Source organism: Mya arenaria, chromosome 6 (genome assembly GCF_026914265.1).
Source record: "Mya arenaria isolate MELC-2E11 chromosome 6, ASM2691426v1".
Lineage (NCBI taxonomy): Eukaryota > Metazoa > Mollusca > Bivalvia > Myida > Myidae > Mya > Mya arenaria.
The window spans coordinates 53,751,908-53,871,949 of NC_069127.1; the positions used below are offsets into that span (position 1 = coordinate 53,751,908).

The following is a 120,042-nucleotide window of genomic DNA, read 5'->3' on the forward strand; positions in this document are numbered from 1 at the left end:
AGCTTTTTAAATGTTGTATGTACAAGCTGTTACCTGGTATACACTATTGACATTAGGGGTAAGAGGAAATATATGTATGTTTAATGTTGAATTCATATGTTAAGTTCAAAATAATAATGCAACAAGTTAAGAAGACTTGTCTTGAAAATAAGGTGTACGACAAGGAGAAAGTTCATCTCCATTTTTTCCATGTACATAAATGATATAGAAGAAAATTACACGTTTCATGGTTTCAAAGGCATATATATTGGTGAGATAAAATTGTACTGATTATATGTTGATGATATCATAATTACGGCTGCTTCTGTAGATGAATTGAATAAATGTTTTATTATTACGTATTGCTAAAATTATAATGACAGTATCGCGAAAGATGGAAACTTAGTGTAAACACTACCAAGACTGAAATATTTGCTCTTTAAAAAGGTAAAAGGTTGAGGAAACTCTCAAGCTTTTCATATTAGGGAAATAAAATAGAAAAAGTTAAACATTTTACATACCTAGGTATTGCTTTTACAACTGGAGGCTGTTTTGTAAAATAATTATTATACTCAAGTTTTTAGGTTTTGCCACTGGAAAATCTTTGGTTCTAGAAAGAGTTCATTAAAGTCTCTGAAAAAAGCGTTTAGGGTTTAAAATTCAAACTAAAATAATGTTCGTATATAATGACCTTGGTGGGACATCTTTGTTATCTAGAAGAGCCCTAAATATTATCAGATATTGGTTAAAGTTAATTTAACAAGAAAATCATAAATATATCAAATGTGTAAACTCTCATATGCGTAGTTATTTAGAAACAAGGCAAAATTGTAACTGATGGGCAATGTCTGCATGAACTATTTAACAGTTAGTTGATCTTCATTATGTTTGGTTGAATCATAGTGTAGGTGATCAAAAAAAATTTTTTATCTTTTTTAAAGTCAAGATAACACTAAACATTATACAAAACTGGATGTCAGTGCTTAATAACTCATCACGAATAAGAACTTATACAAGGTGTTGTTACTTGTTTTACCTGCGACCTTATTTGATCAATATCTGTAAATTCAAAAAAGACCTATGTAAATAAGTTGTATCATCTCCTAGATAATAAGTTGAAGCAGATTGTTTTGAGAATATAAACTGTGTATCATGCAATGTATTAGAAGATAAATTTGATTATATTATTGAATGACATCTTTATAATGACTTAAGAAACACACATAGTGATGAATATTACAAGCATTGTTGAGTTAATGCAGTCAAAAAGTGTTAAATTGGATAGAAATCAAGCTATTTTTATCCGGTATGTTTTCAAATTAAGAAATGTGTGATATTACTATAATGAATAGACTAAAATATGTACAACCACAAAAGAAACTTTTTAACACACTGTCCTCTCGCTGTCGCATACTTTATTATAATGGATAAATATCTGTCTTTATTTATATTTTTGATTTCGTAATTTGTCCAATGATTTTTCTCTTATATATATATATATATAGACTAGGTGTGATTTTTATTTTTATTTCTTGTCCCCTCGTGATTGTATAAATTTTAATATATGTGTACTCATGGACATAATGTCATATGTATTGTTAATAAACAGTATAAACTGTCTTTTTATACTGATTTAGCTAAAACGAAAAACAAGTAGCATTGATTGAAGCAAAATACATTTGATGTCAAACTGTAAGCTGATAATATATATATATATATATAATTAATTTCAGATAACACACACTCTGCTAAAGCTTTTGTTGGAATAATTGGTGCATCTGTGGTTGTAATTGCTATTGTAACTGCTGTCGTTACAGTATTATTGATTTATTTTCGACAGAGAAGGTAGGCAAACATACTTAGATTCTTGCTTTACGGCATAACATAAGTTAAAACCTGACAAAATGGCATTTTTACAATTTTGTCTTTTGAAATGTATATTCCAAATGAAACCGAAATACTCATTTACCGATAAAGCAAATTTGATGCGTGTGTGAAATATTTCAGGTCTTTGTATGTGTGTTTGTGGTGTTTGTGCTCTCGTCCTTTGTTTTTTTGGTGTGCCCTTAAACAGTGTTTATATTTGAATAATTGATTAATGTGCTTGTCCCTGCAGTTTCATTGTATTGTTGGTAGCATTTTTATGGATTGGACAGATGATATAGAAATCTCGAAATACTGCCTAATGAAATACTGTATCTTTATAACTGTACATTAATCATACAGACACTCTGTCTTTTATATTCCCCATTCCTTCCATGATATTGTGTAAATGAGAGAACATATAATATAAAATAAAGATGAATAAGATGCTTAATCGTGTTCCCACAAATCGTAGGAAAGCAGCCGAATTGTCATCAAGTCGTCTTAATGAAACACCGGTTAAAAAGGAGGGAGACCCGTCAGATTGTTATAGCGAGATCAACGTATCACAAATAAGCGACGGTACGCATTTGAGGTTTAGTTGATGATTGCCAATTGAATGATGCAAGGATCGAACAACATGTTTTATTTTCATAAACAAAAAATAAAGACTGTGTTCATTTATATTTTTTAATTGAAATGCATCGTAACAAAAGGATAGAATACAGAATAGAAATTAAAACACTTGGCATTTTTGAACATTGATTAATTGTACTTGGTTAGAAACTGGCCGATTTTAATGCTATTTACTGCTAAAGCACATATGATCATTTATTTGCGGGTATCACTTCCAGGTGAAAGACTTGCGCATTCAAGATCCAACAGATACCTTAACACTGTGGTCATTTATGACAACTACAATGAGTGTGTGTCTCCCTACGAGTGTGTCGAGTAAATGTTCCAAAGAGGTACTGACTTTCGTTTTAGTGCAATAACACAATATTAATCGTACAATAAATGCCAGTTCAGCTAGAGTTAAGGCTGGCAACCCTAACCCAAATCGCGGTTCAGTTACACAATCGTGTATATTTTGGACTTGCCAAACACAATGTACATGTATAATTATCTTACTTTTAAATTATAAACTGTCTTCGACAACAAGCCTGCATTTAAATAGAATAAAGGAAACAGTAAGGGGAAAATGATCAATTGTTTCCTTTTTTTCGTCCCTTTTGTTTTTTATTATACAGTTGCATATTTCTAGTAAAGTCATCTTCTTTGACCTGAGCAAATGCTGAATAAGCTACTATTTAGTTGAACCGTTTGCCGTTGTCTTGTTTTATGCATTATTGAAATTTGGAAATTCTGTTGTTAGTATTCAACCAGTGTTAATTACAGTTGTGTCATTTGTTAGAACTGTCAATACAATTACACTTTACCAAATAGGTACTTTTACTCAAGATGAACACTTAATGGGTTTACGGGGTTTATGTTTAATCTTTTTCCCACTGAGCTTAATTCTGTAGTTTTTTTCATACAAATATTGGACTGTATATTAATCGTTTGCAGTTCTAAATTATTTCTCATTATTGAAATTTGGAAATTCTATTTATAAATCAGTCTCTTTTACAGAGTTGCTGCATTTGTCAGGACGGTAAATGAAATGTCACTATACAAAATTGGTCGGCGCTTATATTTAGGTACAAGCTCTTAATGGATTATATATGTATATAAATGTCAATATTTTTGTATTAATAAAATGTAATTAATGTAATTAATTTGATTTGAACTTGTTTTAATTGTTGTTGTTTTGGAAATTATTTATGTGTTTTATGTGGATATTCATATGAGGTTTTGGTTTGTGATCATATGTGGTTATTACGTTGATAACCGTAATGCAACATAAAAGACATACTTTCGGAATGGGGAGAAAGGTGTTTATTTTACGTCGTCGATATCACTTCCTTTCTACTGCGTCAAATACGATAAGAGCTTTAGGCTAGGTACAGGGCCATAGTGCACAGACAGGATGTAACGTTGGTAAGGGCTATATCTGGGATATAATATTTGCATTTAGGACATTAAGATTCAGCTGTACAATACTAGCCACACATTAGGGAAATCTTTTCACACTTCAATGCACATACCGTGTACAAATACATGCAACGCTCTGTTGCCAGCACTGGAAATATTCCATGCATGTTCCTTGAGCTGTCTCTATGAATTTTACCACTTACAGGAATAGATAAAACCTAAATTCAAATATATCACAAACTGTTTTTTCTACGCTTTACATTACGTTATATTTAAAACTCTCGTTTTTAAACTCTCTAAAATGTGCACCTTGAGGACAGACATATGTTTCTAAATTACGTTTATAATGCTGCAATATGGGTTATAATTTAATCACATTAGACGTTTACCTTGGTCAGTTCACACGCCGATGTCAAGTCATGTTACTTTAATTGTTTTAAGGTATACTTGCTTGCATTTTAAAGTCATAACTACTGATTAGCACAGAACATATATGTCGATGCAGTTCGGATGATTTTATCTTCGTGAATATATTTACATAAATAAAGGGTTCTGTACAGGAGCAATACCAAACACATATCTCTTAAATAAAACAAGTAAAAGAAACTAGTCTCTAATAAGACAAGAAGATAACAATGGTTGAATATAAAAATGAGACTGGAACGCTGGAATTCTGGTTGCTCGTCCATCGCAGTTCGCGTATATTGTTGCTAGTACACTGCCCTTGGTGTGTCTAGTGTCTCGTACATCGCCCTTGTTGTGTCTTTTGTCTCGTACACCGCCCTTGGTGTGTCTGATGTCTCGATCAACGCCCTTGGTGTGTCTGGTGTCTTGTACACCGGCCTTGGTGTATATGGCGTCTAGTACACCGCTCTTGTTGTGTCTAGTATCTCGTACACCGCCCTTTGTTTTACTGGTGTCTCGTACACCACCCTTGGTATGTCTGGTGTCTCGTACACTGCCGTTGGTGTGTCTGGTGTCTCGTGCATCGCCCTTGGTGTGTCTGGTTTCTCGTACACCGCCCTTGGTGTATACGGCGTTTAGTACACCGCTCTTGTTGTGTCTGGTGCCTCGTACAACGCCGTTGGTGTGTCTGGTGTCTCGTATACCGACCTAGGTGTGTCTGGTGTCTCGTACACTGCCCTTGGTGTATCTGGTGTCTCGTACACCGCCCTTGGTGTATATGGCGCTTAGTACACCGCCCTTGTTGTGTCTGGTGTCCCGTACACCGCCTTTGGTTTTACTGGTGTCTCGTACACCGCCCTGGGTATGTCTGGTGTCTCGTACACCGCCGTTGGTGAATATGGTGTCTCGTACACCGACCTTTGTTTTACTTGTGACTGGTACACCGCCCTTAGTTATACTGGTGTCTCGTACACCGCCCTTGGTGTGTCTGGTGTCTCGTTCACCGCCGTTAGTGTATATGGTCTCTCGTATACCGCCCTTTGTTTTACTGGTGTCTCGTACACCGCCCTTGCTATGTCTGGTGTCTCGTACAACGCCGTTGGTGTGTCTGGTGTCTCGTACACCGCCCATGGTATGTCTGGTGTCTCGTACACCGCCTTTGGTGTGTCAGGTATCTCGTACATTGCCCTTGTTGTATGTGGTGTCTCGTACAACGACCTTGGTGTGTCTGGTGTTTCGCACACCGCCGTTGGTGTGTCTGGTATATCGTTCATCGCCGTTGGTGTATATGGTGTCTCGTACACCGCCCTTTGTTTTACTGGTGTCTGGTACACCGCCCTTAGTTATACTGGTGTCTCGTACACCGCTCTTGGTATGTCTGGTGTCTCGTACATCGCCGTTGGTGTATTTGGTCTCTCGTACACCGCCCTTTGTTTTACTGGTGTCTCGTACACCGCCCTTGCTATGTCTGGTGCCTCGTACACCTCCGTTGGGTTGTCTGGTGTCTCGTACACTGCCCATGGTATGTCTCGTGTCTCGTACACCGCCGTTGGTGTGTCAGCTATCTCATGCATTGCCCTTGTTGTATGTGGTGTCTCGTATACCGCCCTTGGTGTGTCTGGTGTTTCGTACACCGCCTTTGGTGTGTCTGGTGTCTCTTACACCGCCCTTGGTGTGTATGGTGTCTCGTACACCGCCCTCTGTGTATATGGCGTCTAGTCCACCGCTCTTGTTGTGTCTGGTGCCTCATACACCGCCCGTGGTGTGTCTGCTGTCTCGTACAACACCCTTGGTGTATATGACGCTTTGTACACCGCCCTTTTTGTATCTGGTGTCTCGTACACCGCCCTTGGTGTATATGGCGCCTTGTACACCTCCCTTGGCATATCTGGTGTCTCGTACACGCCCTTGGTGTGTATGGTGCCTTGTACACCGCCCTTGTTGTGTCTGATGTCTTGTACACCGCCGTTGGTGCATATGGTGTCTCGTTTACCGCCGTTGGTGTATATTGTGTTTCGTACACTGCCCTTGGTGTGTTTGATGTCTCCTTCACCTCTAACGGTCCCTATCACAGGACTAAACATAGGTAGCAATAGTAGTCGCAACACCTTAAACGGCTTCTTCCCTAGACTAAACATAGGTAGCAATAGTAGTCGCAACATCTTAACCGGCTTCTTCACTAGACTAAACTTAGGTAGCAATAGTAGTCGCTACATCTTAAACGGCTTCTTCCCTAGACTAAACTTAGGTAGCAATAGTAGTCGCAACACCTTAAACGGCTTCTTCCCTAGACTAAACATAGACAGTAATAGTAGTCGCAACATCTTAAACGGTTTCTTCTCTAGACTAAAGATCGGCAGTAAAAGTAGTTGCAACACCTTAAACGGCTTCTTCCCTAGACTAAACATAGGAAGCAATAGTAGTCGCAACATCTTAAACGGCTTCTTCCCTAGACTAAAGATCGGCAGTAATAGTAGTTGCAACACCTTAAACGGCTTCTTCCCTAGACTAAACATAGGTAGCAATAGTAGTCGCAACACCTTAAACGGCTTCTTCCCTAGACTAAAGGTCGGCAGTAATAGTAGTTGCAACACCTTAAATGGCTTCTTCCCTAGACTAAACATAGGTAGCAATAGTAGTCGCAACATCTTAAACGGCTTCTTCCCTAGACTAAACATAGGTAGCAATAGTAGTCGCAACACCTTAAACGGCTTCTTCCCTAGACTAAACATAGGTAGCAATAGTAGTCGCAACATCTTAAACGGCTCCTTCCCTAGACTAAACATAGACAGTGATAGTAGTTGCAACACCTTAAACAGCTCCTTCCCTAGACTAGACTAAGGCAGTAATAGCATTTGCAACACCTTAAACGGCCCCTTTCCAGGGACTGAACATAGACAGAAGAACAACGGCCATATCGCAGGACTAAACATAGACCGCAATAGTAACGGCCCCTTTTGATGGACTGAATTTAATCTGGAATTTATTCCTTTCAATGACATTTGCAAAACAAACAATTAAGCCGTATGTTTGTTGTTTTTTTAAAACTCCTTTTGTCGCACATGAGATTGCTGCGTATGAGATTGAGAAACATAAAGTTGGTTTTGAAAATGAATGGGTTTTTTTTTTAATATTCATGGCCATTATAAATTTGAGACTTCGTTATCAATCGAAGTATACACTTTTTAAAACACACATTACTTCAAATTTAATCATGAAATGTGGATAATACCAATTCTATATATAATTCGTCAATTTATTAACAAGTCATAAGGTACATTTTGGATAATAGCAAATATAAAATGCATGCAATCCAATGTTTCACGTTTCGTAACATGAAGCCAACTGGTCATTTGTTGGAATAGGTCAAAGAAGTTTATCATGAGCTATTACTCCCTGACAAAGACAAAAACGTATCCCTTTATTGGACAAGGGAATGGTTCATGACAACTAGCGAAGTGTTAATTGTTAGTACATGACTATATTCTTGCTTTTCATGACCTTTCTATGTCCCCTGTGTGTATATTCTAGAAGGAAATGTGAAGAACATTGAAAACAATCTGTTATAGCAGACTTGGGAGTGGCCTTTAATGAAGTAATTAAAAACGAAATGGAATGTTCACTGTAAATGGTATTCTTCTTGTTAAATCTTTACAATTTCTTTCATCGGAGTACACGTTCATTTTTACGGGGATTGTGTTGGCTATTCATTTTGTTTTCAATTTCAAAAGCACATTTCAAAGAAAAGTTTAAATCAAAATATCAAAATTGATATTCGAAAACAATAAAAAAATTAACATATAAATTTTAGATTTTGATTTATTGCATTCTTGATTTGTGTAATCAGTTTCATTAATTCAATATCATTTCTTACATGGAAAAACTTCATGGTGCAAATTTCATCTCATAACAATGAAAGTAATCACGGTCTATCCTGCTGAAATATTATGTGAAAATGACACAATATAGATAAATAGAGTACAATAAAGGTTGATACATTTTTTTAGTTTAATGCAAGATCGTGTTTAAACTCATTTAACAAATTTTAATGAAATTTAGTAATTTCCGAGGGAGAAAACTTTTTCTAATTGCAGGTTCAGTTGTCCACCATGTTTGATTTTGGCCCCTTTTTCACTTTTCTTTAGTTTTAATCCGGTTTGGACGTTTGTTTTTTAAAATAGTCATTTCCGGCAAGCTTCGGAATAAACTCCGACAATTAGCTTCAAGATATGCGAAAATGCTACAAAGCCGACGGCGATTAACTAAAACATCAATACGTTTAGTAGTCTATGACAAAACACTTTGGAAAAAACTTTCAGAAAACACTAACAGGACCAGTAAAATGTCACTTCTTTCCCTACCTAAACATTTATTATCTTCCTTGATAATTGAAAACACATAGTACACGTTTCAGTCAGGTCAAATTTTCTGTTCATTAATATTATGTTGAACGATTCTGACAAATGCACCAAAATATTTTCTAAAGAGCATATCTAGTCAGTCAATTTTTCTGTTCATTGAATGTATGTAGATTGATTCTGACGAATGCACCAAAAATGGTTTCACTTACTTTACGTGGATTGATTCTTACGAATGCACGACCAAACACAAAAGAGCAATTAAAGCTGCACTCTCACAGATATACCGTTTTTGTAACTTTTTTTTATTTTTTGTCTTGGAAAGAGCAAATTTTTGCGTATATTTCTGCAAACCAATAATAAAGGATTGCTGACAAAAGATCAGATCGCAGATTTTCATATTTCCGTTCGAAAATTAATGTTTTATAGCTTAAACCGTTACTAAGTGTTTAAGAAAAACGCATAAAATATCAGTTTTTAAACTTAAATATAAAACTCTTCGATTTTATTTTTTTAAGCAATCTTATTTCACTTATATCACATGCTTTTTCGCGAAAATTGCCTCGTTCCAAGCCAAAAAATGTCAAAACGTTCAAAATGTGCAGCTTTAAGTAACAGTACGAATTTCCCGATCGGTAGAAAATTTGAACCTCCGCCGATGTACGCTCCCTCTCTTTATGTAGATCGCCTTAGTAGATTTTCAAACAATTACATAGAGAGGTTTTGGCTTTTTATATTAGGCAAAGCAATCAAACGTTATTTTCAACCGTTCAAATGCCAAGCACTCAATTAGAAACCGACCCAACGTCACGTTAGGTAATAGACAGCTTGAGATCACATAAACATTCAAAAATCAAAATCATTGCAAACTTTCAATAAATTATTTTAATGTGAGATTGAATAACAAACAAAATAACAAGGCAATAAAATAGAAATAAATAATACTGAAAGTGAATATTTTCCCTCAATGACTTCTATCAATTGTACCAAAGCAATAAATATATGAGAGAGCTTGATACATCTATCAACTCCAGTGTATGACCATGAATGATCAATTCGGTCACTTAAAAATGCACATTAATAACCAATACAGTGAGCTATACAAACGGTTCCACATTCAATTTTGACAACCTCATTTCTTGTATTGGCAATTACTTTTGCATAGTGGAATCTGTTTCTCCAAATGTTTGCAAATCACCATTCCGCTAATTAGCAACCGTCATGAAATTTAAATTTTCACGAGAATATTACATTATGACACGTTTGTATTAACAAATAAATAATGTTTTTACTTGTAGTCAACACAAATGGATTTCACAGTCAGCAACAACTAAATATCAAATATATCTAGGTAAGTCAAAACTAGGGGATTTGCCAGGTAGGTTCGTATTGCCATACACATAGGTATTTTAAGCTTTGTTATTAAGTTTGATTGTGGAGAAAACTTATTAATGAGATGTTACACACTCGAGTCGGTTTCCTTGATAGAATCATTACTAGTGTCCAGTTTGAGAAGCACATGTCCGTATTCACTAACGTCTTAAGTCTGACTTTCAGACTCAGGCTCAGAAAACTTAATTCTGAAAAGTTTCAAAATAGCTATAATAATACTTAGTTTGACAAAAGATGTATGCCTAGTAGTCGAACACGTAATTTGTTTTAGATAGAGCATTTTTTACCATCTTCCCATCTGTAACAGCATCTTTTCAGCATAATTATCGTTTCTGAGTCTGAGTCCAAAACTTAAACTCCAGTCGTTTAGTAAGTGTTAACCCTGGCTGGCGTCCAGCTCTCGACCTCTTTGGCGAGAGATTGTACATATATAAAACAAGATCAAATGCCCAACTAGACATTGAAGTCCCAGATTCTTATTTTGTTGTCATGCGCTGCACTGGCAATCCGCAACTCGTCGATATAAATAGCATTTAACTCCTTTTCTATGTGTCCAACGAATGTCTAAATATTCTTTTCTCTGGAGATAAAAAAACACGAAACCATTGCTATTAACATTTCTTTCAGTTATACATCGCGAAATGTTTTTTCGTAATGTTACAATGGAATGATAGTCATGGGACTTGACGCTTTCATGAATGTATCTTTAATTGAATTATCTCTTACAACCAACTGCCATTAAGAAATAATGTTGAATGATGTTTCACCTTGGGAGACATAAGATTTACCCTCATTTAAGGACGACATGATTGAAGGTAAATAATATATTTAACCTAAGTGCAAAAAAACCTTTCAAGGGCTTGGCCATGTTTAATACGTCATGTTGTAACGTTGACATTTAAGGAAATGATTAATCCCTTGGAATGTATAAACGCTTTGATTAAATTCCTTCGCTCTGAACGCCATCGTCGGCAATAACTTTTTTTCTCTGGTATATGTCATACTTACCGTAGGGAAATTGACTGACCAAGTATTTGTCAATCCTAAACCTAACTCATACGTCCCAGTATACGACACGCCCGTATTTTTACACTACTTTTAACGCCCCAGTATTTGACACGCCCGTTTTTTACACTTACTTCTTTACGTCCCAGTATTTGACGCGCCCACATGTTACACTTACTTTTTAACGTCCCAGTATTTGACATGCCCGTTATTACCACTTACTTTTTAACGTCCCAGTAAGGCAGTATTTAGCACGCACGTTTATAACAATTACTTCTTAACGTCCCAGTATTTGACACGCCCGTCTTTTACAATTTCTTCTTAACGCCCCAGTATTTGACACGCCAGTATTTTACACTAACTTCTTAACATCCCAGTATTTGACACGCCCGTCTTTTACACTTACTTCTTAACATCCCAGTATTTGACACGCCCGTCTTTTACACTTACTTCTTAACACCCCAGTATTTGACACGCCCGTACTTTACACTTACTTCTTAACGGCCCAGTATTTGACACGCCCGTCTTTTACAATTTCTTCTTAACGCCCCAGTATTTGACACGCCCGTCTTTTACAATTTCTTCTTAACGCCCCAGTATTTGACACGCCAGTTTTTACACTTACTTCTTAACATTCCAGTATTTGACACGCCCGTCTTTTACACTTACTTTTTAACATACCAGTATTTGAAACGCCCGTCTTTTACACTTACTTCTTAACACCCCAGTATTTGACACGCCCGTACTTTACACTTACTTCTTAACATCCCAGTATTTGACACGCCCGTACTTTACACTTACTTCTTAACGGCCCAGTATTTGACACGCCCGTACTTTACACTTACTTCTTAACGGCGAAGTATTTGAAACGCCCGTACTTTAAACTTACTTCTTAACGGCCAAGTATCCATCACGCCCGTCTTCAATAATTACTTCTGAATGTCCCAGTATTTGCCACGTCCTTCTTTTACACTTACTTCTTATGGTCCCAGTATTTGACACGCCCGTCTTTTACACTTACTTTTAAATATCCCAGTATTTGACACGCCCGTCTTTTACACTTATTTTTTAATGTCTCAGTGTTTGAGGCGTCCAATTTTAACACTTGCTTCTGAATGTCCCAGTATTTGAGGGGTCCGTCTTTTACACTTATGTTTAAATGTCCCCGTATTTGACACGCCCGTCTTTTACACTTATTTTTTAATGTCCCAGTATTTGAGGCGTCCGATTTTAACACTTGCTTCTGAATAACCCAGTATTTGAGGCGTCCGTCTTTTACACTTATGTTTCAATGTCCCCATATTTGAGGCGTCCGTCTTTTACACTTACTTCTGAATGTCCCAGTATTTGAGGCGTCCGTCTTTTACACTTACTTCTGAATGTCCCAGTATTTGAGGCGTCCGTCATTTACATTTACTGCTGAATGTCCCAGTATTTGAGACGTCCGTCTTTTACACTTACTTCTAGAAGTCCCAGTATTTGAGGCGTCCGTCTATTACACTAACTTCTGAATGTCACAGTATTTGAGGCGCCCGTCTTTTCCTGTACTCACTATCACGCCCTCACTCTTGCCCTGGTCTGATATCCGAAACTTCAGGCATTCAATTCTACAACAGACATAATTTATGATTGCTAATGCGAATGTTTAACAATATTCTTTGGGTTTATTGCGAACACAAAATTAAAAAAAAAATGCTCAATATGTTCATACTTAAGGTTCGATGAAGTAATATTTATTTTCAGAAATACACATACAACTAGCTTTAGAAACATCTGACACAGAGTAGTGAAAATGGATTTTTTTTTAAAAAGACATCATGATAAATTATGACATTTTATTTGACCAATGCTGTAAGAACTGATAATATTAATCAAATATGTGTATGATTTACAACATCAAAATATCTAGAAGAAAATTAATTAAAAATGATTAAATTTTTGCTTTGATTTACATTACAATAGGTCGACTGCGCCGAACTTTGTTAAAGTTAACTGGGTGATTAACGACATCGTTGTTAACTTTTAAACGAGAACTATTTGATTATGTGCTCAAATGTGTAGATAAAACAAGAATAGCCTCAAATCTTATTCGAAATACTTCGGATTACAAGTGTTTCCATCAAACTTTCCAGAGCAGTACATATTAGAAAATGAACAACAAAGGCGTTAACAACGTTGTTAACTTAAACAAAGTGCTGAACAATCGGCCCAATGTTTCATACATTTTTCAAATTGAACAACTGAATCAACCATCATATTCTTGATTGCTGTTAGTTCTGTTAGTAATGATATGAGGTTTAGGAACGAGAAAGAGGTGTGACACTGTGTCTTCTTTAAGCAAAACCTGAACAGTCGTACACATACTACATGTGAATGTGTTCACAACAATTTACTATTTATGTGGAACTGATAATGTTGAAAACTTGTGTAACTACTGATAGCATTTGCGACGCATAAAGAGCCATATTTTGACGTACACGAAACAACTGTGAACTGCGTTCATTCCTAATGGATAACCAGCAGTATATTAAATCTTTAAGCCGGTAAAGTTTGAAACTGCATATGTGTTGACAGGATTTGTTGAATATATACAATTTTGTTTATGGTACAACAGTACACAAAATGGTCTCAACATGGGCCGACAAATTGAACGGGGAGTCCTTCCGTTCAAACGGAGGATACATGCATTTAAATAAAAACAGTCGAACCCCGTTGGCTCGATCTCGCTTAGCTCGATTTCCTCGTTGGCTCGAACTGGATGTATAGGACCGACTTATTTCTCCTGAATGTAAGCATTCCCGTTTTACTCGATTTTTCTGAAGCTCGAGGTCTTTGCACCGGTCCCTTGGATTTCGAGTCAACGGGATTCAATGGAATTCTAGCCAATGGCGTTCAATGGAATTCGAGCCAATGGGGTTCGACTGTTATGGGATTCAGCATGGGAAAGTTGGTTATAACTGTATTGGGATACCATGGATATATCACCACCATAACTGATATTCAAAGCATGCAGAGAACAAGTGTTCAAACAAAATGTTTTTACTAAAATACCATACCTGCCCCGATTCGTAGAAACACTACAATACATTTGATAAATGAGCAATTAAATTGATGATGATGATGATGATGATGATGATGATGATGATGATGATGATTGTCATGATGCATGATGATGATTGTAATGATGATGATGATGATGATGATGATGATGATGATGATGATGATGATGATGATGATGATGATTGTCATGTGGATGATGATGATGATGATGATGATGATGATGATGATGATGATGTTGATGATGATGATGATGATGATGATGATGATGATGATTTCCTCAATAAGATTGAAACTTGGGCCAATTAGAAGCTTAATTGATATATAACGCGAAGTCTACACCTCATTCGGACAAACACGAAACAAACACTTAACAATTGCTGGTGTTTTAATTTAAACGCAATCAACATACACCCATCAAGATACAATAGCGATTTTACTCATATCATAAAACAAGACAAGAAACAATCCCAACCTCTTCTGATGTTCATTGACAATGTCCAGGTATTTCCTGATAAGCTTGGTAGGCCCTTCAACGCAGTAGACGCAAATTGGTTCGCCGTAGGAACAGGCCATTTGACCTTTGCTATAACTGACGTGGTTTGGCTGACGGAAATCCATCGTAGACAACGTCCAGTCTCGATATTCCAGATCCGGACACTCTGAAAGTAGTGTAAACAATTAACATAAATGTTATTATATAGTTACATAAATGGTATGATGTTTGCAAGACTTTGTATTAAAGTACAAGCATCTCTAATAATGTTTTATTTCAACACTAGACTCGTAAGCGGAAAACACCAACGAATGATGACGCTCTGCAAAGAATGTGTGTATGCATATTGGTACCAAACCACAAATATTCGAAACAAATCTTATATGGTTTCCGAACCCCTTGGGCAGTGATTACGAACAGTCTCATGTCTGAGTTCAGTCTTAAGACTTATTATGGCAAAATTTCATTTCATTGTTATTTTCCTTCTATCAGGGCATTGATGTTAAATTTGCTGAAATATATTAATATTTGAATGCTTTACTATTTATTAACATACATTTTTGTAAAAGAAATGGAATAAATAGGATTTTTTGGTTCTTTATTAAAATGCATTTCTGAGTCTGGGTCCAGAATTGGACTTGAGACTGTTCTTAATCATGGCCCCTGGTTTCCAAACTGTGCAACACATATTGTGTCAACATGTTCAGAAAACCGGCAACAATGAGATGTGAACAGGGCCTATTTTTAAGAATAGCCGCAAGTCTGTGTTCACTTTTTAGCCTCAGACCTTGTCTTACAGATCAATAATTTAACTAATTTTGAGAAAATTTAATAATTATCAAGGGAGGGAACTCTTTCTCAGCGCCGAATGTTTAATTGTCCGCCCCTCTTTATTTTGGCGCCTTTCTCACTTGTTCTCTAGTTTTAATCCGGTTCGGACGTGTGTTTTCGTTCTTACGCAGAACTATTTGCGCACGAGGCGCTTCTGAATGGATATACGGAGATAAATGTGGATGATTCAATGTTTATCTTAGAAAACGATTGGTGAACATATTGTTATACTTTCGTGATATTCATTGATTGGTCGATACACTATTATTAACATATATTTCTACATGGGTTTTGTTTTTGAGTAAATTTTGTTAACCTGTGTGTAACCCATTTGATCATTTGAATGCATGTATTGGTAATTCTACATTTAATGTGCCTAAGTGTTCGCAATAGTGTTTATTTCATGAATTTTGATCATTTCGACATTTATCTTTATTTTTATTTCTTAATACCTCCACGGACTTATAATGGTTTAATTGTCCTTGGTTCCTCTTAGTTTGTTAAAATTTGTATAAATAAGCCGTGCTTTTAAGATGCGTTTCTTCTTTTAACAGATGAAGGATCGAACAATAGTATGGGGCTTAATCTTCTTCGCCAACAGTTAGTTCATACCCAACGGCCTGCTTATTCGCACGGGACCTACAAGAACTTAAAGACTCAAATTCGCTCATTTCTGTTATTTTGTGTATTTTATTCATTGCAAGACTGTCCTGTAAATATTGAAACACTTTGTTTATAGGCCCAATTTTTAAGCCGTAGCATGAAATCTCTCCAAAGTATTAAAAACTATATTAACGGGGCTCGTATTTACCATGTCTTGCGAGAAGTTTTCCCTGATATTTCCAACATTTCTTTGCTACTCACTTACAGAGGGCTAGGAAATTTACTATTTCATTCCCCAAAGCAGGCTCCGCCCATAACGCCAGATATTTTGAAGCAAATTTATGATGTTCTAGATTTTGCTATTCCATTTCATGCTACGATATGGTGCTTATTTTTGTTTGCATTTTACATGATGTGCAGGAAATCAAGCATAGTTCCTGATTCTAGTGTTAAGTTTGATAAGTCTAAATACCTGTGTAGAAACGATGTGTCAGTGACAGATTTTGGCATTGTTGTTTTACTTAAGTATGCTAAAACTAATCAATTCGGGGACAACAATGTAGTTATTCCGTTGTGTAAAAATGACTCTTCTTCTTTATGTCCAGTAAAAGCGTTTCAAAACATGTGTAGGTTAGTTCCCTTGTCACCCTCAGAACCGTTGTTTGGTACAGTTCCCATTGGGGAGGTGATCCCGCTTGACGCGAGCTGCGTTGATCGTATGTTTCGACGTATAATGACGCAACTTCCGATTGCTCACGCTCACGAATACACCATGCACTCCTTCAGACGCGGAGGAGCTTCCTTCTATTTTAAATGCGGTGTGCCGGGGGAACTTATTCAATTGTTAGATTCTGGTATTTAAGTTCAGGTTTTGGCTGTTTTTGGGAGGATTTTTGGCTGCTTTTGACAAAACTTTATATCTATGTTAATTTCATTTACAATCTAGCAGCCCATTATTTCGGCCAAATTTAATTTATATTTTACATTTGTCTTTGTTTTTCCTGAGCGCAATAATTTAACTAATTTTGAGAAAATTTAATAATTATCAAGGGAGGGAACTCTTTCTCAGCGCCGAATGTTTAATTGTCCGCCCCTCTTTATTTTGGCGCCTTTCTCACTTGTTCTCTAGTTTTAATCCGGTTCGGACGTGTGTTTTCTCCCTCCCTCCCGCCCGATTCTTTTATTTCTTTTTGTCGAACAAGTTCTCAATTTTATCTTTGCTTACATAGTTACCCCTTTTCTTCCCTCTTTTATTTAAGGATATTGAATATTATATTAGTTTTTTTTTCACTTTATTATGCTTTCTGATGTAGTGTATTCTTGCATTGAGGATTTTTGGCTGCTTTTGACAAAACTTTATATCTATGTTAATTTCATTTACAATCTAGCAGCCCATTATTTCGGCCAAATTAAATTTATATTTTACATTTGTCTTTGTTTTTCCTGAGCGCAATAATTTAAAGTTAAAATTTGCTACAATGTATTACCAATGAATGTATCACTATCATTTAAGCAGATTATATAAAAGAAGAACCATTTGATTTTGAACAAATGATCTTTGCTGCATCTTTCTGCCAGACTTAATGCAATTGAAGGACAATGAAAAATATACATTGTAGACAGCATCATTGTCAATGTTCCATATGCGGACATTCTGTAATTATCATCATGAATGATTTATATACAACATACGGAATAAGACAAACAAGTGATGTAATGCTGTAATAAACACAAATCCGGCCAATGTGCAATGCAAATCGGTATATACCATCCTGAGATGTCTGCAATACAAATTGGGTATACTGCAGGTCTAAGCACGATATCAATCAGATAATGCTATTCGGACGCCACTAAGAAATAAAATTGACGAAAATGTTCGATTCGGACTTAATGCTGGACGAAATAGTGTTGCTTAAACCAGGCCCCAATATAAAGAAAAACACAGTCAAATCTCAAGCTCAACTCAATTTATCACAAAACAACATATCATTATTCAACATTACTAATGTTTTACTATCATGGTTAAAGTTTACTCTTGTGCATTGTGCTGATAAAAATCATTGCTCAATATTCTGAAGAAATTGTTTTGACAGCACAAAATAAACTTGAGTAAAAAGTCAAAAATAATATATTGAATTCAAGTACAATATTGCTACAAAATTATTTTCGATAAAATACTGACCAAATATTCTTTTCAAAATAATCTTGGATACAATGAGCCTTTGTATATACAGTTTTGTACTATGGAACGCCGGCAGTGTCTTTCGTAGTTCTAAAACTGTATTATTATGTGTTTTTTTTATTACAGTATTTACCAAGTGCTTTACATGTTGTGCAAATCATCATATTTATAATAGTATGCTCTTATGAGACCATATTAGTTAAGAATGAGATTGAGATTTTACTCAAGTGTTTTTGTGATATTGGGTTCAGTTCAGTCCACTTTGTCACAAGAGCACCGTTGACATGGTGAATGTTCTATGAAACAAATTTTGCATGAAATAGGTCAGAATTCTTTACATTTAACTACGCTGCAAAAAGACCCATGAAGCTGAAGCTAAACCTAAGGACTTAACTCTTAGGAATCTTAATTATTACACGTCACAACACTACAATTAATTAAAACTATTATTCTAATTTATTCGAACTACTTCTACTCATGCACCGGCGTACATCCGAGTTTATTTTCGATGGAAAATGGCCGATGTGTTCCGATTTTGTGATGGATGAAATATAACTCATCCTGATATTTTTCTAATTTATTTTCAACATTTTGGTTTGCGTATAACTAAACCAATTGGAAGCAAGCTGGATGGCCGATCGGACAAAGAGCTGTTTATACAAGTTAAGAGACTATGAATATAGCAGATGTCAACGCCTTGCAATCAAGACTTGCATTTTATAAAAGTCAAGGAACTGACATCTGGAGACAACTGTATAAACTCTAGGTAATATTTCGGCTATTTCGCATTTTTAAGATTTGATTGGTTAATTATAAATATTGGCCAATCAATAAGCATTTTGGCGAAACCAAACAAATCCAGCTGAGTGTGTTAATTGTGGTTCTAAGAATGAGATAAGATAATGCAATTATGTGTTAACATTGTAAAACAATCCTTATCTGGACAAAAAGGAATAAAACCTGACGTTTATTACCTATGTTGGTCTACCTATAATAAAGAATGATATAAAACTGGTCTGTCCACTTCGCTATGCTGATAACAATACTCAAAACACAAATCCAGACAGTCAACCAGAAATAAAACTGTATGTACATACTTCGCTTCTGTAATAAAGATTTGCGTTAAAACCATGGAATGCTAAAATGTTGATGATAATAAATATGTTTATTTGTGTAACGCGGAATCCAAATGTTCTTAACACACAATTATATCCTTATATACTTGAGTTCAATCATTGTCCGTTAAATATCTGCCTAAATAGCTTACCCATTAAAACCTAGTTCTTAAAGAGACTTTACACTAGATTAAACAATTGCAAGGAATAAAAAGAAGTTGTCAAAAACTTCGCTTACGACACACATGTCTAATTTCGCAGTTTTGGCGGGTTTTTTTCCAATTCGAAATTTATTGGTTTTGTCTACCAGTAGTCCAGTGACCCTGTGGCTGAAAATGCAAATAAAGGAAAAAAATGCACAGAAATGATTTTTGCATATTTGTGTTGTTTGATATCTGCTGTGTGTGGAAAAAAAAGTATAGAAAAATCTAACGGTGCAAAATGTGATTTTTGGGGTAAAATGTTAAAAATATAAACAAAAGTATGAATTTCTGGAATTTGTCCGTATCAAAACAATAAACGTACCAGAATAACTGTGTTGAATAATTATTATACAGCACCATAACATACCTTATACATTGACACATTATCTATTGTGAAATATGAGTTTTTGGGTAAAAATGTTTTAAAAAAAAAACAAATTTAGGTGGGAATTTCTGGGGTTTGCCAAGAAATGGAAAAAAATAAGCTGAAACTTAAATTAAACTGCTCTACAACAAACTTAAGTTGCTGATTACCATACAATTTGAAAGGGGATTATTTGGTTAAAGTGTTATAACTATAAATGAACGTTAGAATTTCTGGAATTTGCCAAAAGTCATAATGGAATTTAGCATTGACATATCAGAATAACTGTATCGTATAATCTTATACATTGATATCAATTGTATAGTAATATTGCTAACTGTGAAATTGTACATTTAGGGAAACAGGTTAAAAATATAAACACAACCTGAAATTTCTGGAATTTACTAATGTCAAATATGATATAAAAATGACCTAAACACATTTAGTATTATTATTATTATTATTATTATTATTATTATTATTATTATTATTATTATTATTAGTATAGAAAGGAAGTGAATTCAACGTCATACAATGTTTAATAAAACGGTGCATCATTTCGCAGCAAAACCAATGACGTTGATATAAACAGAAATATGATATACAGACAAGAACTCGGACTAATAAACTTTTATATGATATGTAATCATGAGGACTTACTTATTGAGCATATGCCAATGTGGAGTGAGCAGATGTTAATGTGAAGTCTGAAAGTGTTGGAGGTTTGACAAGGGGTCGGGGTATAAATAAGATTTAAAATGCTGTTGGGATTCTGTCGCGACATACATGCTGTGACATGAACGAACACGGAAGCTTGTTTCACTGCACTTGCAAGAAAGATAATGTGAAGCAGATACGAAGATTATAACCAGTGTTATTGCATCATATGAGAGTAATGCTAATGAAGCAAAACAGATTGGTGAAAATGTGGTAGCTAGAGTGATTGGCAAAACTATGAAAGAATTCGCGTTTAGAAACAAAGACACTGTTGTGCTTATGAATGACAATGCTGGGGTTAGTGATGGTAAAGTACTATGTGTTTAGTATTACAGTTTACGGGTATTTCTTCAAGTTCAGGGCTGGAAAGGACACACTGTTTTGAACCCGGTAGAAAGGCGTTGGGAAGTAGTGAGTAACAAACTACTATATCCAGTGACAACTGAAACAGCACCAGCTTATGCTCATATTATGAAAGTTGTACAGTGCGCTTGTCAAACAGTAGCATGCAGCTGCAAGAAGGTTGGATTTGATTGTTTAAGGCCTGCTCCACATGCAAATGCTGTGGGATTTATTTTGTAATCAGCGTTTAAAGTTGTGCATATCTAATGCTACATTAAGGCACTGACATAGCTAATTTAATCAACTAAAACATTATAAAGTTTAATGTATGTAAAAATAACCAATTATACATATGTTACAAAATCTACAAGTTCACTTTAAGTTTAGAACATGAAATAAAAAAAAGTTACATATTTGGGGCTTATATTCATTGTTTGTGGTCAAATTCCAGAAATCAACATTTTCGTTTATGTTTTCAGAACTTTTTATCTCATTATCACATGTCTTGTTTGATCTGATAGCATAAAGTTTTCCAATGTTATTTTCCATGAAATGTAGCTCATGTCAGTTCTGCTAAATAGTCATTTTTTGTGAAATAATTGTTCAGTCGTTGATCCAGGTATAGGCAAATACCAGAAATTCGCAAATATATTTCTTCTTTTTTTTTTCATTTATTTTTTGGTTAATATTTTACATAATATTCAGCCATATAAGCTGTTTCTATACACTAAAGTAAATTATTTTTCAATATATGGCAATTGAACATGTAAGTGATTGATTCCAAATAGTCCATGTTTTGTAATTTTTTACCCTAAAAATCGCACCGTTTACATCACGATGTTTCCATACTTCAGGTATGTTATACATAAATATAATAACTATTGAATACAGTAACTCTGCTAATTTTGTTGCAAATTTGACCAAGTTATTGACAAAATCCAGAAATTCTCATTTTTATCTAATGTCTCAAACCTTTTACTGCAAAATTCACCTTTCACACAATACGATGTTTCTATACTTAAAAATTTGCTTTACTATAATATAATACATATTAAATAAGTAATTCTGGCAGTATCCGTGCAAAATTTGGCTAAATCATTGGCAAATTCCAGAAATTCTCACTTTTATTTATTTTTTCAAACATTTTACCCCGTAAATCTCTTTTCTCACTCTAACATACATAGTTTCAAAGCATAAGGTATGTAATATTGTAATATAATTTCTATTAATTACAATAATTCTGGTAATTTTATTGCAAAATTTGACAAAGTAATCGGGAAATTCCAGAAATTCTCATTTTCATTTAATTTTTCAAATATTCTAATCCAAAAATCACATTTCACAAAAGCATAAGGTATGTAATACTGTAATATAATTTCTATTAATTACAATAATTCTGGTAATTTTATTGCAAAATTTGACAAAGTAATCGGGAAATTCCAGAAATTCTCATTTTCATTTAATTTTTCAAACATTCTAATCCAAAAATCACATTTCACAAATTTACGTAGTTTCTATACTTTAGGTATATTATAATATAATATGATATCTATTATATACAATAATTCTGGTGATTTTATTGCCAAATTTGACAAACATATTAGCAAATTCCAGAAATTCTCAGTTTTATTTAATTTTTCAGACAATTTACCCAAAAAACATATTTCACAAATAAGGTGGGTTTTTTTTAATTTTCGGTATGTTAAACTGTATAATAATATCCATTACATATAGTAATTCAGGTTATTTCATTGCAAAATTAGATACAGTTATTAGCAAATTCCAGAAATTCCCATTTTCATTTAATTTTCCAAACATTTCACCCCAAAAATAACTTTTCACAAAATTACGTAGTTTCTATACTTTAAGTATGTTTTACAGTAGTATAATATCTGTTCAATACAGCAATTCGGGTAATTTTGTAGCAAAAATTGACAAAATTATTGGCAAATTCCAGAAATCCTCATTTTCGTTTATTTTTTCAAACATTTTACACCAAAAATCATCTTTCTCAAAATACGGTATTCCTTAACTTTCGGTATACTAAACTGTAATATAATATCTATTACATACACTAATTTTGGTTATTTTATCGCAAAATTGGACACAGTTATTGGCAAATTCCAGAAATTCACACTTTTATTTAATTTTTCGAACATTTTCCCCAAAAATCACATTTTGCACAATGTGATTGTTCTATACTTTTAGTATGTTAAATGTGATGCCTGATATAACACAAATTCACCAAAAAAGAAATTCTGTGCATTTTTTTCCCCATTTTTTTTGTTTTCCCTGGAATACAGGTAAATACCGGTAATTTAAAAATAGCGTCTGCAATAACGTTTTTTTTCTCTGGTATATGTCATAAACCCATCAAGATACAATAGCGATTTTACTCATATCATAAAACAAGACAAGAAACAATCCCAACCTCTTCTGATGTTCATTGACAATGTCCAGGTATTTCCTGATGAGCTTTGTAGGCTGTTCAACGCGGTAGACGCTACTAGTTTCGCCGTATAAGCAGGCCACGTGACCTTGGCTATAACTGACGGACATGACTGACGTGGTTTGGCTGACGGAGATCCATCGTAGACAACGTCCAGTCTCAATATTCCAGATCCGGACAATCTTAAAGTATTGTAAAGAATAAGCATATGTGTTAAAATACAGATTCGAGTACATAAATGATATGATGTTTGCAAGACTTTGTATAAGTACAAGCATCTCAAACTTGATGGTGATGTATTATTTTAACACTAGACTCGTAAGTGGGACACACCAATACATAATGACGATCTGCAAAAAATATGTACGTTCATATACCAAACCACAGATATTTAAAAACTATTTCATGGTTTTCAATCACCTGGCCCTAATTTCTCTGGAAAAAATAAGCTTAACAGGCCTAAGTAGCTTATTTCAAACAACAAAAATACATAATATGATTTTAATCAAAGAAAACTGGTTTAATGTTGACAACAAAAAGATAGTTCCTATTTATAGCCCAATAACTCCTAATGAAGTAAATGTAAAGCAAATCATGGACAAAACAAAAATAGTGAGATTAGCTTAATCTTGTTAAATCAGACTTAAGACGTTTAGGGAATATGGGTCTGATTTTCAAACTATACAAGGAAAATTGTATCATAATGTTCAGACATTCTGCAACAATGAGATGTGAGCAGAGCCCTTGTTTAAGAATAGCCACAAGTCTGTATTAACTTTTCAGCCTCAAGCCTTGTCTTACAGATAAAAATAATTGAGTTAAAAAATTGCTAAAATGTATTACAAATGAATGTATCACTAACACTTAAGCAGATTATGTTTAAACAGAACCCTGGACAAATAATCTTTGCCGCACCTTTCTGCCAGACGTAATTTAATTGAATGACAATGATATATATACATATATACAGCATCATTGTCGATGTTCCATATGCGGACATTCTGCAATTATCGTCATGAAAGATTTATATACAACATACGAAATCAGACAACCAACAAATGTAATGCTATAATGAATACAAACCCGGCCAATGTGAAATACAATTCGGTATATCCCATTTTGTAATGTCTGCAATACAAATTGAGTATAAAGCAGGTATTAACACGATATTAAACAGATAATTGTATTCAAAGTTCGGACGTCACTAACAAATAAAACTGACGAAAATATGCGATTCCAGGCTTATTGTCTGTAAAACAAATGTTGTTTAAACTAGGTCCCAATATCAAAATAATACTAAGTCAAATCTCAATCTCAAGATCAACTCATTTTAGAATATTACAGCATGTCATTATTCAAAATTATGATTGTTTTACTCTAAAGACTTATAAAAGCATACTCTTGTGAATTGTGTTAAAAACATATTGCTCAATATTCTAAAGAAAAATATTTTTAGAGCACATAATTAACTTGAGCAATAGTAATTGATTGGTCACTAGTAATATTTTGCTCTAAAATGTTTTTTCATAGAGTATTGACCAAATATTCTATTCAACATACCCTTTGATGCAACAAGTTTTTTTTCCAAGTAATAAAGCATATACAATTTGAATCATCCTATGCTCGTAAAAGATATAATAAGTGAAAATTGATATTGAAATTTGAGTATTTGTTGTGATATTGGGGCCAAGTCAGTCCACTTTGTCATAAGAGAACCGTCGGCATTGTAAATGTTCTATGAAACAAAGTCTGCATGAAAGAGCAACGAATGTAGGTCAGTATAATCTGCTTAAAGACACGCTTTCGTGAGATTAGATTCATTCTTTATCTAATGAAACAGTGTTAACACCAATTGGAGCACTTCGGCCAGGTTCCAGCGAAAAACAACTTCGGATGTTGGACGGTTAACAATATCAGAATAATTACATTGAACTACGCTGCAAGCATTCTCATTCACCAGAGGTTAGATAATGATACATCTAATCAATGGTATAGACAGCATCATCACTCTGGTGAACGTAGGTATTTCATTTTCGCAACTTAACCTTACTCTAAGGAATTTAAATTATTTATGTAATTATTCACTTAACTAGAAAACAATTAAAAATTAATAATACAAATTACACGTTTAGACTCTACACTACGCTACAATTAATATTATTATTATCAATTTTACTAAATTCTACTATTGGACCGGCATACATTCAATGTTGTTTTCGATGAAAAATGGCCGATATGATCCGATTGTGTTTACATAGTTTTCACTGTTAGATACTCAAGTTCCTTGTTAATATGTTCGTTACATGTCTGAGGCCCCGATACAATGACTTTGTGATAAACATTTTTGAAAGTCATAAGCAATAATCTATGACCATTGATATCTTGATAAATGAACTATTAGTTATATATATGAATATAATTGAATCAGTGATGGATTGATATTAATGTAATTTTGAGACCATGTAACAACATGGCGGTTTGCATTATACTTAACACATTAAAAGCAAGATAAATGACTCTGTGGTTGTTTATACAAGTAAAAAGTATATGAAAATAGCAAATGTCAACACCTTGCAATCAGAACTTGCATTGTATACAAGTCAGAAAAGGACATATGGAAACAATTGTATAAACTAAAAGTTATATTTCGGCAATTTTGCATATCTAAAAGATTTGATTGTTTAATATTAGATAAATATTGACCAATTAATAAGCATGTTGGCGAAAACAAAAATAATCAGTGTGTAAATTGTGGTTCTAAGAATGAACTAAGTTAATGCAATTTTGTGTAAACATTGTAAAATAATTCTTTTCTAGACAAAAAGGAATAAAACCTGGCGTATATTACCTATGTTGTTCTGTCTGTAATAAAGATTGATATAAAACTGATCCGTCCACTAAGCTATGCTGATAACAATACTAAAAACACAAATCCAGACAGTCAACCAGAAATAAAACTTTATGTACATACTTCGCTTCTGTAATAAAGGTTTACGTTAAAACCATGGAATGCTAAAATGCCGATGATAGGAAATATGTTTATTAGTGTAAAGCGGAACCAACAATTTCTTAACACACAGCTATATCATATACTCTTGAGTCAAATCATTGTCCGTTAAACTTCTGCTTGTATACCCATTAAGAACTCCAATCCTTAAAGGGACTAGACACCTGATCGAACAATTGCAATAAAACATTATCAAAAAACTTCGCTTACGGCACACGTATCTAATTTCGCAGTTTTTGCGTATTTTCCAATTCGAAATTTACAGGGTTTGTCTACCACGTAAATACCAGTGTTTTTTGTTTTTTTTTAAAAGCGTCGTTATAGGTATCGGTTAATATCACGTGACTCTCACATGCTTAATATATATACAGTGGGAAACCAAAATGCGCTATTTTTAAACGGGTAAGCTGAGTTGAGACAACGACAAAACATTCTTTTAATCATTAAACCGTTTTATTATATCGGCCTCATCGTTCGTTTGGACAATTCTAGGCTCGTTTTAAGGAAATACTTTATTTGCCGATTTTGGGACCATCTGATGTTCAATCCCTTTAGAATAACCAGTTTACAGGGATAACACCTATCCGTGTCCAGTTTAAAGGGCAAAATATGTTATAATAAACGTATAAATACATAAAAACTTTAATGTTTTGCAGTTGAAACCTAATATCACTTCAATCGAATACTGTTTTTAAACACTTTCTGTCAAATTCATCATGTTTAAGGCCTTTACAGCCCGTTACAATGTGGCCTTTTTCACCCCTTACCATACAGTCCCTTTTCTGCAGCACCCTGTCCTTTTTAAAAACATGCTTAAACTGTCCAAAATCAATCCACAATAATGAAACGCCATTAGGCGTACCTTTTCAGCGGATCCAGTGAAGACAAGGTAATTAAACCATCTTCGTTCATATCAACAGCAAACACAGCCGCCGTATGGCCCACCAACGTTGGATTCAGAAAACAGCTGTTGATGTCCCATACCTTTGCCTGAAAATAGCATTCACATTATATACAGTCAAAATTCGCTATGTCGAAGTCGTTCGGACCTCGAGGTAAACTTTGAGGTTATAAACATTCGATTTAACCGAAATACAAAAAAAATGTTTTACTAACGCAAAACACATACGAAGAAAGTTCGACATAACCAGAACATCAAGGTAACATACTTCGGCATGGCGAGTTTCGACTGTATGTGCTTTTCAAGATAATATAGTGAAGAAGTGTTTTAGTGTAATATCGTTATATGTTTCACCGTGTAAGCACCAAATGCTATATTGCTCGAGTGGCCTAACCTCGAGTGGGATATTTAAACTTGTCGATAACGAGGTAAAATATATTGCGATCTTACAATGAAACCATTTCATTTTCCTTTTTATTGCATGCATAAAAATAATGTAAAATTATATTCAATTGTAATTTTCAAAACAAAAGGCGCCAAATTATGTGCAAACATAACTTCATTTCGGAAATGACGCCGTTAAGAGCTTGTCCCTGTTTTCAAACCGGAGAAAATACTCAAAATGTTATTATACAAATTGATATCATTTTATTTCACTGGTAAATCTTTATAAATCACCGGAAACCAAATGAAATATCGAGTGAATAAATGGTTGCCTTGACATATTTAGGTATTATTTCTAAAAAAGCAGGTGTGCAAGAAGATATTTAGGTCATCAAATGATTCAGTGACTTCAATAACAGAAGCCTTATAAAACATCATACAAATGTTTACAGACGGTACCTCGAATATGACAGCCATGTGGCCCATTAATGTTTGTTTTAAAAAGAGCTAGCGGTCCGTCACTTGGGCCTTTGTGATACCGTCTCTTATCAGCCAATAAATATCCATAAGACATTAAATGAGATTTATGTCTATAGTAAGTATGGTTTCAAGGTTCGGAGAAAACATTTCTCGACGTCATTCCTTGTAATAAGATTCGCGAAAATATTTTGTTTTGACATTTTTGTAATGCTGTGTCTCTTTAAGTGTATTGAACAATCCCAATCAAAACTTCTCTGCTATTTCCCATCGAAAACAACATCGAATGTATGCCGGTACATCAGTAGAAATAGTTCGTAAAGATTATAATAATAGTATTATTTTGTTGTAGTTTTTATAATTTGTATCACTAAGTCCAAATTCATTCCTCATGAAGTGTTTTATTGCTCAAATATTAAGACTCCTTACAGCGAAGTCCTTAGGTGTAACTGCTAAATTTAATTTACTACGCGAACTATTTTTTCTTTAATATACAGACCCCTGACATTGTAAACCGTCCATAGTGCATCCGAGGTTGGTTTCGATCGAAAATGACCGAGGTGTTCCGATTGGGACAATCCTCGTAGATGATTTATTGATGACGTCATACATATCAGCTTGTCCTGTGAGGTAGTGACTAGACTGTCGTGTAGTTAAGAATACTTTATCTAGAATAAAAACCATATATGAACTAAATAAAAAATATGTAATTGAGGACCTTAGCTAAGCAAGTGTACTAATAATTTAATTATACGAAGCCCTTGGTGACATCTATAACAGAGGCTCTTATATAACGCCTTCGTGTATAGGCTGTACATTGAAGTACATCCATAAAAAACTTTCTTTCGTTCGCTTTATCTGTAATATACAATTGATTTGTATAAGGTTCATATACAATATATAAAATGCTTATGTCTCAAATGGACTTTTAACTCTGTTTCATTATACCCATGTTGACACGTATGATATTCGGAATGATGGGTCTATGACCTTTTGGTACATAAAATGTTTTGTTCTGTTCAGTTCGCCTCTAGTGTATTGACAGTAAATATATACTTTAGTACATGCATTAAAAGTTGTCCACGTAAATAGGCAATAAAGAAGAAATAAATAATACTAAAGATAAAATTTTCATTCAATGGATGGTATTAATTATTACAAAGCAAACTTTATAATTCCGTTAGCTGGCGAGACATTCTCATTCATCAGGGGTTTGATGGTGATAAATTTAACGCAGGGTACGCATAGCATCATCACTCTGGTGAGATAGACGTGAGAAAGAAATGCAAAAAAAATAAAATGAAATGTGACTTGATTTTAGAGGTTAATACAATAGTAAAATCAATCCTAAACAAGTAGAACATATATTTAAATCAACGTAATATGTAAACACAAAGGTCAATACGGTCAAAAGCAGTTACACGATCTTACCAATAAAGACATATATCATAATTTATATATTCCAACGCTGTATTTCAAAACCCTGTATACATAAATACTGGCAAGAAACTTTCAAAAAACTTCATTCCAGTAACTTTTTTACAACCTTACTTTTGTGAGGTGACGCCTTGTCATGCAAAATGCAGTATTTTCAGTATAGTTCTAGGAAACATCTTGTCTCACTCTTTTTACCTACTGTTTCACCCGCCGGTACCCTTTGTTATGTCACGCAGCGAAAACCATATGCAAGTATCATCATCATCTTGGTACAGTTCTGATTTCGGCGGAATTTTACCAGTCTTGGGGAGTTTAAGGTGTGCTATTCACTATTTGTCGCTTCAGCTCAGGTTCCATTTGGATCGCATTCAATATTTACCAATATGAACGATTTATGCAGTATATCAACGCCTTTTTCATCGTACCTTTGTAGGATTGAGCGAGCGATATTCACACATTGGTTTCTGAGAGCATGTGGGCGTCCCAGCAAGCGGCGATTTTTCTCGTTTGAAAACGTTTAGTTAGAAGGTGTTGGCCGACCCGTGACTTTATGTCCAACTCATAAGCTATCTCATATCATCTGTATCGTCAATCCATGTTGAACTGTTTTACTACATTTTCAACATTTTCATTATTTGTCGCAAACGTTCTTCCGCACAAGTGCTTTTTGCTAACGGTATTTTGCCCATTATTAAATTCTCGCATTCATCGCTTGATTGTACTATATCCGATGGGAAACTCTGAAGCAATTTCCTCAAACACTTTTTTGAATTCTGATGCGCTTTTTCCACGTCTAGCTTCACCCTTTTAGGACGCAATTTGCTCACCGCGTGTTAATGTGAACGGTACCCCCGCCATGACGTTACGAAAAATGATGTCACATGTTAATGATACCACGATATGTTAGTTTTTTTCATGCAAAAGGTCAACAATCGCACGATTAGCACAATGGTATCAGAAACGAATTAGATAAGTGTATTGGAAGGAGAAGGAATCAAGTACAAATTTAGACTAGTCATGCCCGAAATAAGGGGAAATCCTGAGTAGGCCTTGCATCTAAGAAGATCTTTTCGTGTCGGAGATAAATTTATGAACATGTTTGGATATGGTTCTATTGGAATTTTCGTTTAATTGAGGGTTTCCAAATAGAAGTGACTGGATAGTGATATGTTAAGTGGGTTGACAATGGTTTGTCTCTGTTAGTGGTAGTTGACAATGAAAGAAATAACGCTCTGGTTATTCGATTTGGCCACATTGACAAAATAGATCTTGAATAATATTCTTTAAAAACAAATGCTTTCGAAGAGTGCTACGGTGATTCCTAATGCGTGAATGATTTAGTGTGTCCTTGCGAGTGCATTCACAATAAAATGACGGAACATCTGGTATTTTAAAAAGAGAAGAAAGTTTACGTTTGAAAATGGGAAGTGTTTCGGATCCTCTGACATGTACAGGAAACTCGTTCCAACGACGCAAATAGGTGTGTGTTGCAAAAGTAGTTCCTTGTAGAAGAAGAGTTCTAGGGGTTATAGGAAGTAACATTACTTACTTGGTCTGGGACAAGAGATGGAAGATGTGAAGGTATCAGTGACGTTACCATATTGTAAAACAATATAAGTCTATGTTGTTCTCGTTGTAGCTTAATTGATTCAAACCCAGATTCTCCACAAAGTTTTTTAAGAGAGACAAGTTTTGTAGTTACCGTAATAATTCTGAGTGATTCGAGTTGAACTTGTTCCAGTACATGTTCATCTCGTTGGGTAAGATATCCCAAGACAACTTCACAATATTCCATGGTGGGTCTGATGTATGACACATGCATTATTTCAAGTTACTTTCTGTCGAGTGTGAACTTCAGTGTTCTTAAGGCATGAACTCTTTTCCGTGCATGTTCTGCTGTGATACGAATATGTTCGTTCAAGGTGTCGTCGATTTAAAAAGTGAGACCAAAGTGTTTGTGTGGGGTGACTTCTTGTATTTGTGTATCATACATGAACACTAGATGATGAATTTGTTTGTTTTGTTTTCGTGACATAACTCTTTTTTGTGGATTGAAAGAAGCTAACCATTTTTCTGCCCATTGGGAGACTTTGTGAATGTTCGTATTTAGAGATGCCGAGGCGGTAACAGGATCGTCGACATGGACATATAAACTAGTATCTTGCGCGAAGAGACGTATTACTGACTGTATCTGTTTAACAATGTATTTAATGAAAACAATAAATAGCAGTGGCCCGAGGATGGATCCTCGAGGAACACCTGCTTCGAGTTTCAAAAGAGTTGATTCTGAGCCATTTAATAACAACTCGTTGGGGGCGATCATATACGTAATTTGAAAAACAAGGAAGAAGAGAATCAGAAATGCCCTTTGATACGAGTTAATGTTAAAGTCCCCTGTGTCATACTCTGTTAAAATCCTTTGAAATGTCACATAATATTACTCTATTTTCCTTCGTCGAGAGCTAATTAAATCGTTAGGTACAAAACCGGATGGGAGAGAGTTCTTTATTATTAATTGTTCGTATATTTCTCATTTTTGGTCGAAGGTAAATGACACCTTTAACCAGTGCATTGTATATATAAAAAAATGAATAGCCTCGACACACTTATAATTGGACATAAAATTGAATACAAGGAGTATAATATTATCAACACTATTCTATCTCAAATTGGTAACTGTATTTAAAAATCTTACATCCTTTCTGGAAGATGGCAGAACGTAATGACTTAGGTGATCATTGTTTGCTGACCTTTTTATTATCCAAACACAGGAACAAGTAGAGTTTCGCAACCTCAACAGAATCTTATGATATTTCATTGAACCTACATCTTGAAGATTAAACTATGTGGGGGGGGGTTAAAAATGTCTTACATTGGTTTTAATTCAACACCAAGTGACGACTCTTGTCCAGTCAATGTGTACCAAAAGGGTAGGAGCGATACACCAAGACGCGGATCGCGATGTATATTGACATACGCTAGATCCGTGTAAGGATATATTGCGATACATTTTTGAAATCCTTTAATCGGTTTCAATTACAAACACCACGTGACTACTCAATGTGAATATTGCGACACGTTTATTTTATTTTACGTAATATGTTGCCCACCTGGGCGCTGACTAATGATGCATGCAATCCAATATTACACCTTTCGTACCATGAAGCAACCAAATCATTTGTTGGAGGAGGTCAATAAATTTATCATATGCTATTACGCTATTGACGACATAGTATCCCTTTATGTTTCAATCGAGCGATTGAATGACAACTAGGTCGTGTTAATTATCAGTACATAACTATATTCTTGCTTTTCATGTCCTTTCTGAGTCTCCTGTGGGTATATTCCAGAAAGAACTGTGAAGATGACGAGAAAGAATCTGTAATGGTAGCCTTGGGAGATGCCCTTTAAGGTAGTTGAAATTTAATGTTCGCTGTTAAATGTATTCGTGTTGTTAATCTTCATAATTGATTTCATTTGATGTTTATTTTTTTTTCAATTTTTACGAGAATTGTGTTGACTATCCATTTTGTTTCAATTGTTTAAAAAATCATTTTAAAGAAAATATTAAAATTTACATGTGACAAAAAGTTTTGAGAATGTTTCTGTACATATACATTTTGTCTTGATTCGTGACATCAGTTGCATTTATTCAATATCATTGCGTATACGCAGTAAATCCTTTATATATCTTTATTTCGTATTGTATTAATGCTCAAAACAAAAAAATATGATATGTGTACAGAAAAAGAGATAGGCTATATATATGCGTTAAAAGGCGCCAAATATTGCTGCTTTATATCTGTTCTTAAATCATAATCTTTCATTTCATTAAAGTCAAATGAGTTAAACATAATAACATTTAAAAATAAATTTTGCATCAATAACTTACCTGCCAACCTAAATAATCCAGCATATCTGGTCAATTCAGATAAAATGTCGAGACAACATGACGTCTTCAATTCCGTCTAGACGACAGAAACCCAGTCGAAAAGAGTAAATGATCTCATCAAACGTACATGGTGATTGAATGTTTTGCCGTCCAATAAAAAATGCGTTTTTTCATATATTTTCAAATTCCAATATTTGAAAAATCATAGCCTGTGGAAGTCTGCAAATTGGTGGTTTGTAGCCAAATAACTTATTGGCGTTCGCCTCATGTATTTTTACTCGAGATTGGCAGTCGGGTAAATTGTCAACGTGATGTATTCTTGTGGTTGAACTTTATGTCTTGGATCGTTCTAGAGTTGCGGCTGCCTTGTTTTTTTTCAATTGGGTCTTTTTAATTGAAATGCCACGTTTAATGTCAATATGAAACATATGGTAAAACACTGTGGTCTATCGCCAGTACCATCCGTTCAAAGGCCCAGCACGAAACCTTGGGCAACAAACAGATTGCTATCAAATGAGCATTGATAAATCAAAACCAGTGCGAACTTTCAATAAATTATTTTATTGTGATATTGGATAACAAACAAAATAACAAGGCAATAAAATATAAATAAATAATACTGAAAGTGAATATTTTTTCTCAATGACTATTATCAATTGTAACAAAGCAAAATATATACATATATGATAGAGCTTGACGCATCTATGCACGCCTGTGTATGTCCATAAATAATCTAATCGGTCACTTAAAAATGCATACTAATAACCATGCAATTAGCTATACAAACGGTTCCACATTCCAGTTTGACAACCTCGTTTGTTGTTTTCGCCATTTCTTGTGCATACTGGAATCTGTAGCTTCCAACTGTTTGCAAATCACAATTCCGCTGATTAGCAACCGTCGTAAAATGTAAATGATCACGAGAATATTTTATTAGAACATAACACGTTTTTATTAACAATATAAAGTGTCTGAATGAGGCCACAAATGTATCGACAATTAATACATCCTATGGACTGTGAAACTAGACAATGCTTATTCAGTAAGGCCTAAAACATATCTTAGTTTAGGGTCTTCAAATTCTAGGTATGGTAGGGACAAAGTTGGGTTGTCTTCTTTTTGGTTTGCTTTATGTATTATTAAAACAAGGAAGCAAGTTGCGAATACAAATCACCATGACATTCCAGTATATTGTGTTTTAAATAACTAATACATAGTTTTTTTAATTTGTAGTCAACACGAATGGATTTCACAGTCAGGAACAACTTAAAACCGAAACATATATAATTAGGTTAGACAAAAACTAGGGGTTTCGATAAGTAGGTGGGTATTGCCTTACACATAGGTATTTTAGGCTTAATTATAAAGTTCGTCTGTGAAGAAAACTTATTACTGAGATGGTTCACATTCGGGTCGGTTTTCTCGATTAAATTACTAGTGTCCGGTTTGAGAAGCATGTGTCCGTATTCACTAGCGTCTTAAGTATGACTTTCAGACTCAGGCTCAAAAAACTAAATTTTGAATTGTTTCAAAATAGATATAATATAACTCATTTTGACAAAATATGTATGCCTGATGTAGAACACGTTATTTGTTTTTGATAGAACAATGTTTACCATCTTCCCATCTGTAACAGCATCTTTATAACAAAATGAAAGTCTTTTATTTCTGATTGTGAGGCAAAAACTCAAACTCAAGACGTTTAGTGAATGTTGACCCTGGCTGGGGTCCAGCTCTCGACCTCTTTGGCGAGAGATTGGACATTTATAAAACAAGATCAACTGCCCAACTAGACATTGAAATCCCAGATTCTTATTTTGTTGTCATGCGCTGCACTGGCAATCCGCAACTCGTCAAAGTGAATCGCATTGACCTCCTTTCCTTTGTGTCCAACAAATGTCTGAATACTCTTCTCTCTGGAGATAAAAAGAACACGAAACCATGCTATTAAAATTTCTTTCAGTTAAATTTGCAAAATGTTTTTTGTAATTTTACAATGAAATGATAGTCATGGGACTTGGCACTTTCATGAATGTATCTTTAATTGAATTATCTGTTACAACCAACTGCCATTAAGAAATAACGTTGAATGATGTTTCACCTTGGGAGACATGATATTTCCACTCATTTAAGGACGACATGATAGAAGGTTGATATTTTATTTAACCTAAGTGCAATAACAACCTTTCAAGTGCTGGGCATGGATTGTTTCGATTAAGAAATTTGAAATAACCTGGACTTTACCGTGATATCCGGTAAGTCTGAGTTACATACCTTGTTTCTGTTTCGTATATCAAAGACATTTAATATCTCAGATGTTTTGTGTATCTCATTATATGTGTACAAAGTGATATTAATTAACATTTAAGATACAAACAATAAGCCGTATGCCTATGCTACCAAGGGGTAGTTGACTTACAAAATATCGTTAAAATAAAGGGAGACAGCTTTTTTCCCCAATAGAACCGCATGTTTCAATACTGTTTAAAAACACTGCAATGCTAGCTTTCTATGGAGGCGAGTGGTCTTTGTGTCTGGTTTGTTTAATTCCAGCTTTGGCCAGTACATTTGTTTTACCGGAAAACATAAGTTTGATGGTCTGTACATATTTGATGGTCAGATTTTCGGAGATTTCCTAACGGAACCAATGGAATCGTCTCATCAACTGTGATTTTGATAATGATAATGAGGTACGTTTAGCCATACCCCAGTGTTTGACATTTTACTTCTTTACGTCACAGTATTTGAACCGCCCCATCTATACGCTTACTTCTGAATGTCCCAGTATTTGAGGCGTCCGTCTTTTCCTGCACTCACTATCACGCCCTCACTCTTGGTCTGGTCTGATATCCGAAATTTCAGGCATTCAATTCTACAACAGACAAAATTGATTATTGCTATGGCGGATGTTTAAAAATGTGTTTATACATGTCCATACTTAATATTCGATAAAGATATACAATTGTAACTTACTTAAGATAATACTGACACATTGTGGTGAAAAATAATTGAATATCAGCAAGGAATCTTATTAAAACCTTTAATTAAACTAACAATGGGTCGATTGTTCAGAACTGTGATAAGGTGAACAATGTACATCTGGCATTGCTGTTAGCTTTTAAACATGATACATTTCACTTTGTGTTCACATGTGTAAACAAAAACAAAAACAGCGGAAAGATTGTCTCAAATCTTTATCTAAATGTTGCAGATCACATGCGTATCCATTACATTTGCCAGAGCAGTACATTTTTAAACATGAAGAACGATCACATTTACGACGTTGTTAACAAAGGGCTGAACAATCGGCCAAATGTTTCATACATTTGTCAATATGAACAACTAAATCAACCATCATATTCTTGATAACTATTAGTTCTGTTAGTAATGAAATGAGGTTTAGGAACGAGAAAGAGGTGTGACTATGTGTCTTCTTTTAGCAAAACCTGTACAGTCGTTCACATACTACATGTGAATGTGTTCACAACAATTTAGTATGCTTGGGAAATGGCAAACTGATGATGTTGAAGATATTGTGTAACTACTGAACGCATTTGTGACGCGTAAAGAGCAATATTTTGACGTTAACGATACTACTGTGAACTGATTTAATTCCTATAGTACAAACCAGCAGTATATGAAAGCTTTAAGCCGGTGAATTTTGAAATTGTATGTGAAAAGTTAGGATTTGTTGGACATATACACTTTTGTTTGTAGTACAACAATAACCAAAAAGATCGAAATATGGGCTGGAAAATTTGAACAGGGAGCCCTTTGGTTCAAACGGAAGATACATGCATGTAAATAAATACAGTCTAACCCTGTTTGCACGAATTTGATTTGCTCGATTATCTGGTTGGTTCGATGTGGATATCAAGAACCGATTTCTTTCTACTGAATTTATTTAAAGCATTGTAGCGTGGCTCGAATTTCTCGAGGCTAGAGATATTTTCTCCGGTCTCTTGGAGTTCGAGTCAACCAGAATCAATGGAATTCGAGCCAACGGGGTTCCACTGTAATGGGATTCAGCATAAGAGAGCTGGTTATAACTGTATTTGGATATCATAAATATATCATCACCATTACTGATTTTGAAAGCATGCAGAAAATAACTGTTCATATTTTTTTAGAAAAATACTATACCTGCCCCGATTCGTAGAAACACTACAATACATTTTATAAATGAGCAATGAAACTGATGATGATGATGATAATGATGATGATGATGATGATGATGAAGATGATGATGAAATGATGATGGGGCTGATGATGATGATGATGATGATGATGACGACGACTTCTACGATGATGATAATGATGATGATGATGATGATGATGATGATGATGATGATAATGTCTACGATGATGATGATGATGATGATGATGACGACGTCTACGATGATGATGAGGATGATGATGATGATGATGATGATGATGATGATGATTTCCTTAATAATATTGAAACTTGGGCCAATTATAATCATAAATGATATATAACGAAATGTCTACAGCTCATTCGGACAAACACGAAACAAACACTTAACAATTGCTGATGTTTTAAACGAAATCAACATAAACCCATCAAGTTACAATAGCGATTTAACATCCTTATACTCATATCATAAAACATGACCAGAAACAATCCTTACCTCTTCTGATGTTCATTGACAATGTCCAGATATTTCCTGATAAGCTTGGTAGGCCCTTCGACGCGGTAGACGCAAATTGTTTCGCCGTAGGAGCAGGCCACGTGACCTTGGCTATAACTGACGGACATGACTGACGTGGTTTGGCTGACGGAAATCCATCGCAGACAACGTCCATTCTCGATATTCCAGATCCGGACACTCTGAAGGTATTGTGTAACATAAGTGTAATTATACAGTGACGTAAATGGTATGATGTTTGCAATACTGTGTATTAAAGTACAAGCATCTCAAACTTGATAGTAATGGGTTTTTTCAACCCTAGATTCGTAAGCAGGTTACACCAACGAATGATGACGCTCTACAAAGAATATTTGTATGCATACAGATACCTAACCACAAATATTTGAAAAAGTATTATATGGTTTCCGACCCCTGGTTCTCAAACTGTACAGCGGACACTGCATCAACATGTTCAGACATCTTGCAACAATGAGATGTTAACAGGGCCCATGTTTAAACATAGCCGAAAGTCTATATTCACTTTTCATCCTCAAACCTTGCAGATCAATAATTTAAAATTAAAATTTACTAAAATGTATTACCAATGAGCGTTTCACATTCATTTAAGCAGATTATATCAAAACAGAACCCTGGACAAATGATCTTTGCTGCATCCTTCTGCCAGACGTAATGCAATTGAGGGACAATGATATATTTACATTGCAGACGCACCATTCTCAAGGTTCCAAAAACGGACATTCTGCAATTATCTTCATGAAAGATAAATATGTAACACACGAAATAAGACACGCAAGAGATGTAATTCTGCAATTAATACAAATCCGACCAAGTCGAAATAAATTCGGTATATCCCATCCAGTGATGTCTGCAATACAAATTGGGTATAAAGCAGGCCTTAACAAGGCTAATAAGGCTACAGATTTAGATGTTATGTCTTCTCGTTTTATTAAAGATGGAGCTTCTATCATTGCCGAACTTCTTGCTCATCATACATTTATCCCTTCTTCAGGGTGTGGTACGAGATTATCCTAAATAAACTAGAGTAGTGCCTAAATTTAAAAAGAATGACACAACTTCTGTAGGTAACTACCGCGTATTGTATAAAAGATTTATGAAAGGGTTGTATATGACGAAGTTGAATCATACTTCAAAGTAAACACGTTATTGTATAAATTTCAGTCTGGGTTTAGAAGCGGCTACTCAACAGATGCATGTCAAATCCATTTAACAGATAACATAAGGATGGACATTTAGTAGGTTTGATTCTGATAGACATCCAAAAGGCTTTCGATACAGTCGATCCCTCAATCCTACTCATGAAGCTTCGATCAGCAGGACTTGGTGATGACATTTTAAAAACTGTTTGAATACTAGCTTTCAGATCGAAAGCAACTAGTTGATGTCTCCAGTACACATTCTACTACAGCTACTATAACACGTGGAGTTTCTCAGGTTTACATACTTGGCCTTCTTTTATTTTTGATTTATGTTAACGATATGTCAGCCGTGGTTAAAAACAAGCTCTTTAAATACGCTTATGATTCTGGCATACTTATTTCAGGTAAATGTAAAATTTCTGTGGAAATATCATTGAAAGATGACCTGCATCTTGTCTTGTCAGTCAATGGTTTGTTGATAATAAGTGGTCACTTCATTTAGGCAAAACTGAGTCAATTATATTTGGGTCTAAACATAAGATAAGTTCGAACTCAACACTTGATATTTTATTATCTTATAAGATAAAATAAATTTAGATTGAGATGGATATTTGACTAGTTTTTTATGATATTGGGGCCAGGTCAGTCCACTTTGGCATAAAAGGCTCGTTGGCATGGTGAATGTTCTATCAAACAAATATTGCATGAAAAACCAATGAAAGTAGATCAATACAATCTGCTTAAGGGCATACTTTTGCGAGATTGGATTCCTTCTAATGAAAAGTGTTTACATCATTCGAAGGGCATTGGCCATTTTCCACCGAAAACTACCTCGGGTGTATATGGACAATGTCAGAAATCTTTACTTTCCAAGTAGATCGCGTAGTAATTTAAACTAGCAATTGAACAAAAGGACTTTACTTTTGCGAATTTATTTATGCAATAATTCACTTTACTGAAAAACAATTTGAACTTATTCATACAAATAACACGTTAAAAGACAACAATAAATTAATATTAATGGAGTGGTTTTTAATATAAAACTTAAGTCAATCTTATGGTCATAATCATTGACTCCATTCACTATATAGGCTCGTTATTCATATCGAGTAATCCGCTAAGCTACATCGTTCTTAGATCCAAATAAGACGAGTACGGAATACAATCCATGGGCCATTTGAATTAGACCTTATTATGTTATCAAAATGTTATGTTTCGGCTATTTCGCATATCCAATAGATTTGATTGGTTAATAATGATAATATTGGCCAATCAAAGAAGCATTTTGGCTAACCTTGGCGAAACCCCCAAAAATGTTCAATTTCATACAATAGTCATTGGTCCCAGGAAATATAGCTGAGAGTGAAAACTTGGATTCTACGAACAAACAAGTTAACACTGTAAAATAATATTTATCTGGACAAAAAGAATAAAACCCAACGTTTATTACCTGTTGGTCTTCCTATAATAAATATTGATATATAGCTGGTCTGACCACTCCGCAATGCTGATAACAATAATCCAGACAGTCAACCAGAAATAAAATTTTATGTACATACTTCGCTTCTGTAATAAAGATTAACGTTAAAACCATGAATTGCTAAAATGCCGCTGATAAGAAACACGTCTATAAGTGTAACGCGAAACCCGAATTTTCTTAACACACAGCTATATCCGTATACTGGTCAATCATTGTCCGTTAACGTCTGTCTGATCAAACAATTGCAATTAAAAAAGAAATTGTCAGAGTATAAATACATATAAACTTTAAATGTTTGGCAGTTGAAACCTTATATCACTTCAATTAAACACAATTCCAAACACTTTTTCTCAAGTTGCTAATATTAAAGGTCTTCACACCCAAATACAATGTACCCGTCTTACATATTTGCACAGTGTTCCTTTTCCTCTGTCCTCTTTAAAAGCTGGCTAAAACCGTCTGAAATCAACTACAATAATGACAATACATTAGGCGTACCTTATCAGCGGATCCAGTGACAACAAGGCTACCATCTTCGCTCATGTCAACTGCAAACACAGCCGCCGTGTGACCCACCAACGTTTGGTTCAGAAAACAGCGGTTGATGTCCCATACCTTTGCCTGAAAATAACATTAACATAAGTGTGTGCTTTCACCCCTTTAAATATCTAGAAAAAAGGGGATAATTTCTGCTTCAATATAAGATCGTAATATATTTTATTGAATGAGCACGAAAAGCTGTATTAATATTTACTTTTGGTGTTCAAGCGGTGAAATAAACTGCAATATTACATTGAAACGATTTTTTTGTATATGCCTTAAACACATATAAAAAACACTTTATTGTAGATTTTCAGAAATAAGATGCGAACGAAAGGTCATTTCGGAATTGACGTCGTCGATTTTGTGTCCCAGCTCTGTGCGCGCTTATATTAGGTTTGAAAGTAAGAGCGGACAGAACTTTCAAATTAGTAAAAAATATTTATAATGTTATATAACTGTTTGATTCCACTGATAATTCTCTATACATTACTTTAAAGCATATAATATGTCGAATATATAAACGGTTTCCATGAAGAAACTAGTTATTATTTCTAAAAAACGCAGGTGTGGGATTTATGTCTTCACTTGATTCAGTTACTTTAATAACAGTAGCCTTGCAAAACATCATAAATATGTTTACAGACAGTGTGGGGAATATGACAGCCATGTGGCCCGTTTATGTTTGTTTAAAAGGGAACCAGCGGTCCTATATTTTGGCCAAACATAATATTAACCATTGTGATATCGTCTCTACCAGCCAATAAATATCCATAAGACAATAAATGGGATTTATGTCTATAGTAAATATGGCTTCAAGGTTCAGAGAATAACATTTCTCAACGTCGGTCCTGGTAATTAGATTCGCGTAAATATATATATTTTTTGACAATTCTCGTCATGCAGTGTTCTCCGTTAGTGTATTGGACAATCCAAATGGGAACTCCTCGGCCATTATCCATCGAAAACATCCTCAGATGCACTATGAAAGGTTTACAATTCCTGACAGTTAACTGCGCTGCAAGTATATCGCGTAATAATTTCGATTTACTAGTTTTACTTTCAGGAACACTCCTCGTAATGTTTTTTTATTGATGACGTTATATACATACCAGCTTGTCCTGTGAGGCAGTGACTAGAATGTCGTGTCTTCTACCAAGAGCCCAAATTGGACCGTCGTGGGCAAGGATCGTTTTCTGACATTTTCCTGTTCGTAAATTCCAAACCTGCAATGAAAGAACATTATTTTATTTGGTATTGGTTTTGACCCAATCTGCACGCTAGAGACATATTGGATTTCACTCAATATTTACGTAATGCAAGGTGTTTCCCCGATGTCGATGGTATCCGTCAGTGGATAAGTCCCAGCCGATGGCGAAAGTTCAACACATATTATTTAAAGATGTACTCTTACACCAAAATAAGATTTACCATTATTATTACAACTGTTTTAACATACCAATAGAATGAATAAAGGGGAAAATAATGGTTCTTATGATGGATATCAAGTTTAATTTGTAAGAAAGGTGCAGAAAACACGGTATTTCTACCTTATGAAACGATAGTAGATCACTGTAAATTCTTTAGCATTCACCAATCATTTAATATTTCTACGTTTTCAGCTATTAAAAAATGGTTAAAATAATGTTATCAGTAATTAATATTTTCCATAAGCGCATTATTTAGAAAGAAGTTAAAGGTTTATTACTCAAAATTTATGTTTGTTATACATGTGTATGTATTGAGTTTGAACAAAGGTGTCACTTAAATGAGGTTTCGCATGCATTTAAGAATGACTGCATTATGATTCAAACTTAATATTCACAGAAACGAAAGTTCGTGGTCGTGGATTATTCGTTGTTCGTAATAATAAAACTTTTACCAAGAAACTATCTTCGCAAAACAAGGCTGCAGAAACATGAAACATAATATATATCAAAAACGGCTATGTAACGTACTTAAGTGCGACGTTTCATAGGATCAAAGGCAAGGTCAACATTACATTTCTTTGACCATAAAAGCCTCGTTACAACAGTAATGGTCCTGGGCCTGTCGTATAGGAACTGTAACGTGCGACGTCAACAAGGCCAACAGATCCCTTCAGAGAAAAGCATGCTAAACTCTGAAGGAGTCAACCTTTATATACATTACAATTCTTAATCCACACAGAGTCCGGGTGTTGCTACTTTGCATATTACCAACCAAGTAAACATACGTACCATGAACGTACTTCCGTCTATAACAGGAATGTTATACTATGAACGCACATCCGCCGCCTACAGCGGACCGTTACAGTACTTTTAAATTAGATTAGTAAACTTCATCTAGAATAAAACAAAGATTTATGAACTAAACCAGAAAAAAAATGTTATTGAGAACGTAAATTTAGTAAGTGGACTTTTAACTTAGTTATGCTAAACCCTAGGGGACAACTAGTCACCGAGGCGTCCAAATTACGCCTTCCTTTGTAGTACATTCTTAAAAATGTTTCTTTCGTTCGCTTTATCTATAGTATACAATTGTTTATATTAGGTTCTTAAATACAATATAGAACGTTAATATGTTAAATGGACATTAAACTCAGTTTTATTATACCCAAGTTGACATCAGTATATTCGAAAACATGGGTCTATGAACTTTTGGTAAAACAAGTAATGTTCTGTTATGGTCCGTTCTATTCTGATCAGTACGACTCCAGTGTGTGGGCAGTAAATATATATTTTAGTACATACATTAGAAAGTTGTCTTCGTGAATGTGCTTTGTTTCAGAGAAACAAATAATCCACACATTGTTGTTGTGCAAGTAACTCTAAAAGTACTTATTTGTTAGTCCTCTACGGGTTGTCTTCCCTGTTAATTATCTTTTAAAAAATATAATATTTGTTCTTTGATACAACAATTTATCCTAAATATAGTACAGCTGTACTTTACAATGCTCTGCATGACTAACAAGTTGTTTTACCTGGTCATTTATTACAATATATTACAAACGTACAGTACCTACTAATATCATCCAGTTGTTGAAGCCGTTGTTTTTCAAAAGATGTTAAATTTCTCAAACTTACTCGACAGAAAATTACATTTTGATAAACCTAATTTTGATACATCGTGTTTAGTATACGTACTAAACTTTATTCACTTTCCTGAGTCAACTTTGTCGATCATTTTGCCCTGAACTGCAATGCCCTGTTACCATGATATCGCATATCAAATCGGAGGACTTCGGCAATTGTCCTTGGATGTATATGGGTTTGTTAAACATGTCATAATTCTTTACATTTAACTACGCTGCAAGAAGATCGCGCTGCAATTTCAATTTAGCAGTTAAGCCTTAGGAGCTTACTCTTAAGAGTTAAACAATAAAACACTTCGCTTGTTAAAACACGATAGTTAATTATCAGTAATATTATATTTTTTATGCACGGGCATACATCCAAGGCTAGTCGTATTGCGGAGATATCCGAGGTGTTCCAATTAATCGCATTTCGTGACCGTGTGGTGATTGCTTTCAAAACTCTATAAACGCAGTTAAAATAAAATGCAATCCTTATATAATACTCACCCTAATCGTGCCGTCGAACGAGCCGCTTATGAGCAGGTTTTGTGTGAAGAAGTTGAGACACCAGACCCCTTTAATGTGGCCCTTCAGGATGTGCTGGCACTTTCCCGTCTGAAGGTTCCATACCCTGATTGTTTTGTCAAGACTCCCGCTGGCAAGCCGGGTACGATCGAATATCACACAGGTCACACTAGAATAAAGTAATTTAATAATTATTAACAAATAACAAACAGGTCACTATCAACCAAATATATTTTGATAACCATCGAATATCATACAGGTTATACTAAAGTTATATCAATAACCATCGAATATCATACAGGTTACACTAAAGTTATTTCAATAACCATCGAATATCATACAGGTTAAACTTCAGTTATATCAATAACCATCGAATATCATACAGGTTATACTTAAGTTATTTCAATAACCATCGAATATCATACAGGTTACACTAAAGTTATTTCAATAACCATCGAATATCATACAGGTTATACTTAAGTTATTTCAATAACCATCGAATATCATACAGGTTATACTTAAGTTATTTCAATAACCATCGAATATCATACAGGTTACACTAAAGTTATTTCAATAACCATCGAATATCATACAGGTTATACTTAAGTTATATCAATAACCATCGAATATCATACAGGTTACACTAAAGTTATTTCAATAACCATCGAATATCATACAGGTTATACTAAGGTTATTTCAATAGCCATCGAATATCACACAGGTTATACTAAAATAAGGTTATTTCAATAACGATCGGATATCACATACAGGTCACGCTAAAAAAGGTTTGTTTAATAACAGCTAATATCACACAGGTCACAAAATAGTAAAGCTATTTTGATAGCGATTGATTATGATACATGCCACTTTAAAGCAAAGTTATCTTGATAGCGATCGAAAATAACACAGGTCACTATAACATTATAAGCTTATTTTAAATAAGAACGAGGTTCGAACTATGACTTTAAGAAACTCGAGATCCTCATGCAATGATATATAAACATGGCGATGAACGGATGGAATGTGACATTGATGTTTGTACGCTTAAATAGTACGGTAGAACATAGGAACTTATACAATCAGTCTAATACATTAATGAAATATCTTGGATGTTCAAAATGAAAGACTGTGAATCCAAATACTAAGGTTTTTATAGGTTCAAGTGATATAATATATCAGTCAACCAACCTATCACTGTGTCCTTTGAGATCGGTAACTTTACAATTCCCATCGTTCCAGTTGACCTTTAGTGACTTATTTTCTCTGTAAACTTGTTTCCAATCGGCCAGATCCTGTTCGTATACGGGAATCTCGAGGCGAACTCTTTCGCATTGCTGTTGCCAGAGGCCGTTATTGTTGGCCAAGGCGTTCCACTTTTTGCATACCTAAATAAATCAATGCAAGTTCATTTCCATAATTTTGAATATGACATTGTCACGCCTACTTAACGCCAGCTCCATCACTTACCTGCAGTAAAAGTGTTCTTACACGGTACCACTTTTTCCGATATTCGAAAATTGCCTATAAAAATATCAGATGAAATGTTAGTCATACTCACGTGTGAACAAATAAACAAAAGACAGAGCTACACCATGGAAGTGTCTACAGCTCATTTCATTTGCACTACAGATGAGTGGTGGAGCTGGCGTTTAGTAGGCGTGATTGAATCTGGTATTGTCTTGTAATTTTTTTTTGATTTGCCCAGTATTGGAAATTAAGACATGTCCTGGGCCAGCATTCAATATCGTTCTTATCCTTATCCTTAGACATGCCTCAGTGATTCCGCCTATTGGTCAGCTTAGTATACAGGCCAATCAAAACATTTAAATTTTAATCTTAATTTTAAGTTTAATCTAAGATGGTTTTTGAGTACAACCCCAGGAGTCTCTAACGAGTAGAATTTGAATCTTAGATGACGATAACCGTTCGAAATACATCCCGTATAAGCATTGACTTAGTTTGTATTGCATTATTTGAGCAAATTTTATTAATGGCGGTTATTTTATGGTGTATATGTTTTCTAATTAGTTGCCTGTCAATATTTTTTTATTCAGGAATCCAAAAAGGTACATACATGAGAACAGTTGAAACCAGGGTTGGTTATCAATATGCAACTTCAGTCAAACTTATGGTCATACATCATTGACTTTATTTACTGTATAGGTCCGTTATTTATATCACACAATCCGATTAGCTACATCGTTCTTAGATCCAATTAAGACAAATATTGAATAACACCCCAGGGGCCATGATTATGAACAGTCTCAAGTCCAAGTTTATCCTTAGACTCAGAAAAGCACTTTTAAAAACATAAAAAGACTCACCTCTTTTCGATTCATTTTACAAGATAAATGTGAATAATTGCTAATAATTCAAATAGTAATAACATTCAGCAAATGTCATCATCAATACTCATCAATAAAATAAGTTACAATGAAATAAAGATGTGCGTTTTTTCGAATTGAACTCAGACTTGAGACTATTTGTAATCATGGCACCAGAGGTTGATGGATATGACCAATATGCTTACCATACAACAGTTCAGAAGGTCCTTCACGCTGAGATGGTCTAATATCTTGAGGGCTATATTTTCTGGCAAGAGACTTATGAAGTCTTTATACTGGCGTGACTGCAAGAAAACACATTTGTTAGGATCATTTGTTTCAAGTGTGTTTATCTCTTTGTTTTAACGTGCATGTTAATGTAAAATATGTGATGCACGCAATGTAAGCGTAAAGTTCATTTCCGCCGACTGTTCAGATGTTTGCCAAAGTAAACAACGTTTTCAACTTTTAAAATCATTACTGCTGTAAACGTTTAGTGGATAAACTTGTGATCTGCTGCATTTCTTACAATATTTGATACAACTGTTTAAGTTTATTTAATTTACATTTAGATATGTGATCACATCATTAAATGTTTCAAGTTTAAAGATTAAAGATGCACTCTCACAGATTTACCGTTTTGACAACTTCTTTATTTGTTGGTCTTGGACTGAGCCAATTTCTGCATACATATCTACAAACCGGTGATTTTAGCCTGCTGACAAAAGATCAGATCGCAGATTTTCATATTTCCGTTCGAAAATTATTGTTTAATGGCTAAAAGCGTAACTAACGATTTAAGAAAAATGCATAATGCATAATGCATCAATTTTTGAAATCAAATATAAAAATCTGTGATCCGATGTTTTGTCAGCAGTCTTATACCACTGGTTTTCTTGCACTATTGCATACATTTGCTCGTTCGAAGACAAAAAAAAGTTGTCAAAACGTTTAATCTGTGAGAGTGCAACTTTAACAACGATGTCGTTAATCACTTTTTTACAGAACAGAACAGAACAGAATGTTTATTTAACTTAACCATATAAAGTTCATCGTTATAAACACAGAATGCAAAAATGAACAAAATAGCATGCATGTGATAAATAAGTAATGCATGTAACAAATAAAAATTTTGGTAACTATACCAACAATACATATGGTATACACATAACTAACACATTTAACAGCAATATAACGTGAACATGTCTTATAAAATATATCATATATGTATGTGACTTATCTTAAAAGCCTTAATACAGAAATAGCTAATTTTATTAACAGAGTTTTTTTTTATCAGAATTTAGTAATTTAAATGATATAAATTTAATCATACTGGGATTTTTAACATAGTATCTAGGAATATAAGTCTGTCGGATATCACTTTATATTATACATTAACACAGTTCTGAACAATCGGCCCAGTGTCATTGGAATAAGAATTGCACAAGCTCAAAGCTTCGTTGCCATGCAATCTGGGAAGGAGTTCCCGTGGGAAACAAGATAAATTGAAGGACAGAGTTTGAAAATAACAGGCTGAATTTGATTGATGATGTTTTGCTTAACCCTCCATGTTAAATAATGTCATTATTTAAGTAGTATAAATTACAGTGGGGTCCCTATATTGTCCATAAAAGTATCAACTTACTGTCAAGAAACTTGAGACGAAATAATGTTGTCTGGGGTCTAATTTCAGCAAGAACTTGTGCAGGAATTCATTTCTTTTAACGTCTGAAAATAGAAAAATAATAAAATAAAAGTAAAATTATGTACTTTCATAATTTAATATATTGGTAATATTAATCTAAAAACACGAACAATGCACTTCAAGTGTTAGAACGAGTGATATATATCTATGGCGTCCTTGTTCGAAGGACAAGTAAGAAACTGGAAAAACATATGTTGAGAGCATAATACCCCATACGTTACATTGTTCACTTTATCAAGTTCAAATTAAAGTGGGTTGTTTTCACTTAAATCGCTTAGAATTCACTGTATGCATGTACTTATTTATGTCCCGAAGTACATATACCCTTGAAAATTCAATACTTATTTATGACTTGGAGTTCATACATATATGTACCTTTAAAATACCATACTTAATGTATTAACTTTCAAGGGACTAATTAATAGTTTGTAAAATGCACTCTTTACGGAAAAAATGTTTTATTACAAAATAAAATTTGCCAAATTATTAGGTGAGAGTACGAGATAGCATACAAACCCTTCAACAAATGTTGAGATATGGTCAATATCGTCTTTTAAGTTTGAAGTTATAAGTCCAACATTTTAAAAAGGTTAGTAACGAGATTAAGCACAAGACTGTAGCGTGATTGGTTAATTGGCATTATAACGTGATGCTACCAATGTATATACTAAAGGTTTAAATATCCGTCAATTTAGTATGGGTTCTTGTTGGAGAGTCGATTTGGTATCAGTTTTCTTTTCTTGACTGTTCGTTCCCTACTACAGCCAGTATTTGCATACTCTTATTAAAGTTTTTATCTAAAACTTTGGTATCAACGAGAAAATTGATTGTGCTAAAACGTGTTTTCAGACGCATAATGATGAAAACTCTTTTAAGTGTGAAAACATGAGCAAGTCCCTTTAAGGACAAACTATACAGTGTTTAGTGCCCGATTTAGTGATATTTCTTTTAATGATTGACTTCAACAATGAAATAAACAGCATTTAAGTCCAAGTTTTCAAGAGCATGTTTACTTTAAGACGCTTTATTTAATGCATGATAAGTAGGAGTTTAAAACACTTGATTTCAAGAGAGCCAGATACATGGCGCGCATAAGCTTATCAAATGTTCATAAGGATTATTATATGATTGAATGAAAACTTTGCAAGTGGTTATAAACATGACCGTTCATTAAAGCCAAAATTTTACAAACCTGACCAATCATTAAAGCCAAAAGTTTAACAAACCTGACCTATCATTAAAGCAAAAAATTAACAAACCTGACCAATCATTAAAGCAAAAAATTAACAAACCTGACCTATTATTAAAGCAAAAAGTTAACAAACCTGACATATCAATTAACCAAGAAGTTAACAAACATGACATATCATTAAAGCAAAAAATTAACAAACCTGACCTATCATTAAAGCAAAAAGTTAACAAACCTGACCTATCATTAAAGCAAGAAGTTAACAAACCTGACATATCATTAAAGCAAAAAATTAACAAACCTGACCTATCATTAAAGCAAAAAATTAACAAATCTGACCTATCATTAAAGCAAAAAGTTAACAAACCTGACCTATCATTAAAGCAAGAAGTTAACAAACCTGACATATCATTAAAGCAAAAAATTAACAAACCTGACCTATCATTAAAGCAAAAAATTAACAAATCTGACCTATCATTAAAGCAAAAAATTAACAAACCTGACCTATCATTAAAGCAAAAAGTTAACAAACCTGACCTATCATTAAAGCAAGAAGTTAACAAACATGACCTATCATTAAAGCAAAAAATTAACAAACCTGACCTATCATTAAAGCAAAAAATTAACAAACCTGACCTATCATTAAAGCAAAAAATTAACAAATCTGACCTATCATTAAAGCAAAAAATTAACAAACCTGTCCTATCATTAAAGCAAAAAGTTAACAAACCTGACATATCATTAAAGCAAAAAGTTAACAAACCTGACCTATCATTAAAGCAAAAAGTTAACAAACCTGACCTATCATTAAAGCAAAAAGTTAACAAACCTGACCTATTATTAAAGCAAAAAGTTAACAAACCTGACCTTTTATTAAAGCAAAAAGTTAACAAACCTGACATATCATTAAAGCAAAAAGTTAACAAACCTGACATATCATTAAAGCAAATATTTAACAAACCTGACATATCATTAAAGCAAAAAGTTAACAAACCTGACATATCATTAAAGCAAAAAGTTAACAAACCTGACCTTTCATTAAAGCAAAAAGTTAACAAACCTGACCTATCATTAAAGCAAAAAAATAACAAACCTGACCTATCAATAAAGCAAAAAAATAAAAAACATTAAAGCAAAAAGTTTACTCACCTGACAAATCATTAAGCCAAAAGTTTACTCACCTGACAAATCATTAAGCCAAAAGTTTACACGCCTGACAAATCATTAAGCCAAAAGTTTACACACCTGACAAATCATTAAAGCCAAATTTTACACACCTGACCAATTATTAAAGCCAAAAGTTTAGAAACCTGACCAATCATTAAAGCCAAACGTTTACAACCTGAATTTTTTTAAAGCCAAATGTTGTTAAACCTGACCAATCATTAAAGCCAAAAGTTTTCAAACCTGACCAATCATTAAAGCCAAAAGTTTACAAACCTGACCAATCATTGAAGCCAAAAGTTTACAAACCTGACCATTTATTAAAGCCAAAAAATCACAAACCTGACAAATTATTATACAAACCTGACAAATTATTAAAGCCAAATGTTTACAAACCTGACAAATCATTAAGCCAAAAGTTTACAAACCTGTTCAATCATTACAGCCAAAAGTTTACAAACCTGTTCAATCATTGAAGCCAAATGTTTACAAACCCGACCAATCATTGAAGCCAAAAGTTTATACACCTGACCGATTTTTAAAGCAAAAAGTTAACACACATGAAAAATCATTGAAGCCAAAAGTTCACGCAACTGTTAAATCACTAAAGCCAAGCGTTTTATACACATGACCAAACAAAAAAGCCAAAAGTTCACAAACCTGATCAATCATTAAAGCCAAAAGATCACAAACCTGATCAATCATTAAAGCCAAAAGTTCACAAACCTGACCAATCATTAAAGCCATAAGATCACAAACCTGACAAATCATTAAAGCCAAATGTTCACAAACCTGACCAATCATTAAAGCCAAATGTTTACATACCTGACCAATCATTAAAGCAAAACGTTTAGAAACCTGACCAATCATTCAAGCCAAAAGTTCACATACCTGACCAATCATTAAAGCCAAAAGTTTACATACCTGACCTATCATTAAGCCAAAAGTTTACCCACCTGAATAATCATTAAGCCAAAAGTTTACACACCTGACAAATCCTTAAAGCCAAAAGTTTACATACCTGAAAAATCATTAAAGCCAAATGTTCACAAGCCTGACCAATCATTCAAGCGAAAAGTTCACATACCTGACCAATCATTAAGCCAAAAGTTCACATACCTGACCAATCATTAAGCCAAAAGTTTACACACCTGACAAATCATTAAAGCCAAAAGTTTACACACCTGACAAATCATTAAAGCCAAAAGTTTACACACCTGACAAATCATTAAAGTCAAAAGTTTACACACCTGACAAATCATTAAAGTCAAACGTTTACACACCTGACAAATCATTAAAGTCAAAAGTTTACATACCTGACCAATTATTGAAGTACCACGAGTATATCTGGTTGGCTTCCTCTGGTAAAACATTCAGGGTCGGCGATTTCTAAAATAAAAAAAATCATTCAAAAGTTTAAGCTGCACTCCCACAAATCGACGGTTATGACAACTTCTTTTTTGTATTGGAATGAGCCAATTTTGGAGTTAATATCTGTGATATAAGACTGCTGACAAAAGATCAGATCGCAAATGTTCATGTTTCCGTACTAAAAAATATATTTTATGGCTAAAAGCGTTACTAACGCTTTAAGAAAAATGCATATAACACATCATTTTTTGTACATGAATATGAACATCTTCGATCTGATCTTTTATTTGCAGTCTAATGTCACTTGTTTACATGCATTTTCGCAAACAAATGGCTTGTTCTAAGACAAAAATAAAATAAAAAAAGTTTGCAAAACGTTTTATCTGTGAGCGTGCAGTTTTTAATCATAAACTTAAGGTATCCGATGTACAATTTTGGGAAATTTGGATGCCTGATTATCAGATATAATATTGGCAGCAGTTAAAACGTTTTAATGTGTAAAGAATGGATATATGTAAACAAGTACCGAAATTAATAGAAAAATAGAATTAGGCTTGTTCAGCCATGAAATATTGTTGAATACAACTGTTCATTTCGATTTCAGTTGCAAACAAAATTACAAATTCTTAATGTTTTTTGGCCATTAGTTTTCGGCAAAAAATACATTTAAAAGATGTGTATATGGTATGGGGTCACTAGGCATCAACAATGAGCATCCACAAGCAATTTTAGTTGGAATTGCATACTAGTATTATCAGGGTGAGGAATCACGTGACCTAACGGGGTTCTCACATGGGTTACCACGGGTCACAACCGATGCAAGCAAACAGGCGATGGATGGATGGATGGATGGGATGGGATGGGATGGGATGGATGGATGGATGGATGGATACTTTAATACAAGACACTTTGGTAAAGGAGCCCAATTATTAACATTTATTTTAGAATTGTTATTTTCTGTTAAACCATCTCTACTTAAATACACAAGGATTAAACATACCATAAAAATCACTAAATTCAAAAAACATAAAAAAAAACATAATTATCGACTGTCAATAGATAAATACCTTTGATTTCGTCTTTCCTTTTTTCAGCCCCACTAGGGCACCGTCGCTTTGCGCATGCACCGTGCTGAGACTTCCGGTTTTGAAGGAAGCGGAAGTGAGCGCCGCGGACGGCTGTGCGGGCGGCCGTGGAGAAAATTCGTCCTGAATGTGTCGTCTTGTAGGCATATCAATGTATCTAGAATATGAGGGTTAATACGAATTAGGATTTGTTCAAGCTATCTTGGATAATAATCGTTTGATGGTAAATTGCAAAGAAAATCCATAGTTTTAGTTGCAAATAAAAATAAATCCGGTGTTGTTGTTATTTGTATGATGAAAATCATTTTTTGGACAATTTGTAGTCCAGACTATGTGTGTCCCATTTTATTCTTTTTAACAAACATTATATAAGCATGTTTTTTATTGATTACATTAAAAAAGATGTTGAAAACATGCTAAATACCGATTTTAATTTCTGAGAATATAAAGATGCAAGGGTTTCGAGATATTAAGGATATAGTCTACGAATTTTTATCCATGCAATTGAGGGATTAGATTCTGTGAATAAATTTTAGGGTCATTCTCGAGTTTCTTTATAACATAAGCAATAAGTCTTCATTAAGTGCTTAAAAATATTACCTACAGTCTAGGGTAGTGAAAATATAACAACAGAATAACTCTACAAATGTTACACACGAAAATGCGAAAAAAAACCGAAAGATAAAGAAACATTGAAGATTAGGAAAAGTTTTCTTCACCAAATAAAACTTCTCACCAAATTGTAACCAAAACACATTAAAAATAATGCATTAGGTCTCGAACATTTAAGCGCACGTCACTAAAAACAAATCGTAAATGTAAAAATGGAAAACTTCAAATCTGTAGTTGTGAATAATTAAAAATATTTGAAAAAAAAATCATATTTCTCGCACCAAAAGCAACAAAAGGAAACAGAAGCATTCATTGATATAAAAAGGGGTTAGCAAAATGGTTCACATGTCCCAAACCAAAGGTGTTCGTAACGTTTCCTGGAGAGCAATTTTGGTCATTTCGACTTTTAATAATGTTTGGATAGTGAAAATATATTATTGTTGTTGTTTTTCATCTATACATTGAACGCGCAAAATATAGAAAAATGCACAAAAATATTTTTATGCATTTTCATGTTAAACTAATTTGACTAAAATAACCAAAACAAAAATATCAACATCTGATTTAGGTACTGATAGAGAAATATTAACCTTCTGTATTTAATAGCTACGTTGCCACACATTCCCCAATTAAAAAGCGCCAAACAAACGCTTATATTTTTTATCTGTTCCTTAATCATATGGTTCCTTGCTTAGAACATTATAGTCAAATGATTTAAACTTTATATTTTATTAAGATTGTTCTTTTATATATTACAACAACCTATATGGTGCGACCTTAACTACTATACTAAATTGGGCATCAAGAAGGCGGGGCTTAAAAATGTAGTAAGTAGCGTGATGGTACTACGATATTCACTTATACGAAAGCTACTTGTTCAATGATTTCGTTGACGATGTTGCATGCAACAATTAATACAACAAAACCTCGTGATTGAAATTATAAAACTCGCGATGTAATGTTTCTTGATCTAATTCACCGACATTTATCAGAATGACATATTCAGGGCGGATAATCGATCTGCATTGTACCATTCCAAATGTAAACAAGTTATGTATCGGTATTGTCCAAACAAAAGCAAAAGCCTTAAAGACCACAATATTCTATCCAAACAACGTGTTGGCAACACCATGGCGACGAACACCTTTGTCCCAAAGGAAAGTTAGGCTGTTGCAGTACGGACAAGCTGCCCCGATCCGCAGAACAAGTAACATAAGGGGAGAGAAGTTAGGAATCGCTACTCGTACGTGTACATGGTCTCAAGAAGTTCCAACGAGATGGTCTGAGCCTTGTACGTCTACACAGGGCGAATATGCGGGAATTTTCAGAGGATAAGGGCTGGATGAGATACTAAAATTGTTTATTTTAAAAACTAAAAAGTTTTTGCCCATTCAATTTTCAAGTGACTTTTTTTGCACATCACTGGATGACGTAGCACTGAGAAAGTACTAAAACCCGTATACGCACCCGTGCAATTATGTAAAACCCGTACACGCACCCGTACAAGTATGTTAAACCCATACACTCACCCGTACAAGTATGTTAAACTCATACACTCACCCGTACAAGTATGTAAAACCCGTACACTCACCCGTACAAGTATGTTAAACTCATACACTCACCCGTACAAGTATGTAAAACCGGTGCACGCACCCGTACAATTAGCGTTTCCTAGCCTCTCTTATGTCATATTAACTGGACTTTTACTCATCACATATTCATATTATGCATGCATAAATAAATAAATGTTAAAATAATCTTAGACTAGAAAATAATATTGGATTCTGAATCATGGACACCATTTTGACAACTAATGCTCAACAATAAAATAGTCAAACGTCTGAAATTTTCTTTGTAAGTATTGTGTGTATTAAACTGTATGGTAGAAATGTTCAGAATTCAATCTCCGAATCTAAAGGTTAAAAGCATGCCAAGTATAAATCCCAACAAACCTCAGTCGGCTAAAATAGAAATATTAATTTCTTTATTATAATTATTAAATTAAGTTATATATACTGCTCGCGAAAGACCTGAACAGAATACTCCAATAGGAATATTGTTGTGGATTCGTTTATAACAATGATATCATTACTATTTTACAGTGTGCAATCGTGTAAACCACGTGATAAATTGCGTCATAATGCATTGTCGGAAGGCAATTTTTGCATGAAGAATGAAGAGTTAAACAAAGATAGATTTACTATTTCTTAACCATATTAAATGAAATATAGCACAAGTCTACTCCGCTTACAGATCCCCGCATTCCGTCTTTTACCAGAGTTTGATTGAGGGTTAAATTTCTTAAAACACTTCGACAAACCTTTCACAAAACCGCCACCTGATGGAGCACTGTCAAAACATTATTTTGGATACAGGTTTGTCGAGGTGTTTGAGGAAACTAATCACTTAATCAAACTCGGGTAATAAAACATAGGCGGGTTTCTTTAAGCGACATAAACTGCCCTTTGTTTCATTAAAATTGGTGAAAAAAGGTGAAGTTATCTTTGTTTTTAGTCTTCATTCGAAGCAAAATGTTGCCTTCTACCGTAGCATATGTCATAATTTATAACTTGGTATACACACACACACTGTTCTACGTAGTGAAGAAACAAGTGTATGCATTATTTGTGGACCAATAATGACTTACTGTGTCGAACCATCCTTTAAAGCAACTTACCTGATATTAGGGTGTTTATCATATAAAGGGTTCCCATCCCCTACCCACTTCTCCGGCCCCTGTCGCTCCATCATACTCATGCTACGCCGGGGACGCTTAGAAGGGATTACTGACCACAGACTTCCGGTTTCTCGGGGCGTAAGCGAGTTCCTGGTAATTAAGCATCACGTGATAATGTCAATCAACCAATCACGATAAAGCGTTTAGTTAAATCGCGTTACTAAGTTGTTGTTTTTTAAATGGACTTTAAAGACAATATTTGAGCATATATCAATATTTGATGAAGGGTTCCAGTCATCAGTATCTTAGTTTTAAGACTCCTTATGATTTGCTACATTTTATTTCGTAATGAAAAAAATCCGTAAATACTGCATTTTACAAATCATGAACGAGTCCCTTCAAAAACCTACCCATTGGTTATGTGTGGAAGTTTGAGCGCCGCTTTCTCGTGCGACTTCTCAAGCGCCTGTCCGTCCTCCCGCAGGTGTGCGCTGTCTATCCGGTGGTAATCGTTCTGTCGGGTACTGTGGAGCTTCTCCTGTATGGGGAATAACGAGGAGTCGTTTTTTTATTGCAGAAGTTTAAGTATGTTTAATGTCGCGGTCGGCTAGGTTGCGTTTTCATTCCGCGAAAATGTTAAAATATTAAGTCTGGATTGTTATTTTGAATATGTCCTGTTGGGTTTTGTGGTAACTTCCCGTAAATAAGTCGAGGAGTCGACGATTTATGCGGATGCTGAAGTATCGTTGATTATGGCGCGGTCGGTTAATGCGCGATTTTACTTGACGTGTACTGTGTCGTTAATACTTGTTAACTTTGTACATTTATTGCACGCATATCGTTGAAAAACAAGTTATGAAATATTACAACAAATGTTTAGAATACAAACCTTGAGTTTTCGGCTTGTGTGTGTACTGACGGGCTGAAAGTCAAGGGCGGGGAACTGTGCGCGGGCTGTGTACATGAAGTCCCGGTGCAGGGCCGGCTGAAGGGTGGTGGACAGGAACCGGAACTGGGTGTAGTTACTGCGCCGCAAGATGCCCTCTAGAATCTGGCACCTCTGAAAAAATATTGGAAGTTACTGATTTAAATTGTCTTTTTAGTTCATACTTATTTAAGGTCGATTGTGACAAAAGCTGATAGCTTATTGAATCACTCCCGAGTCCGTTTCCTGGGTTGAAACCAGTAAGGGTGTGCATTATGAGAGGCCGTGAAAGATTACCCCTGGTGGGGATCGAACCCACAACCTCTTGGGTGAGAGGCGGACACCTTTACCACTAGACCACTCACATCCTCTAAACTGTCTATAAACCGCGTAGTTCATGGCACCCGTGAATTACTTATGACAGCGTGTTTTTGCTGTTATTAGGGGCAATTAAAGAAAAAAATCTTGGGGCGATATGAGCATTGCCTGGATATATTGGATATCACGGGCCTCCACCTCAATTCCAATGTGCAAAAACAGGACCAGTTGGCATAAAACAGTATATTTAGGTTGACTTCAAGATATTTATGAAGATGTGGAAGTTATAGTGTTGAGTTGTACCTAGTTGACTATTTGTACTCCGTATTTTAGAGTGTTTTCGTTGTAACTTGTAACGGAAACCAGTAGGCAGAGCTTAACCGTTCAATAAATGGCATGCGGATAAAAACAGTGCAATGACTATTACATATATTTTTAAAGGGTCGATTATTTAGAACATCGTCAATGTTAACAACGTTATTAACAACATATTTGTTAACTTTAAAAGTGAACTTTTGTTCGTACGGCCGAATCTGGTGTTTGAAATACTACATATTCACAAACGTGTCCAAATCAGTTCCAGGGTAAAAAAGATTTGAAAGTTAACAACGATGACGTTAACAACGTTGTTAACATTAACAAAGTTCCGAATAATCGGCCCATAGAGAGATACATGAAATAACAGTTAGGAAGTAAAATAAATACAGTTTAACACGTTTACAATATTCGTACGTGCTTTGGAATGCATACTGCTGTGAGATCATATAATAAATGATTAGTTCATGCGCACGATTGATTTTCACTCTAAATGTCATGTCTAAACTTTTGTAGGAGACAAGTGCGTATTTGCGTGTCATTCCACAAAACACTTCAATGAACTGATAATTATATTCAAATCAAGTGTGTAAATACGACTTTTAAGACCAAACCCATTTTAAACAAGAACTTGAAAAAGAAGATGATTAATCATATCTTATCTTGAACGTACCAATTCACACGACCATTTCTCAACATGCAAGATACTTCAACGAAAGTGAATAAATCCAAGGCACCATTTAATGACATATTTTAAAAGTTTACTCACTAATACATCAAGGGGAAATACCTGTTAAAAAATATATTTATAAATATACAGTCGAACCCCGATGGCTCGAACTCGCTTGGCTCGAAATCATATTTGGCTCGAACTAGATGTAAAGGTCAGATTTTTATAAACTGAAGGTTAGGATTCCCGTTTGGCTCGAATTTTCCGAGACTCGAGGTATTTTCATCGGTCCCTAGGAGCTCGTGCCAACGGGGTTCGACTGGTACCATAGAAATCACTCAGCCATATGATCGTTACAATATATCTTAAGGCATAATGTATTTAATGGCGTCTGTAGTACATGTAATACGGGACATTTTTTTCCCTTGATTACATTGCTTTTTAATATAAATCTAGCATAAATTATCCCTTCAAGGACACAATATAGGCTGATGAAAAAAAACAAAACAAATTTGATGTATTATTAAGTTAAACTCATTTGACTTAAATGATCAAAACAAAACAAAAACATATTATGTTTGAACATTATTTTCAATTATTGGCTACGTGGCCATAAATTCCCACGTGTGTTTCAATTTCGTTTACATCAACCTGTATTATGCCCCTTTAAATTCCAACTGAAGATATCTGATAAATATACTATCGAGGTAACGATGGTAAATGTTGATGCATGGCCAAGATTTCTCGAATTGTTGTAAGTCCTTTTTAACAGGGTCAAGCAAAGCACACCATTTTTGTTTTGGTAAAGTTTGTGTAATATTCTCATTTCGAAAGGTTTTGAGACTTTAAAATGAAATAATCTTTATGATAATCAAGATTATTTTTTCTTTGCTTTGTAAAATCAAGTTTAAGTAAGTTATTTGGCGTCAATACGCGTCACTTAAGCCTGTTACGTTTAAGAAGGTCTTGAAATTGAGGCCTAGTGACACTCATATAATGTTGTTATCATTGAAAAGGATACTTCTTACTGATAACTTAGATGTAAAATAAATGGAACAAATATATAGATAACGTTATTTTATTTTTGTATTTTGTTCTTTATTTCTTCTGAGAACGGAAGTTAAGTAATCTGATTATTTTTGGTTAGGTATTTTCTTAAAATATCTTATCTCTACTCATTAAACCCTTTCAATTACAGTCGAACCCCGTTGGCTCGAACTCGCTTTGCTCGATTTCCTCGTTGGATCGCACTGGATGGAAATGACCGATTTATTTTTACTGAAGGCAAGCAGTCTCGCTTGGCTCGAACTTCCCGAGGCTCGAGGTATATTCATCGGTCCCTTGGAGTTCGAACCAACGTGGTTACAGGGTAATACATAAATAACAAGACATCTGACCTGGCATCCCCAAATCATACAAGTGTATAAGATATTAATGATGTTTAAAGCATACCTAGATTTGTTGGTTTGTTAACCTGATGTGATTTTGAATATAATTATATTGGAGATTCCAATAGTATACAGTCGAAACTCGTTGACTCAATATCGCTTGGCTCGATGTCCTCGTTGGCTCAAACTTAATGTAAAGGATCGATTTTTTTCTCTGTATGTAAGTCAGCATTCCCGCTTGGCTCGATATTTGCGAGGCTCGAAGTATTTTTGCAGGTGCCTGGGATATCGAGCCATAGGGTTTCGACTGTAGATTAAGTCTAAAGACAATTTTAAATGTACTGCTACATTTGAGGTATCAAACATTGAAATACAGAATTATTTCACCAAAAAACAGGTATTAAGTCATTTTCTTGTAATATCGAAGGTTATAGTATTTCACAGTGTAGTTCTGGTCGCTCGTTAAAAACACTGATTTTGTTTAGTGACATCAGTCGTGCTTCAAAAATAAGAGTAAAAAAAATAATGAATAAACATTTACCAAATAAATCGATATGAAATCATAGAGTTCAATACTACAAATTGTCACATGAATCAAGGAATATATTATGAACAAGGAAACGTTTTATAAATAGGCGTATGGACCTGCAAATGCAACTTAACAACGTCATTGGTGAACCGCTTGTTTGTTAAGTTGAAGAATTTATATCCAAACCCGGATTCAACTAACATAAGTTACCTTATTTGCTTTCAAAGACTGGCTTTTAAATATCTAATTTATGTATAGTTCGGGATTACAGTCTTAAGGTTTCACTTTAAACAGGATTCCTTTATTTATATACAAATATTTGTTTAACTAAAAAGTTAAGATGATTAAACCTAAATGGGCATACTATGGTCATTTGGCAGTAACTTAAAAGTCCATTTACCTCAATAGGTCTTGAGTCGTGAACAAATATTTGTACGAAAGGAAAGAAAACATCAAAAATGCCAGAGTGATACAAAATGTCAAGTTAATCTACCTCCAATGATACAACATTTTATTGAAATTAAATTTGACCGTACTTTAAAGGGACGCTCGCTCATGGTTTGTAAAATGCACTTTTAAAAACATTAAAGATAAAAAGTTATAAGCCTTTATAAATAGAAGGGGGGGGGGGTCAAGTTATAGCTACATAGCCACAAATTCCCCTGTTGAAAAAAATCACTTTAGTTTTTTTTATTAGTAAACAAATCGTATGTTTTCCTTGTTTTGAACGGATTTAAAATAAATAAAATAACCTTTATTATTCCCCTTAAATGCTAACAAATGCTCGTTATAGGGTATTTGTAGTACACCGTGATATAAACCAATTGAAGTGACAGTTGTAGAAATTATGGAAATGAACTCAGATAGCTAAGAAAAAATAAATACAATAATAATCCTGATCAAATTCTTTAATCGAATGATCAATTTCGGGTACGGCATTTCAGAATCGGATGGAAAATATGTTTGATCAGAAATACAAATACGAATTTACGAATGTTCAGTTATATTGTATTTATTTTATAGAGCGGCTGCGCGTGATAACTTACACTGGTGCGTGTACGTGCACGTGATAGATACTTCTCGTGCAAGTTACGTCATCCATTATACACGTTAAGAATGACATGAACGGAAGTATGAGGAAAGCGATTTTTGTGACAATCAGCGAGTTTTTACAAGTACATGTTTGAGAAAAAGCTTTGAACTTCGCACAGGACTATTCAACACAACTGCAACTTATACACATACGTTATGCTACAACTAGCGGATCGTGGAGGGGGGGGGGGGCATCCGACCTTCATCCCCCACCCTCCCTAAAATCGCCCAAGTTTACTTTTATTTCTATATTGAAAAAAGAAGACAAATAAAATACCCACACAATGCACCATTTCGGACTGTTAAAAATAACAAGATGGAGGACTCCCGAAACCCCCTGCCAACACATAATACATATCGGTTCTGAGGGAGGTACGCAAGTCGAAAGGTTACGCCCCTAACTTACACCCCTAACGTCAAATCCTGGATCCGCCCCTGGCTACACATAAATATTTCACGTACGCGAAGTGTTTCACAAACCTCTCTTTTTTCTTATACAAAATAAAAAAAATATAATTTGTAAAAACGGGTATACATGCTAAATAGGAATATTCCGTAGTAAACCATTTATATTTCTGCGGTAAATCATGATTATATATTTGCTTAAACAATTATTGAAAAAGCTCGCCATTGCAATTTCGTCTTAATTGATTCTATGGAAAAGGTAAACACAACATTAATGAAAAACGAAATCAATTCACGAGATATTCAATATCAATGGTAACATATAAATGCCTATTATCTAATCTTATTCAATCGGAAAGTGTAATATTGTTAAGATTAAAAAGACTAATGATTGAAGGGTTAAATTACTTGATCTGTATTGATTCAGTTCTTTTATAGTCTGCAGAATACGCTTCGCTCTGCTGAAAATGCAGGGCAAAAACGATCTGAGTATTGGGGTCAATCGGTATTTCTTAAGATTAAATATTGTGAACAATTCTTACGAAGGCGTTAATCTGTTTTATCTGCTTTAAAAATATAAGTTTGAAATTCCTTCACTTATAACATGTACCATGAATTTCCATGTATTACAATAGTATACACTTTTAACGAGTAAAATATAATTCATCACTTAATTTATAAATTTAAATCTAAATTTAGTATGTATTTGAAAGCAGAAACTCTGAGGATTTTTATTCCTTACGTGGTTTCCTAAAAAGCAAAGTCAATAATTGAAATATTATACAGCATTTTCATTATGTTGTCAGACCATTAATTATGATCTTATTTTAACGTCTTTCATGTCAAAAATTAAACATTTATAGCACTATTTATGGCATCCATTCATTTTCAAAACTAAATCACAACGTTTTTGTTTTCTTTTTTATATTTTATTGACATTATCAATCTATTGAAACTCTTAGGAGCACAATGCTATATATCGTTCGAGTATCGATTCAAATCCATTAAAAATGAAAAAAATAAATGTTTATGATTTATAATTTGATTCTGTTGACATTCTGTAGACAATAATTGGCTGAGCTTCAGAACATTCTATAGAAAACAGCTTCGGATTGCCTTTTGAGCCAAAGATCAAAAGATAATAAGAAAGGAGAGGTTGGAACATGATGGGGTGCACTTTGAAAATGAATGAAATCTCGCAGATAAAAGACCCTATTTATGTGGTCTTTTATTAACAAACAAAGGTCTATCATAACTATGTAACTCAAAGCAACTTAACGAAAAAGAGAAAGTATTAAAATGGAACTCCATATCATAATTATAAAAAGCATATGGAATACATATTGATAAATCGTCAGAAACACCATTTTGTGAAGGGAGAGAGAGAGCGAAATAGAGACAGAGAAAGAGAGTGATTGTGATAGAGGGAGAGGGTAGAGAGAGAAAGAGAAGGGGATAAGAGAGAGAGAGAGAGAGAGAGAGAGAGAGAGAGAGAGAGAGAGAGAGAGAGAGAGAGAGAGGGGAATAGAGAAAGAGAAGGGGGTGAGAGAGAGAGAGAGAGAGAGGGAGGGTAGATGGAGAGGGGAGAGAGAGAAAGGGTTGGGAGAGAAAGAGAAGGGGATGAGAGTGAGAGAGAAAGAGAGAGAGAGGGGGGAGAGAGAGGGTTGAGATTGAGAGAGAAGGGGATGAGAGAGAGAGAGAGAGAGAGAAAGAGAGAGAGAGAGGGGGAGACAGAGGGAGGGTTGAGAGTGAGAGAGAAGGGGATGAGAGAGAGGGAGAGAGAGAGGGGGAGAGAGAGAGAGAGAGAGAGAGAGAGAGAGAGAGAGAGAGAGAGAGGGGGAGAGAGGGAGAGAGAGGGGGGAGAGAGAGAGTGAGAGAGAGAGAGTGAGAGAGAGGGGGTTCGAGCGAGAGAGAGAGAGCGCGCGCGAGAGAGAGAGAGTGGGTGGAGATGGGGGGAAAGAAAGAGGGCGGGAGAGTGAGAGGGGGGGGGGGAGGAGAAAGAAGCATGTGCGTACCATGGGTGGTAGTATTGTATCCGATAGTAAACATGATATTTCCATAAAATTGATATAACTATAGGCCGATTATTCAGAACTTTGTCCAACTTAACAACGTTGTAAATGGCATCGTTGTTAACTTTTAAAGGTGAAATATGTCATTATGTGTTTGTATAATTAAATAAAAGAGCCTTAGCTGAAACATTGTCTCAATGTTTGTGAAAAGTACCGCAGATCACATGCCAGTCCATGAAACTTTTATAGAAACCAAAAGGTTTCATAGATTCCCCATCCCTGACCGAGACTGTTACCTATGATGTGTACTAGTATGCAGTTGGCATTGCTTACATTCAAGAAGTAGATTCTACTCATATATATATATATAATGGGCATGGCTTACTCTCATTAGATCCAAAATGGGCATAGCTATACTCACTTGTTCATGCGTCCAACCCTCCAACCACACTGAAATTTTATCTAGTTGTCTGTCAAACTCTACGCTGCTCATCGTTGGCGGCCGTCCGCCCTGGCCTCGCCATGGAACCTCGTCGGCGCTCATGGCCGGTGGCGGCGTCTGTCCGGGCAGCTTCCGGAAGCGGGCGCCACGTGCGATACTCGGGAGACAGGGATCACGGCGCACCTGGATCCCAATGCTGCTCATCTGGAACAGGAAGTAAGATATTTGTATTAGGTTGGATTATACTAATATATTTTACAAGAAGATGGTCATTTATCTAAGTTCGATTGTGAAGAAAGCTATATATACTGTTGTGAAACGCCTCCGATTCTGTTTTCTTGATAAAAAACAACAACTATTTTGCTTATATAGTTGTCCTTTATTGAAATACCATAAGACTGTTCCCACAAGCGGATCAAGGGGTGGGGCTTTTTATTTCAATATATATGTTTGCTTTTTATTTCAATATATATGTTTGCATTTTATTTCAATATATGGGAACAAATGTAATAAAAAACGCCCCAAATACACAATTTTAGACTAGAAATTGTTTAAATTTTCTTTAGGGAACTTCGACCTCTTGGGTGAGAGACAAGTACATATAAACCACTAAACCACACTCACAATTTTCTGTTTGCTGATATGAGTAACTAAATTCAATGCCAAAGAACTCAACGATATGTTTTCCTCATTTTTTTTTCAACATTTTATTGGGCTAATAAACATCGGCAAGCATTTTATTTATTATACTATAATTCGCCCCCGCACTAGTTCGAACTCTGGAGGTTTTGGGTTTGAAGATAGTTGAAGTGAACATTACCAGCCCATAAATTTATGATAACTAACAACTTCCTTGATTGTATAATATGGATAAAATTTGATAAAATGTGCAATTAAGTCATAAAGAACGCATATCTCAGAAGTTTTTTCTTCTTTCCTTGTCCTTGAAAACAGTAAACCTTGCCACAGCTGTGGAGGAGAGGCGGACGCCGATATGTACCATAGGGCCAACACAATGTTTGTTGGCGCATCCTTGGTTTAGTGATATCAACCTTGACTGACAACCAATGGGTCGCAGATTCGACCCCCCTTCCCACCTCTTTTTATACATGTTGTGTTCATGAGGGATGGGGAGACGTTAAACGGTGGTCCCGTGTGACACACTGGCGATCCCTTTATAGAACCAATCTGGTTCGTTTCTATAAAGATCTTCGTTGATTTTAGTCGTAAATAGAAAAAAACAGTCGAACCCCGTTGGCTCGAACAGGGACCGGCGAAAGTACATCGAATTTCGAAAAGTTTGAGCTAAGCTGAAATGCTAACCATCAGTATATATATTAATCGGTCATTTACATCCAGTTCGAGCCAACGGGGAATTCGAGCCAAGCGAGTTCGAGCCAACAGGGTTCGATTTTACTGCCATTGGTTACGTGTTTACAGATTTAACATTATGAGGTTACGACTAAGAAACGTTAATGGGGCGGGTTCCCGAGGAGCTTTAACAAGGGTTACAATATGCCCGTGCACTATGCCCTTCGAGGCTAACAAGACTGATACTTTCACTGGGTCCGACGCACATGGACATTCCCTTGGCGTCGTAAAAATGTACCCAACCCCAGCCCAACCACCACCCCCACCCCCGAAAAAAGAAGGGTGTTTAACATCATAGCTATGGAAAAGTACTTATGCAGTTTGGGAATGAATAAAACATAGATTGACCAAATGTGCGGACAAGGTCTGAGTATGAGGCATTTAAATATATAATCTAGGCTTATAATATTATTTTATTCTACTTGTCGTTCAAATTGGGCATTTTTGAACGAAAACTTTAGTTCATTGGTGTATATTATAAAGTAACGTTGTTTTTTTGCTTTGTTTAATATTGCTTTTGCAGGAGAGTACATTTGGGGTATAAATAAGATGGCACCCTCTCCATCACGAAACCGAAACATAAAGACTTTCCATTTGGAATGGGGGGATGGTGTGAATCCTCCCATCCCCTTACTCCCCTCCCCTCCCCTCCCCTCCCCTCCCACCCCTTCGCCCATCCCCTCCCCTCCTGAAACCGACCTGAACGTATCGGCTGATGTTACATCTATCATGTTGTCATACACAGCTCACTAAGAGGGGACAGAGGTGAACCCCTTCCCCATCCCCCTGGTCCGCAAGAGACATTTTATGTCTTTTTTTAAAAAAAACGTTCTGTCATATCTTTTGTTACTGGTTCAGTTCAGAAATTGTCTATATATTTAACATAGGGGGTAATAAAGTATTAAATCGGATGGTTCTCTGTTTCAAATGAGAACATTAAACATATCTATTAAGAGAAATAATGGAGAAAAAACATACAGCATTCAAAGGTATGTTTATATGGAAAGAAAAATAATACAGTTTATAGTAGTTGTGATAGCCACCTTTTATTTACTTAAAATATAAAACAATCATCAAAATCAAGTTTAATTGATCTAAAACTATGCACTGTAAACAAATTGAATAATGCGTGTTATAATTAGTTAAAACAAAAACATATTCATACCTAAAGAATATAATTCCGCCATGGGGGTTTATTTCCATAATCAGTGAGCATTTAAGGGTATTTAGAACTTATAAACGCTTAATAAAAGACCTTTTAAAATACTACTCAAAGATTGATCACTTTTTCATTTGTTATTGATAAAACTAAACAAATATTTAACTAAAGTAAACTTACATTTCACGCTTTAAGTGGAAATCTATTTCTACTCCATTGTTTCAGTACACAAAATCCAACCCATAGAGAAAAAAAACTGACATTAGATATATTTGTTTGTCCATTAAACCTTTAGGGCTACCACAAATCAATTGCTCCGTTTTTTTCTCTGCTAAGTTCAATCAAAAACACTCCTAATTCACCTTAGTTTCTAACTTTTAATTACCAATACATCGGTGATAAAATTTCATAAGAATGTCAATATCTCTTACACTATTGTAATAAAGCTACACATGTGTATTATTAAACTATCTTTAAGCCACTTTAATCCCGATACTTAAAAGGTACTTAATAGGATTTAAAGCATTATTGTTCATACGGGGGATAAACAATTGGCAAACAAGGAAATTAAGGCAATCGAATAGATTAACATAATAGCGTGGGTTATCTTTCTTTATATTGTATTGAAAAAATAGAAAATCAGAACAGAACAGAACACAATCGGATTAAAACATACACTGTACGTGTGTTTTTGTGGTTTTTTTTCCTTTAGAGTTAACAACAAACAATCTTTGTTTTAAAATCAAGTTAAATACTGACAATGGCCAGACCAAAATGTTTCAAGCGTCTGGTCTCATTTTTAAACTACATACATATAATTAGTGATGAAACGATTATCGAGTACAATCGATTAATCGTCGCTGATAATGCTATGTCGGCGACAATCGATAGTGGTTGTCCAAAATCGATCTCGCTAATGGTACTTCCGGTATCTACGTATTTGTTTTTGTTTTGTGGTAAAAGTCGAGTAAATGTCAATTTTTCCTTCCGGTTAATTCCCGTTAAGTTCATTTTAACAAGGATGATTACTCTCTACAACTACGGTGAATGCAAACACTTTTGCTTAAAAAATTACAAACTCTCCCAAAATTACAAATGATTTTAAATTGTTTATATATTTCATAAATCTTCATCAATAACCTGTCTCTATGATGTAGTTGGTCTGGTCTTACCTGCAAATATCGGGGATCTCGGCTCGATGCATTCTGTATTTGAAACCTTTTTTGGTACCGTTTGTAATAAACTATTTACTTTTTTGTGAAAGATTTAATAAATTAAGATATTCTAAAGAAATGTTCAATATAACAGGTTATTGAATGTTAAGCTGGTTCACAAATATTTAATATGCTTTACAAATAGAAAATCCTAAGGTAACTTGCTTGATGCGGTGTGCATCATTTTGCAATTGATGTGCACTTATAAAGAATGTGTTGTGTTATTATGTGTTTTCGTTAAGTTATTTAGGACAGAAAAAGGAAATGGAAGTGTAGTTTCTATTGCAAAAAGCATGACTATAGCATCACACGTACTTATTCCAGGATTAACCATTTAAATAATCATGAATACACTTTGTATAACGAATGTATTCCTCACTGATATTATAAACTACCGATTAATATTCGAAAGTAAATCGAAATGCTTCGATTATCGATAGCAAATGGAGTCCGATTTTCAAACACTACATATAAGGCAGCTAAAAAAAATAAAATCGAGCGGCCCAGAGGCAAAGATAAAAGAAATACCAGTATTGATCTACCTTTTTACGCACAAAAGGGCTCCAGCAACAAAAACGTTTTTTTCTATATTTTGTTTAACTGAGGTGAGAGAAAAAGCATCCACCATGATAGAATCATCCCAACACTCCGTAAACCTCGTTTTCACAAATAAAACCTACACTCGGGCTGGGATGGACCTATCTTACACTCTAGGCCATGAAAGATACTTGTTATCGCACTTTCTTAAAATGATGATTTAATCATATAACACGGACTTGTTGTATCTATTAGGACCTGATAATAAAAAGTACATTCAACGTGTATAGAAGTTATGTACATCTCGATGATTTTCTGACACGTGTTATGACCAAAGTTGGGACGTTTGAAAACTAGGACGTAGGGGTTGCATTGCCTAAAGACGGCTAGCAATTGGGGCGTGTTGTCTTGGACATATTTGATGTGCTACATTGTCATTGAATTCTGATCAAAATGAAGTATATAATAAAGGAGTAAGTGTACATTTTTTTTCAATAACTAAAACCGCATGACGACCAGTGCGCTGTATAATACAGTATACAACTATTTTACAGCAAATCAAACGTAATTTCTATTCCAGTCAAATAATGGTTAGCATGTATAACATTTACAATACACACATAATGTCATTTTTAGCTCACCTGAACACAAATTACTTAGTGTGAGCTAGTGCGATAGGTTAGTTGTCCGCCGTCGTCCGTCGTCAACATTTTCCTCCCTTTAACTACTTCTCCTCCTAAACCACTGGGACAATTTTAACTTTACATCGCAGGAATGTTCCTTAGTGAGATCTTTTCCAGATTCCTTCAAAAATGGGGTAGTATTTAGAACCATTGTTGCTATGGCAACCTAAAATTAAAAAAAAAACATCTCAGAAACCGCCAGCCCGATCCATACATAATTTTACAGAAATGCTTCTTAGGTGATACTGTATCAAATTCCTTCATCCAATGTTGATTCGTTAAAAACATGGCCACTGGCCACCAGATAGGGTGGTTGCCCACCTATCTTACTTTACACTATAATTTTTATGTCTTTATGGAAAACTATGAAATTCTCCTCTGAACCCGCTGCCCGCATTTTAAAATCATCTCACAGAAATGTTCCTTATCTGTCCCAAATTCCTTGACCCCATGTTGATTCGTAAAAACATGGCCAGGGAACGGGGTTAGGTTCGATTACTCTCATACTAAGACAAGAGGAAACCGCATAGCAGCAGTGACAGAGACAACTAAAAATTGTTTAAAAGTAATTGACATATTAGTTATCCAATTGGTTTTTGAATGAATGAAGCAATTGCAAAAACAATTTGTTGTAAAAACATCAGTGTGAGTTGTGTATGTTAATTGTGTTATTATAAAATGGGATGATACAAATAACTGTGTATTGCGATTTAGCCTTATTTTATTCCGGCACATACTTTGATAATTCAGTTATGCGGTCAAAATATGAGGCACTCAATGGAGTGCGTGAGAGAAGGCAGAAAAAAGGTGAGAATGGACCATAGAGGAGGTGGAAGCAAAGAGATAGGACAAAGACGTAAATGAGTACAGGTTTGAAAGAGAGAAAGTGTGGTGAGAGTGACCCCTTGAAAGGAGGAAGAGTGAGTAAGGTGTAGTAAGAGTGAAGCAGGTTGGATGGCATGATGGAAGGGGGACATGACGGGGTGGTATAGGTGTAGAAGAGAGAGTGGGAAAACTGAGAAAGACAAGTCACAGAGTAACAAAAGAAAGAGATGGGTAGGGTTATGAATTGATAGGAGGAGGGTTAGGATTTGACAAAAGTAAGAGTGAAAATAAAAGGACAAAGAGAGAGAGAGAGAGAGAGAGAGAGAGAGAGAGAGAGAGAGAGAGAGAGAGTTGTGTCAGAAGGATGCGATAAAGACGGTAGATTAAGAGAATAGAGTGGTGATACATAAAAGGTGTTCAAAAGGTAAGTGGTGAAAGGTTGAGGAGAAACAAGAAGGGAAACAGATCTCTTACCATGCACTACCACACGTACGAGCGGTGGCTCTGAGAGCCGATTTCGAAAACCAGCAATGCCAGTTTTCATAAAATGTATCTGAGATGTATAAATCTGGTTGATTGTTTGTCATATTATCTAGGGGGTTAGATAGCAGATTTTGATTCCACTTTACAGGAAAATAATACATCGTATAAATGCACGCAGCGATACACGAAAATCCTGCATAGTGTAATATTTTGTTTTTCTGAGTTCTTTTCTGAAATAATAATTCATCAGAATTGTGTTGATTGTTAAATTATAGGGGTTTATTAACATTTTGCTGGCTTCCGTTTTTTTCATCAGTCTACAAATAAATGTTATAATAATAAATGTATCATAACCATACTTTACTGCTGTATATTTGGTCATTTCAATGAAAGGTGCAAAGATAATGCCCATAAATGGAATGTATCGTCAAAAAAAGTGAAATACTGGCGGCTAATAAAACAAACGATTTTGCATTTTAACTAGCTTTAGAAGCATACAAAGTGTTTTATACTCATTTGGAAACAAAATACTTTGCACAATATTTCGTTTATTTTAGACATTAAACTATTTTTGTACTGTTTATTTTGTTCAAAACCTTCTTTTTTAAGTTTGAGACGGTCTGCAACAGACAATAAATTTATTATTCAGAAAAGCGTTTCAGACTTTTACTTGTTTACGATAAAGTTGACCTTTTTGGTGATCAAAACAAAAAACATAACTTTCAAAGTAATATGCATTACTATAAATTACAAAATCAAAAAGGATTTCCATCTTCACTTCTCTGAAACGCCTAACAATGTGAGACATTTTTTAGTTATAAGAATAATTTACGGTACGGCAACCAGTTTCTGAGGAAACATTAGAAACGACCCCAATCCCGTGTCCGTGGATGGCTGCCAGTGAACGTTACAGAGATGAGGATATTCCTGGCTGTAGTTATAACCAGGGCAATCGTCAGAAAAGCAAATATTCCCGAATATTAGAACAACACGGCAAGCTGATCAACAGAGTGGCTCCGGCCGGTTACAGCCCTACAGTTTCTGAAGTTTTATTCAGTCTGTGGACAACAAGGAGCTTCCAGACAGAACGGGTCCGGAATGCTGGTGTACATGTTTACGCCCTTTTTTCGTTTGATTGAAATAATGTGTTTACAAAGGTATTCTATCAAAATGGCGATGAAGGTTAAAGCCTTAAAATTGATGTTAATGATGATGATGATGATGATGATGATGATGATGATGATGATGATGATGATGATGATGATGACGACGACGATGATGATGGGTGGTCTTGGTGGTGGTGGTGGTTGTGGTGGTGGTGGCGGCGGCGATGATGATGATGATGATGATGATGTGATGATGATGATGATGACAACGACAAAGATGATAATGATGATGATGATGATGATGATGATGATGATGACGATGATGATGATTATGATGATGTTGACTTGAAAAGAAAAGGGAATATTTGTCTGTGATAATTCTTCTGTTTTGGACTGTTCGTTTTTAAAATCAAATAAATTAACAAATATAATCATAAGAAAGTTATGCTTTGTTCATTCATGCCGTACTAGTTACAAGTAACTATTATGGAAAGATGTTTAATGAAATCGGTTTTTATAGCATTTACATCTGATATAGAAATGAAGGCCGTTCGCTGTGTACAGTGTATTTAGACATATAATTTGGAAGGAAGTTAATTTTAGATAAATTGTATACGAAGTTGTTTTAGTGATGTCCCCTGAACAGTTCCACTTGTATTTGATACTTGCGAAATCGGACTCGAGTGCGAGAATTATTGTAAGCTTCTTGGATATTTGTAAAATGTTTGTATAAAAATATCCGTGCGTATCAGTTTACACATGATATTTTATGACAATTAAGTTTATATACTGTATGCGAAGAATATAATTATAATGGCGAAGGGAGAAAATTCTAATGTTAAATTTAGTATTAAGTTGTATTTTGTGAAGTCCCCTGGATAGCTATGATTGTATCAGATACTCGCGAAGTTGTACACTGAGTGCGAACATTATTGGATACTTTGATATAGTATTATTATTAACCGTTCATTTGTGTTTACATTTAAAAATGCCTTAAAGACTCAAAGGCTGTCATCAAGATTTAAAGTATAGTGTTGTTTTCCCTCAAAATAGGAAACTTTATTCATACAATTCTTACTTTTAGTCTTTTTTGTAGTTGGTGTAATAATAATATATGTATAATTTCAAATCTTTGTCGACATTTGATTTTCTTGTTTCTCTTAAAGATTCAAAACCGTCAGCTTCAAATATCAATGCTGTTTTTTTTTCTTGGGCACATTCCTGTATCCATGTTCTTTCGATTTAGTTACACATGCTAGAAATGGTCTCATGCATGAAAGTGCTAGACCTGTAGTTCGGGGGAAAATATTTAACGAATGAATTTTATATTCCAAATTCATATTCCATTGATCACTGTAATATGAATAATACATGCCACAATGATAGCAAATTAAACTGCAGAAAATGGCAATTTCTGTTGTTACACTCATGTCGGATAAAACGTATTCTTTTTTATAAAAAACGAAAATTCGAAAAAAAATGTTTCAGCGTTACAGTAAGGGACGACTGTTATGTTGTTGGTTTCGTTTTTACAACAACATGCTAAATGGGTTAGATTCATAAGATCGCAAATGAAGTTACATGTTTATTCATTCATACCCAAGCATCAAGTGAAATACAATACTACAGGCATAACTATATATAAAACATTATTCAGTATAAATAACTACAAGAGAGAAATATAATGTAGTATATCAAGACGTGTGTCCCTTAGTTACTTTAGATTAAGTATGCTACAACAACTACTGAACACAGATATGTACATATCTCATTTCGCCCATTACCTAACTTGTTCCCAAAATCTCAGTTCGTCAAAAATGTCCATTTTCTGTTGATGATATGAAATGTAGAGTACACCATTTTGGAAGCTCAGAAGCATTGGTTGACATTCCTTTTGTAACTTTGTGTCGAATAAGCTTGTCATGCTTTCTCAGATTTAATGAACTGCAGCCAATTGTACGAGTATAAACGTTGGCTAGATTTAACCGCTGGAAAGAACTTATCCACATTTATACAATTTGCTGCTGGTTTCTATAAACAGATCAGATTTATCCATTCTTGAAGATAGTGTTAAAACGTACACTTTAGTAAACGCAAAACAGTTAAACTACGACATGGTGAAACCGTGACCATTTCTAGCACAAATTCATTGTTGCGTCCAATTCAGAATAGCTTATAACAGATGGTATTAAGGAAGGTTCAACATAGGATATTTTTAAAAATATTTTAAAAAAAAATCATAAATTAAAAAGAAGTGTATAACCTGGTGTGAAACATATGTCGTACATCAGAGCTAGGGATATGTTGTTGGTAAAAGTCAAATACATTGATATATACCCTGAAAAAGTATGGGCTTCATTCTACGGCAGCTGTCAAGTGGGGTGGGGCTGAACGATTGTTAAATCGCCAAGTCAGAGTATTCGATGATATTAAGAAATAGTATCTATAGGTGAAATGATTTATATAATTGGATTTTCATTGTTCCAAATGTTTTCTTGTATAATCTAGATATGTTTGTTTTCAGTATTACATAGTAATATTATCTTCATTTGAATATCCATTGATATGATCTTGTCTTTTGTTTACCGGTACCCATTCTTTCATTGTCTATAAAATACCCCGCTGGTTGGCAGAGCTTTAATGTGTGTTCTTTGTTTATTTGAATTAAGGGTTGAACAGACAATGAATAGGTTATGATTGGCATAAACGAAATGAAAAAGAAAGCATGAAATATATAACTGACGTTTTATATCATAATTTTGTCCTATCATAAAAAATAAACATACAATGCACTCCTAAATGCGTTATATTATTTTACCGCAGTGTTAATTTGATGGTCTATAAGTTAAGGTAGTACATTTGTACCTCTAAATAATTACAATATCATCACCTATATTGGTATGCAAGTTAGCCCAATTACTACGGTGGCATATAGGTGACATACGTGTGATTTTCCATCTAGTTAAAATGGCCTGCGTATCTTGTACAAACGACTTGTAAACTCGTTTAATCGACTCAGTTTCTCGATAAAATGACCAATTAACTCGTTTATATGACTAACGTATCTCATTAAATCGACTTAGTTACACCTTAAAAGAATAAGTATCTCGTTAAAACGACTTGCTTACCTCGTTTAAGCGACATACCCTTTTCGCTTAAGTTACTTAGTAACTCGTTAAAACTACTTAGTATCTCGTTAAAACGACTTGCTTACCTCGTTTAAACGACTTACCCTTTTCGCTTAAGTAACTTAATAACTCGTTAAAACTACTTAGTATCTCGTTAAAACGACTTGCTTACCTCGTTTAAACGACTAACCCTTTTCGCTTAAGTTACTTAGTAACTCGTTAAAACTGCTTAGTATCTCGTTAAAATGACTTGCTTACCTCGTTTAAACGACTTACCCTTTTCGCTTAAGTTACTTAGTAACTCGTTAAAACTACTTAGTATCTCGTTAAAATGACTTGCTTACCTCGTTTAAACGACTTACCCTTTTCGCTTAAGTAACTTAGTAACTCGTTAAAACTACTTAGTATCTCGTTAAAACGACTTGTAAACTCGTTTAAACGACTTACCCTTTTCGCTTAAGTAACTTAGTAACTCGTTAAAACTACTAAGTATCTCGTTAAAATGACTTGGTTCCTTGTTTAATCGATTAAAGTATATCGTCAAAACGACAAAGTTACTCGTTTAATCGACTTACGTATGTCGTTGAAAACGAATTATAAACCTGGTTTAAACGACAAATTGGCCAATCAAAATCGAATATTAAAAATTGAAACGTACCTCAGATCAGCCGTTCTGCATCTATGGTTATGGTCGGTTTTTAGGCGCTTTTGATTGGCCAATTATGTCATTTCAAGTCGTTTTAACGAGATACGTAAGTCGTTTTAGGGAGATAAAAATAGCATGTGTGTCACTTCTATAACACCGTAAATAGCAATACCTATTCGCATTGACTGTCCTTATGATACACCGATACGTTCATCTGTTTATCATTGCGAAAACGATTTTAATGGGTTCGTAATACTAAAGTATCAAAGCCGATAATCTTAATCATCTAATTATTAATTGATGAGTATCAATATTTTTTAAAACAATGCCATTTGTTGTAAGACATCAGTTTTTTTTTTGCATAATTGACAATCGCATAGGCCGTTTTCCAAAAATGTTAAGGTCGAATGAAAAACATCAGAACTAATCACATAGGATAGTAGAAGTAAATACACGTAGGACTATTTCAGTGTTTAGGAGCAACTGTGCAAGGAACTACGCGAATAAAGATACACAGGTAAGTGTTCATTATATTAGTATTATTTTTAAAGAAAAAGGGTTATATAAACAATTAGAAAAAATGTATATAAAAACTTAATAATTAGCAACGAGTGTTTGTTTTTCATTACTTTTTTCCCGTCGATTACAAAGGTGACTTAAATGTCGTATGGAAGTATTTCTATCAAAAGGCTTGTGTCACGGCTCTTTATACCGAGTACCTACATCATACCATTCGGAACTCCCGGTCGGCCATTTTCTATCGAAAACCGCCTCGGATATGTAGACGGTTTACAATGACAGAAATCTTGATATCTAACTACGCTGCAAGTAGATCGCGTAGTAATTTCAATTTAATAGTTAAATCTAATGACTTTATTGTTGGGGTTCTTAATTATTTATGCAATAAAACACTTCATTGGCAATCAATTAGGATTTAGTAATATACATTAAACGTTAAAAACTACACTTCATTTATTTAATACTATTATTTATTTTTATTTTTTACAAACTACTCATACTGATGTATCGGCATCCGTCCAAGGTTGTTTTTTTATGGAAAATGGCCAAGGAGTTCTGAATGTCACCACGCAGTAGTTTGCGCATGCGTCATGATGCGCAGACAGAACCGCGGTCAGTAGCTATCCTTTTTTTAGAAATTTGACCGATTGTTCAAAACTAAGTTAAATTTAACAACATGATTAACGACATTGCTGTTAACTTTTAAACGCGACCTATTTCATGATGTGTTGATATATTTAAATATAACAATTTTAGCTGAAAAGTCGTCTCAAATATTGATAAGAACACTGTGATCATAGGTATATCAATTAAACTTCGAGAGCAGTAGCGATTCAAATGTTAACAACTTTGTTAACTTTAACAAAAGTCCGAACAATCGGCCAAATGATGGTTTTCGGGTAACGTTGTTTCCCTGCCCTCAATGTAAACACCCGCCGAACTAAAAGCCGGAAAGTCGCCAAAACAAAGGCGAAAACACGCCATCTTTTGTCGCGTATTTTTGTGGCGCATATGCGTGTTTCGCTTCGAAGTGAATCAAAAACGTCGTCATTTTTATGATAATTTCATTATAATTATTATTGTTGTTATTATTATTATTATTATTATTGTTATTGTTATTATTATTCTTATTATTTTTATTATTATTATTATTATTGTTATTATTATTATTATTATTATTATTATTATTATTATTATTGTTGTTGTTATTATTATTACATATAGCGAAAAAAGTAGTATTAGAATTAGGTCCCGGCAGGGGCGTAGCTAGGCCGTTTCGAAGTATACGCACAATTGTGGTTGAAAAGGGCGAAATGCCCTTATGGGGGGTCAGGAGGGCTCCGCCCCACTGGAGCTCTTGGTTTTGTCATAGGTCAGCATGATACTGTAAATCGAAATAAATGTATTAGTACATGATCATCAGCATTTAATCAACGATTAGAATACTTACTACATTTTCAGCCAAAGAAATTGCAGATAGGCTTTCACTAATTGGTAGGCAATCATCCGATACACACTCCCTGCGTCAGATTCTGCGCTGACAATATATTAGCCAAAGAGGTTGTAATCTAAGTCAGTTATTCATAATAATCAAGAAGGACTCGTTCGCTACGCTCACGTCGCCCATTCTTAATCATTAAGAATTCACTTCATGTCATCTAACTATTACACATTCAATTTAAAAATGCTATGTCTAAAACGGTTTCGTAGAAAATTTAAAAGTGGAAATTGTTTAAAATAGTAGAAATGCATATGAACGTTTGTCAAAAGGTTTTCCTTAGCTCATTTAACCTTTTTTAACACGAAACAAAATTCTATTTCATAGCAATATATCGTTTAAAGTATGCACTGAAGGAAATTGTCTACGATTACTCCATAAAATTACACCCGAAAGAGTAATGCAATACGCGATACTTCATCTGGGCGAAGATGTCTATTACCCGTTGCGTTTCGATTTCCCGTTCACGGCAAACGTGAAGCAGTCCAAGACCGGAAAAGTGACGACAAAATTAATTTGGGAGATGGGGGGGGGGGGGGGGGGGGAGCGGGGGTAAATAAAAAAGATCCTTCAAATTGTAATGTTATGTTACAGAAGGTATACTCAAAAAAAGGTCAAGGACAATTTCTGTCGTATTCATAAGTATAAACACAAGCTGCAATGTGCAATTAACATTTTACCGTGTCGTGAACATTCATGAAGCATATTTTTTACCCGCAGTGTATTCGACAATTTTGAGAAATGAGTCTTGTCAATATCTGTAGAGAATATTTGTTTATCTGATATTTAAAATCAAAATATATCTTTCATATTAACAGTTAAAACAGACACCTCTATTTTAAATGTGTGCTGTATCGTCCTCTTAAATCAAATGCTACGGGGCACTATCCATTTAATTATGCTTCACAAATAACCTATACAAAATATACCACCTTGGGGAGGAAATTGCATAGAAATGTTCCCATTTTGCAGCTAAGAGTTTAGTTTATCAGCATTGTCAACTGTTTGAAGATTATCTTTGAACATGTCAAGATGAGGAGGTTCAAGGTTGGCGTTTGATATTTTGAAACTTGCCGCTTGTAAACATCGTTCAGATATATTAAGTATTTATCGACGTTTCATTTATGACTGAACAATAAGGGAAACTAATCACCAGGCTTGTATAACTTGTATAACTGGCTCTGTATACTGCATGGATAAAAATGCGTTCCTTCAAGCAAACGGTAAACGAGGCTCTAACTGAATAATAGGATTTTTTTCTAGATTTTATTGTCTCACATATTCAGAGAACGTGACCCGCGAAAGCTCCCCCACCCTTATCCTTCAGTTTTTATTGCATATTTTGCCACAAATATTTTCTGACTTGTGTGACGAATTGTACGCACGGGCGTATTGTGCGTAACGGCAGCTACGTCTAGCAAAAACTTGCCATATGAAAAAAGCGATTTGCAAAAACTCGCCACGCTAACTTAAAAGCGCAAAATTGATGGCAAGGGTACACGCCAACGTGAAGAACCATTTCTTCGTGTTTTTCTCTTGATTTGGTCGCTTTTCGCGTGGTATTTTGCAGATTGTTGATTTCTGTGTAGTGTTTATTCCCCATCACGCTAAACCCCGCTTTTATTTATTGTTAGTTTATGCTAGATCGTTGATAGGAGTGACCCCTTTGAGAAATGTAACAAAGACAAAAATATCAATTTAGGTTAAATGTCAATTTCAGGCCACAGGGGCAGGTTGCGTTGCTTTGACACACCATGCCCCCGTTTGTTTTTTTATCAATTTAAATAAGAATATGATGTGGTAACTTTAACTTGTGATAACTGGCAAAATATTTTTATTTTTTATTTTTATTGTATTATCTTTGTAAAGGGTGACGACTTGAGCCTGAATTTCCATATATTTGCCGACATGACCCTGTTTAAGAGGCCTTAACTTTATCAAATCTGAACTAAACTCTACATATTTGGACTTTCCTTGTAGAGTAAGTGTCAGTCTTTAAGAAAATGTACAGTATGAACGAAAACAAATGCAATTTCAAACCCGAATTTCCTAAAACATGTTACTCGACGAACCAACTACCCGCTAATTTCACCAAAATTTTCCAGAAAAAAATGCATTATCCCGCTATTGCATCATCAATTCAACGCGTGTGCTTAAAAGAAACAATATATCTATCACGATACAGGTGAAATTGAAGTCAAATATCGTCCAACAGAGCCGTGCACACGATTTACAATCTTTGTTTATTTCTTTACGCATAGGCCGACATGGACATTGCGCAACCGGAAATTATTCACGGCGCATGCGTTGGTGGCCTGCTTGCATCTACGATATAGTTGCGTTGCGTGGGTAAATTTGTTCGTGTATACTCGTACTAGCTGGCATGTATATTTATTGTAAACAAAGTATGAAAATTGTTTTGTTGCGTGCACGGCTCGTGCACGTGCATGGGACAACATTTGACTTTCTTTTCACCTGTATCGTGATAGATATATTGTTTCTCTTGGGCACACGCGTTGAATTGATGATGCAGATATTTACGCAAAAATTGCTCTTTCCAAGACAAAAAAGTTGTAAAAATGGTTTATCTGTGAGAGTGCAGCTTTAAGACGTGTTTCAGAAGCTTATGAAACATTAGATTGGACACCTGTGGCAGTAGAAGGGTACTTTGATTTCGAGTACGCTGCATATCATGTGAACGATGTGCTATTCTACCATATTCAGTTTATAAAGGATATCATTATAAAAGCAGATAACTGCATGACCTATTAATTGGGATTAATTGGTGTGCTCCCCCACTGTTATAAAACAAACGATATTAAATGTTCCATTGTGTATTCATTATTGAGCCAGATCTATAATCGCCCTATAGTTTCAGAAACATATGCACAATATCGAAAAGATACGGCCTCCTGTGAAACTTGAAAGGCATTAATCATGAAGCGATTTATAAAATAAAAATACCCATTATAATATAGGTATAATAGGTATATTTATTAAGTTACAACAATTATTTGAGAGACTTTGTTATACAAACAAGCATACAAATCAAAATCTATATAATAAGTAGTAATAGTAGTAGGCAGAACATGGTATAAATACTATTTTATAGTAATAATTTACGAGTAAAGTATAACTATATAATGTATTGTTATTTTCTTAAGTCATAAGCTTGGAGTAAACTTATACTTCTTGAATTGCAAGACACGCGCCGCCAGCGTTTACGTTTCTGTCATTGAAGTAAAAACACACATTATTTTGCGATTTTTTACAGCTCATGATTTGAATAACTGGTGTTATCTCCTTTAAGGGTTTGCATTTATGTGTGGGACAATGAAAATAAAGTTTTGTTCTTTTCTGTTCATTACCTTTACGTAGATCGATTATGTTTCAGTCAGTCTGCAAGAGACTGCATTGTTGGATACACACGAGCGTTGAGTAGATGACGTGGGTAACCGACGACGAGAAACTGATGAAGTAACATTTTGTATTAAGGCATACTTATGTATTGTCGTATATGTTGTGCATATGACTTTTATGCACCTGATGTATACAACATTACTTCCAAAACTGAGGCGCCATGGAGTATTTGTGGCAAGACAAAAATGACAATTAATACCATCTAATTATGGTGGCTCATTTTACGCTTTGTCTTTTCGCGGCAAAAATGCGAAAAACTAAAGGCGAAAAAAACAATAAATAAAACTGAAGAGGCTCTCCGCCACGTAGTTGGCGCATTTTTGCCCTGCAAATATCTGTGGATATTCGCATTATCAAATGTAGTCCTCGATTTGGTGGCGTTTCTCTTTCAGTTTTCGCATTTTCACACCGCCGATAAGTGATTTGTTTTGCCAAATCATAGTTTGAGTTCGAATTCAAATAAACACCGCATTTAACGTCATCAATGTTTATATCACAGGTACCCTCTCTCCCGGGTACCCTTGTAGTACTGTATCGAGTTAAGTAACATGTTTTTACTTTGTTATCGTATGTTTGCGTTGATCGTTTAATATGTGACAGGGAACGCCGATATATATATATATATATAGGATCAAAATTAAAAAGTCAAACATTCTCCATTGCTTTAAAAAATGAGAGAGAGGGTACCTGTGATATAAACAATCAATAGCAAAGAGGTATCCCGTGCCGCTGCAAAACCGAAAGTAGGGTGTTTTTATGAATTTACCACATATTTTAGACTGTTAATTGCCATTTGTATGAATATGATATATAAATGAATACATGTAATATGTATGGGGTGTACATAGTCAAATCAGTGGTTCATTTAAGCCCGCAGAACATGCAGAGGCGGTGGGCGAGGCAAGACATATCAATATTGTGTAGCTTATTGTGGAGTTGCAGTAATTGAAAAATGGGCAAATTTCTAAAACAGACATAGCTATAACATTCTTGTGTTCCGTGGTATACTTCTTTTGCACATGACATACATTCTTTCATAAGTTGAATGAACATTTACTGGCTTGTTGTCCATCGCCGATTTGTTTTCAACAGAGAATGACCGGGGCATGTGTAAAGAGTGTACCGTTTCAGTAGATTTCGCAAAGAGGGTACCGATACGGATATGCACCGTGTGTATCGAGCTCTCGATTTATAAATTTTGAGCGGCTAATTAATGGATCTAAATCGCTTGACTTTCAACTTCGAGTGCTCGACCTATACTACAACTCACGTTTTTATTTTACCGTTGGTCCAGACTTTTGTATCAGATAGGTGTTAATTAATTTCTCCCACCACAGATAAGTAGATCCAATAATTTAACCATGCTAGAAATTCTTATCTTGCCCACGGGCGAAGATAAAAATATGGCACTCCTTTTTAATGGTCACCACATTGTAATTATCTCCCTTGTTAAAGACTGTCGTCTGTAGTATCATGGATACCTCGTCTTGTGGCAATAATTAGAATGCTAATCAATTTTTTCTCGCTTCAAATGTCACCATAAAACAGTTTTTACGCATATGTCAAGAAATAATGCTTTACTCTCCTCGGAACTATTTAAAAACCGATTTGACTATTAACATAATCTGAATCCATGCGCGCATATCCATGACAACCACGAATTATCGCATATCCATACGCAATTATTTTCACTTAGCACGAAAGAGTTTCAGCAAAAAAATACATTTTTACTTAATTTTGTTTAACTAAGGTGGGAGAAAAGCATCTACCATGGCCGCTCGTGTAAGATAGGTTCATCCCGACCCTCGCGCAGGGTGTTTTGCGGAAACTCGGTAAACCTCGTTTCCGCAAAACACCCTACGCTCGGGTCTGAATGAACCTATCTTACACTCTCGGCCATGGAAGATACTTATATTCTCATGGTCAATAAGAAAATGATCTTAAGAATAACGCCATAACAACCTTGTTTTCTAATTTCAGGATAAAGCGTAACATAATTTTAGCTCACTCTATTGCGACGCAAAATCAACTTACAAACAGCTAAGAATCGAGATGTTTTGAACTGAAGTGCTACACGTTTAAGTGATAACTACAACCACTTAATTTGCGACAATTTTTAACGGCTTCCCGATGACTCATCTTGGTTCGTTTTGAATGATGTCGTCACGAAATTGTGATTCTTGTACCAAGAAAGGGATATCAACAGCTGCTGTTTTGTTCTGTAAACCATGCTTCGTCTATTTATGTCAACCTTGCATAAGTGAACACTTGGTGTGGTTACCGCCGAGTTTGAGGCTGCAGCAATTGGAACATACAATTGCGCCTATAAGTGCAAGCATCAGCAAGCTTTCAGAAAACGAGGCACATTTTTTGTAAGTGTTTACTTTACATCTTAAAACTCGAAAAAAAATAAGTGGTCAAACATGTGAGATTATAAGTTTCTTCCATGGCCGAGAGTGTAAGATAGGCGCGAGGGTCGGGATGAACCTATCTCACACGAGCGTCTATGGTAGGTGCTTTTCTCCCACCTTAGTTAAACAAAATTAAGTAAAAATGTATTTTTTGCTAGTACTCTTTTGTGCTTAGTGAAAATAATTGCGTATGGATATGCGATAATTCGTGGTTGTGACTTGACGCGAGAAATAATTAATAAGCGTTCTAAATAAGACAAGGTTTTGCCTTGCTACAGACGACAGTCTTCAACAAGGGATGTAATTACAATGTGTTAACGATTAAAAAGGAGTTCCATACGGGCATTTTATAAAGTTAAGAATTTCTAGCATGGTTGATATATTGGATCTACTTTTCTCCCACCTCTGATAAGTAGATCCAATAATTTAACCATGCTAGAAATGCTTATCTTGCACACGGGCGAAGATAAAATTCCCGTATGGACCTCCTTTTTAATGGTCACCACATTGTAATTACCTCCCTTGTTGAAGACTGTCGTCTGTAGCATCATTGAAACCTTGTTTAGTGGCAAAGCGTTTTAATCATTTCTCGCTTCAAATGTCACCATAAAACAGTTTTCACGCACCTTTCAAGAAATAATGTTTCACTCTCCTCAGAACTATTTAAAGACCGTATTGACTAAATAACATAATCAGAATCACTGCGAGCATATCCATGACAACAACGAATTATCGCATATCCGTACGCATTTATTTTCACTACGCACAAAAGACTTCCGGCAAAAAATACATATTTACTTAATTTTGTAAAACCTTAGGTGGGAGAAAAAGCATCTAGGATAGCCGCTTGTGTAAGATAGGTTCATCCAAACCAGTAAACCTCGTTTCCGCAAAACACCCAACGCTCGGTTCGAGATGAACCTATCTTACACTCTCGGCCATGGAAGATACTTATAATCTGAGGTGGGAGTAAACGTTTTTGAACGGGGGCCCTTCAGGGCCACGTTCATAGTAGGCACTTCAGATCGTTACTAAAAATGATTACACGGTGATTCGGTCGAAATAATGCGCTCATTGAATGCTTGAATACACATGACATCTTTAAACTTCAACAAATCTGAATTGATCTATAGTAATGTACACTTGAACTCGTACATTTTGCATATCCCTGAAAATGCAGCTGAAAAAAAATCACAAAATGAAGACAACATATTTATACGCAACCGCTCAAAAACGGCGAAAAACTAAATGTATTGTTACAGGTGTGAGTCGGTATAAGAAGTAGTTACCATAATTGATTAATCGATATCAAACAATTCTAAAATTTCCTTAAAAATGAAATGATATGTAAACGTTATTTCACTGATCAATAAACAAACAAACGAAGTGAATGCTTTTTGGAAACCGTATATCGATAAAGTATATTATACAGATTACTCCGCCTATATTTAGCATGATCATTTCACTTTTCGATCGTCGCCATTTTGTAAGCGCCCTGCCTACAAGTGTCTCATGGACTTCAGCTGGACTAAATGTGTATTGTAAGTATTTTAAAATCAGATTGTTACACATGAACGGCTCTACGTGTGCGTGACATGACGGTTATTGAAATTGCTTCATTATTTGCACTGTATACATATTGTTCTTTGTGCAAATATCTGTGTTTTACCTGCGTTGTTTATGTGCGTGACCTACATTAATTGAGAGGCCTAAATCATGAACCTGCGTGTTTATTCTATTATTTAATTTGTTTAGATTACGATGTGAATTTGTGTAGTTCATCTAGCTAATTTTAATGACGTATATTATGCTTTTCGTTAATTTATGCATTCGTGCCGTTCGTGGCTCAAACTGCTTCGTGACCTTAGGTGACCTACTGCGTAGTTACATACCAATGTACTCAGTAGCGATGTCAAGTCGATTGTAGAAATCTCCCCTTATAAATCTCATGAATATTAATTTTTCACGGAAGGCGACTCAATGCTGGTACCGGTTTTATACACCCTTTAAAACACATGTATCAACATTTGCGGAGAACCATGTGGCTATTTATAGTTAATTAGATGATGAAATATTCTGGGATCCCAGAGTTCACTGAAAACGTGGTTTTTCTAAAAGAAAAACGAAAGTGAAAATTTGATTAAACGTATTTTTCATGTTTAAAGGCAAGTACAAAGGATTATTTGGTTTGTATTTAAGTATGGGAGGGGTCTCTCATAGTTTTTATCACTTTTGATACGAAAACAACTGGACTATGAACGTTCTTAGACCATTTATAGACTTAGCAAAATGTAAACAAAAATCCAAAATGGCTGCCGCGAAGCGAAACTTCATTTTTCACTTAGTCAGATGTTTAATGATTAATGCATGAAGCAGTTGCTGACAGCTTCAAAATGCAAGTACACCTTGTGTAAATAGGTGTAACCATTAAGAATAAGTACATTTTATGTCTGTTCTTTAAATATTTGTTAAAAAACCCCATGTTTTTTCACAAAGTTTGTGTTCGTCCCAAGTTTCGTACGGTTTCGTTCTCAAATATGTTTACAGTATGTAATAAAGACGTGTTTATATAAAATAAAGCCAGAGAAAAATGCCAGTTTTAGGTTACATCAGTAGTTTTCTAACTGAAATGTGATATTGGGTTCATCTTCAAGTGTTGGCTTCATCTCACCTGTCATGAGCAGCTTTTGGTAGTGGTGGAACACTTAAAAGTTGAACCCATCAATTTAAACTGGTATGCCAGTTAATGTGTTGATTGAGTATGTTGTGTAGGCTATAAGGGCGTCAATGATTGTATGTTTGGGTGTTGTTGATTTATTTATTTTCCTTTCTTATTATTTTAAACAGACCCGGGAGGAACTGTAAAGAGCCAGCCAGACAGCCCGCCCGCCGAGCTGCCCACCCGCCCGAGCTGTACTTTGTGTATGCCAACATGCCGCCATGCTGTAATTTGTTAGTACTTCAAGATCATATAATGGAAAATTGTATCCAAACTGAAGTATAAAGTGGGTAAGTTTGGGTCATATAAGCCAATTGATACTGTTTGTTCCATTCCTAAATGAATTCCTTTCATGTTGTTTGTCGATCATTTCTGGTGCGGCTTTGATAATAATATTATTTTCTAATGAAACTGCTGACTCGTTTTAGTCTTTGGTCTGTATTGTGCATCTATTTGCACATTTTGTTTGCTCTTTTAAGCAAACATTACATTAATATAAAAATTCTATAAGCAATTAAACAAAACTTACTGCACATTTGATGCAGAATGATGTTTTATTTAGTGTGCATATGATTTTCAGCTTATGGACTAGAAAACATCTACTTCAACAATCACAGCAACACAATGAGATCCCTATGTTAAAGAAATAATGCCACCTTTCAAATAATTCATTTATTCATTCCATCAATCATTCATATATATCCATTTATTTATGCAGTTTATACATTGAAAAACTTGACATTTCTTAAGGCAAAAGAAATAAAAAGTGAAACACTTTCATAAAGATTAGAGCCTTTTCCCTTTATGCATTAAAAAACAACCATAATACATTATAAATGTTTTAAAACCCTTATGTATTGTTTATTTCAATAGCCAGCCTGGTTGCTGTAGCCACAGGGGAATTTACATTTCTCAAGGCAAAAGAAATAAAAACTGATCCACTTTCATAAAGATTAGAGCCTTTTCCCTTCATGCATTAAACAAACAACCTTAATACATTATAAATGTTTTTAAACCCTTATGTATTGTAAAACATTGCTTTTGTGTCTTGCTTGCAGATCATGATGTGCCAATAAGCTCCAGTTAGCTGCGCCTTTTTCCTCTCACCGGTAGTCCTGCAATCTGAATCCAGGAGATGCAGCTCTGAATCCAATATTTCAGAAGAATGAATATGTAAGTCAACTCTGTAGTACTTGTTTGTGTGTAAATGATCAAAAGAGTGAGATTTATAGCAAATCAGGTGTAAATAAGCAACTTATAGACATTGGTGAAGTGCTGTACTCTGATTTTAATGCCAAATCTAGCCTTCAAAACAGATACTTAAAGTTGTTTTTTTATTAAAAATGGGCATATTAATGCTATCTCTGCATTTTCTACATCATGTAGCCACCCCATACATGAAAATACTAGCAGTTGTCACGAATCTGTCAGTTTTGGTGTTTTTTTACCATTTCTTTTGTTGCGCCATTTGTCCCTGAAGCAACAGTGGTGTTTAGACTGTCTATAAACACATTATCACTAAATTTCTTTTGTTAAACTGAACAGTTCTGTTACCTTTGTATATAAGTGGATAAGAAAAGCAAAATTTTGACAAGTTGAAGCATTTCAGTTTGGCTCTTTTTGTCATTTTTGTTATGCGATGGTAATTTGTACGTAGTATGTGCGTCCGTGCGTCTGTAAACAATTCATGTTTACACGATACAGCCTTCAGTTTTGATTGTATCTTGATGCAACTTGTACAGTATCTTTATATCCATAAGAGCTCGGTTCCTTTTAAAAACCAGCCAGATCCACTCAGCCAGTAGAGCATACGCCCTTTTGGGCCTCTTGTTTATATAAAACTCTAAGCGCAAAAGATGTGCAAAAACCTTATTTTGCTTAGAAAAAACTTTTAAGAGTAGGCAGGTCATTTTTGTGGTGCTGGTCTGTAGACACCATTGAAATCTACAAGGAAAACTTTATTTGGTCAAATTATTCCAATGCATAAGGAAATAATGGCACTTCAAAGGTTTGCAGCTTACCATTTGAGGGAAATGGCTGTTTCTGCTTTTTATGAAAATACCACAGGTGCTAATATTTGTCTCAATCATTTATTGTTTAATATATCAATTCCAAACTTTCAGTATGTGTTGCATATAGCCTGCAGATGAACTATATCAGTTTTGAAGCCTGTTCCCCCCTCTATCATGCAATGAATATTAATGACTATGTATGTGGTACATGTACTTTCAGAAAACTGAAGCCTTCAGGAAGTCAATGCCACCATGGTATTGATTTACTCAGCTCTGATGTACTCAGCTGTGATGTAACATGCCTTCAAGCCACTATCCGAAGACCATTCAGACGTTCTAAATGGACCATTGCCCTGTTGCCATGGAAATCATTATGAGGACGAGCACACAAACTGTCACTTATTTTGAATATGAGATGTACCACGAACTGACCATAAACTTTTCGGATGCTCTGTTTATTTCATGAGCCAATTTCGATGTAAATTTTACTGAATAATGACAAACAGTCTTACTCATAAGCATCTCTTACTCATTCGTATTCCACAACTAAACATGCTTGCAATTACACTGTGCCATCTATCATAATATAGCAATGCTGCAGTGACCACATTTTTATGTACCAGTTGTTGCTTTATACTGAAACTGACATATTTTATGTCCAACACAGACATTTACTGAATGTATTACTACTTTACGTTGATTTTGATATGTAAAAAAAACATTGTACTTCTCTTTGTACAAAAAACTTTTCATTTGCTATGTTGTTTGTTTCCATGTTCTGTCTGTATACAGATGATATGTTCATATCAATTTTTAGCTCGACTATTCGTAGAATATGGAGAGCTATACTACACACCCAAGTGTCGGCGTTGGCGTCACACCTTGGTTAAGGTTTTGTGTGCAAGCACACATAGGTTAATATCTCAGTTACTCCTTGAGGTATCGCATTGAGACTTGATACAATGGTACTCAAACATCCAACCTACTTAATTAACCATGCTAGATAACTCTACTTTGCATTTAATGCAAATTATAGGCTTTTATTATTTGACTTAGAAATTCTGGTTAAGGTTTTGCAGGCAAGCACACATAGGTAAATATCTCATTAAGTACTTGAGGTATTGCATTGAGACTTGATACAATGGTACTCAACCATCCAACCTACTTAATTAACAAAGTTAGATAACTGTAGTTTGCATTTAATTCAAATAATATGACATTATTATTCGACTTAGATATTCTGGTTAAGGTTTTGCGTGCAAGCACACATAGGTTAATATCTCAGCAGCTACTCGATGTATTGCATTGAGACTTTATAGAATGGTATTCAACCACTCAATGTCATTGAATAACCAAGATATATATATTTGCAAATAATTGCCCTTTATTATTAGACTTCAACATTCTGGTTGAAAATTTCCATGTAACCACATTTATGTTAATATCTCACCACATGAATTGCATTGAAATCTTATCCAACAGCGAACCATGCATGTTTCGCCAAAACTGTTCAATCCTTACACTGACCAGACAGTGGCGAAATAGTCGAGCCCGCTGTCTCTGTGACAGCTCTTGTTCAAAATTAACGTGATGTTCATTTCCATTGTGAAACTTATCCCTTGGGAACAATATTAACATCTTTTAGCATACATGCCTGGATGAGTTTTAAAAAATGACCATATTATGCATAGTTACTGCATGAAAATATACAATGACATACATTTCATATCAACTTGTGTATCTGTATTTCCCTTTCAACTACTTCGAAATAACAAACGTCCCAACCCTAAAATGTTCAAACATATTCTACATACATTATTTTTATCTTACACTATATATATATGTTCTATATGTATATATCACGCCTAATAAAATTGAAGCCTGTCAACTCGTATGTTGTTGTGAAACATATGAACCCCACCTCTCAACTTCCCTGTGTGTTCCTATCAATTCGTTTCTGAAATTCCTGTCATCATTTGAAAAAAATGCTTACTCTCTCGGGGCCACCGTTCCTCGGCGCTTTCAGCGCTTTGATTATCTATACGAGGCTGCGAAACAATACTTGTACTAGTATGTTTGTGAATGGGCTATTATTTGAGAAATGCGTCATCCAGGTATTTGCGTTTTAAGTGAAATAACTTTGTAACTTAACTGTACCTTATATGTGTAAGTGTAGCTACACATACAAGTATACGTTGTGTTTCGCAGCCTTTCTGAGATACTGATATTATACTTTTCTTTGACTATCATGCCAACTATATTAGAGGGTTGGATTGGAGTGGTCTAGTGATATAAGAGTGGTTTACATCACCACCAGGGGTACCTTCTCATTTTCTACCCCAAGAAACGGAATCTAGCGTGATTCTATAACCTGACAGCTATCGTCACAATTGAGCTGAAATAAATGCGTAAAACTAACTGTATTAGAGGTTAATGAAGTACGGGAAACTACTTGAAATGCATTTGAACCGTAGAAAAAACAGGGGAAAAAGTACATTTACAACGAAAGACATATTTTACTAGCATTCAATACATCTTTTGTTGAGAAAAACCACGGCAATCGGTATAAAATTTATAAAAAAAAACATACAAAAGGTTTGTACAATCTAAATAAAAACTATGCACTGCAGAGCATAGCAGTATACACATGTATACGATATTTACATTGCGCAGCAAAACGATACTAGATTATCATCAGTATAAGCCTACAGCTATTTTACGACGTCACAGGACTACCAAATGATGTCGACCCCTCAGTGAAAGTATCCGGTTTGAGTCGGTTGGAGCTATCCCTTTATTGACGAACAATAACACGTGACACTTAATGTTGCGTTTCAGAAGTAAGAGTGTTAGCATTTCAAGTGATTCTAGCGGGGAATCAAACCTGTGACCCATTGGTAGACAGTCAACAGTAATATGACCACGATTATACAGATCAGCAACAACGATTCATTTATGTGGATGTTTGATTCATTCATTTCCCCAAGCGACAAAACTGATCCCAACTTCGGCACGTGCAGGAATGCTGAGATATCTTCGACATTAACTACCCAATTTTATGGCATTTTTGGCGGCGTATAGAAGAACATTGTATGATAATTTAAACGGTGATGCAATGACGTCAGAGATGGACTGACGGTTGCGTAATGTAGGGAATCGAGAAACCTAAAAAACAAGATCGGTCCCGAGTTTTTGTCATTTAAAACTGTAGGAAAACCGCTAACAGTTCTCATATGAAAATAGCTCCAGCTTTCGAATCGCTTTCCTACTGTATCACATATATTTGACGTGGCAAAGACAATTAGTTCAAATAGAATATTGGATTTTGGTGTGACTGTTTTTAAGTGTCTCGACTATTCATTATTCACAGATTTTATTTTTAACAGGTCAGAAGCCGATGAAGACACTGTGAAAGTCGATAAAAAAGACGCTAAACAAGACGATGTGCCGGTTCGCAACCCGGTATTACAAAATTAATATAAATATATCAACAGTATTTAAGTGTTATTGTCTCTTTTAAACATTTATTTCTACACAATGATTGGTAATTGTCTACCTTTATTGATTTTTCAAAGCACAGCCAATTAAAACTATTAACGATTTTCAGAGAGAACCCAGTAAGCCACAAGGTGTCGAAACTACGGCAGAATCAGTATTACTTGCTTGGAATAAGCCAATCGATAAACGCGCAGGAGATTTGTACGAAGTTAGATATATCGAAGTAAGTAAAGAGAGAAAACCCCGATGGGCTACTTTTCAAAAGAAGTTTGTCACAGAATGTGGAAAAATAGAAGGGCTGAAGAGTAAAACATCCTACCAGTTTGTCGTTAGAGTTGTTGATGAAGAAGGCGACGAAGGACCAAAAAGCGAACCAAGCGATATTATCAAAACATTTAAATCCCTTGGAACCCGGCTTATCAGGCACTCGAAAGTACTCGACGAAACGCATGATCATCCAACGACGTACCTCCCTAGGATGAAGGAAATTAAAAAAGCCAGGAACGCAAAAACAAAAATCAGGAAGTTTGAAATCGGTTGGTATGATTTAAGTAAATAAGGACTCTATGAAGATTTAAATGAAAAACAAATATCGAAAAGATTAGCTTGCCATATGCAGGGAACGTCGTTAAAATATAGCGTAACTTTATCTCCTCGTGTATATTGATTTTCTTCAAACACATATTGTCCAAAGCATAACTCAAAAACAATGAATGAAACTTTTAACATCGATAGATAACAATGTTCAGTTATTGTGCAGATATGTCAATTGGTGGATAATTTCTGGCAAAGTTATCTCCCTTTGTAAATTGTTCGATTCTACTTGAAACAACTGCTATTCATAGCTCAACTTAAAAAAAACTGCCAAATGGAAACTATACGAGTAAGTCATTTTTAATTAATTATTTTAATATTTAAAAGCATTTCTTCCAACCTTCTCCCGTTAAGCGGGGACATCCATGTCTAGTTTACATTGCAGACACCAGTGTGTGATATATGTTTTGGATGTTTCATCGAGGTATACTTGTCTATGCAACTAACTGTACTGATTTTCGTAAAACTTCAAAATGAAACATACATAACTGTTTATCGTTGGTTTCTTGTAACTTTCATATAATTATGTGTCGGCTTCGGCTTAATCAAGTGTGACTTCCTCTTCCCTTCAAATCGCGATTAGCACTTACATTAATTTGAAAAAAATACCTTGTTCTCGAGTTCAAATATCATTTCATAATCAGTGTTATCGTAAATGATGTTTGTCACAATTGTATCGTTAAACGGTTCTGAGTTTTTCTTCAAAATATTTAACATATTTCAAAGGATACAAAATAATGGAGGTACCAACTTCACTGTATCAACAGGACGAAAAAGACTAAATTCGCCAACGCGTCCTTGTAACAAATTAATGTTCTTGGTCGAAACGTTCGGGAAGTAATGTTAATTCAAAATAGTTCAAGTATTTTGGAATAGTAAGATATATTAGTTAACAAGGGATTGAAATAATATTTATTAAACATTAATACCACTTCAGATAATGTTTTTGCGATTCGCAGCCCGATTTTCTTATTATATATGTAACTGGAGAAACAGCTATTGTAAATGGCGGAAATGAGTCATATAACTATACCAAAAAAAAAACAAATAGCAGGGTCATCTTCGGCTTTATCTTATAATTGGACAATACTTTACTAAACATTACCCAGTGCAAAAACAACACGTATTATTATTAGAGCGCGCGAGTTTAAGAATTATCTCGTTTGCTGTTTGGCAGAAGAACGCGATGAATATTTATAAGAATTATTGTAATGGCTTGCGTTTATTAGTAACTAAACACAAATTAAATTTCCAACAAAAGCGATTATATATTTGTTCAATGTTTTAAGTTAACAAACTTTATGAAAACTTTTATCAGGTAAGCGAGATAAGTTGATCAGCGAAGAAAAAACAATACTGGTTGTTGGAGAAACCGGATGCGGAAAAAGTACTCTGATAGATGGCATGTCGAATTATATCTTTGGTGTCAATTTCAACGATCCTTTTCGCTTCCGAATTGTCACCTCAGAAGCAGAAGAAAAAGAGCGACTCGGAAATCAGGTACCTCAATTCTAAAGTTAAGTTCACACTATAGCTTATTTGTGTACTGTAGAAACTAGTCTTGACAGCAACCAATATGACCCCGCATTAAGAGAATTTTACTGTCGCGGAACGAGAAAACCAGCATATCTTGGCTTCGTGTTTGACAGGATGATTGTCATCAACGATATGCCCATACACACAGTTTTCATCATTACTTTGCTTTTGTTAAGCTTAAGAAAACCAAAGAAATTTATTTTTGTACGATCAGTTTTCAGTTGTTTCTATACCGCGTGGTTTTACGTCTTATTATAACTGAATTTTCATGAACATTTTATCCACCCTTTCAATCGTACGGTCAATATAGGTTCAAGGCCACTGTTACTAAAAATTGAAAAAGTGCTGCTAATGAATACCATTAGTTAGGTTAGACATATTGCGACCATACTTGGTTTATAGGTCAGTTTGTGGAGACCTTTCATGCGTTTGGGGCCCCTAGGGTCACGGTCAAAGTCACTGTTACTAAAAATAGATAACCACATGTTCTGGGATTACTATATCGTACAAGACATGTAGAATGTTTTAAAATGCTTTATCCACTCAAACAATATTAGAATTGAACTGAATTAAAGAAGTAGTGTATTAGTAATAAACGTTGAAAGAAAGAATTTAAAGCTGCATTCACTTCGTAGTTATACTTCTAAAATATTTCATTTTCTGTTAAAAAAAAAACAACAGAGAAACAATTACTAACATTTTGAATTTTAAAAAAAAACTCATAAACGCGAATCAATATTGAACGTATAATAGCTTTTATGACAGATAAACTAAATGTCCATTTGCAAAAATGGACTTTTCCTTTATAATCTTCAGATATATAATACATTTAAGAAGGCCAGTTTGTCTCTTTTTTTTATTCAAATATTTTTAAGGGCATTTTCTTCTTTTGTATTTTTTTTTTCGCCCAATCCCTTTTTTTTTATTTCTATATCGAAAATACAATTTGTTTTTACATGAAATATACTATTTTATATACATTTCAAATGCTTTTGACGTGTAGCTGTATAAGGTGCTTTTTGTATACGTTTGAATAAAAAAGTAGATACTCGTTTAGTACGAAATTTCTTTTAATAGGGTTGACATATTGTGACCAAACTTTGCATGTTGGAAGAGTTTATTGAGTATTCAATGTGATTGCATTTGAGGTCTTATGGTCAAGGTAAAACTAAATCCCACAATAAAGGCCGAAGTTCTTCGGTCAATCTTTGAAAACCTGGTTTTGACGCATTGCGGCGTTTCTTGTTTACTTTTTATTTGACTTTTTATTGCTTTTGATTGGCACATATTACATCAGATTGTTATCCTTAATATGAAAAGCGGCATATAGCCGAGTCTCTATTCTACGACAGATCTTGTTATCCTTCTTTTCCTTTTGTGTACCACGTAACTGTTTTGTTTTCTCGTAAAGTGAACATATGAAACTCATTCTACCGATTTCTCTTAAAAAGGATCATTTTAACAAATTTGCAACATGTTTTAAATAATAACATTCCTATCAGAATTAAGTTGTTTATTTCTTGCAGGCATTATCACAAACGGACTGGATTTCATGTTACACTATTCACCCAAAACACGGCAGTCGTTTAAAATGCACTTTGAATATAATAGATACTCCCGGATTTGGAGACACTAGAGGTCTCGAGCAAGATCAAAATATAGCTGACCAGATTCGAGAGTTATTCACTCATCAAGAACCGAAGGGAGTGCAGAATATCGATGCGGTTTGCTTTGTGGTAAAAGCATCAGATTTAAGATTGACATCGATTCAAACCTACATTTTTGAGTCAATCATGTCCCTTTTTGGGAACAACATTAAGGAAAATATATGTACGTTGATAACATTTGCTGATGGAGCCGAGCCCATGGTTTGTTCTTCCCTAAAAGAATCCAAATTGCCCTTTGGGAAGTACTTCACCTTTAACAACTCAGCATGGTTTGCTGCAAATGAAAACGTTGATGCAATTGAAATGCCATTGTTTCTCTGGAATATGGGAATGAAAAGTTTTAAAGATTTTTTCAACCAAACAGAAACCTTCAAAACGGAAAGCCTTCAATTGACAGCCGATGTTTTAATCGAACGATACAAACTTCACATGACACTCAAGAACTTAGATGCATACATTAAACTTGGTTTGGCAAAGGTCGACCAGATCAATTGTGAAAAGAAGGCTTTTGAAGATGCAATCAACGACATGGAAAGACACAAAAATTACACTGTCACAAGGAACGTCGTAGTACATATAAGAAAGGATCCGGAAAGGGGGTTTGTGACCTTTTGTACAGAATGCCAGTTTTTGTGTCACGAACGTTGTGCTTTTGAGGACGACGATGACAAAATGTATTGTGCTGTCATGAATGAGGAAAAGTATTGCACTGTGTGCCCACGGAATTGCTTTTGGAAAACACATAAAAACTTCATACCCTCGGTTTTTGAAAGTATCACCAAAACAGAAACGGAAACTCTTGAAGATATAAAAGCTAAGTACGAAGAAGCGGAGGGAAAACAGCTCACCAAAAAGCAAACAATTGAAATCATGGACTGTGACCTAAAGAAACTTGTTAAAAGAATTGAAGGTATGATAAGAAAATGTCAAGGATGCCTCAAAAAGTTATCTGAAATTGCACTTCGACCAGATCCTTTGACTATAACGGACCACATACAGCTGATGATAGAGGGCGAGAAAAAAGGTGGAAAACCTGGATGGGAAAATAGAATTAAAGTGTTGGAGGGAATCGCGGACTTGGCTGAACTTCAGAAAAAAGTTGAAGAAAGTAAAGGCGATGTTATTCGGGAATTTCTCAAAGATTATGAATCAATTGTCTAACCGGGTAAGACGTTGAAAAGTTTATTGTTATTATAATTTTAGAACAACTGGGACAAGCAGCGTCAATCTTGGTAGACAGGTTGATCATGACTAGCATATTCCAACCATCGATTTTGAGGTCAGTAGGTCAAACGTTAAAGTCGTGGTGACCTTGTTAGATACTAAGATAAATTTACAAAATTTCCATGCTCTATTGGGCGGTTAGTCGCGCATGACATTTGTTGTATTTTTTCCCTCTCAAAGGTCAGGTCAAAGTTTGACAAAATATAGTATCTCAGCAAAGATGTTTTACCCGATTACGGGAATACCGTCAATCTTCATATATTGTCTAGAATCACTTCAACGTTTGTTAAGATAATTGGAATTTTAATCAAACATTTTTTCTACATGTATGTTATGTATAGATCCTTCCGACAAGGCCCACTCGGGGGATTTGGTCACGCTCTTGTTATTGTATTATATTGACGTTCATTATATTTGATAGCATGTTTTTATTTTCAGATAAGTCGTTTTGCAAAACGAAAGATCACTGATTGAGAAACTGGTTAGACAATAGCGGAGTTCAGACCGGCTAGACATAAGTTGAGTTTAAAATACCGTTTTTATCGACCTGGAAAGAGGAAGCATTTTTCGAAAAGGAAAATGTTCTTCAACTTCAAATGACTTTGCATATCTGAGAATCGCCGTATTACGAAAGGACGATGTAACGTTTGTATATATCGTTGATGTGCAACATTCAAACCACGTGTACAACTTTATAAGTTTGTTAAATGTTTTGTTGTCAGTTTGCCTTCACATGCGTTTACATATATGTATTAGCTGTACAAAGAAATGCGTTTGCAAACGAACGCATACGTTTTATTATCATACAAATAAAGCGTTTATAGTACAAGTATTGCGTATATGTAACATTTCGATATGTGGCCAGACGTATCAGGGATTGGTCACGGTTATGTGGTGAATTGGCCACGATTTTGAGGCTAGTCATGTATTTGTGTATTACATACATTTATCATTTCATAAGGCATAGTGTGACATAACATTTAGAGAAAAGCAAAAATGAAAACATTAACATCATTGATTTAATCAATCTAAACAAATTACCTTTATAAAATATCCAGTCTGTCAGATCGTAATCAAATGAAAAATTTGCTTAAGTATTTATTTGGTGGCAAATGTTTTTTTATTGCAATTTATTTTACGTATGTTTTTTCATTTATGTTTTTCCAGTTTGTCACAAAATCTCTATTTCATCAATGATTTTTTTTTCAAATGTTTTATCTAGTTAACATTTTCCGAAAACCATTTGTCAATACATTAGTGTTGTTTTGCATTGATTGCATATGTTTTATTATTGTGTCTTTATTTCTTTTATTTCGAATGAGGGAGTTAAACACGGTTGGACCAATAGTCCGTATCGGTTATACTTCATCAGAATAAATACCTATAGAGGTGGAACACATGCATACCATATATTTATGCTTATTGTAGAGCAGGCATCGAAATGACTTAAATAATGTACTATGAATCTGATGCCGCTGAACCTCGGCCATGAGACGTGAGAAATTTTGCAAAAGTCATTCGGTGAAACCATAGTACACAGGAAACTTACTTTTACGACACGAAATAAAAAAACAAAAAAACAATGTCATTAATTGATGTTCAAGTGCATATGTCATATGTTTTCTATGTAAACTCTATATTATAATTGGACATTATGCATTTTTTTCCATAATTTTGCTTTCGTATTAGTGTAGCATGTACTGTATAGAACAGGGAGATAACTTATCCGTGTAACATAGATCGACTTTAAATGAAAGTTTCAATTCATCAATTCAATTTTAAAGTCGCACTACGGAGGAAATAAGATTTTCGGACTATATCAATGTTGTTGTTTTTGCCTCGAATAATCTGAAGGTTGACATAATAGAAAGTACTAATTTTTCTGAACTTTTATCAGAAGAATTGAAAAAGACAGATGTGGTGTTTGCTCCTGTTTAAAACAGTGATGCATAGATATTGGAAATTGAAATTGGTTGTTTCTATTCAATTAATTTTCTGTATATCCATGATAATTCATTTCATTGTATTTCTTGTTATAAATATTCATAGGGGTGTTTTTCTATACAGTAATTTATTGCGATAAAGTTCATCATCATATTGGTGTTCAACCTGTGTATAAAAAACAATCCACTTTTGGATACTTATGCTTATGTTGAAAATATTACTGATGATTTATTACGTCATACATCCTATTATTGCACCTTAAACGATAAGTTTATATATATATGTGTGTGTGTGTGTGTGTGTGCGTGCGTGCGTGCGTGCGTGCGCGCGCGCGCGTGCGTGTGTTGCGCTTTATTAATAACGGTAGGAATAAAACACTATTCTTATGCTTTTCATGTCTAGCATGTCCTCATGAAAAACTTAATTTTGAGAAATGTTTAACTCAAAGGAACACAATATAGATTGATTGAAAACAAATCTAGTTTTAATGCATTATAATGTTTAAATTCATTTGACTTCAATGATAAAATCAAACAAAAAACATATGATTTAGGTACAGATTAAACAAAATTATCCATTATAAATGCCTTTTCAATTAATATCTACAGGCCACAACTTCCCGAGTTAAAAACGCACCAAAACATCGCTAATATTGTTTATCTAAGTCATATTCATTTCTTTTATTTTTTTTATCTTAAAGTCAAATGAGTTACACACGACTATCAATTAAAATTCAATTATTATTTTTTGCATCAACCTACGTCTTCAAAATCGTCTATTGAAGAAGAAATAGTATAAGGATTACTGAAAGTACCTCACTCTACGTCTTACATGTCCTCATAAAAACTTAAGTTGTGATAAATAACAACTATCATTTAGGATTCATGCATTTCGAGGATTTATGTACTTATCATTTTAAAATGTCTAGGTTATCATCTCAAGTGTAAGTAACAATTCGTATAGAAACTAGTGTTAAACCCTATTGAAACATCTCTTCTTTCAATAACATTTTGTTTATACTAATTGTTTTCGCTATACGGTGAAGACAGATGAAGGCTGTATTAACTACTTTCGAGTCCGTTCCCAGGGCAGAAACATAAATGTACAAATGAGAATATTGTGAATAGTGTATGCTTAGATACTTGTGCATTCGGAACACCTCGCCCATTTTTATCGAAAACAACCTCGGATGCATGCCGGTATATCAATTGAAGTAGTACGTAAATTTTTGAATGATATCATTAATTAATTGAAGTGTTTTAGAGTTGTATTTATTGATTTAAGTCTTAATAGATTGCCATTGAAGTGTATTATTGCAAACATAACTGAGATTCCCAAGAGTCAAGTCATAAAGTTTAACTGCTAACGAAAATTACTACGCGATCTACTTGCAGCGGACTTAAACGTACCGATCTTGGAGTATGTAAACCGTCGAATTACATCCGAGGTTGTTTTCGATAAAAATGGCCGAGGAGTTCCGAATGGATACTTGTGCTATAATTTACAGTAAAATATTGTGAAAAGTGATACTTTGAACATTTATTTGATTTGTAGTGACATTCAATAAATTTAAAAATATAGTGCGCCATGTGGTAGTACTATCATACAATGTACTGATGAAGGATTTGTTTACACTAAGACATTTCCCAAACTTGTTGGAAATGTTTTATTATATAAGGAATGGTGGTAAACCTATATCATGTATTGTAATATGTAATTATGTTTTGTTTTGTAGTTCTACTATGGTTTAAGGGACTGTTTCCATTTTAAGGGTTCTTGCTAATCAGCAAGGGCTTCCATACTAATGCTTTACATAATCAGTATAAAAGTCCGTATTCTTTTTCATTAGAGGTTTTATTTTCAGAGGCGTTTTCGATATATAGTGTGTTTCATGATAACATATCCTGAAAAACACTTGTATCACCAAACACATTGGTTCTACGTTTATGATATTGTTTTGAACGTTTAGATATAAATAATTATATCAAACTTAATTTTGTCAAATCGTTATAAAAGATATGAATTATACCATAAATTAATTTGTCCACAAAGAAATGCATAAACTAAATCCTATAATGGTGATTGCAAAATAGCTTTCAATTTTAATGATAAATATTCGTAGGATAAGAGAAATTTTGTTGCTGTAATATTATAATAAAGATCGGACACCAATCTGCATCGTTTTCTATTATCATAACCATGTGCGTTTAAAGTTTTAAACCGCATCAAAATGAAGGAATGTCGTGAAGCGGTTTTTGATTTATTACAATTCCAATTAGCTCGACTGGCAAAAGAGCTGAAAGCTGGTATGAATAACTCTCTTGCTTGACAGAAACAAGTTATCTATATTTTTGAGGCCATAATCTCTCATTGCGGTAGACATCTAAGACACTTGAATCTTATCTTGGTGGGTATCGAACCCATGATCGCCCATTAAGGCAGACGACTATCACACTTGACCACTCGTATCTTGGCGGTGATCGAACCAATGACCTCTCATTAAGGAAGACACCTAAGACACTTGAATCTTATCTTGGTGGGGATCGAACCCATGACCGCTCATGAAGGCAGACGACTATCACACTTGACCACTCGTATCGTGGTGTTGGTCGCACCCACGACCTCTCGTTGAGGCAGACATCTATCACACTTGACCACTCTTATCTTGGCGGTGAACGAACCAATGACCTCTCATTATGGCAGACACCTATAACACTTGACCATTTTTATCTTGGTGGGGATGGAACCCACGACCTCTCATTAAGCAGACACCTATAACACCTGGCCACCATTATATTGGTGGGGATCGAACCCACGACCTCGCACTGAGGCTGACACTTATAATACTTGATCACTCTTACCTTGGTGGGGATCGTACACAAGACCTTTCATTGAGGCAGACACCTTAAAAACTTGACCATTCTTATCTTGGCGGGGATCGAACCCACGACCTCTCATTGAGGCAGACACCTTAAAAACTTGACCATTCTTATCTTGGTGGGGATAGAACTCACGACCTCTCATTGAGGCAGACACCTTAAAATATTGACCACTCTCATCTTGGCGGCGATCGAACCAACGACATCTCATTGAAGCAGACGCCTATAACACTAGACCACTCCTACCTTGGTGAGGATCGAACACAAAACCTGTCATTGAGGCAGACACCTATAACACTAGACGACTCTTATTTTGGTGGGGATCGAACCCATGATCTCTCATTGAGGCAGACACCTTTAAAACTTGACCACATTTACTTTGGCGGAAATCGAACCCACGATCTCTCATTGAGGCAGAAACATGAAACACTTGACCACTCCATTCTTTGCGGGGATCAAATCAACGACCTCTCTTTGAGGCAAACACCTGTTACACAAGACAACTCTTATCTTGGCGGGGATAGATCCCACGACCTCGCATTGAGGCAGACACTTATAACACTAGACCACTCTTTCTTGGCGGGGATCGAATCCATGACCTTCTAGATGACAAATGGGCACATACACCAGTAGATCAATCTTTTTGTTCCCAACCCTATTAAAAACATTTCGAGAGCTGTGAAAATACAAAAAGCAAAATTGTTTTAGGTCCGAGTAAGTCAAAATAACGTCTTTGATTCAGTTTGCTCTGACCTTTTTTGCAAACTAATATATTTGAGCTAAAGATTGTTCCTGTCTGACACTAAGTGGCACATATTTCAAACAATTGGTACACCTAACATCTACCGATTTTTCTCGGGTTCGAGTATGTTTAATCTTGTATAAACTTCTTGGAAAATAATAAACCATCTCTGTATCAGATGTAACAGGCCTATTATATTCGGAATTTATCTAGTTTGTTAAAAGAATCCACAAATGCAATAGTTTCTCGTACCAACAATGGAAGTTAACCATTGAGTTGTACTTTTTAACAATAGAGGGAAATGATGATGAACCTGTGCCTTCTTTCATGTTTAATAAAAATTGACCAAAGGGTCAGGTTATGGCCCGACCAAGGGCTCATTTTTCTATATGAACCATCTTTCATAATGGAAAAAATGCCCCAATATCGATCCTTGTCTGGCACGAAAACGCATAGATAATATATGAATTAGTGGTTGGCCCGAACTTTTAAAATTGTAAAGGATCATAAAGGTCATTTTGTATTCAATTAAAGAAAGAATAAGAGAGTACGAGAGCGAGATATAGTGGAGAAAGATATAGAGAGGAGAGAGAGAGTAAGAGAGTGAGATAGAGCGGAGAGAGAACATATGGAAACGGCGATTTGAGCGGGAAAGCGGACAGAGAAGGTGGAAAAGAACGGTTAGAATGGAGAGAGAGAGAGAGAGAGAGAGAGAGAGAGAGAAACAGAAACAGAGAGAGAAACAGAGAGAGAGAGCGTGTAAGAGAGTAAGATAGAGAAGAGCGAGAGAGGGGTGAAAGTGGAGAGAGAGAGAGAGGGCGAGAGAGTGCTATAGAGTGGAGAGAAAGAAAGAGTGGATAGAGAGAAATAGAGAGAATTAGAGAGTCGTGAGAGCGAGTTACAGATTTTGATAGAGAGTAAGCATGGGGAGAGACATCGAGTAAGAGAGTGAGACAAAGTGGATAGAGATAGCGAGAATAAAAGGTGAGACAACGTTGAGAGTTAGAGAGAGTAAGAGAAAGACAGGGAGACGGAGACAGAGGGTGACAAAGTGAGAGAGGAAGAGTTGAGAGCGAAAGAGAAAGAGAGCGAAAACCAGCACAGCCAGTTTTCGTGAAATGTATTCAAGATGTATAATACTGGTTGATTATTTTTCATAGTAAACCTAGGGCCCTCATAGGGGATTTAAATAGCATATATCTAGTTCACTTTCCGGAGAAATAAAACATTGTATAAATGCACGCATCTGTTCACGAAAACCCTACTTTGTTTTTCTGAGTTCTTTTCTGTGAGATTAATTCATCAGAATTATGTTCATTGGTAAAATTTTAGAGATTTATTAATATTTTGCAGGATTCCGGTTTTCGCCTCAGTCTACGTACGTATAGTATTAATAAATATTAGATTAACACACGTATTATAACCATAACAATACTTTACTGCTGCGCGTTTGTTAATTTCAATGATAGGTGCGCAAACTATGACCATGAATGAAACAGGTTGTAAACTAAATTGACATACCTGCGGCTCACAAAAATGTTGAATATTTTTAATTTAAACTAGCTTTTGAAACATGAAAAGTGCTTTATACTCATCCTGAAACATAAAACTTTACACACTGACATGGGGGTGCCAGATTGAGTTATCAAGCACGGCTGATTTCACCGGATATGCCTATCCTGTGTGCTAGAAAACTCTATCTGACCCCTCCCCCCCATGCTAGATGAGTCACGCGCCGTGACGCAATACCTCTTATTTCCTTTATTATATACTTTATGTAAGCATAATTATGATATTTCAATAATTGATTTCCAAAAATTTTAACTTAAAAAAATAGCTTCTAAAGAAAATCACCTTTAAAACACGTTATATTGAAGGAAATATTGACATATGCAGCGAATAAAAAATACTTTGCGTAAAGACGTTATCAAACGCGCTTTTTGGTGAAATGAACAAATATGCGGTTTTCTATGCCATTTTTTATTCAAAAAAGGTATGCCCGAAAATTATTAATCATGTTTGTCCGGTCCGGATAGAAAAAAATCCGAGCCTCGGTTGCGCTGCTTAGCCTGACAACGCAAATGCCCTCCGGTTATTATTTTTCTATCCATACCTGAAAAACATGACAAATATAATTAGTCCGTACAACGTCGTAACCCAACGTTGAATTAAGGTAGGCGACGATATGATCAAAGTCAAACGTCGTCTCTACGGCATGAGTTTGCTAGGAACCTGCAGCCAGGTGAATGAACCTTGTCCATAGGTTATCTTTTGGCAAAGTTGCAAATTGTAATCATTTTATTGGTTATAAGTGATTATTGGTTAATCATTTTCGTTATCTTTGACCAAAAAAAAAGAATTATCTAGTTTTTATACAATTGGCTGCTTTTGATAAGTGTAAGATAAGTTCATTCCGACCCGAGCGTAGGGTGTTTTGCGGAAACGAGGTTTACCTATCTTACACGAGCGGCTATGGTAGATGCTTTTTCTCCCGCCTCAAAATTAAGTACAAATGTATTTTTTTGGTGGAACTCTTTTGTGCATAGTGAAACTTATTGCGTACGGATATGCGATAATTCGTGGTTGTCATGGATATTCGCGCAGTGGTATAGAGTATGTAAATGGTTGATCGGTCTTTAAATAGTTCTTAGAAGGGTGAAGCATTATTTCTTGAAAGGTGCGTGAAAACTGTTTTCTGGTGACATTTGAAGCGAGAAATAACTAACTAGCGTTCTAAATATTGCCACAAGACAAGGTTTCCATGATGTGCTATAGACGACAGTCTTCAACAAGGGAGGTAATTACAATGTGGTGACCATTAAAAGAAGTTCCATACGGGCATTTTATCATCGCCCGTGGGCAAGATTATAACGAACTTCTAGCGTGGTTAAATTAATGAATCTACTTATCTGAGGTGGGAGAAATACGTTTCTACGTAGGAGGGGGTTAGAGGTTCACAACTCGACTGAATTTTAACAATTGTGTGACATATTCGTATGTGTGAAAGAAATAAGTATGTTCTCATTTTTGTTTCTTCAAAATTTTAACAAATTCGCTACATTATTACTGTAGGATAAGATATTGATTGTATTTTTTGTCAAGTGTTCAATTTCTTTGCGGCCTAAAATAAATTACAAAATCTAACGTTGTTCTACTCCAACCTCGTTGCAAAATTTAGTGAACTAACATAAGTAATGAGTGCCAGTATTAAAATATGATTAAAAGTTTTAACTACTATCAACTCTGAAGTTTATTCATTGTTCTTTTTCTCTTTCACATATGGGGCGTAGCTTGACGAAAATGGGCCAGTTTGTTTTCAGTTAGGTGGTCGTTTGATGTATTTATCGTAATTGTAAAAATATTAAAGAGAGCAACAGTATCATTTTGATCACCTTAAATTTAATGTATGTGCAGCTTAGCTTAAGATGACAGGTCATAGAAATAAAACATTGATATTTTTATTAATTAAATTCCACTCAATATTAATGCCAAAATCAAAGCTTGACATATGTGTATGAACAAACAATGTCATATATATGATGTCGCTTTCGACAACACACTTGACTTTCCGGGATCATTAAAAAACACATTGATGACATTAAATCCCTCATTCCCTATGCCTTCACTTTTTATTGCAGATTTTGCAGTTTTATTTATTTGATTTTTCTGAAAAATGTGAAGGCCGTGGCCTTCATGGCCTTTATTAAGCTAAGCCCCTGCACATAACACATGCAATCTTTGAAAAGAGGTTAACACCTATTCAATGTGTATGTTTTCTAATGCCGGGTGCGATTTAATAAGTAAATAAATATAATACCCATGTGGCATATCCGTTATAGCCAGTAGCCCGTATTCTGATTAATAGTCAAGTCAAGTCAACAGTTTATTGGGTAATTAAAGGCCACTGGCCCAAAACACATAACATACCAATCGTAACAACTCGGCCATCTCCGGGCAAGCTTCGAGATAGACCTCGTAAATAGTAGTAAGGATATACGAAAGTGCGATGCGGCTGCCGGCGATTAACACCGTTTTCAATCCGCGTAAAGAATGCCCATTGTAACAACAAGGAAATGGATTTTGTTAAATTAAATGTGCTTGTTTAAGAGAAAATATTTATTGTAACCTCAAAGAATGTTCGTTTTATGGATATTTAGATGTTTCCTTATAGTTGAAGCACTCTATTTCCTCTAGAAAAATCGTGAGCACACAGAAAAAACGCAGAAAATGTACTTGACAGTCATTGAAATGATCATACGGTTCATGGCATGCATGAATCATTACATCGGATTAAATGCATGCATGGACTAAATGTCAACATTTTCTCAACAGTTAATACCGTATGAAATGTAAGTTTTAAGTCATACTTTGCCGTGTTATTTTTTACACCATGTCTTGCCATTAAAACAACATTACTATTCTGTAAAATCATTGATTGCATTGTGCAGACTTTTGTGGATTGTGGTAGGATGGGTGTGAGCTTGGCACCCAGTCAGCTTTACCAGCTGAAATCTATGCATGCTTTTACTTCAGCATTATTGGGTTTGGGCTGCAGTTTTTTTTTGTGTAAACAGTTCTGTGGGGTTGAGGTGGGGCGGTGACTATCTACGCAGTACGCTCAATTGTTAGAGTACCAATACAACGTTCATGTGGATATGCACCAGACAATTGTAACCACGGCCTCCCCATCTGGGGAATAGTGGGGACTTTGACTTTCAGTACAGCCAACCCCGGCTAAAATCCCCACCCTGCGCGGACGATCCAATGGCAAAATCTCTGCCAAATGCCTCCACACCCAAGGGACTCTAGGTAAGGTCCATTCCCCTCTATATTTTAAGCGAAGATAAAACCAACGCATTCAACCACCACTGCAGGGCCACCTGATAGGTAAAAACACGGCCCGTTTCCCCTGGTTAACCCCAGTATTCCCCCTGACCTGGGGTGGGAGTGGGGGGTTACAATTGACTGGTGCACTAAGTTGACAGATCTTGTCTTAAAATTGTATTTGTTCAAGGCAGATCATGCTTCACTTTACCTCCTAGGCTGTGGATAAAACCCACTCATTAGAAATTTCCTTACACATTATACTTGTCTAAATCTATAATTATTAGTCTCAATATCTTTGAGTAAATTGTCATTTTTTATTAAAAACAACAACACCAAAAGAGTAACTGATAAGATACTCAACTGATTCATTTTTTGTAAATAAAAGCCTTAAACAAATATTTAGCCAGGTTACTAAGCTTTTCAGCAATGTATACCAGACTTTTTTCAATAATACTTAACCTATTTTGAATAATTAGCCTTTAGATCACTCTTCACCAAATGACTCTTTTATGTCCAACTCCATAAAATGCAAACAAGAATAATTACAGTTTGGATCAACATGTCTCTTAATTTTATTTTTAATATTAGTCAAGTAATAACAGAGCCATGTGTATGCAATCCAATGTAAAACTAATGATAAATTAGTTTTTGCTCCCATTTTTACTTTCATTTCTGTGGCAAGACCTTTTAAGTGCATTGAGTCTTTTGGGAGACTTCACAATATTTCTGGCGCTTAATCCCCATATATGGCTTTAAGTTGCCATACAAATTTAAGTCTTCATTACAAAATATACTGTATGTCTCCTCTTTAACCATAAACACACAATGAGAGGACTATTTAAAGCATTACCATGTGTCAGAATTATAGATCTGTCTTTATATTTTATTTGTCTAATTGAATTACCGGTCTCTTTAGCAATATCCTTGTGCCTCTTTGAGTACTTGGCTTGACAGTTTGGTTTTTAATACATTGTTTTGAATGTTTTATTTGTACACAACAATGGTGATGATGATGATGACACTATGCTATGCCAAAACCTCAACAAATTTTCTTCAAACAAAAAAGGACAGTCATTCAGAATAACTTTTATTACATCATTTGAGAAAATAAACTCATACAATCAACGAAATAAACATGTATCAGCCATCCGTAAAATCACAAGCCATGTTATGTGTTTGTTAAATTCAACTTAATAAAGAAAATAAATATTGGTTGCAGTAAGCAATGCGAATCACATCTAATAAACATTCCAACAGACTGAAAAATAAATCAACACAAATGGAAAAACTGTTTGCAAGTCAGCTAGTACTTATTTTATGCCTTATCAGATTGCTATGCAAGCTGGAAGCTTACAAAATCACTCTTAAGTCTGTTGCCTAAGAAGAAACAAGTATGGACATCCTTTTCCTGAGGTCAAGAGAAAGTATCTTGGAGGTCTTGAACTCACAACCTTGAATTTGGGGCTTATCCTCTAGACCACTTTCACCTTTTCACATTTTAAAGAGCCAGTTTACAATATGGCATTTGCAAGGATGTGCTCTATTAACAGATTTTCTGCAGTCTTAAAAATTGAACTGAACAAAATAGTTCTCCTTTATTTGGTCTGCCGATGCCATCTGTTTCTGTTTTTGAAGTTATCTTCCCTCCATAATATAGGAAAACCACTTAAAGCGTATATAAATCCTTTATCATTTTACCCTTTTAAAATATATGTTTGGATTTATTTAACAATCACGGACCAACAGATGACTTTTATCTTCAACTTCACATCAATATGTAAGTCATCAAATATTTGAGATGACAAGATGTTCCACTGAACGCTTTGTTTCCATCTTGCACTCATTTTTCCAAGGAAGGCGTTGCAGTTGTGTTAAGATGATTGCCATGCATTGCAGGTCAATCCTCATACAATGGCATTTTTGATTACATTTGGACTCCAGTGCCTGAAATAGAAAACAGAAAATACAACAATAATAGGAATTATATTTTCAGATCAATTATTTTAAAAGCCTGTACAACAACAGAAAAGTATTCACAAAACATTAAGTGCAACACCAATTTAAAGCTGCATCCTCACAGTTTTACTGTTCTGACACCTTTTTTATTTTTGTCTTTAAACGAGCCAATTGGCAATTATTGAGCAAATGTATGGAAACCAGTGATATTAGACTGCTGACATAATATCAGATCACAGTCTTTCATATACAAGTTTGAAAATTTGGTAAAAATTCCTCCAACTAGTCATATAAGGTCACACATAATAGAACAGATTTCAATTGTTTGGAAAATATTTTTTTGCTATTGCTTTAAGCCGTATAATTAATTATATGTGTAAATTTAATTTAATTACTCCTTTGGGCTTTTGAAGAATGACCTAGAAGAACTGTCAATCTGTGAGAGAGCAGCTTTTAGCTCTGGACTGCTGGTTAATTAAAAACTATGAAATGAAATTGTTATCATGTTTAAATTCATCTACTATGTTGATATTTTAATACTGTCAATCCTTGTTGGTTAATTGTACAAACATGCAGGTATTTTTGGGCTTAAACCAATAGGATACTTGACTGTTAAATTATTGTCCGAATTTCGAAAATAGCACAACCATTACCTCATCTGCCTTTTTTCATTAGAACAAGCCGGGAATCAGAGTCAGCTGCACCCCTGGTACCATACTCTTCTCTGAAAATGACAATAAGATTAAAATTTAAATGTCTGCATTTCATTGGCACAGTAAAAATGTCAGCATTTTTCAATGTTTCTGCATCACCACCACTGTTGGATATCAAAGAATTTAGTCTTGAAAGAAATGTGTGCTGGTTTTTGCGTTCAAACTCATTTTGTTAAACCAATAGAATGAAGATCTAATTAATTCATTTAGAGAACTATATTAGTGAACAGGGCCGAGGTATTCAATTGTGCCATTACATTAAGTTGTTTGCTACCAACACTCACGGAAATATAAACCATACATCCTTGGTTAAAATAATGTAAATCTTAATTATAAAAAATTAAAGTTAATGATATGAAATGTATGAGATAAATACACTGAGAAAGAAAGTCTAACCTATTATCGATATAAGTAAAGTCAGATTCAGACTTATTTGTTATTTAAAAAACAAACAAATAGAGTATTTGTTTTCTTAATTTTTGCCACTGATCACTGGAGCTTCAAAATTGTAATTTACTGAATTAGAATCTGTCAAATGAAAGAAGACTTTACCCCACCCACTAAGAATTAATGACATTTCCAATTAGTTTCTCATTAGGGCTCTTTTAAAACTATTTTTATATTTTATTAAAATGCAATAAGTATAAAAATAACACTAACACACAAATAAGTGGTAAAGGTTCGCTCCTCATTCTGTCTTTGGACTAACATATCTCTTGGTTGTTTGAACATCTTCTTGGTCGGCCATGATGGACTATTTTCTTACGACCCGTATTATATCCGAGGCCATATCTTGATACTAGCCGAGGAGTTCCGATTGATAACATACATGAAAGGCATGAGTTGTGTCAGGGTAATTAATCGATACAAGCAAAGTGTAAATAAGATTCATTATTATTTCCCCTTAACCATTAATGTTCAGAAGGAGATGGTATACATAATAAGCTAGTTTTCGTAAATCTTCAGATTGATTTGTGTTTAATAACATATAAAAATCTTCTAATTCAGTACCATTAGAATACCAATTAAATAAATATTGCGTTCGTATATCATTATATTTACTATATATAAAGAAAGCATGGTATTCACAGTTTAAAACAAAAATATTAATATTATCTAGACAAAACCGACAAACGCGTTCTTCTCTTGGAATATTATTATGCCTACCAGTTTCAATTAACAATTTATGATTTGAACATCTAAATTTGCTAAAAGCTTATTTGTGTTTGTAAGGTATGTCTAATGATGAATAACGTTTCACATTAAGCAAGGTTTTGTATTCTTTATAATGAAAACACCGACTGGAACTGTTAATAGATTCGTGCCAGTTTTTGTTGAAACAATTTATAATTCTCCGTTTCTTCTTAGAAAGTTGTAATAAATTTCAAAAATATCTAAAACAATTAGAAAAATAATTTGTACATTAAGGCAATCTTCCACATTCACCAAGAATCATACATGTATTAGTGCTTTTATTTACACCAATATGCTTCCTACAGAAATCGTTTTGTAAACATTCAATCTTAGGACAGAATGTTTATCCCCAAATCTGGGACCCATAACATGAAATAGGTTTAGTGTCAAACATTTTAAACGGTTCCTTTGTTGAAAAATAACCAAAAGGTTTCTGGTAACGTTTAATAGCAAAAAATAGCTTTTTGAGCTTGAGCTGTCGTCCATGACAACTGTGGGCTAAACAATATACCCATGTATTTATAAACAGATGTTGTTTTTATATTTACGCCACGAAAGAACCATTTTTCATTATTTCGTAAAGGGCCACCATTTCTAAACACAATTATTTATGTCTTATCAAGATTGACGTCCATACCGGTATTTGAACATAAACTATCTATTACGTTTAATTGTTGTTGCAATTTTAACAACCGGTTCCACACAATTAGCTACGTCATCTGCAAACATTATGCAAATAATATCTGGTATGTCATTAGTAATGAAAATCCCAGAACCACAGTGTTCTCGTAAAAGGGCTGATAACTCATTAATGAATAAGACAAAAATTGTCGAACTTGACTTATTTCCTTGTCTTGAACCGATATTACATGGGAACAAGTTTGTTTCACCATCTGGTGTTTTAACACATGAATTTTAATCGTGATACATAGCTTTAAGAACTCTTAAAAATTACCACGTATACCTATATTTTGGAGTGATTGGAACAGTTTAACGTGGTTTATTTTGTCAAAAGCCTTACGGAAGTCTACGTATAAACAGTAGAAACGCCCTGCCTTTTTTGATAGATAGTTCTGCACCATGGCTTGTAAACAGAACAGGTTATCGACTGTCGAGTAATTACGACGACACCCAGCTTGACATTCATCAATTTTATGGTTGTCTTCAGCCCAATTATATAGCCTTTTATTAATGGCACCTGAAAATAGTTTGCACATTGTATTAGTTATAGATATCCCCCGGTAGTTCCCTGGTACAGTATTGGGTCCAGACTTGTACACAGGACATATAATACTTAGCCCCCAAGACTCAGGAAAAATGCCAGTCGACAGAATGCTATTAAATAAGTGTAACAAAAAGGGTCCTATATCAGAACAAGTGTTTTTATAAAACTCGGAAGGGATTACATCTAATCCACAGCTTTTATTATTAACAAGATTAGAAGTAGCAAGTTCTATCTCATTTAAGGTAAACGAATCGTTAAGTGGGCTAGCACTATGATCAATTAGATTGTGATTATTTTCAGTATTGGGATCAACTCACACAGCGTTATCGTCATATAGTAAGCCTTTGAAATAATCAAACCACTCATTTGGAGAAATACTACACACAGTCTTTGGTTTCTTCGAACCAAATTCAGTTGTTTCCAGAAAGAATCTGGATTAGGACTATTTACAAGTTCAATCTGTTTCTACGTTGATAGTCGTACTGTTTCACACAGCAAAAGTTCTTAAACGCATTGCGTTTATCTTTGTATAATCTTAAGTCATTCATATTATTTGAACCGCAAAATGAGCGTAAAGCAGAATATTTGTATTGTTTTAAGGTGTAACACTCGTCATCCCACCACGGAGGTTGATCAGACACGTTTTTTTGCTTTAAATTGCATACATTCCCCAGCTTCATAATATAGTGTTGTTTATATATTGGTTAACACCTCATTCAAAGACTGTAATATTTCATGTTCGTGCAATTGTAATAAATGCCGGACATTGTTAGCAAAATATCCTTAAACGAGTTCCGCCAACAGTATTTTTCTGTTTTCGTTCTTCTACTACTACTAATACTTATATCATCTAGCAATTCTCTTCTTTTAAATTTCAATTTACATGAGAGAGGAAAATTATCAGATTCGCCCTTATTCAAGACTGAAAAATCCGACACATATTGAAAAAAAAATCAGAGGAGGCTATCATATAATCAACTGTCTAAACGTCGTTTGAAAAGCAAGTATATTCTCCCCTTATATCACCTGGGGATCTTCCATTGAATAGATGCACATCAAAAGTACAGCAAAATTTCACTAATGTTTTACCAAAATTGTTCCCTCGAATAACATCTTTGTTGTTTCGTGGAATTTCAAAATTACTTCCCTCGTATTCTACGTCAACAAATATAAAGTCAAGATTATCGTTTGGGATAAAATCTAAAAGGTCTCTCGTATGTGAATTAAAATCCCCGGACAAAAAACAATAAAATATCCGGATAATCAAGCTTAATGGCTTCAAAATGGTCAAACAATTGCAAATTACCATTTTTCTCACTCATTCGATTATAGTATGTGGATCCTTCAGTCGAATAATATGTGAAGTAAATAATAACATCTTTACAATCATACAATAAAAACAAGTTTATATGTAATACGTTATAATGCGTATATATACGTTCAATAATATTCAACTTATACAGAACACTACTTATAAAAACGCTGATTCCCCCACTGTTTCGTATAGCATTATCAGTGACTCTTTGTAATTATCAAATTCGCCCTTAGTATATGACCATCATTGCAGGAAGCACGTGGCTAGCCGGAGTGTCAATTTTGTCTTTGCACTATTACTTCTAAATAAGACTGAACACATATAAAACAGTTGTTAAAAAATATATATATTTATTCAAAAATGAAAGTAATACTTGAATATTTCGTGAATTTGTTTTCCGCGTGTCGGGTTCTCGTGATTTTGCGAGTTTTTATCAATTGAAGCAAACGAGTTTAATACATTTCGTATGGAGTGACCTCGAATTTGATAATATACGTTTATGATAATATTTGATGATTTACAGTACTAGTTACCTAAAATGTCAATACATGTATATAGCGCGTACATTTTCAACGCTATTCTTTTATGACGTCACTTCTTTAGCTATTGTACTAGTTGTATATGGAAATATTATAATGGTCTTATTTCATGAAGGCAACGTCATTATCATTTTTATCATGATGGTGTTGCTGGATTAGTAGCAGTAGAACCATCGTCACGCGAAAATCCGCAACTGGAAAGTACGAAAAGTCAAGAGCGAAAACGCGACAATTGTTTATCGCCAACGTGAAAATCCGCAACAATATTGCTTCGTGTATTTTCCCATTTATATTAAAACTTGAATTGTATCAACTTTACCGATGACGATACATCGGGAGAAACTGAAAGTACTAAAGCTGGTTTAAAACAAGTGTTTCATGTATGGACAACTGTACCAGAAGACGGGTACTTCGGTTTCGATTTCTCTGCATATTATGTGAACTGCATTCAAAAATGGTTTGCTTCATGTTGTATTTGTGTAAATAAATATACACAGAACAGAGCTACTCGTATATGGACAATTTCTATTATATACTACTACTACTACTACTACTACTACTACTACTACTACTACTACTTCTACTTCTACTACTACTACTACTACTACTACTACTACTACTACAACTACTACTTTAACTACTACTACTTCTACTACTGCATGTGCTGCTGCTGCTGTTGCTGCTACAACTACTACTACTTATGCGGCTAATACTACTACAATTACAACTACCGCTACTACTAGCACTACCACTACCACTACCACTATTATCTTTTCCACTACCGCCACTACCACTACAACCACTATCTCTTGAACTAGCATTACTGCCATCACCACTACCACTACTACTACTTATACAGCTACTTTTGCTTCTTATCTGCTCCGAGGGGTAAACTTTATACAGTTCATTTCGAGACCTAGTAATACTATATCCAAGAATGACAAGGGGATCGACATTTTATAATATATAATTATGCGTGACCGTATAAAAATATCAAAAGTAAACACACGTAGGTCTTTGTCTGTTATGGTGTATAGAAACTTATTTATTATATAAGTTAATCATATTTAAAGAGAAGTACCGAATTGTGCACTTTTGGTTAAAATTATGAAACTTTGCCCGTTTACACATATGCATGTTAAGGTAAAAAAGCTCGGGACCCACCTAAATCGTCTAAGATGGCCGCCAAAATCCAAAATGGCTGCCTTCCCCCTTTATATTTTAAAGAGGATCTGCCATAAATAAATAATTGTTTTATCATATGCTTTCTGGTGATTCATAGAGATTTATCAGTGAAATAAAAATCATATTTCACTGGTTCCATTTTTCAAACGGTGAAACAACATTTTGTTATTGTTCAATGTTTTGAAATGTTACCCCACTCTCACTACCAAGACAAATGTGAGCGTTCACAGGGCTGGGACACAATTTCAACGACGTCATTTCAGTTCGCATGCAATTTGGCGCGCTTTTCTGAATAACTACAATTCAATGTCAAATTATATAATTTTTAGGCATAATATGAAAAGGAAAAAAAGGTTGCCTTCAATTTAATATCGCAATATATTCTACCTGGTGAAAAACATATGTACATATTTCACTTGTGACTACGCGAAAAATGTGAAATATAGCTTAAAAATATACTTCATCAGTATGTCTAATATTCTTTTGAAAACAAACTAATGGCATTTAATTAAATAAATAAACGTTTCCAAATATCACATAAATGCTTCAAAAATACCCCAGGTGCAAATTTGCATACGTGGCAATAAAACGCAAAATATCGTAAAGAATAGATTGTATAGCTGCTTTATAATAGCCTTCATAATCATCTTTGCAAAAGACGATCTTTGCTGTATTTGTGATATGAATATGAAAGTCGATCGTTGCTATTCATCAGGCGGTATTTATTTGCAAATAACGAATAACAATGTCTTATTACATGAATGCGAAACACTAGCTCCGGCTCTTTTAGGAGTGAACATGCAGTCTTTTTCATTCCCGGCAAAAGAAAGGCAATCGATAGCACCTAGTTTTATCTGAAATGTATGGTTCTTTAGAGAAATTCAGCTAAAATTGATGGAAAGTTTCTTCTCTTATTTGTAAACAAGCATGTGTTTCATGGAAAAATCGTTTTAAATACTCCATTAAAAAGTACTTTTATATAACAACTTAAGTACATGTTAAGATTAAACATATATGGCACTGTAATCCCCGATTTCTCAAATGTGCCTCCATAATCGTTGTATTAATATCGAGTCATACTTACCTTTTAAGATCTACTTAATTCTCTATTATATCTATCAAATGTAGAAGGGAAATAGTTGTAATTCATCAAAATGCTGCCAGAGTTCATACATTAAAAGCTTGCGTCGTGGCCCATTAGACATGGTACAACCATCTATAATATAAATATTATCGTGTAGTCTTTTGCGCAGACGTCGTGATGTGCAGACAGGAGCGTGTTGATAAAAAAGATGCCTTTTCAAACATTGATGATGATGATGATGATGATGATGATGATGATGATGATGAATGATGTTGTTGTTGATGATGATGATGATGATGATGATGATGATGATGATGATGATGATGATGATGATGATGATGTTGACGATGATGATGATGATGATGATGATGATGATGATGATGATGATGATGATGATGATGATGATGATGATGATGATGATGATGATGGTGATGAAGGTGAAGGTGATGATGATGATCATGATGATGATGATGGGTGGTGGTGGTGTTCGTGGCGGTGATGATGATGCTGATGATGATGGGTGGTGGTGGAGATGATGATGCTGTTTTTGGTCTCGGCGATTTTCTGGCTGTTTGTGTGCTTTTTTAAATCAAATAAATTAACAAATACAAGCATGAAAAAGTTATGCTTTGTTAATTCAAGTCGTACAATTTTCAAGTAACTATTTCGGAAAGATGTTTATTGAACTCGTTTTTATAGCATTTACATCTGTTATTAAGAAGTTCTTACACTGTGTACGAAGTATTTATACGTATTATGTGGAAGGGAGTCAATTTAAAACAGATCAAATTGTTTACAAAGTTGTTTTTGTGATGTCCCCTATACAGTTCCGCTTGTTTTGGTACTTGAGAAGTCATACTTGAGTGCGAGAATTATTGTAAGCTTTATCGATTTTTTTAAATGTTTGTCTATAAATATCCGTGCGTTTCTGTTTACACATGTCATTTTATGAAAGTTAAATTCGTACACTGTATGCGAAGAATATTTAAAGTCGAAGAGAGAAAAATCTATCGTTAAATTTAGTGTAAACTTTGTACTTTGTGAAGTCCCCTGGATAGATCTGATTGTATCAGATACGTGTACTAGCTGTGTTGTACTCATTATTGTATACTTTGTGAAGCTATTATTTTCCGTACATTTTTGTTTACATTTTACAGATGACTGAAAGACTCAAAAACTCATAAAGATTTAAAGTATATTGTGTTCTTTTCCTCAAAATAGAAAACTATATTCATACAATTCTTACTTTTAGGCTTTTTTGTAGTTGGTGTAATAAATATAATTTCAAATCTTTGCCGACCTTTGATTATCTTGTTTCTATAGCGGCAAAATGTAAAAACACAATATGACAGAAAACAGCCACTATACATAATCAAGTCGTTTAAAATGCTGAGAGACTGTGTGAACGGTATAGTGGGTGTCCAGACTGATTCTGATTATGCATGGAATAGGGGATTGCGAGATGAGGTTTACATGAAGTAAACAATCTTGTATACTTAACATTACATACGTGTTAGAACTGTTGATGTTTGTTATTATAAAATGTGTATTTTTTCGAAAATGTGTGTGATAGACCGATAGTGTATAATACCGTTTAAAATAACTTAAATACTAAACTTAGGTGTTAGAACTCTTGATGTTAGTTGTAAGCATGATGTGTGGTTTTAATGGCAAATGTGACTGATTGTGCATTTTATTGTTACTAAAGATGTTGTAAAGACAATCGGTCTGTGAATTATTCAAAATAATAGTGATGCAGTAACAATCACTAGCACATTCACCTCTTCAATGTTTTTAGTCATTTAAATCTGTTTTGATAGCCACTATACTATTCCTCTAGTCTCTGAGCAATTTCAATGTGTTTTGTTTTAAATCGTCGAAAATATGTAGCCAGCAAAGAGTGGGCACTGACAACAATTACGATATACGACACCTAAAACAACATTTATAGGCGATTTATCACCAATTTTCACCTTTAACCCTTGCACATAACTTTTGCTTATCAAAATTCTCTATTCTTATAAAGGATTAAAATGTATATTACGTAACAACTCAATAAACAAGTCTTACACAGAAAATGCTCTCTTCGTTACATTATGCACACTTTCCTTCGCCATACTTCCGAAATTACAAAACAATTGTTTCAGGGCAGTTGTGAATGATAACCACATTCACAACAAATGATGTTAAATAGAAACGATATGTTCAGTATATGGACATTTCCTGACCTCTTCAATGCTCTGCGTCATCAGTCTGGAGACCCACTATACCTTTCCCAAGTCTCGCAGAATTTTAGGTGCACTGATTTTCGGACCGTTCCAGCTTTTTTTATATCTTTCAATTAGTACTACACACATGATTACACCCAATTTAGCACAATCTGATATTCTAGCACACCGGAAAGGCATTCAGCTGTGCTGGTAAACTCTATCTGGGACGTCACATGCTAGATGAGTCACGCTCTATGACGCAAAACCTTTTTTATTATTATAAACTTTATGTTAGCATAATTTTGATATTCCAATACAAGATAACAATAAACATTACGTTTTAAAATACAAAAGTATAACTTCAAAACAAAACAAAATAAACCTTAAAATACGTTATATTGAAGGAATATTTTTGCTTATGCAGTGAATAAAAATAACTCCGCGTCATGAAGTCAGTTAACATCACGCACGCGCTTTTTGGTGAAATGTGCAAAATTGCGTTTAACTTTGTCATTTTTGTCACAAAAGAGTAATTTAATGTATGCCAGAAAAAAATATGTGTGGATGTCGGCAAGCCTCGTCAACTGGCAACGTAGGTGATCTCGGGTCCGATTTTTCTATCCGGAACGGAAACACATGACAGATAGTATCAGTTTGGTTCAGGTTTTCAAATTCCCCTGTCTGTCATCCAATCATTTGCAATTTTAAGGCGAAATATTTGGCCAAATATACCATTCGCCCGATTTTTTTTATCTGAAACTGGCCTCAAATGGCATTTTCAGCACCAAACGGTGCAATTCTGTACATCTTTGCACACATTCCAAGTTTTTGTTGTC

The 120,042-nt window shown here is 34.7% G+C and overlaps 2 protein-coding genes and 1 long non-coding RNA gene across 6 annotated transcripts; 2 read left to right on the forward strand and 1 right to left on the reverse strand.

Annotated features, from left to right (window-relative positions):
- Positions 1–34,047: 34,047 nt before the first annotated feature.
- LOC128236846 (uncharacterized) lies at positions 34,048–68,113 on the reverse strand. 2 transcript variants are annotated; one of them, XM_052951969.1, is made up of 17 exons: positions 67,854–68,113; positions 65,123–65,347; positions 57,937–58,107; positions 57,458–57,585; positions 57,048–57,197; positions 53,741–53,915; positions 52,619–52,691; positions 48,890–48,972; positions 47,451–47,549; positions 46,109–46,305; positions 44,903–45,089; positions 42,453–42,566; positions 41,299–41,421; positions 38,143–38,342; positions 37,637–37,657; positions 36,264–36,365; positions 34,048–35,409 (listed from the first exon to the last, which is right to left on the reverse strand). In XM_052951969.1, exons 2-17 carry the CDS (start codon positions 65,345–65,347, stop codon positions 35,283–35,285), a joined length of 2,175 nt encoding a protein of 724 aa, XP_052807929.1. In that variant the 5' UTR covers positions 67,854–68,113; the 3' UTR covers positions 34,048–35,282. The 2 variants fall into 2 exon arrangements, with proteins under 2 accessions (XP_052807929.1, XP_052807930.1); XM_052951970.1 differs by lacking the exon at positions 37,637–37,657.
- Positions 68,114–76,753: 8,640 nt separating this feature from the next.
- LOC128237048 (uncharacterized) lies at positions 76,754–101,498 on the forward strand. Of its 3 annotated transcripts, none has more exons than XM_052952236.1 (7): positions 76,754–76,812; positions 81,707–81,789; positions 92,261–92,336; positions 92,482–92,908; positions 94,285–94,466; positions 96,029–97,334; positions 97,832–101,498. In XM_052952236.1, the coding sequence occupies exons 2-6, from the start codon at positions 81,755–81,757 to the stop codon at positions 97,328–97,330; spliced, it is 2,022 nt and encodes a 673-aa protein (XP_052808196.1). In that variant the 5' UTR covers positions 76,754–76,812; positions 81,707–81,754; the 3' UTR covers positions 97,331–97,334; positions 97,832–101,498. The 3 variants fall into 3 exon arrangements, with proteins under 3 accessions (XP_052808196.1, XP_052808195.1, XP_052808194.1); XM_052952235.1 differs by lacking the exon at positions 81,707–81,789 and adding an exon at positions 83,713–84,104 and having other exon boundaries at positions 76,763–76,812; XM_052952234.1 differs by lacking the exon at positions 76,754–76,812 and adding an exon at positions 83,713–84,104 and having other exon boundaries at positions 81,748–81,789.
- LOC128237049 (uncharacterized) lies at positions 85,295–90,782 on the forward strand. Its single transcript, XR_008261487.1, has 4 exons — positions 85,295–85,684; positions 86,991–87,152; positions 87,921–88,035; positions 89,095–90,782. It is a non-coding gene; the product is annotated as an uncharacterized LOC128237049 (long non-coding RNA).
- Positions 101,499–120,042: the final 18,544 nt, after the last annotated feature.

What these genes read in the sequence shown, in the direction of transcription:
- LOC128237048 (XM_052952235.1), top strand. Translation starts at nt 83,887, where the DNA reads ATGATGTCGTCACGAAATTGTGATTCTTGTACCAAGAAAGGGATATCA. An exon ending in GAAAACGAGGCACATTTTTT is followed by an intron (nt 84,105 to 92,260) that starts GTAAGTGTTTAC and finishes TATTTTTAACAG; the next exon opens with GTCAGAAGCCGATGAAGACA. An exon ending in AAGAGCGACTCGGAAATCAG is followed by an intron (nt 94,467 to 96,028) that starts GTACCTCAATTC and finishes TATTTCTTGCAG; the next exon opens with GCATTATCACAAACGGACTG.
- LOC128236846 (XM_052951969.1), bottom strand. Translation starts at nt 65,347, where the DNA reads ATGAGCAGCATTGGGATCCAGGTGCGCCGTGATCCCTGTCTCCCGAGT. An exon ending in ACCTTCTGAACTGTTGTATG is followed by an intron (nt 46,306 to 47,450) that starts GTAAGCATATTG and finishes TGATTTATTTAG; the next exon opens with GTATGCAAAAAGTGGAACGC. An exon ending in GTTTCTACGAATCGGGGCAG is followed by an intron (nt 36,366 to 37,636) that starts GTATAGTATTTT and finishes TGTCTGTTGTAG; the next exon opens with AATTGAATGCCTGAAATTTC.